The sequence below is a fragment of the Polyodon spathula genome, chromosome 2 (genome assembly GCF_017654505.1).
Source record: "Polyodon spathula isolate WHYD16114869_AA chromosome 2, ASM1765450v1, whole genome shotgun sequence".
Taxonomy (NCBI): Eukaryota; Metazoa; Chordata; class Actinopteri; order Acipenseriformes; family Polyodontidae; genus Polyodon; species Polyodon spathula.
In genome coordinates this window covers 97,041,868-97,186,046 of record NC_054535.1, presented here as the reverse complement: position 1 = coordinate 97,186,046, position 144,179 = coordinate 97,041,868, and the positions used below count along the sequence as shown (strand labels likewise).

The window sequence follows — 144,179 nt, the reverse complement described above, 5'->3', positions numbered from 1 at the left end:
TTATGTCATTCCACTACCACTTCACTATATACAGCAGAACACACATAACACAGTTATTTACTTATCGTTTCTGACTACCAAGTTTTTAATGTACAGTATTTACATATGTCAGACAGGTCAAATCGAATAATTATCTACTTTAAAACTTGGTTTGAACAAAGACCTGGATTCAAAGGCCAACACTATGACACTAACAGGGATTGGCAATGTTGGTCCTTCGAAATTAGGCACTGTAGGTATTCCAACCAGTCCTCAGGTGTTTGATTGAACAAATTAAACCTCTTATATTATCACTATACCTGGTAATCCTAGTTTTAAATAGCGGGATTGGAATTGCATGCACAACTAATTGCCATTGTTCTAGATTAAATAAATAAATATTAGATCGCTGACCTTAACATGAGTATACATTTTTCTAGAGCCACGCATTTTTTCTGGTTTGTTTCCAATTATGGGATCCTCATTTTTTTTTTTTTTTTTTTAATTTAAATAATAAAAATTATTGTTTTTAAAATGAGATGGCTGGAGCTGTTTCAGTGATGTTGGGATCCCTCTGTTTCATTTCTAAATGGCTCAAAAGATTAGCTAGCTGCAAACTTTCGTTTGGCAACACCTCGTAATACACAACACATAGCGGTCACGGCTGCTGTTCAAGTAAATCCCATTTCCAAGTATGTATCGCTGTACGGAAAGCTATCTAGGTCAAAAATGTATTATTTAGTACGCTTTTTAAATAGTTAGTACACTAATTAATTTGGACCAATCAGACTATATCCCAGGCAGTAAATATCAGTACGTCGTATTATAATTATTAATGTAATATAATAATAATAATAGAAGAATATATAACTTATTATTATTAATATTAATTATATATTATTATTCATTATTAGATTATTTAGCAGATGCTTTTATCCAAAGTGACTTACAGAAATTAAACAAAATATTACAGGCAATTTAAATGCAAAACAAACACATATATACAATATATACAAAATAAATATAAATAAAGAAAAATACAAAAATACAAAAATATATATAAGTAGGGTTTTACAAATAAAGGTTGAATACGTGGGGTTTGAAAAGACGAGGAAAAGCAGTAAGACTGAGAGTCCTGAGGATAACCGGTAGCTGGTTCTATGAAATATGCTTTAAAAAAAAAAATCAAGAATAAGGAAACTTGCAAATCATGCCGGCTAGAGATTTTCTTCTACAGTAGAAATGTAAATTTGCTGATTACTGCCAACTTCTTGAGACAGGCAGTGTTGACGGTGACACCATGACCACTGAATTAAAATTATTTCTAAGTCTCTTAAGCCACCGGTTGATGCTTCTCTGAGGTACCAGGTCTATCCGTCTTTCATTAGACTTTACCCAATGCCAAGTCCAAATTGCAAATGTAAGATGATTTAATTGGATAATTTATTACACATAATGATTTATTCAAATTCATTGGTTCTCATTTCATTTTCAGTGATCTGATTGGCCAAATTAGTATGTGTAATAATTATAATTACAACACGTACTAAAGTCAAATTAGACTTGCTTCTGTTTCACTCGCTTTCCTTTTCTACCTGTTTTTATCCAGCGATCCGTTGCTGATACTTCCCACTAGCGCAGCAAACCGCGTGGGGTTGCTTCTAACGTGCAGGGAGTTTCAGCATGTGACGTAACTTAGTCACCAGGCTAAAACACATCACACACTGCATCTCTCCGCACATTTAACCACACTTTATATATTAAAGTGTAATACAGTGGCAGGCGCTGCATTCTCCCAAAGATGATTTGCATTGTGAAACTGGGGTCTTGCGAGTGCGAGGCTATTTATATGTTGTTTTCCTGTGAACCCACTCCAATGGCCTCAGAACCTTTTACAAAGGGAACCATTGATCTAAAGCATAAGCTTACAAAGTTGTGCAAACTGGAGTGCCTACAAAAGTGCTGTAAAAAGAAGAAGCATGCAAGAACCATATTTTATAAAGATCTGTTCAAGTTTTCTGAAGACCATATTCATCAGTGAAAAGAGTGGTATACTTACAGCAACTAAGCCAGAGTTGGAGAGATGTTTTGAAGAGGGAAGTCTATGTCAATTTTAACAATGAAAAGAAATGGATGTCTGTAAGTAAGCTAGGCTGGGTTGAGTGGGGGACCTGGAGGGGAGTGTTGCTAGTACCCAACAAGGACGCCAGCATCACTGTCAAGTCTTCTTGGTGTTGTGGGCTAGTGGACAAGACGAGACCAGAGACAGGAGGTACCCACCTGATGACCCCTGCAAAGTTCTCCACCCACCCCATTCAAGACGGTTTCCATGCTGAGGCGCTAAGGAGGCTGCTCTTTGGTTGATCCATGGAGAATGTACTGATACGCTAAGGGGAGGCAAAATAGGCTGATCCCTGTAGCCAGCATTACACCTCAGCCACTAACTCTGGGCCAATAGGAAATCCACATTACCTGGCGGAGGAAAGGGGCTGAAGGCTCATATATTAGAGCAAAGTTATGTCTTGGTGGGTGCCCACCATTAGAATCCCATTTTATCTTGGCTAAAACAGAGTCCAATATTAACATGAGCTAAACAACAAATACTCTCAGGTAATAAAAATGAAAATAAAATAAATACTGTACACACTGTACACAGGCCTACTCTCTGAAACCAGGTTACTAGGATATTTATGCCTGTGAATGATGCTTGTCACATGACTTTTTTAAGTTAAATGGTTCACATAAAATGCATGAACTCATGAATTTATTTTTATTATTGTAACTGTTTTAATAGAATTTTCACTATAATAATGTTGTCTGTGCCTATATTACAACAATTTAAATCACTATTCAGTTTCTCTCTAGTGGACATGTGTGTGTGTGTGTGTGTGTGTGTGTTTTGTGTGTGTGTTTGCAAGGGGAGAATAAGTTTAAATAAGTTTAAACTTAGTGGTAAACTTTCACTGTCAAAAACCATTCAATGATTTCTATCGCAGGTTACTGTGAAAGGTTAACAAAGTAGCAAAAATAAAGAAAGATAACCTTGTAATGATGTTGACATTAAAATGAACATGTGTCAAAACATTCATGGCATGCAAACATACAATTACATGTAAACATGAAAAAATACATTCAGGCTATGCTAAGTTTATTGCAGTGGTGCAATGTTGTTGACGGACATGACACTAGAGTGAACTTTATGTAAGAAGCTTATTTGTTGATTAAAGAGCTTTTTTAATTTAAAATGAATGACCTACATGAGCATTGTACCTGATTAATGATATTGCAAATGCCTTTGGATCACAAATTACCATTGATCCTCATATAAGACACAACATGTCCAAAGGGAGATTTGCCATGCTTGTAACGAGAAGTAAAGTATCCACTGAGACCACAGGTTCACAAATCCAGACAGATCACATGAGGATTGGGATAACCAGTAAAAAAGGATCGGAAAAGAAAATCAGGGACATGTGTTCCAAAAGGAAGCTGGATTTGTATAACCCTACAGCTGTCAGCTATACTGGAAAAGGTGTGGTCTGAAACTCTGTTGCAGAGAGGAACCTTATGAAACCCAGAAACTATGGTGAGAGGTTTACAATTGTTCAGACAACCATATTATAGTACCTGGTAAAATATCAACAAAACAACCAGCCACAAAACATTATTACATTTTATAAACATAATAATAATAAAATCAACATAGTCCTTCAGATACAACATGATTTCATTTACATGAGAGTAGGTTTTAAAACTTTATGCTGATATTGGACTCAGCTTTCCCCAAGATAAGCATAAACTAAGACATTGATTATTTTACTGTAAGCTAATGTGATCCATCTGTGTTTCCTTCCATCTGATGATGTAGATATCCTTCTGCCTGGTGTTGATGGCTGAAGTGTAATGCTGGCTCCAGGGATCGGCCTATTTTGCCTCCCTGGCATTTCAGCACACACAACGGCTGCAATGCTATCTCCATGGATCAACTACAGTGTGGCCTCCCTAGCGCATCAATATTGCAACTGTGCAGACTCTGTGGTCTTCAAGTGGCACCTTCCATCCTTGGTGTTTCGTTGACTAGCCCACGACACCTCCAGCATCAAAGCTGAGACTGATCAAAGGGTCCTGGTGGATACCTTAGTTGGGAGTGTTTTTGCTTCGGGTCTACTGTGGAGACACTTTAGTGAATGTCTAGTTGTTTTCTTTCTACTGTGCTTGAGGTCCCCACCCACAATTTTTTAGTCTCAACCAGAGCCAGATTACTCTTCCTCACTACGGCTACAGCTAAGTTCTTCACTATGTGTCGCAACTCATGACCACTAAATCCGATGTCTCTGAGAAACCAGGTTGTGGAGTGTGCCACAAATCTACCTCCACTGGGTAAACCTGGATTCTCCATCCTCGCCGTTCTGCTTCATAAGCTAGTTGAGTGTATCGAAGTTTCTTCCTTTCATACGCCTCATACACAACATCCTTCTATGGCACTGTTAATTCTAGGTGAACAAGGCATGCTGATCTAGACCACAAGACAATATCAGGTTGAAGGTTAGTGGTGGCAGTCTCAGGTAGGAAAATAAGCTGTTGTCCAACATCTGCCAACATTTTCCAGTCTCTAGCAGCTTCCAGCATCATGTGACTCATTTCCAATTGAACCTTGGCACACTTAAAAACGCCTCGGTTAGAGCTGAGACTAGCAGCTACAGTATTCCTTTACCATACAGGCCCACTCTGCTGAGGCAGCATGGAACTCCTAACTATTTCCTGACGTATGAACTGATTAACGCTTGCAACAGGTGCCCTCATGGACATATGTATCGCCACCGGATTAGTAGACCAAACTGATAGCACCAGAGTTTCAGTTTGCCTGGTAAAGCGCTGCTGTCTATGCTCTTCAACCCTTACACTGTTTGTTGTCTCACTTCTCCCACATGAACTGTGTCTTTTAGATCCCCATCATACCATCTCCCAAGACTTTTCACAGGCTTCTCAGACACTTTCTCCCAAGACTTTTCACAGGATTCTCAGACACTGTTGGTATTGCCTCACTGTTAATGTAGAACCTCTTATCCATGACTTTACCTTTAATTTAGGTGGAACTGAATCACCAAGGAACTTAAACCGGAAAACACGGGTAGTTACAATAGACTATCAAACTGGTTATGGGCTCTATGTCACGTCCATATGACAACATGAGTACTAAACCAGTACAGCAGGTATATACGAGATTAACCACCTCCGCGCGTAAAGGTCTTCGGTTCACAAGAGGAGGAGAACGAGAAAACTGCGGGAGTATTGTGGGAGTCACCTCTTGACCCCACTTAGGACAATTTTCTGTACTAAGCATAAGATGCCGTAACGGGACATCCCACTTAAGACTCCCACGCCACTTTATTTTAACTGTGAGAGAGTCTTCATCCTGAAAGTGATTCAACCAATAACCAGAAACCATGTGACGTAGGACGATTTTGTTAAAGGTTTTCAACCGTTTGCAAGTGAACCGTATGCATTAGCTAAATCCAGGAATGTCACGTGGAGCTCCTTCCTTTCCTTTTTATCTGTTTGAATTTGCTTCCTGATCACACTGATGTGTTCTAAGCATCAAGAAAATAAACTAGTCGTTTGAAGGCAATATACAAAAAATTGCACTACTGTGAACATTTGAAGACTATTGGCATCATACAAAACAGATGCAAGTCTGTCAATATAGAGCAAAAGAGCAAAAGTTCTGATAAAGCACTAAATTGAGGGGCTGATGAAAGGACACCTGGAAAGCGATCTGTGGCTGCAAAATACCCATATTGCGGCCAAAACTGGTGTCTTGCACATGCAAAAAAACATGTTTAGCTGCCGTAAAGTGGAACTTTGGCGGCCACTAAAAATGCGGCGTATGTAAAGAATGGTTTTCACCTGGCGTTCTGCACCCACTATCAAATTAGCACTTTGCCATCATCAATTCATTTAAATGATATTGCAAAGTATTCAAACAAAGAAAAGAGCATGGAACATTATAACAAGATGTAAGGATTTTGCTTTGCACTTGTGCAATTGCTGACCATCCAAAAACTTTACACCTCCTCTTACAAGGTGCAAACCATCGTAGAAGCGAGGAATTAAGATCTGTATCAAGGCGACAGAGTTGTTAGTTGCGTGGAAGGTCTCTGGTGTCACTATAATAATAATAATAATAATAATTATTAATAATAATAATAATATATCTTTATATAGCACCTTTCATAGTGGACCACCATCACGAAGCGCTTTACAGAGGTAGGCTGTGAACTGTGCATTAAATGCAGAGTCACTTACAATCGAACATTGCTTTAACATCGAGGCGTCTCTCCGGAGAAGGAGCGCAAGGAGGTTCACAGCTTAGCTTAGTGCGTCCAAGCAGTCAGTCATTCGACGAGTCCCCGGTAAATGGTTTGAACTGGGTCACCTCTATTTACCAGCCCTGAACGGGACACCACTTTAACCTTTGGACATCCCATTAAATACAGATTAGGTGGGCAGGGACAGTCTGAAAGGCATTTCCGAACATTTTAAGGGTCTTGGCAGAGCAAAGCTCTGCCCTTTTTAAATTGGCAGGGATGGGGTTAATTTCCCCTACCTGCCTGGGTTTATTATGTTCAGGTGGCTGGGGTTGATTAGTTGATTAGATGATTAGTTTTATTAACGATCAATCAGCGCCCAGCCACCTGACATAAAAGGAGGCCTCTGCTTCCCATTAAGAGAGGAGGGAGCTGAGGAAGCAGCAACCTCCTTTTATTTCAGGTGGCTGGGCACTGATTGATTGTTAATTAAGTTAATCATCTAATCAACTAATCAACCCCAGCCACCTGAACATAATAAACCCAGGCAGGTAGAGGAAATTAACCCCATCCCTGCCAATTTAAAAAGGGCAGAGCTTTGCTCTGCCACAAGGTCTTTAAGCAATTTGCATAATTTTGACAAGAGTTAGATGTTTGATTTTTATATCGTGCATGCCCTGTGGCAGAGTAGAGGGAGAGGAGAGGAAAAATGTAGTCCAGGGTTGTGATAGAGGACTACATCACCCAAAATGCTTCAGGGTTTGTAAACACCTGGCTCTAATAGAATGTGGAGCACAGGCAGGTGTATAAGAGCAGGTCAAGGGCTGTGTTAGCTGACTGTGTAAAGAATAAGGCCTGTGAAGAGACCTGTGAAGTGGTAAAAGTAAGGTACTGTGTGAACTAAGTGTTTTGGTTACTGGTAAAAAGCTTAGCTGTCTGCTTCTGTAGTTTAGAACGGTTCAAAGTTTAGTTAGAGTTCCTTGATGGAGTTAGGCTTTTTGTTTGCTTTATTTTGACTTGTATTTGCAAATAAAAGTGCACAAAAGCGCTAAAATGCAGTTCTTGTGTCTGGGTCAAGTATTTCAAAGGTGTAGACCAGCCTTGGCAAAGGGGGCTTTACCACTCAATACAGGCCTACACTACTCATAGTAGCAATCAATCACCTTTACCACTACACAGTTGGTGCAAAACAAAGAACACTTTCAAAATGGATCATTCAAATTTTGCTGATTCTGGGAGTTGAACTGATTCTTATTACATGTACATTTAGAACCTTTCTTTTAACTTGAACAATACAACCTTCAAACTGTTTGGTTTTTTTTACCGTTATCCACCTTTGAAACAAATACTGGTAAACCAAGATGTATTGTTTTCTTTACTAGAACAAAACAAAATACAAGGCTGTAATAAATCAAATGGAAAGCGGAGTCACAGTGGAGCTCCCAGCCACGTTCAGTGGTTTGTTTTAAATAACTTATTTAGCATATGGTAGAACCAAAGGTTAATCCTGTGTGGAGAGAAAGGAAAACTTCTCAATAGCTGTAACAAAATCTACTCTTGTGCTTGTTTCAATGTTATGCTGAAGCACCATTGGCAAAGATAGCCCTGATCTTTAGGTAAAACATATAAGAAACTAAAGTAGACAAACATTGCAGCTTCCTGTGCGTGCTTTGTCTGTTTCAAGCTCTGTCTGCTTCATTCTCCGTCTTTCATGTCTGGAATAAGATGCACCTGGAAAGCTGCTTTTTCAAAGGCATTACAGATCCTAATGTGCTTTGGCCAGAGAACATCAGACTCTTGCCAATGCTATAAATTTACAAGATGCTGTTTCTGAAAAGTAGATTTATATTTGATGTCAGTATGATTTTCTAACTTCCTAAAAGTAAATCTTAAAAATAAAATCTGGAAGTGCTTATAAAATAAGAAATAGTATGGATTCAAAAATAAAAATGGATTGTACTTTTAAGTTAAATTATTATGATTATTGAAGTATTTGCTTTGCATTTTGACCATCAGGTGTTTGCATGCTGTTAGACCCAGGTGTATAAATACTTTAAAGGATTATTTTATTATTTTACTAGATTTATCGTTTGTGACCAAGGCCTTGTTTACAAGGTGTCCTGGAAAACAATAAAAAATACAATACAATTAAGTACAAGCAGCACAATAAAAACCTCCATCCATCCATCCATTATCACCCCGCTCCTCCTGGTGAGGGTCGCGGCACAATAAAACATGCGTATTTGACGTGATGTAACAGCACGTTTAAGTTATGATGCTTACGGTTTTATGCTGTGATTTTAAACCATTAGGATTTGTGACTGTGCAAGTCATCATAAACACCCTGGGTCATTTCTCATTTCAAACTTTTTTATATTTTTTTACCCCCATCCCCATTCCCCATATTCTCCGGGTTAAATAAGAAAAGGAAAACAGCTTTTAGTCCAAATCCTTTTAGTCCAGCTTTTTTTTTATAAGGGAGCCAATATTTTGTGAAACTTGCAGTGAGACGTATCATACACACAATACGCTAAGATGGGGTGTAACAATTAATTGTGCTTTGCTGAATCCTTGTACTTTTTTTTTACATGATATAAAGTATCGTAATAAAGGCATATTTGATACATAAACAAAGCACTACTTAGTTGCCTCTAGTCCATCGAATGGTTCTTGAATAATTATAAATGTATTGCATTTTAACCAACTAGTCTATCATTAATGACACATTTTACAAAGTGCGACATCAGAACCATCACACGTATTTGTGTGGTGACCTGCACCATGATGCATATCGTACCAAACCTTAGTGTTACATCTTTACTCCTGAGACACAAACAAAGGTGCACTGCTTTAAATCAGAAATGAGTTTGGAGTGTTCTTCTACTGTGACAATGAAATCCACACACACACAAAAAAAGCTGGCAGCTTTAAATGACTAAGGTCACCCTGAAGCACGCACACTTGGCAAAGGCAGGGAATATTTAAACTATGCTAGGCCTTTAGGCCATTTCTGTTCAGTGAACCCACAAAATAAAAGTCATGCGAGACTAAATCAGGTGTTTTACATAAATGCTGGTTTCAATCAGGTTTTATTTATTTTTTTTATCATTTACTGAAAGCAGAAAAAAAAAATCAATTGCACATTTGTAAAATTATACTCTGGTGGACTTTATTATGTTTACCTTATTTTGTTTACTTCTTTAGATATCCTTGAACAAGAGAAACCACGTGCAGAAAATACCATGCTGGAGTTGAATCAGAATAGAAAACAACAACAAACAAAACAATATTAATTTATTTTTAAATATTTGATCATATATTATTTGTGTCCATATATGTTTCACATAAAAGTACTATATATGATCAAATATATAATATTTAATACAAAATAAATGGACAGAAATGCATTTATGGATTTTAAATGATAGATATATTATTTTGATATTTCTTATTAATATGTAAAATACTGAATAATTATTTCAAAAAGTTGCAGTAGGCAAGCTTATATTTACTGTAGTTAAACATGTTGTGTTCAATTAAAAGTACTTGGATTTTTTAATTAATTTATTACTAGAATGTGTGTATAGCATATCATATTTCAATTAAATTAAGTTTTAGTGTGGATCAGTATATTTATATGTTTAACTTGCAGTGCACCTCATTTTAGTCAATGGGAAATTATGGAGAATGCAGTTTGGCTGCACCACGGTTGAGGCACCAAGTATTAACACTAGAGGGAGTATAAGCTTAAAAAATAAAAAATTGTGCTTACAGTGCTGGCGCACATGATGGCAGGATTGTCAAGATGTTAAAATAGGCTGCAAGTGGTTATGCTGCTATGCAAATAACAACAGCTTAAGGTTAATTGCTTGAAACTCAGTTGAAACTGTTTTATTTTATTTGGTCTACAATTGGAATATCAAAATGTTGTTAAGATAGTATGACCTGGGTTAAGTTGTTATTTCAATAGAAGACTGTTCAGTAATTTTTAATATATTTATTCAAATTATATTATATATATTATTATATATATATATATATATATATATATATATATATATATACACGGTACTGTGCAAAAGTGTTAGGTAGGTGTGAAAAAATGCTGTAAAGTAATAATGCTTTCAAAAATAGACATGTTAACAGTTTATGTTTATCAGTTAACTAAATGCAAAGTGAGTGAACAGAAGAAAAATCTAAATCAAATCAATATTTGGTTTGACCACCCTTTGCCTTCAAAACAGCATCAATTCTTCTAGGTACATTTGCACAAAGTCAGGGATTTTGTAGGCATATAGTCAGGTGTATGATTAAACAATTATACCAAACAGGTGCTAATGATCATCAATTCAATATGTAGGTTGAAACACAATCATTAACTGAAACAGAAACAGCTGTGTAGGAGGAATAAAACTGGGTGAGGAACAGTCAAACTCAACTAACAAGGTGAGGTTGCTAAAGACAGTTTACTGTCAAAAGTCATACACCATGGCAAGATTGAGCACAGCAACAAGACACAAGGTAGTTATACTGCATCAGCAAGGTCTCTCCCAGGCAGAAATTTCAAGGCAGACAGGGGTTTCCAGATGTGCTGTCCAAGCTCTTTTGAAGAAGCACAAAGAAAACAGGCAATGTTGAGGACCATAGACGCAGTGGTCGGCCAAGGAAACTTACTGCAGCAGATGAAAGACACATCATGCTTACTTCCCTTTGCAATCGGAAGATGTCCAGCAATGCCATCAGCTCAGAATTGGCAGAAAACAGTGGGACCCTGGTAAACCCATCGACTGTCCAGAGTTCATGGCTCAGGCTTTGTGATTGTGGTAGACAGTGCTGGCTGTGCTCAGCTTCCATCAACTAGCAATCACATTAGTCTATTATTGAGGCTAAATGAAGCAAGGGAAGGACTTTAGTTCTTCAAAAACACCAACAAATGAGAATGACTTCTTAATTGTGGCAGCAGAAAGGATGCTTATAGGTGCTGCTTCCAAAAATAAATTAAAAGGCTAAAGAGGTAAAAAAAAAAATGTTAGCCCATGGTATTGTTATTTTAATCAGCGATGTTTTTGTTTTTGTTTTTTTGTGTTTTTTATATGAGGATTTAACAGAAACTTGGTCAGGTAAACCAGATTATAGTAATTATTAAGACTGTTATAAGAACTGAGACTTATTCAGAAAATCAACTTTTTACACAAAATACCACTTGCTATTAAGAAAAAACATGTGTATCTTTCATCAATTAGCAGAACTAAAATATAAGCAACAGTTTAGAATCCCTTTGTAAATATCTGTTATACAATAAAGATCAAATAAAAACCCTGGCTGATGCTGTAAAAACGTAAGCGCTTTGGCATCTCTTTCAAAATTCAGCTAGGACAATTACAGTACAAAAACCGACTTGTGATAAAAATGAGATAATCCTTAATAAATGACGTTAAGAGTCTTAAAATCCTGGCTTCAATCACAGCAGATTATTTTGTTTATAAACCATATGGGTAAAGAAAAAAACAACAAAAAAGAAAGCTTGAAAGGACCATTTCTATGCCTGTATATTAAATACTGTAATCTCAATGTAACTATAATTTCTCATTCAGATGCTATTTACTACTCAGCCAATTCAATTCCCTATTTTTGCTGTTACTGTTTTGTCTTGGTTATGTGTAAATTTTACCTTACCTCAGAGTTAGAGGATAAAGTAAATACAAAAGCACATAATATTTTCTTAGGCTTAATTACAAATCACAAATGTAAAACAAAACTATAACATTATAAGGCATTATTCACTCAGTTTCATGTGGTGGTGTCCCTCCATGTTATTTCTTCACTGTAAATGTACACTAGTATTGTTGAAAATGTGTAAAAATAAATAAATAAATAAATAAATAAACAATCACATTTACAAATAAATTGACACAAAAAAAATACATTTTAAATATATGGCATGTCATATTAGAGATCACATTAAACTCATTTTGCAATGTTCTATGTCTGCTATGTAAATAATGTAACCATATAACCATTGGCACAAAATACAAATTACTTCACAGACACTAAAAGCCAAATTGGGAGGCTTCATATGCACTGTTAAAAATGCAGTGTTGTGCTACTTTGGAGTGGAATGTTTTGGTTCCCAGATGAATAAAGTTGGCAGACACTGTAGAGAAAACCACATTTGGAAGTAATTAATCAATGGTATACATAGGCAGAGTCTACAAAGATTTCAAATATTTGTTGAAGTGCTGCTTGTTCCTAATTATATCTCACTGCTTGTCTTCTTCATTATTTAAAACTGCCCAGGAAAAAAAAAACTGAATCAGAGATATGAATGCACCCTCCTGCCTCTGGCAGCATCAAATTAATGTTGAATGGTCATTTTATTAAAGCAGCTCATCCAAGCTTGGGTAAAATAGCAAAAGTAAATGAAGAGGGAAGCTACAGAGGAAATGAGGGTTTCACTGTGCACTAATTAATGCTTGTAAGGCATTTAGTACAAGCACCAAATTAACTGCCCCAAAAACCTTCATTGAAAGAAAATACATTGTTGCCCTCCCATGCAATTATAAGACAGTACAAATAGATCCTTAATGAGGCTAAAGCCGCCCCTTTAACTTACTTTGCCGAGCCACTGAAAACATGCCCTTGTTGGGGCCTTAGTTTAAGGAAGCATTGAGCGTACAATATGGGATTGTCTGGACCCTTCTGCTCTATGAGCTGTAAACAGGTAGGGAGGCTGAATGGGAGGCTTCTGAGACTCCTGGGAGTCTTCCCAGCAAAACAAAACTAGTCTTTAATGTGTCCAGAATGGAGACCAAGGTGAATAGGCCTGTTGCAGTTAGCTGGAGTGAATACTTAGTGCTTCTTAAGTGATTACCCTATGTTGTGCCACCCCCTCTCATTGAGTTATCTTAACACGGTCTTTGTCTACCCTAATTGGAGCTGATGAGGTACTAATTGGTTGCTTCAAAAAAAACATGCTACTTATGTGATGGCAAGCTGAGGAAGACAGCATGAGTGGAGTTAATGAGAGATTCTGCTTTACATAGCCTGCTTTCACAAAAAAAGATGAAGATATCCTTTGTTACATTCAATTTTAAGTCTTCTTTTACAAGCAGGTATCTCAAGATTTGAATCTAGCACTGTAAGAAATTCTAAGACCTTTGTGAAATAAAAGTGCTTTTTAATGCAGAATGGTACCTAAGTTTATAATGTTTAAAAGCAGTGAATAAAGACTGTCAGCAAAATGAATGCCTCACAGTGTCCTACAACAAAGGGTTTTGGGAGAGGACTGCAGTAAAAAAAAACAAAAGTCTTTTTAAAGGTACATTGGGCACAATGCTGTTTCTTTTTTTAATTTTTATTTATAACAAAATGCATTTCAGTAAATGCTTTCCTTATTTAGTTCATGGAAAAGTATTGTTTTACAAAAAAAAAAAAAAGAAGCATGTATGTATTATAGGTGTTTAATTTCCTGAAGAGTATCAATAATAATGCATTCAAATGCAGAACCACACCTGTGTTTAACTTAACTGGCTCATGGAGTTGAACTCTTGTTATTCATAACACTGTTCACACATACCGTAGGGTTAGCTTAAAAGCATATAACAACATGTTGAAAAACAAAGATAATAGAGAATGACAATAGAGCAGGTGAATATTTTGTTATTTCCATTCTAATTTAAATATTACAATGCAACACTGTTTACTATAAGAGTTTATTTGGTATTAAAATAATAAGGATACTAATTTCACTGTACTATAGTACTTTCAGAGTACTATTTCACCACATATAGGTGATGTGATATATATAATAATATTTAATAATAATAATCTTTTGTACACTGCAGTTATAGGACATTGAAATCTGTAACAGCACATTTAAAGTATGCAAATATATTTGTAAAGATAAAAGTGAAATCTGCAAATAGAAAAACTAGATATTCAGTCATAAGAGGCTCTTCATGTAAAGCTAGCAAGCTTGTTTATGGTATATTTTGCCAAAAATGTAACAAAATAAAATATGTAGGAGAGACAGCATAAAAATATCTAGCACAAGACATAAAAAAGTAAATGAAACACTACAAAAAATGAACATAACATGAATGACCTACAATTAGTAGTTTTAGAAGAAATAAAAGTAAATGGGCCTCTTCAGTGAGTTACAGGAAAATAATTCTATCTCAGCTTTCTGTGACAGTTTATAAATTCGACCTTCGGTCTCATAATTTTTGACATCACAGAAACCCTTGATGAAATTATTTTCCTGTAACTCACTGAAGAGGCCCATCTATTATTTTTTTTTTTTTATAATACATGGATACCCTTGTGATGCTAATATTAAAAAAGACCAGATTCAGCAATACAGTTCTGTTTTGTTTTGTTTTTAGACAGTGTTTTTAAGTGCTATACAGACGTTTTATGTCGTTATCCGTCTAGTTTTTCTGAGATACGAATTTACCAGCTTTACCTCTTTTTTTTAACATATTCTCATTTTGGTGATCATTAATGAGCATTTCTGTACTGTGGGTGTTGTCGAGTGATTGAAAATGAGACATTTTGTGTTTGAATTGAAAGTGATGGTCTTGAGGTGTTGAATGGATCAAAGTTCAAGTATATTTTCCTCTAGAGGAATTATCACTTTTTGACGGCACTACTGTGGTATTATCACTTTTCAAATGCCTCAGGATGCAAATATAGCCTTCATCCATGTATTATTTAAAGAATAATAGATGTACGTCATTGAGTTACAGGAAAACAATTCCATCTATGGTTTCTGTGACATCATAAGATACAGCTGATGGTTCAATCCAGAGAAGCTTGGATGGAAGCGTGTGGCACAGATGGCTGCAGGGGTGACGTCAGACCAGGGAAATTAAACCCAAACACAGGTACTGTGGGGCGAAACTGAGGTGCTATGACGCTCAATGCTTTTATTAACACACAAAAGTAAAAGATTTAAACACAAACACTTTCACAAAACACAAAGAAAAGAGCACCTTGGCCTAAGCAAAATAAACACAAACAATAATGGCGTTGGTAAAAACAAGTACTTTTCAATCTTTTAATCTGGTAGCATTCATTCTTTCTCTATAGGTATCTTTCTCCTCATCTCTTCTTACACTCTCCACTCTAATGAGCTAGGAGTGGGTCTTTTATATTCTGTGGCTGGAGCCTTAATTACCCATCAAACAATTACCTTATTAAGGCTCCAGCCACATTCCCACGAGTTTTATCAGGGTGTGGTTTTAACCCCATCCACGGCAACTACACTTCATAAGAGCGGCTTTTCGCCGGTCTCAAATAATAAATAAGAATGACGGATGGTTCCTGTCTGCCTGCAGAAAAATACATGTAACATAATTATAACAACAACAACGATAATACAAATAAAAATACATATACATAAATAAATATACACAAGCGATGGGCACCCCGTCACAAAGCATCAGTAACAAGCTGCTTCTGGGGCATTGATATGTGCACTTATAACTGTCACCCGGGTCAACCCTGCTTCATGAATCACATACCCGACCCGCATGACTCAGGATCCTGACCTGGGTAGGTTCTAACCCGGGTAGTGTATGCCAGTGTAAAAGGGGCTTTAGTTTTCTTTTTCCATAGAAATTGCCCTATTGTCTCCTCCCCACTTGAAACTAGCATATATTCTTGCTTCGCATTATACTGGCCATCTGCCAGCTGGGTGGAATTGTGCAATAAAATACAAAAGTTGTGATTCTAGACATCCACAAGAGACAATACAACAAATGATGTGTTCCATGCTGCACATATTGATATCACACATTGTATAAAAGCTTAAATGCTCTTCCAGCCTGCAGACCCAGCTGATTGCTTTGTGTGGCAATGGGAAAAAGAGTGTCTGCTACAGCCACTTGAGTTCAGACCTGGAGGAAATGCCGTTTGACTAATTTACATTCAAATAAAGATAAGCTATAACGTAGTTAGCATTCAAAGTACAACACCTTGGCCAAAGACTTACTACTGGTAATTTGATATTTCAAATAGCCTCTAAGCTCCCCAGAGATCCTATTGTCTTTCATGTAGACAGCATTTGCCTTTCTTTTTGTTGTGTAAATCACCTGTTTCCTTGTATCTGTGTGAATTAACTTTCTAATGAGTCCACCACAAGAAGGAAAGTACATTTAACAACCTTTAAGAAACTTAAAGCTTAATGCTTAAAGATAGAAGCAAGCCATTGTATTTGAACAGTGCTTGAGCTAACAGTGCAAAATTTGTTACATCTACAAATATATATTTATTTGTGGGATTGGTGCGTGTTTATAAGTTAGAGTCATGCTTGTATAAATCAGTGTTGTTCTGCATTCATCCCATTAAACAATCATTCTGAGCTGTCAAAAAAGTAACTAAATATATAAAGTCACAGTCCACCAGACTACACTGGAAAAAGCAGGATTGAAATTAGTGATTCAGTTTAACACGTGCCTAATTGTTGACAAACAGTTATTTATTAGTTATTCAATCCAAGATAATTAGCAGTTTATAGTGGGCCCTCAGATTAATGATGAGTTAATATATTTTGGCAATGGTGTATTGATATACAAAATATAAAGATAATTTGAGAATGACATGCTATACTGTGCTACAACAAGGATGAAACATATTCTACTTATAACAGAATGTTTCTTGTAAACATTTAAATTCAGATTAACTATTTTGTATCCAGACTGCAAGAGGTTGACCAAATGTTTACACCGGCTAATTTGTACAAGTATTCATATTCCAAATAATGTATTAGCTCCCTGCAGGTATTATTGTCCCCAATACATAGACACTATTTACCTTTTTATTGTCATGAAAATAGCTGCTTCCTCCAAGCTGTGTGAATTGACTTCGTAATGAACTGATCACAAAAGACTTGGACCCCAAGTAGTGTTCCCTTTTTTTGAGCCAAAATTAATGATGTTAATAAATGACAGAATCACATCATTAGGACCATGAGATTATCCTGCATGTACTTATTATGAGCCAGATATTTGGGATCTGGCAGTCAGCTGTAGAGGTTTTGTTCAGAAAACTAACTCTTAATTAACTACCTTTACAATGCCTTAATCTTGCACATATTTTTCTTAAATAAAGAATACTGCATAACAATAGGGTTTTAGTCAGCATACACTGTATATACAAACAGGATAGAAAAAACTGTGGCACTTGTTTACATTAACATTTCATGTTCTATTCACATTTTTTTCTGGGCGGAAACTGATTACCTCACCCTTGGTAAGAGGGGTATCAGTGAAGTACGAATATCACAAAATACTAAGATAAACTGACAAGCACAGGAGTCTTTCTCAATGTCATTCCTTCTGCAAAGTCACACTCAGATTAGATGCAACTTAGTTTAAAATCTACAGCAGCAATATTGGACGTTTTGTTTCATGGGTCAAGAGGGTAAATAAATATTGATTCTCCTTACCGGTCGATCAGAAAGTTCGTTGCTTGTATTAAGTTCTGCTGGCACTTTTCACTTTACATTAATGATGTTTTTAAAAAAGCATGACGCATGGTAGCAGTTGAATAAATTTTTAGTTACTGTATAACATGTGTATCCTTCTACAGTTTCTGCATCAGTCAACACGGGGCAGGATTTGCATGACATGATTTTTCAGTTAGCATAGAGATGGCAAAATGTGCAGATAATTATCTGAATGTGCAAATTTACAGTCAGTTCATTACCTACAAGTAATTTCACTGCTAGTGTCATGAATACTTCTACTATTATCCTTGATGTCTTTCCCAGATCATCCAAAATATATTTACTGAGTCTCCTACAGTAATATATTTTTGATTCCATGCTTTATGACAGATTACAAAAACCTCAGTAATCCACTATCCTCTTGTGACCATAGGCCTGTGAAAGACATTTTGTAGCGTACTGTATACTTAAAAAGAGAGAGAGTTTCACAAGTATATTATATACTAGTTGTTGTACCTGCCGTTGCCTGGAGAATTTCAATATTTCATGCATGACAAATTGGGTAACGGTCCCCTTGTGGTTTCCTATAAGTTACCGATTTTGGGTGTCGCACAGTGTGCTCAGACCCCTTTCACTTTTTTTAACTTTATTTTTTTTTTTTTTTGGTTTTTGCCATTTTTAAATTTATTTAAATGTTTTTTCTTTTTCTTTATTTTTTTGGTTTTGTGGGTTTCTTTAATTTGAGATGCATGGCTACTGTTGTGATCCAGCAATGGGGTTATTAAATAAAGTACCCAAGGGCTCAAAATTTTGGATCCAAACATAGCCCTCGACCTTCCCCAGGATGAAAGAGGAGGCCGTGCAGAGTTTGGTTGCACTGGCTCCTGCAGGGTCCAAATGCATAAAGGAACAGACAGACAGACAAACTTTCTTTTTTATATATTAAGATGGGTAGTGTACATACCACCATAGCAGCCATAGCAGTGCTATGGGGCCCGAGAGCCAAGGGGGCCTGGGAGGCTACAGTAATAAAAAAATAATCTTACCTACCTTACACACATACAAACAAATAGCCTACATGTACTTGATTTAGTGATTACGGGGAACGGGATGTTGCACATGAGCCCAGGCAGACTCGAAAGTTAAATTAAATTATTATATAATCAATAGGTTCATTCTGCTTAAAATATATGTATTTATTTAATCATTCGATCAATTTACGGACCATACTTAATTGCAATACAATCAAAACTAATGAAAATACTGTACTACATACAGTCTGTAGCCGTGTCCAATAGCCTATGAATGAGAAGTTTAAAGCTGGAAATTGTATGTGTGGCAAAATTAAATTGAAAAAATGTAAGGCTTGGTGTTGCACCAAGTGATCAAGGTTAAAATACGAAATTGCTGTAAATGGCAAAATCAGTCAGGGAGTACAAAAAAAAATAAAAAATACCCTACAAAATTCTAAAACATTGTTTCACATTTAAGTATTTAGTTGTTATGGGGCCCTTGAGATGCTATGTACGCCACCTTGTATGTGTGTGTACAGTATGCATGTCTTTTTAATTTATTTGTAAAATGTTAGTGTGTGTGCAAAGGTTTTGTATTGACTTCATTAACAGAGCAGGTACAGCAAAGACAGAATGTGGTGATATTGCCCTGCCAATGTGCCTTTACCCTGACTTGAGGGAACTTTAGTCTCCAAGATGATGCAATCATTGGATACAAATATAACAAATGTGGTGATAGTGTTTGTGGTAGGCCACTACATCGCCCAGTCCTCAATTTGCTTTCAATATTAAATCTGCCTGCAGGTTGTTCCAAAATTACATGTCATGGGTACAGGTCTGTTATTTAGTTGCTCTGCTGTTCTAGTTTACATCATATGTCTATTTAACTTATTTTCATTTCCCTTCGGTCCTCTACACTTTTTATAAAATTAAGGTTTTATTTCCCTGTATGTAATGGGAATGACTGTGCTGCCTTGGGTAATATCTCTTTGTGTAATGCCCACGTCTTGTATAATATCCTATAAAAAACACAACAGTACTATATAGAATACTACTTTCCTAGTGTACTGTGCACCTTGTATAAAACATGCCGAAATGATTCCACATTCTGAAAATTATAGTGTGTGTGTGTGTGTGTGTGTGTGTGTGTGTGTGTGTGTGTGTGTGTATATATATATATATATATATATATATATATATATATATATATATATATATATATATATATATATATATAAGGCAGGGAGGGGGTTAAAATCCTCCCTGCCAGAAACCTATTTGTTTAATTACATTTGTTAATTGTTTTATTAGTTAATTATCACTTGCACCGGGCTACCATTGTAAATTAGAGTCAGATGCAAGGTATATAATGAGGCTCGAGGCTTCTGTGTGAATAAGCCTGACTATGCGTGCGTGCGTGCGTGCGTGCGTGCGTGTGTGTATGTATGTACTGCCGTAGTTAAGAGAAAGGTAGTGTAAAACCTTTTGTTAATTTGAAAGAAACTGTGTATTTTTGTTTGTTTGTTTTTGTTTAACAGGTAAACAGCTTAGCTCTTCTGTTTTATAATTTCAGTTTGTGTGTTTTGTTAGTTAGTGCTCGGAAAAGCTATGTGTTTGTTTTTGTTTATTTCTATTTTGTATTATTAAAAAAATAGCGTGTCAGTGCTTTTGAAAACAAGTTCCTTTGTCCTGAGTCTGTGGAGAGGAAGCACCAGTTATCTCTATCTCTCTCTCTCTCTCTCTCTCTCTCTCTCTCTGTGTATATATATATATATATATATATATATATATATATATATATATATATATATAAAAATGTATCATCATCTTCAGCCTTTTTCAATCCATTGCAGGATGAACGCTTCCTCAAGATTTGTCTACAAAAGCCATTCTGCTGTGTCCATCCATGTGTTTCCTAATTCCACCTTGCCATCTTCCTGGAGGTCTTCTTCTTGGTTGCTTTATATCTCTTGGGATCCAGTCTAATATCTCCTTGGTCCAGCGATGGTCTGTTCTTCTTGCTACATGTCCGGCCCACTGCCATTTCAGTTTTTTCACTCTCATAATAACATTGAATACTTTTGTTTGCGCTCTTATCCATTCCTTCCTTTTCCTCTCTTTTCTTGTTATTCCCAGCATGCATCTTGCCATACTCCATTGAGTTGTTTATAATTTTTGAGTCATTTTGGTATTGAGGGTCCAGGTTTCGCATCCATAAGTTAGCACTGGCAGCATGCATTGGTCAAAGACTTTCCTCTGGAGGCATGAGGGTAGTTTCCCTTTCAGAACCATGCTAAAGGATATATAAGGACATTTTTATTTTATTGTGTTACATGTTTCCATGTGTTGCTGCAACTGTTTAAGTAAGTTGTGTGTATTGTTTGAACTTTGTTTTACATTTTGACCACTTTTTACAACTTTTTTAAATTGCATTCCACTGCCTCCAAGATGGCTTCACATGGACCTGCACGGACACTCAAACTACATTTCCCATCCTCCTGCTCACATATGTACGGAGATGGATTTACCAGTGAGCTGGAGAATGATGGGAAATGTAGAAATACACGAGAGGCCATCTTGGAGCTATAATAAACAGCCAGAGAGCACAGCAATTTAAAAGTGAAAAAAGGGGTCAAGATGTAAAAAAATATAATTAGTTAAACAGTTGTAAAACACATGGAAACATGTACCACAATAACATAAAAAGGTCCTTATATACCCTTTAATCTTCCAAAGGCACTCCATCCCATTTTTGCTCTTCTGTTGATTTCGCACTTTTGGTTCTCCATTGCCGAAACTAACTGTCCTAAGTATAGGTAATTATTGACTTATTCAAGCTTGATCCCATTGACTTCAATTGCCTGTGGAGTGGTATATTTATTGAACATGACTTGAGTCTTCTTCAGGTTCATTTTCAAACCTGCTTTGATGCTAGCCTCGTGTAGTTCTTGTAGTCTAGTTTATAATTTATGAGGATATCGTCAGCAAATCATAAGTGATTTAAGTAGGCTCCATTGATCTTCAGCACCTTATTTTCTCTATCCAGTGTTTTGAAAATGCCTTCTAGGGTGGCTGTGAAGATGGATGACAGCTATATTGGCATCCTGAGCCATTTGTAAAAAGGCATAATAGCACAGTAGTGATGTTAAAATGTTATAATTCCTCTAGAGGAAAATATTCTTGAACTTTGACCCATTTGACACCTCGTGACCACTTTCAATTCAAGCAAAAAATGTCTTATTTTCAATCACTCTACAACATCCACAGTAGAGAAATGTTCATTAATGAGCAACAATATGAGACTATATAAAAAAAATGATGTAAAGCTGGTAAATTCGAGTCTCAGAGGAACGGGAAATTAAAGACATTGCTGTCAATGACTTTCAATAATTCAATCACTCGACAACACCCACAATTCGTTTTATTTAGGCATGTTTAAGAAATCTGTCTCTGTGAAAATTTATGATCATCCTTCACCAACGGGAACACCAACCAAGCGAGAGACACAGATCTGTGTTAAGTTAAAAAAATAATAAAAAAAAGCATACCCCATTGAAACACATTTTCCTTAAAAATACATTCTTTTTTGCAGTTCATTATCTACCCAGTTTAATTCACTGTTCCTGAGTTATCAAAGAAAATTATATTATATATTATATATATTATATTATATATTATTATTATTCATTAAATTCACTAGCAATTTGAACCGTAACATCCATTTATTATCTTTTTTATTACAGATATTAATATCCATGTATTATAAAAAATATAAGCTGCCAAAGGTACAACCGTTCCATATGAAGGCTGGATAGAAGTTGACTTCAGTCTCCCCACAAACAGCAGAAGGAATAATGATAGACTTCTAATTCCATTCCTTGTAAGTACCAGCTCACTGGAAAGGCCAATTCTAGGATTCAGTGTAATTGAACAATTGGTGCTGACCGGTCTATCAACAGACAAGGAAGTATCACTCACGCAGTGTGTGCAAAGCTTGAGCTCAGCCTTAGAAGTGGGGACGAAGAGAGCAAGAACTCTTCTCAGTTTGCTGAAGAAAAATGAGGGCACATCTAATTTCTTACTGGTGAGACTGGGCCGACAAGACATTGTTATTCCTAAACGTAAAATTGTAGATGTGAAATGTGGGAGATTGAACAAGGCCTTCCAGTTGAACAATCAAATGGTGCTTGAACCCAGTGAAGAAACTCCCTGGCCACAAGGGTTACAATTCAAAGAACAACTTATCCAACTCTCTTCAGAAAACAACTTGTGTATGGTAGTGACCATAGAAAATACTAGAGATAATGACATCACTCATCAGTGTTAGGTCGATTACAAGCAATTACTGTTTCCTATCCCATAGAAGTCACATCACCTGTTCAAAAACAAATGTCACTCCAGTAGGAATGTCACCCCAGGAGGAAGAACTCAAAAGGGAAAACAGAGGGCAAGCGGTCATTCTAGCCAACACCATCCCAACCAGTAGAATGGACTGAGAGGCATCAGGACATACTAAAGAGGTTAGTGGAAGCCCTGACAAGTCCACCAGTGATGGCCTACCCTGATTTTGAAAAACCATTTGTGTTGCATGTTGATGTTTCAGAATAAGGTTGGGAGCAGACCTGTATCAGAGGCAGAAGGATGTACTGAGAGTTGTTGCTTAGAAATCCCAAACCTTGACAAACCATAATGTGGCCACTTTGGCAGAAACTGTATGTGAATGTGTGACTACAGCCCAACCACTGACGACTGAGGACATGAGAGATGTGCAGAAAGAGGACCCAGTTGTCAGTAGAGTGCTAGCCCTAAAGCTGCAGAACAATGTCCTGAAGAATAAAGAAAGGCAAAAAGAACCTGCAACAGAAAGACATCTACTGAGAGACTGGCCTCAATTGCAAGTGGACAAGAATGGAATAATTCATTGCAAAACAGCAGCAAAAAATGGTGATGCCAGAGAAGTATAAGATGATAGTCTTCAAGCAACTTCATGAGGAGATGGGGCACTTGGGAGCTGACAGGATGCTTATTTTAGCCAGAGATTGTTACTATTGGTTGAAAATGAGAGAAGAAATCAAGCATTACATAACTAAAGTGTGTAGATGTCATAAACAAAAGAAACCAAATCGAACAAGAAGAACTCTGCTACAAAGTATTGTAACTACTGCATCATTCGAGATAATCTCCATTGATTACCTGCACTTAGAAAGACGCAAAGGTGGATATGAATATATAATAGTCATTGTAGATCATTTTACCAAGTTTTCTCAGGCCTATGCAACATCAAACAAGTCTTGAAAGACTGAAGCCCAGAAAATATTCAATGATTTCATCCTGAGAGTTGGATTCCTCAGGATGAAAAAAGAAGCCAAGTTAGAAGCAACAATTGTGTGAATGTTGGGCCCCACCACCTTTCCAATTGTGCCTATTTGCTTGATGCTTGACAAGGTTGCCCCAATTGTTTCTCCTAACTTGGGCTTGTTAGATATCACCACTTTAAATGGCAGTTGCATTTTTCAAACTGTTGTTTTGTAAGGGCAACATTGCTAATGTAATTACTTTGTTTAGTACTTGACACAGAGGGGGCTTATACTATAATTCAATTATTTTAAAAGGCTATTACATGTACTACGAGAAAAACATGTAATGAATACAAACTAGACATGTATTAGGGTTATTAAGACAAAGAAAATTGCACCCAATATCCTTCCAATTATTTGTGTGGCGGACCAGCAAAATTAATTTTAAAATTATATAACAATTAAGAACAGAGATATCTGATACTAATGGGTTTAAAGGTAAGAGGGCTGATCTTTTTCCTTTATCTTGCTGCTATTGTTTCCTTTTCTTTTTTATAAGTCATTGCTTTCATTCACTGCTAAAGAAAACACAGCACTTAAATCATCTTTAAGAAATATACATATGTTCAAAAGTAATATGTTGTTTATAATCCTTTAAACTGTTAACACACAGAAATGTTACTGCAACACATGTAAATAGGCAAAAGCAGTAGAAACAATGTTGCCTTTTGTCATTTCTTAGTGCACTTTAATTCATTGTTAATGTGACTTCCATAGTCACAAAAATAGAAATAATGAGTTATTTAAAGAATACTTTTTAAAGTTAGTTTTGAGGTATAAAACATGGAACCTTTCCATATGGTTATTAATAAATAAATACATAAATAAATAAATAAATAAATAAATAAATAAAACATCAGGGAATAGGGTCCATAAAGTCATATCAATATATAAATGTTGTTATTGTTTTATTCATTAAACTGATTTTAGGCCTCTCGGAATATTTTGCTTGCACTTGTTTCAAAAGTGGGCCTTTAAAACAGAACAAGGAACCTGCAGCACTGTATGACTCATGTAGTTTCCATTTTTCTGCATATTTCAAATCAATGCCACTTAATAGCACAAAGCATATTTAGAAGTTGATTTTACAGTATTTATCCAAAAGTGTAAAACTTTTGAGACAATAGAGTACTGTGGTCACAGCTGCTTAATTTTTGTTCTTCAGTAGTTAGAAATATAGTTACAAAAAAGCTAAAATAACTTCTGTACAGACAATGCATATTCAGCTGGGCTGGGCTGAGCTGAGTGGGGGATGGAGGGGGGTGATGCTGGGATGCCAGAATCACTGTTGAGCCCTCTTGAGGTGTCGTGGGCTAGTCAACAAAACACCAAGGATGGAAGGTGCCCACTTGAAGACCCCAGAGATGTACCCTACTTAGTTCAATTCAGACGGTTGTCATGCTGATGGGCAGGCGAGACCGCGCTGGGTTGATCCCCGGAGCCAGCATCGTAGCCGTTGTGTGTGCTGATGCGCTGGGGAGGCCTAGAGCCAACATTACACTTCACCAATCAACACCAGACAGAAGGATATCTACATCAGCAAATGGAAAACAACGCAAATGGATGGAGGTGCAGGTGGATCACATTAGTTTACTGCAAAGCTACGTCTTAGTTGGTGCTTACTGTATCTTGGCGAAAGCTGAGTTCAAATCAGCATGAAGTTTAACATCTACTCTCATGTAATGAAAATCAAAATCATCAGGTTGAAAAACACATTTAACAGTTTAAAATTATTTTCTTCAAACAATCTACTGTGATATACTATAACATTGGTGTGTACAGTATATCTTTTTAGTAAAATAAATAACACTTAAAGATATTACTTTATAATTAAGCTTATAATTAAGCATTTAAGAACACAGACACAAGCTTTGATCTGCTGGCCATTTAATGTGCAATAATTATGTATACGGAATAGAATACAGAAAAATACATTATAAACAAGTTTTGCAAGCAGTTGAGGAATCCCTTGTTTCCCTTTTATTAGCAGTCCGCCCACTTAAAAAGCTTCATAAGTGCAAGATTTGGACTCAGTGACTATTTCCATTTCATTAACTGACTGAACTGAGCATTAATATCCACTCTGCTGGGGGTTGCCTAGGAAACAAAGATTCCTGTATATAATTCTAGATTGTCCTACTCTTTATCCTGCATGTGACCCATAATTGCTCACTAAATTAGATTTTTTTTTTAAATCACAAGAGGAGGTTAATACGTTCATGCAGAGGTGGTCAAGCTACAGTAACATAACATTAAAGGGGGGTTCAGACTACATGATCCCTGAAGGCATCTCATTTAGAGGGAAGCCCCACTCTCCCAGTAGGAGGTGGTACTGGGTAACAATACCTCTGTAACTCTGAATCTTCCATGTTTGCCTAATCTAGTCTAACTGTAATGCAGCGACTTGCAGGGAAGTGAGTAATTAATATGTACCTAGTGCTTTCCTGAAGTGAAATGCTGAATGGCAGGCAAACAGACTGTTTTTGTAATGGAAACTGAAATGTCCAGGTTAATTTAAATAACATTATGTGTTATGGTTTATTTATTTATTTATTTATTTATTTTTTTAGTTTTAGTTAATTGTTTAAAAACTACAGAGAAAAACTACTGAGAAATGTTTTTAGTGTCATACTGGTATTACATGAAGGGCATTCTTAGGATATGTATTTTAAATAGGATGACAGGAGGCATAAAACTGAATTAAAAGCTGTAGCTGTGAACTTGCACTGTCTGTAGATGAACAAGGGAAATGAACAATCCATGACAACATTCTAATCAAAGCTCATAAAGATAGAAGACTAATGGAGTGAATGCTTAATGGAATGTTTGAGGTGGGTAGTATTCTATATTAATGGAGAGATGTATTTAAGGGATGTTTATGAAATTAATGTGACCAATTGTCATTCAAATCTTGTATTAAGCTATACATTTAATCTCTTTATACCGATTAAGTCAGCCGCCAAAATATGTGTGGATTTACCTTACTGTATATAAAAGGCAATGTAATGTGTATGTCTATGCACCAGGAGGAGTCTCTTTAGGGGGTTCTATTATGCCACTTGAGACTCAAGCACAGTTTAAGATTTAGGACTTCTGTTCTATGCAGTCATTGTTATCCTTTTGGGATACTCAATACATTGCACTAGTAAAGGCTGATTTTACTGAAGATCTTTTGTATTGCACACATGCAAAAAGGTCATAGTTTTAGAATGAAACATTTCCAACTCCTGCTTTTTTTAATCAATGGTCATCAGTATAGCATGGCTTCCAGGTGAATGTAAAAGTCCACAGAAGACAAGCAGGTTTGAAAAGCAGTGCAGTAATCCTCAGCACCACCTGCTGAGAGAAAATCTCCATATACAAGGCAGTGGACAGGACAAACATGCTTGGTGGGAAAGTTGTAGCCTTTATAACAACATAACCAGATGGGATATGGGATATGCTATTCGGTTATGCGCTAGCTATTCTAGGGCAGTCATGTGAGATGCTCTCAGATAACTTTGCATAGGACAGAAATGGTACTGGAGGTACAAATGACACAATGCTGAGTTATACAAATAGATCAACGTGTCAACGTGTTTTATTGTACTGACTTTAAACGCTATAGTGAAGTCGTTTTATTACTTTTTACACATGCTAGGACACTCTTGACTAGCGTACAGTATGTTTATTATTATTATTATTATTATTATTATTAGGATGCTTAAGAATATAATTATATAATAACTGGATACTGATACACTAATAATAATAATAATAATAATAATAATAATAATAATAATAATAATATGCAATTTGGCATGATCGGCTAAACTATTCAGAATAACTAATTATCGTCTAGGCAAGAAAAAGCATGTATAATTTTTGCTCTGGTATAAAATATACACCGCTTTTTATACTACGAATACAATATGCTCATGAAAAATGAACACGTAAGATTACACTACGTAACACAATTTTTGTTCCTGGGTAGTAAGTGTTATGTCCTAATTGCTTATGCCTCAAAAGTATAGAAAATGGCTATTATTCCCCACAAACTTTGCTTTTGTGACCAGGACAGTGATATTTTGAAATATCACTCTCTCCAATGAGAAAACGGGCACTTTTGTGTCTTTTCGTTCACATAAAGTCAGAAAAAAACAACATATGAATCCAAATTAACATGTGTTTATACTAAATACAAAAATGACTACAAAATTTACAGTATAATCGTAAATCTCGAAAAACAAAATTTACAGTATAATCGTAAATCTCGAAAAACTACTCACTTCTAAATCTTTGTAGTTATTTTTGTATTTAGTATAAACACATGTTAATTTGGATTCATATGTTGTTTTTTTCTGACTTTATGTGAATTTACAGTATAATCGTAAATCTCGAAAAACTACTCACTTCTAAATCTTTGTAGTCATTTTTGTATTTAGTATAAACACATGTTAATTTGGATTCATATGTTGCTTTTTTCTGACTTTATGTGAACGAAAAGACACAAAAGCGCCCGTTTTCTCATTGGAAATAGTGATATTTTAAAATATCACTGTCCTGGTCACAAAAGCAAAGTGTGTAGGGAATAATAGCCATTTTCTATACTTTTGAGGCATAAGCAATTAGGACATAACACTTACTACCCAGGAACAAAAAAATAATAATAATTGTTACACGGTGTTATTATTCAGCTGTCCTTACAGTAAACGAGCAATCAGTCAACAAGCAAAACCGATTTGTAGTAAACACAACATCTGAGGTGCTTTTTTTTCAAGTTTGCCCTTTAAGATTATCAAAACAAACGTTATTTTGATGTAGACGACTTGTTGGAAGGAACCTCGGTATGCAACGTCACCCGTTCCTAGCCGTCCAATTACACAGCGCCCTGTTGGCTGTTAGAATTCCCGTCAGCCCTTTGATTGAGCGCTACGTCTGCAGTGGGGCAGAAAGATGGCGGTGTCCATGGATAAGTGGCTGGCTACAGCTGCCGGTTTACTAATATTTTGTATAATATTTAATTGCACTAATGCAGATGTTGCGCCGGGATCTAACGACGCTCCTCGTCGTCGTTTTGAATACAAATACAGCTTCAAAGGACCTCATTTATCACAGAGCGATGGCACTATCCCCTTTTGGTTGCACTATGGGAGTAAGTTTATTCCTACAACAGTGTATCTGAACGCGGTACTGTACTACTTAGCCAGACATCTATAATGCAGAGTTAATGTCCTACATATTTTATTTCCCATGCATACAAACTAGAATACATTCGTCTAACTGTACAGTACACAGTTTATTAACTTATTGCTTCAGGTGATGCAGGGGTTATTTTTGTCCAAGGCAAGTGAGGTGTTGCGGATAATGCCCGTAATGGTTTTAATAAAGGTTTGTACCTTTATTCCCACAACTACTGTTTATGTATATTTGTGATGTTGGTTTTCATTGCAGTTATTCGAGGTGCTTAATCTGCAACTGTTTGGAACTGTGGAATTGAAGCATAGTTTCTGAGAAGTCTAGCATCTTGGCAAAACTCAGAAGTTCATAAATAAACACGTTTTTTCACTAGTACACACAGCAATGCACCGTCATTACTGGGTTTTGTTCACTTCTGTTTAGGGGACCTGCCTGTGAATTTATAATTAAAATATGCTACTAGTTCACTTTTCCCTCCTATGCTGAGCTTTGAATAGATAGGTCAGATATGTGCCCTTTTGCTTTGTTGTACAGGAGGGTTAAAGTCCATATGCATTCAACCAACCACCCTCATTGATATTGTGTTTATAATTGGGGGGGGGGGGGGGGGGGGGGGGTGCTACAGGATTGCTAATTGAGGAACTATTATGTCCCCAGTGTTATTTGTAAGGACCGCTATGTTTCTGAAGTATTCTTATTGATTAAACTTGAAGATGCACCAGAATAGAACAGCAATGTACCTGTATTTAGATTTGTGTTGACTTCATTCACATTTACTGTAGATTTAAATATTGTACTTGTAAAGCATAGCATGGTGGGAGTAAATAAGGATGTTAGTTGGCTGGAAGTGAAAACACACCCAAAAATGATTTTAAAAATGTTTCAATGTTTGTTTCAGATGCTATTCCAAGTGCTGATCAGGTCCGAATCACACCATCATTGAGAAGTCAAAAAGGCTCAGTTTGGACAAAAAACAAAGCAACCTTTGAAAACTGGGAAGCTGAAATTACATTTCGTGTTACCGGAAGAGGAAGAGTTGGAGCAGATGGCCTTGTAAATAACATTTACACTTTTAAAATTTTAACTCGTGTGCTTTGTAGAGTTAATTATTTGGTTAATAATATCACCTTTTGAAATAGGCAATCTGGTTCACATCAGACCAAGGACTTGAGGGTCCAGTCTTTGGAGCAGTAGATTCATGGAATGGCCTTGGAATTTTCTTTGACTCATTTGACAATGATGCAAAGGTTGGTAAAATATATTTTGCAAAACAAGTATTTATAATGCTATCCCACTCCTAATAATGAAAAGCAAGAAACTGTGAAAAATAATTACATGGTCTAGAATAGGTGTTCCCAACATTGTCCAAGAAGGAGACTACCTTGATGTCTCTCCATCAAGGACCTTGAAGGACCACTAACAGCATTGGACTAAAAACCATGAGTTTTCTCATGTATCTAAGATGTTACCTGGAGGCTACGTAAAGCTACAGTAGATTCAGTTTTACACAGTCCAGTTCCTTGATGCTTGCTTAGCTTTGAGTTCTGTAGCTTAGCCTCCTGTGCACCAACCTTGTAGGTGTTACAATAATCAATGGAAAAGTCTGAAATATATTCAAAGTTTAGATGCACGTGGCATAGCATTGTTTATAATATATAGCTTGGAGATCACCAGTTCGAATCCAAGGTACGCCACTGCTGACTGTGGACGGGAGTTTCCAGGGGGCAGCGGGCTTGCAGAGTGAAAAAAAGAAGAAATGTAAAGTCAAACATAATTTTTAGAGCTTTAAGCAAGTCCTTACTTAATAGTGCATTGTTAGCCTGGGACTAATCGCATTCATTATATGGTACACTCTGGAATGATGGCACAACCCACATTACTTTATGCAAATTATCATACTTTGTCAAACCATTATTTAATTAACCACGTGCAGATTGCATCTACAGACTTTATTACAATATTTGTTGTAAATACTTTAAGTTTCTGGAATTGTTTTAGATATGGATGTCCGTTGGATGTCCACAGCCAAAATATAAATTTGTATTTATAGTACTTGTTGTGGTCAGATCTCATTTTACATTATATGATAGTAAGTTTTAGACTAGCTGACAAGAATTAAAGCTGTACTGCATTTTGGAGTTTTTGCATTAGTCTGTTTTTGCTTGATGTAAACAAGGTAGACTATCTCTTTGTGTGTCTTGCAATAAAATGGTAATTTTTTTAATTTGTTTTCATTTTAGAAAAATAACCCTGCTGTTCTTATCGTTGGTAACAATGGAAAACTTGTTTATGACCATCAAAAGTAAGTTACTTTTTTGTAACATTATACTTTTTGCAGTCTGCTGTGTTGTATGTACTGTATTCCTGCAATATCTTTTAGGCCTTGAATTATTTAAACTAGGGTCTAATGTGGATTGATTGAATCAGCCGTTTGTCTTAAGTGTTTCATCACTTAGGTCAGAAGTGGCCAAGCCTGGTCCTGGAGGGCCTGTGTATCTTGTTTTTTTTTTTCAACTGTGCCCTAAATTACGAAGTTAGAACAGCTGGAACAAAAACCAGGAGGGACACCGGCCCTCCAGGACCAGGATTGAACACCCCTGACTTGGGACCTACTGGTATATACTGCTATAGACTGTCATGTGACATGTCACATGGTGGTGCATTAACTTTTTGCAGTCCATTTATTCAGCGCTTGTCAGGCACGTCAGGTCCAGTTTATTATCACACGCAATGTTTAATTTTTTTTTTTCAGAGTAAAACATGTTTAAAGGACACTCAGTACGATATCTACAGCCAAGCCCCACCCCTTGTTTGCCGTATTTTTCACATACCTCTTTATAGACATACTGATAAATCCTCTCCTGATCACACTTTTTATCACCAAACTCTATTACTTATTATTACTGTAACATCTCAAAAAGGTCTTCGAATGTCCGTGATATTCTTTGAGCGCTGGATGCAGAAGCAGCTACCCCCTTTGTTATGTCTGCAGTGCATAAGGCTATGAGATATGCCCTTTTTTCGGTTTCATTCGGCTCCTATCTGTCTCACTCGGCCGTTGAAAGGTTTTCTCTGCTTTTTCTGGAGAAAAAGGGTCCGATATCAGACTGGAAAGTAAAAATTGTAATGTCAGACCTGGTCCGACATAGGACTGCAAAGGGTTAACTTGATTTACTAATTATTTAATAAAATATCTATCTTTGTATTTGGAGTTAATGAGTTTTATGGTAACCTTTAATTCAAACAATTTGCAAACTGAATATGGAAATATTGTGTATATTATTTGCATGAATCCTTCCACAGCTATCTAGAGCTGTGTTATTTTATTGCATGCAAAGCAATCTAGGATGCTTATTAATGAAGGATGTGAGTCCAAGTAATGGTATTGTTTTGTACTAAACATCTGATAACTCTCTGAACTCAACCATTACATTAGTACATGTAATGGAAATAAACAATACATTTCTTAGTATTAAATAAAGTCTGGTTTTGCAGATGCAGTACACTATTTCCATTGTATTTGTAAGACATTTCACTTTGTTCAATTCTGCAGTGATGGTTCAACCCAAGCACTGGGGTCCTGCCTAAGGGACTTCAGAAACAAGCCTTATCCAGTCAGAGCCAAAATCACATACTACAAAAAGTCATTGACGGTAAGGTTCCACATTAATTATGATTTATATTGCAATAATGAATACATTTGAACATCCTTACGAGAATGTGTATGTAACTTGAGTGTTTAATGTTGTTTTTTTTTTTTAAATTTTATTTAGGTTTTGATAAACAATGGATTTACTCCAGATAAGGAGGATTATGAATTTTGTGCCAAAGTGGACAATATGATTATTCCAGCTGAAGGTTTCTTTGGAATCTCTGCAGCTACAGGAGGCCTTGCAGGTTGGTGTGTCTGTGTTATTGTCATCTGAGAATCCGGACTAAAGGGAATGCTTCTAGAACTCGGCAGCATATGTTTGGAGTGAACCAAATGTCATGCGTTCTCCACGTACCCACATGGTAGTGTCAACAGTGAACTAAGCAACTCTGTTGTTAGTATTAAATCTATAGAACTATGTCATGAAGGACAGTTCACTTTGGCATGTATTTTTACAAGTCTCAATCATTCTTAGTGTATGTAGTTGGTTTGCAGAAAATAAACAGTTTGAACCTGCTACAAATATACAACTGTTTAGCTGTTTCATGAATGGTCCACTCTATTTTTCAGATGATCACGACGTCTTGTCTTTCTTGACATTCAGACTGACTGAACCTGGACAACAAGAGGTATGACCTAGAACTAGCTGGTATTTGGTTATTTAGTAAGCATGTTAACTTGTAACATAAAGGCCCATATTCATAAAACTTAGCATCTCCTTTATCGTGCCAGTAATAGTGTTTAACATGACAGTATTTCATCGGGTGATGCATAAATGCCATTTGCTTTCAAAAAACACCACTCATCACGTCATTAAACTAACGTGCCCTTAGAGACGAACTTTCTCATTAACATATTTGTCAGGTTCATGAATCTGTTATTGTGCTGTTAATTGACCCTTATAGGCATCAAAATTAACACATGCCTCAGACCAGGCTGAGAAGGAGATGTCTTAACTGCATAATTTCCTGACATCATTTCTTCATTTAGGAACATGTTTTAAGCCAATAGTAATAATAAAAAAGTCTGTTTAATAATCCAATTATTACGTAATTATTAAGTATTTTGTTATTTGTAATGCATACATTAAATTCCTTTAACTCATCTGAACAGGATAGGCTGTTTACTGGTTGGAAAACATATAAATCACGTTTGTAGCCTGTTTTTTTTCCTTTAAGCAAATGTGAGGCTTTAGTGTGCTTGTGTGGACTGTACATCAAGAGGGAGGTATCCTGCAACATGATCCAGAAGAGTGAGAATACCCTGCAGTTTGTTTACAATCTAATGTTCTTCTTGCCAGTGCTTCTGGCAGTAGATGATCTCCCCTTTTGCAGTACCAACCTCATTAACCCCATCAGCTATCCCCCGCCATATTTTTTCAGCCACAGAACCTTGTTATTTCCAAACAGCTGACCTGCATTGACACCACTTTAATGTTACAAAACCAGAAGTAGCACACAATGGAGTCCTCAAATTAAACTTGCAACAAATTTTGCAACAAAAAAGTGGTGTGAAAGCCTTAATAAATCTGGACTAATGTGAGCAGTCATCATAAACGACTGAACAATGTATTTGTACTTATTTTATATTTACAGCCTGTTCATGACGACGAGATTCCACAAGAGGAGAAGGAAAAGTACCAAGAAGAGTTTGAACATTTCCAGCAAGATCTGGACAAGAAGAAACACGAATTCCAAAAAGAGCACCCTGACATCCATGGAGAGCCAAGTGAGAATTGAGTTATTATTGTATTTGGTAAACTCACTGCTGCTTGATATTGATTTCCCCCATATATATATATATATAGGCAGGTGTGAAAAAATGCTCTAAAGTAAGAATGCTTTCAAAAATAGACATGTTAATAATTTTATATTTATCAGTTAACTAAATGCAAAGTGAGTGAACAGAAGAAAAATCTAAATCAAATCCATATTTGGTGTGACCACCCTATGCCTTCAAAACAGCATCAATTCTTCTAGGTACACTTGCACAAAGTCAGGGATTTTGTAGGCCTATAGTCAGGTGTATGATTAAACAATTATACCAAACAGGTGCTAATGATTATCAATTCAATGTGTAGGTTGAAACACAATCATTAACTGGAACAGAACAGCTGTGTAGAAGGAATAAAACTGGGTGAGGAACAGCCAAACTTGGCTAACAAGGTGAGGTTGCTGAAGACAGTTTACTGTCGTCATACACCATGGCAAGACTGAGCACAGCAACAAGACACAAGGTAGTTATACTGCATCAGCAAGGTCTCTGCCAGGCAGAAATTTCAAGGCAGACAGGGGTTTCCAGATGTGCTGTCCAAGCCCTTTTGAAGAAGCACAAAGAAACGGGCAACGATGAGGACCATAGACGCAGTGGTCGGCCAAGGAAACTTACTGCAGCAGATGAAAGACACATCATGCTTACTTCCCTTCGCAGTCGGAAGATGTCCAATAATGCCATCATCTCAGAATTGGCAGAAAACAGTGGAACCCTGCTACACCCATCTACTGCCCGGAGAAGTTTGGTCAGAAGTGGCCTTCATGGAAGACTTGCGCCCAAAAAGCCATACCTCCGACTTGGAAACAAGGCCAAGCGACTCAACTATGCACGAAAACACAGGAACTGGGGTGCAGAAAAATGGCAGCAGGTGCTCTGGACTATTGAGTCAAAATTTGAAATATTTGGCTGTAGCAGAAGGCAGTTTGTTTGAAGGGCTGGAGAGCGGTACACAAATGAGTGTCTGCAGGCAACAGTGAGGCACTCACTTTCATTTAGTTAATTGATAAATATAAACTATTAACATGTCTATTTTTGAAAGCATTCTTACTTTACAGCATTTTTTCACACCTGCCTAAAAGTTTTGCACAGTATTGTATATATAATATAATGTATGTGTGAATATATGTGTGTGTGTGTGTGTGTATATATATATATATACACACACACACACACTCAGGTAAAATAATATATGTATGTATATATGTAAAAAATAATATATGTATGTAACAGCTTCACTTGACTTTCAAATAAGTAGTATTTTGTACATATGCCCCCCCTATCTAATCTGCTGTATTTTGGGTCAGATGTATCAAGATCTTTCTTACAGAATGCATTTGCATATTTTTTGTGACAAATATGAAATTGTTAATGTTACAGGTACTATATGCATATTGGAAATTAACTGAGACGTTTGTTTCATACTGTAAATGAACAGTAGTGTATTATTTGCTTTGTAACAAACTGTTATTTTACTTTGACAAGACATGGTGCAAACTGTGATTTATTGTTTTAGAAGACTTAGAAGAATCTGTCCATTTTGTTTTGCGTCAGCACACAATATGATTTGTAATATTCCTTAATGTGTAGATTTACAGTGATGGAGGATTCTTTAGTTTTACAAGTGGAGAGTTGATATAACATGGGTTAGACTCAAGGGACTACTCATAGTTTTCAGCGTTCAAGGTTAAACTTTTCCTTATTTAACATTTGCAGTATTTAATTTCAGCTGAAGATAATTATGAATCTGTTAGTGACCGGGAAGTCAGACAGATCTTTGAAGGCCAAAATAGAATCCACCTGGAGATCAAACAGCTGAGCAGGAAGCTGGATATGATCCTGGACGAGCAAAGGCGCTATGTGACTGTAGCAACAGATGAAATCACAAAGAGAGGAGCTGTGGCAGAGCACCATCCAGGACAGGTACGTTGATTTTGAGATTTTTACCGTGGCTCTACACACACATTGTTCTGCCTACAAAGGTGACTTATTGAAAAATGTCCACATGAGAAAAGTATAATATCTGACTAAATAATTAATGGCACAAACTAGGCAACCAGTGTTTGCTAAATCAGCATAATACCAGACCATGAAACTGATCTAGGCCTATATTTATGCATACTAATGAGGTAAGCTTCAATGTGCATATACTTAAAATGTCAAAGGTGTTGAGCTCCAGTTTAAGTGTTTTTTTCTGTATCAAAGAGTGTTGAACAGTTGCAAGAAAAACAAAAAGGATAAATTAGTTATGTTTAAGTTAACTAAATAATATAAATAATAATGTTGACATCAGCCAGCTAAGTAACTCCATAAAATTTATTACAGAACGTTGCAGTTTGTTCAGCTAAGTTATGCTCATTTAAAATGTATTTTACAGGTTCCCACCGAAGAACTTGACTCTATTGTAAAAGCACAGCAAGAGGTGCTTAGAAATGTCAATGATATGAGGTAAGAGTCCTAATGAATCAGTGAAGATTATAAATATCTGATAAGCACACTATGAGTGACACTAAAGTTGCACTACCTTATCCAATGTAAAGTCCTAGATTACTGCTGATTGGGGTCTGGAATATGTTTGGTATATTTATTTTTCTACTGAGTGAGTAGCATTATTAACAAAAACGATATACACTGTAAACGTTTTATTGACAAATTTTTGTAACAAACATACTTCCTGCATGCTGATGCATAATTTGAAAATGGATAATCTGACAGAAAAATGACGGGGTGAGGGTTCACAAGACGCTTGGGTCTGCTATTTTTGTTGAAGTTGTTGTTCTTATTTTTATTATTATTAAGCTTGTTTACCGTGTGTGTTTGTTAATCCTCCAGCTTTTGTTCTTTTATAAGACTAGTTGTTTTTCTCATAACAGATGTTTTTCTTTTTCATCTCCATAATATAGTAATACTGCTGGCTTGTATGTTTCTCAGGCTTCATCTTATCATATTACAACAATAGTAATTAAAGAAGAAATTCAGTTACACGTCACCATCTGCCATATAATTCTGATAGTCACTTGTTTACATTTCAGTTTTTTCTTGCTCATTTTTCAAATCCATTTCAAATCCTGATCTTTAAGTGCTAAACAGCTACCCCCAGCCTAGAGGATTAGATCTTTAGTGAGCTTATCCAGAAACATATTTGTTGTGTTGGTGCATTCTTTAATATCCTTAGTATCTGCTATTTTACAAGGAATTTTTTAAAACAATACATAATTACCTGAAGTCTAAATGTTATATTTGCACGAGGACTTGTATTCTAGTCTGTTCAAAAGCACAACACTCGCTCGTAGTACAAAATATTTATTAGTTTAAAAGTCTTCAAATTATTCATTAGAATTTGGTATTCTGATGAAGATCGCCAATCTCTCATGCCAGTCTTTTAATCTAATAAATATTTTGTACTAAGAGCGAGTGTTGCACTTTTTTGGATGCACCTTAACTCGAGTTGCATCATCAGTCCGTACTGGCCACGTCTATGAAGCCAAATGCGCGTCCAAATGGATCTTCTCCGAGTTTTCTTCTTTTTTCTGTGCAAAACAATGCACAGAAAACAGCGATTGCCTCCTCGCTTGAGTCCACGATTCTCCCGAATGATGTCTACGATTCTGCAATGAAAATAGGCTCAGCGTGCGACAACATATCTCGTGCAGTGTGTGTAGCTTGCAATCCCCGATCTACAGTGAGAAATGGTAGCTCAATCGTTAAGTGTGTGTGGCGCTGCGTCTCCTGATTGCAAAAATCTTGCAGTGTAAGCCTGGTTTAAGAGAAACCGAAGCTAAATCTTCTCAGATAGTAAGCAAGTTTTTTTTTTTTTTTGTAATGGACTGAGTAAAATTCCAGTTGAATAAAAAAACAAAACAACTAAACCCCCTACAAGAAGATATCTTCTGCCAGCTTTTGGATAGCGTTTTGAGTGACCAGCAAAGCTCTGAGTTTAAGTTTTTGCCATCCAAGCTGAGGACGAGTCCCTGCTGTGTTGGCACTGAACTGTGCTGGGGGAAAAAAAAAAAAGGATGTGAAGGACTGTTGTCAGTAGCTCATCTTGGGTTGTCTGTCGGGACTGTACCATAAAATACAATGTGCTTATTAAGGTGTGTGTACATTAGTTTGTGTTACATGGTGGATTGAGGCTGCAGTCTCTTCTTGGGTGTTACATGTACATAGCCGGAGTTGTGCTTTTCTTTATTTATTTTCTGAGCAGGGGTAGGGAAAAAAAACCCTTTACTTTTCTTTATCGAGTACAGCGTTTATTCAAGGGCGGTGTCTATTAAAAAGATGATATGAGCGAGGCGTTAATTCGAAGTAATACGGTATATATAAGACTAAGTAGAAATTGGATCTGATGTATTCTTTTGTGCTTATCAAAGTGCAAAAATTAAGGTCTTGAGACATTACTTTTGACTGAGTTAATCCTGAATGAAGGCTTGAATTTAATGTATATTTAGTAGCATTTTGCTACCCAAAACTGTTAATTTGCTACTAATTCTATTTATGCAGTAGCATTTTTCTGATACTTTACGCTGCAGTTTATGTGACCGATCCTGAGTGAAAACGTACATAATTACCGGTATTAGTTTCTTACGCATGTACATTTCATAAAGCGGGAAACCATTGCTAATAGAGCTGCGCTGTTTGTACCGCCCCATGTAGAGACATGTGAGTACAAATACGGTCACAAATCACAGCATGGATACAATTTCAAGGTATGATTTTTATTTTTTTGACCAAAAGTAAAATTAAGTAACTGATTTATTATTTTATTTTATTTATTTATTTATTTATTTATTTAAGATACCAGGATTTTAAGCTTATTCAGTGTTTATAAAATGCTAATTTAATCTGTCTTGGATAATGTTGGCTCCGGTTTTGTTGTAATGGTAACCCTGCTTTCACCCACGCTAAAAATGAACACATAATAGCTCGATAATTATTATTTTCTCAAAGTTCTGACGGGGGGGGCGCAAATAGCTATAACGTTACCATGATCCAAGTAACGGTGAATAATAGACGAAATACTATCTTGAGGTGCATTTGTTTCTGTCTGTTTTCTTTTTAGAATAGAATACCACTACCTTGCGTTCTTTTCCTGTTTAACTAGTGAAACGTGTGCTTTAACTTGTTTTAAAATCTTGGTTGATATCCCTTATTCTGTTATTACTACTTAGTTAATTTCTTCAAAATTTTACAGCATTTAAAAATGCAATGAAAAGGCAGGGTGGGAGCATATATATTTATGAACAAACCAGGTAGTTTAACACGTTGCATTAAACTTTTCAATGTAGCGGTACCATGCTGGAATCCCCTTTAATTTTTTAAACAGCTTGGTTGTGGTTGTAATCTTATAACTTACAAGGTCATACAATGCAGGTTTCAGCAATAATGTGGCACACTTTACTTTTTTTTAAAAAATTTTAATCGCTTTATATTTACATACCATTCCTGTTTTTAAACGTGACAAAAAAAAACAATTTCTTTCATAGTTTCTACTTTTGGGTTTTTATAATTTATAAAATGAATCTTCAGTTTCAAAGTTTCTAAAAATGAAGCAGATTAAATAAATGCAAAGTTATGTTTTAAGAAGTATTCATATATGTCAGTATGAGAAGTAATCATAATAAAATATATAATGCACTGATTTTATTTATGCGAGGAGGAATAAGTGGATGTCAAAGCTTCACGTTTGACTAGCCATACTTAACTGTAAGCTGATCTCTGTACATTAAAACTAGATGTATGGATATTAGGAGCACAGGTGAACAGCGTGGTTGAATGAGGTTAAGGATTCCCAATTGAACTGTACAGCTATGACTAAACATTGCATCACCCAAGTTATCATAGATCTAGCATACAAGCCAGTGTACCATCCCAACAAGGAAGCATCCAGAAACTGTCCGAATCTGGGGATGCTTTTCTTCCAAGGCCACCTCCTCCTTACGGCTCAGAATTGTTATTCCAACAGTGATTTCTTTTTTTGTTTTTATTTTTACCCCTTTTTTCTCCCAATTTGAAATGCCCAATTGTATTTAGCGGCGAAGACGAACACACGCTATCCTCCAAAGCGTGTGCCATCAGCCGACCGCTTCTTTTCACTCTGCAGGCCGGCCACGTAGCCAGCCCAGACCTACAGCGTCGGAGGACATGGCAGCCCTGGGCAGCTTATAGGCCAGTCTACAGAGGTCACTGGTGCATGGTGAGCTGAGGACACCCTGGCCAACTTAAGCCCTTTTACATAACCACCCTTTCTCTGGTCCCACCACCGTTGGATATGCAGCAGATTACTGTTACTACTATTATGACTTCTGATAGAGACTTGCAATATGATTTTGTAGTTTCTTTGATTGCATAATGTTAAAGATCTACATTTTGTTTATTTTTTTTTGTAATTCTGTCAATTGTAAAATTCTAGGGAGATGCAAAACTTTTGGCCATAGCTGTACTGTATAATCCAAAACAGATTAATGCAGACAGTAGTTCAAAGATCAAAATCATTATTGTGCCATTGCATTAGTAGGGTAGGGATTAAAAGCCACATGAGAAACGTCTCTCCCTGTAATCCTCTTTAAAACTGGGAAGACAATCAGAAGACAAGACTCATTACAAATATTTATTGAAGGAGCATGTGTTGTGAGGAGAGATTTAATAACCATGCCTATTTTGCTACATGAAGTTAGCATATTCGTTATCATAAAACTCATACACTAAAAAATTATAGTTTGAGTAGGAAAAGAAAATGGCTCAAACAGAGAATAAGCTGGGACCAGTAATTGTAGTATAATAAACATACAGATTACTTAATGCAGTTGTCTGTGGTGGCATGGAGGCCATTGTCCTCACAGGAAATATTAAAACTAAAAAAAAATGCTGATTAACACTGGCTAAAGGTAACCAAGCATCTCATCCTTAATTCAAGCAGCCCAAAATACTATTACTAATACTATACTACTATTCAGATGTGTTTGTGTATCTCTGAACATTGCTGAATATTGTGGATTAAAAGTAAATATGTGTTCATATAAGTGTTCACAGCACTTTCAGAATATCTGCCATTTACTCAAGAATGGGGCTTACAATTATCACAAACCGATATCCAAACTTTGGGTTAGAATCAATGCCCAATAAAACCACGTAGAGGCAACACTGTTCTGTTAGATCTTCAGTTAGGTTTTATAGTTTTGGATTGAGTCATGCAGTGCTGTAGTCTGTTTAAAGGTTATAGTTTATTAAATTGAGTGTTTGAAAGGTCTAATTGTGAAATGTATTTATTTCAGGAATACATTAACAGAGTCTATCCGACAAATGGGTAATGTTCACAACCAAGGCAATGCTGCAGGGACATATGAAACTGTCCAGCACTTCAATGACATTAAGGAACACCTTCATGTGGTTAAAAAGGATATTAACCATTTGATACAGAGAAACAAGGTAAGACTTCATTCAACAAAACGAGAATATGTTTTAAAAAAAAAATGTAAAGCTGGTACATTCATGTCTCAGACACACGCATAACGACATAGAACGTCTGTACAGCACTGAAACACTACGTTTAAAAAAAAAAAAAAAACTACTGCGTCATCATTAATATTAGCATCACAAGGGTATGCATGTATTGTAAAAAATAATAGATGGGCCTCTTCAGTGAGTTACAGGAAAACAGTTCTGTCTCTGATTTCTGTTACTCGACTGGTCTTGTAATTTATGACGTCACAGAAACCCTATTTTAAAAAAATTTCCTGTAACTCACTGAAGCCTATCTATTATGATTTATATATATATATATATATATATATATATATATATATATATATATATATATATATATATATATATATATATATAGTATCAGTCAAAAGTTTGAGTACACTTGCTGGAAACTAGGTTTTTTTCATAATTGACAATGTTTTACATCGTATACGTTTCTGTAAATACTTGAAAATGAATGCACACGTTACAATATACAAAACATAAGGAGTTTCAAAGCAGTGTTCAAGAAAATTGTCTCAATCTTAGATTCCTCAAAATAGCCACCCTTTGCACTTAATAACATCCTCACAAACACGAGGCATTCGGTTAACAAGTTTCAGCTGGAAATCACCCGACATGTCTTCCCAGCTCTTCTACAGCAATTCCCAGAGATGTAGGGCACTTGTGGGTAGCTTTGCTTTGACTCTTCTGTCCAGTTCATCCCCATACAAGTTGTGTGGGATTGAGGTCAATAAGACCGACTTCCACTCCTCAAACGTCCAGTTTCTTTGTTTTTTGGCCCAGGCAAGTCTCTTCCTCTTATTCTGCACTCTTTAACGATGGTTTCATGCAATCTCCTCTGAACAGTTGATGTTGAAACATCTGTACTTCTAGTAGCATTTAGCTGAGCTTGTATTTCAGGGGCAGTTAATCGCCTGTTTCACAGACTTGTGACTCGAATGAACTTGTTCTCTGATTCTGAGTAGTAGAATCGGTTGATGGACTTGGCCACAGTAGTTACAGACACTTGCAAAGTTCTTGCGATTTGTCTTAAAGATTGACCTTCATTTCTTAAAGTAATTACAGACTCTTTTTTTTTTTTTTTGCTTTGCTTAACTGAGTGTATTTTGCCATTTTCTGCTCCCTTACCTTCAGGAATGACAGATGTGTGCCTATGCTACCTATATTTATAGTAATCATGGACCCTCGCCTGTTAACAATAATTGGTGACAAAAGGTTAATTAGGTAACATGCTAGTTAACTCAGAGAACATCTAACAAAGACACTTTTATACTTAGGCCAGTGTTCTAACACTGTGTTATACACATTTCAGACATTTAACTGCTTCAGACTGAAATCCCCTTGCTTTGGGTGACCATTTCATGGAAACTGACGAGATTTACATTTTCATTTAAAAACTAACTTTTTGAATGCAATTCACTTATGATTATCAGCTTATAAGTACACGTAACATAATTAAATATTAAGTGTTTATAGACAAGTTTGTACAGTTAAAAGCATAGATAATCATGAAAAACCTGGTTTCAAGCAGGTGTACTCAAACGTTTGACTGGTACTGTGTATATGTATATGTGTGTGTGTGTGTGTGTGTGTGTATATATATATATATATATATATATATATATATATATATATATTTACAGTACTGTGCAAAAGTTTTAGGCAGGTGTGAAAAAATGCTGTAAAGTAAGAATGCTTTCAAAAATAGACATGTTAATAGATTATATTTATCAATTAACAAAATGCAAAGTGAGTAAACAGAAGAAAAATCTAAATCAAATCCATATTTGGTGTGACCACCCTTTGCTTCTAACCACAGTTCTACTGTGGATTTAGGCAGCCTCAGTTGCTTCTCTCTCCATGTAATCCCAGACAGACTCGATGATGTTGATCAGGGCTCTGTGGGGGCCATACCATCACTTCCAGGACTCATTGTTCTTCTTTACACTGAAGATAGTTCTTAATGACTTTGGGGTCGTTGTCATGCTGCAGAATAAATTTGGGGCCAATCAGATGCCTCCCTGATGGTATTGCATGATGGATAAGTATCTGTCTGTACTTCTCAGCATTGAGGAGACCATTAATTCTGACCAAATCCGCAACTCCATTTGCAGAAATGCAGCTCCAAACTTGCAAGGAACCTCCGCCATGCTTCACTGTTGCCTGCAGACACTCATTCGTGTACCGCTCTCCAGCCCTTCGGCGAACAAACTGCCTTCTGCTACAGCCAAATATTTCAAATTTTGACTCAATAGTCCAGAGCACCTGCTGCCATTTGTCTGCACCCCAGTTGCTGTGTTTTCATGCATAGTTGAGTCGCTTGGCCTTGTTTCCACATCGGAGGTATTGCTTTTTGGCCGCAAGTCTTCCATGAAGGCCACTTCTGACCAGACTTCTCCGGACAGTAGATGGGTGTACCAGGGTCCCACTGTTTTCTGCCAATTCTGAGCTGATGGCATTGCTGGACATCTTCTGATTGCGAAGGGAAGTAAGCATGATGTGTCTTTCATCTGCTGCAGTAAGTTTCCTTGGCCGACCACTGCGTCTACGGTCCTCAACGTTGCCCATTTCTTTGTGCTTCTTCAAAAGAGTTTGGACAGCACATCTGGAAACCCCTGTCTGCAGTAAACCCCTGTTTGCAGTGCACTTTTGACAGTAAACTTTGGCTGTTCCTCACCCAGTTTTATTCCTCCTACACAGCTGTTTCTGTTTCAGTTAATGATTGTGTTTCAACCTACGTATTAAATTGATAATCATTAGCACCTGTTTGATATAATTGTTTCATCATACACCTGACTATATGCCCACAAAATCCCTGACTTTGTGCAAGTGTACCTAGAAGAATTGATGCTGTTTTGAAGGCAAAGGGTGGTCACACCAAATATGGATTTGATTTAGATTATTCTTCTGTTCACTCACTTTGCATTTAGTTAATTGATAAATATAATCTATTAACATGTCTGTTTTTGAAAGCATTCTTACTTTACAGCATTTTTTCACACCTAAAACTTTTTGCACAGTGGACGACTCCCAATTGTGTTGGGTTTGCGCCAAACATAACGCTTTGCATTTAGGCCAAGAAGTTCCAGTATAGTTTCGTCAGACCACAACACTTTTTGCCAGAATCTCTTGAGTGTTTTTTTTTTTTTTGCATACTTCAAACGGGATTCAAGGTGGGCTTTCTTGATTAATGGCTTCCTTCTTGCCACCCTACCATACAGGCCAGATTTGTGGAGTGCTTGGGATATTGTTGTCACATGCACACTTTAACCAGTCTTGGCCATAAAAGTCTGTAGCTCTTGCAAAGTTGCCATTGGCCTCTTGGTAGCCAATGAGATATGTCGTCAAACTAAGGTAAAATTGTTATTCTCCTTCTTCCTCTTTCTCTAATATTATATACAGTAAAGCCTTGATATAAGAAACCTGTTGGGGTCCAAGCCTTTTGTTTGTTATATCGAGGGGTTTGTTACAGCGAAAGGACGATCAAAATGAACGATAAACTGTTGGAGTAAGCCAATGAGATGATATTGTGAATACAAGTACAATTTCACGGGTCTGTTCATCTCATGTATGCAGTATTCTGCCTTTGCTTTATCCTGTTCTTTAAAGAATTAAAACACAGTACAGAAACCACAAACCATGAACATTTTATTCAAAATCAATCGGACACGAATCATTTCAAAGTGCACCAAATCTTAATCCAACACGCATCCAAACTGAGCCTTTATTCCAAATCATCCCGACATGAATCCTGACAAGTTAATCAGATCCTCCAAATGTGTTTTTTTTGTTTTCTTTTTTCTTTAATCAATATATATACTGTGTGTGTGTGTGTGTGTGTGTTTATTTTCTTTTCTTTATTTAAATCAGGGGCCAGATGAAAAGGTGACATGTCCAGAGCTGCCACCTTTCCCATCATGTTTATCTACAACCCATTTCTTCATGTTTGTAGCAGTTCAGACAGTGTTGTTTATCGGTTATATAATGTATAGGTGAGTATATTTAGTGTTTATGGGAATTCATGAAAATATCACATGCTTTATAATAATATAAAAAAAAACTGTTTAAATATTTAAATTTCTAAAATATTTTATAGGAAACAGAAGCACTTTTTTTCATAAACAACTTTGTACATTGACTCGTATATTTATTATAATAATATAAAATGTTTTTTTTTTTTTTTTTTTTTTTTTTTTTTTTTTCCCCCAGAAGTGTCGTTCTTCTTGAAGCTGCTGCCAAGAAGTTCTTTTGATAAAAAGCTTGTTCATTTTCTGTGGAAATTATAAAGAAAAAAATATGTAAATGAGGGGAATTTTTAATTGTTTTTTTTACCCAAAAACTAAATTATTATGCTGAACGCAATATTTTGTTTAGGCAGAATAAGAAATTTGAGTTAAAGAAATATTGTTTTCTTGGTGTGATTGGTAAAAGATATACATGGAGTTTTTAATGAGCAGTTGCATGGTTAAAAAAAGTAACATTTGTGAATGTTTGGTCAGTGATATCCCATCTTAGTTTAAATTGGTCATGTGTTAAACCCAGTTGCATTATAGAGCATCAGTAAACATTTAAACCTCATCAAATCTGAGTAAAACTAAAGAAACATCTTAGTTTTGTAAACAAATATTTCAACAAAATCAATTATTGTCAGAATGAAATATGTAGGAACATACATTCGGTATCGAAAGTCAGTTCATTGTTTGTTACAAGCTAGGTAGTTTGCAATAATTCATTGAAGGTCAGTACTGTTTACATACATGAGTGTATGCCTTGCCTATTGAAAACAAACTACAATAAAGGATTAACTTTATACTTTTAGTGTTTTAATATATAATATGCCATTTAAAGCTTTCTGTCTTGTACACAATTATAGCATAGAAACAGTTTTAAGATCATTATTGCTTTTTGTGAAAAACTGGGTTTTACAGAAGAATAATGGTTGCAGATCAACATGTTTCTGAAATTCAAATTCTAATGTAATACACAAGTATATTGACTAAACTGTAGCTTGGGTATGAGATGCAAGATCTGCTCTGGGAATTGGGTAATATTTTATTTTCATTAATTGTTACATGAACAATATATTGATTCAAGTAGACCTTGGCACTTGAACCGTTCTGTCATTGCTGTCTCAGAGAGGAAGCCTGTGCTGATGTGCTTTTTATTTTGCTTTTTTATTTGGAATCAACTCAGTCCCTCTAATTATTGATTTGTATTCTTCTCTTGGACATGCACGTTCGCCTATTATATGTAGTATGGGTCATATTTCTAAGGCTGGCTTCTAAAATTACCTGAGTAAATAACTAAAACAACAAAAAAAATTCTTTAAATCACGTCTTTGTGAAAACTGTACTATGAATTGTACATTGAGGACTGTTGGCCACAACGTTGTTAAAACAGTCATTTTTCAGTTTGATAACTTAGGGTGGAAGAGCATTTCCTCAGCCTCAGGGAGAGCAGGACGCCCCAGTACTGTGTTCCATTATATACTGGAATGTAGGTGGATTGTCCTGGCACGTTTTGAATCAATTTTATAATGCCACTGAACAGGTTGATGCTTCGATTTCTATCATTTGTGTATACATTCTAGTAAGCTATTTCCCCCAATCATAAATGCTTACTTGTCCTTTAACAATATTGTAAAGACTGTAAGGCTATAATTACATGGCACTTCTCTGACAACTTTGGTTACATATTATTTTCATGCAGAATGTTTTGGACATTTCAAAACAATAAAAGTTTTCTACTGGGAAATCAAAATGTTCTGTTTGTTTTCTTTGTTTTTTTTTTTTTCCTGTTGACACAGAAAAAAATCTGATTGCAGCCAAGGGACAAAGGAAAATTGAGCGGTCCTGTAAAAGCAAACAGAGTTTAAGGCACTGTGGCATGAAAGTGGGAGAGAGCTGTTACAGTGTTGGTTTTGGTATGCTTACCTTTTGAAGTGGATTGGTAACACTGTCATAGAGAGGAAAACTGCTTATTTTAGTGCAGGTCCCTAATAACATTTTTAAGGACCATTTTTGTTTTTAAATCCCATAAAGAAATAAATAGATTAGATATATATGTAATTGTGTGTGACACTTACTGTTTACATATATATATATATAAAATGTACGATTTAAAAAAAAAAAAAATCCCCCTATTTCTTTCCTATTTTCAGATTTATATTGGCATATAGCAAGCCTACGTGAAAAGGTAAGCTGCAAAGCCTGGATGAAGGTCATTCTATGAAAGCAAAGGTTCACAAACCTTGTACCTAAGACACTGTACGACAGAAGAGTCACAAATCCGGTTTAAAACCAACATAAAGCCTATACATAGGGACAGGCCTTTTGAGGGCATTATTTAACAGTAAACGAATAGAAAGCCTCCTCTTAGGACACCAAAGAACAACATTGCTATTATAATGTGTCAGTCTTCAATCCCAAATTGCCATTACCTTTCTCTGACTGAAACAAATTGACAAAGGAAACATCATAGTGCAAAACGCCTCTAAACACAACTAATGTGGAATTATGTGCTCAGAACAAACATTGGACGTGTCTCTTGGTTTATGAAACAAGGCCTTGGATCTAAGTATGCACATTAAAGAAAAGAAGACCAGTAATCATCTGTATTGTATATACTGCAAGTCAGTTTAGTAATGAGAAAGAGCTAGGATATTGCATATAAGTGAAGTGTCTGCTTGAGGAGCAAGCATCACGTGTCATTTGAATTACTTGGTTTACATTTCCATTACTCTGCTATGGTGTTTGCAGTTATTCTGAGTGGTTCTAGATTCTGTTGAACTCAACCTTGTGTATTGCTGAGCTCTTAGATTTGAGCAACAGATAAATGAACAGCTCAGATTATTCTGTTTGCAAGAACAAAAGCTTGACGACATGTTCAATGAAGAAAAATATTTTTATTTTTTTAAATCAATTGTCATTTTTAATTTTTATTTCCACAAAGTTTCCATAGGTTGTTCTGAGTTACCTTGTTACAGGATGTAGGTGGGAGGTTAGGATTGGTGATCTGAGCTGGCGGACCCCATGCTTCTGTCAATTGGTGGGGGGAGCAGGACTGCGTAAAGGGGAGAAGTACTGGGGTTTAGGGGAGATGTTAGCTGGTTGTAAACAAACCTGTGTGGACAGAGCTTCATTCACAATAATCTAACAACTGATTGTAAAGGCATTGGGCACTCCTGCAATTTTTAAAAAATTGCAGTTAATATTCTGCTACTTCTTGGGGTTAAAAAGAAATTTGGAGCATTTCTTTATTCAAGGGCTTCCACACTATTACACTAGTGCCTAGTACGTCTGTTTTGTTATAATATTTCTAGAAAGAACAGCACTTTCTCTCTACATAAGAAAATGAAACTGCCATAATCCAAAAGAAAATACTTTTATTTATGATGAAGACTGAAGCAGGAAAGCCTTTAACTCCAATAAGCTTGAACGGTAAGCTTTAATGTTGTATATGATAGGCATGCTACAACTTTTTATTTATGGTGTAATTTACCTGTTATCATCAGTCATTCAAATAAACAAAAGGAGAATTAATTTACTGCTTTATCATGCCATGCTATAAATACAACTTTTTTGCTTCAAAATGTCTTCACTTCTTCATAATAACAAAATGAAAGCCAGTTGAGTCTTCAGGACAGCTAGTCCTTGATTGATAGACATGTCTGATGAGGATTAAACAGCAGCGTCAAAGGTACACAAGCATCTGTCACACAATCATGATTTTCCTTTAAGGTACATATTGCTCTGCAATTTGTTACGCAAACTTTGAGTAATTTAAATGTGTTTATTTGGTTCAGATGTCTACCATAAAATGTTATATGGATAATACACTTTTTAAAAATGCTACAGCAATATTATTTGCAATTAAGACGGAGACTCTTCATGGTAATGTAACACGACTGCTGCTGATGAATAGGGAAATATCTGTAAATGCTATAATGAAATTATAATTAAGTTTTTCCAAGTTGGATAGATAGTCCTACATTTCAATTTGAACAGCAACATGCCTTTGCTCATCTGTCTTTCTGATTAGGGCAGAGGAACTTGATAATGAAGGGAATTATCCTGGGTCACATAGCCAGCCAATAAACAAGATGGATCTGGTCACATGACCCCTGTTTTCAGCTGTAGGCACAATGTGAGGATGCTTTCAAGGGAGCAGAACGTTAAAAGTGCAGGTTCTTGAGATACAGTTACAGTGAGAGTTATAAATATTGGTAATTTGTAAAGTAAACGTGTTGATATTGTGGACCGCTTGCTACACTATTTGAAATGTCCAATTAAAATGACATATCCCTGATGGAATCCATATACTGAATAAGAATTGCCAAACATTTAATTTTGTGACTGTCTTGGGTGGATTGTCTCAGAGTTTGTTTTACTGCTGCATTAAACAATGCTGTTTAGATTATTATGATGGTATAAAGATGCTACATGTTCTGTAATTTAACATTAAATATTTACTAATGATTCCGATATATCATTAAAATATAATAAGACACAAGCAAACAAGTATGTCTTTTCTTAAACAAAATATTTTAGGAGATAATCTCAAATTGCTGAACTTTGTTTTCTATCGTTTATGTATTTTTGTATTCGACACACAATTGTGATTTTAATATATACAAGAATGGACATCTATTGAAAGTGTGTTTGCGCATGTGTATTTGTTTTTCCTTTCTCTCTTCAACGTCATGTAATCCCAGACGATTGGGTGTCCAGCTCCAGTGAGATAAACAAGCATAATCCTCTATTTCTCTTTCTAGCACAGTGATTTTATATATATAATATATATAATATATAGAGATATAATATATATATATATATATATATAATATATATATATATATAAGTTTATTTCAACTTTGAATTCCTGCAGGCACATGGGTTTTCTATCAAATAACCTGATTAACTTTAATTGGTGGTGTAGAACAAAAACAAACTAAACAACTTTACCAGTGTGAAGACCATTCCTGCAACTGGTAGTGTTAGAATGGTACTGAAGGATAATAATATGGAAACTCGGCAGTAGTGAATAATGATTTTTCTTTTCAGAGTAATCTAAACCATCTGCCTCTAGAAACAGGAGAGTTCAACGTTTAATCCAGATTATAGCTGGTAAAACAGTTTTGTTTTGGTTTCCGCTCTCCACTGTCACTGTGCCCTTGATGAGACGTCCAGGAAGCAGACTTGATTCAGAGACTCCCATTGGACTGTGTTAAAGAAACCGAACCAGGGGGGTCATAAAAAGGAGTTCATTCTTTTTTTTTTTTTTTTAAAAGTGGGCAGAGTCATCGAGCAGAATGTCTTTCCTTTTGAAAAGCATGGTGAGCAGTCAGGTGAAAAACCTGGGTCTAGGAGGTGGTGAGGAGAAAAAAGATGATGGGGCTGCTGTAGACCCAGCTGCAGCTGCAGGCATGACCCGGGAGGAATATGAGGAGTACCAGAAGCAGGTGGTGGAGGAGAAGTAAGTGCAATTTGTTCATTTATCTGTGCTAAGGGACTCAGGAAGAATGGGCAGACACAGACACCCCTAGCATGGGGTCTAGGTATGGCTGATATTGGTTCCTTATAGATATGTTCAGGTAGTATGTTGATATGTCATCAAAGTAAAAGTGGTAACTGGTGTAACATTAAAGAGAAAATGATGAGCCAAGGTAATTTAGGTAATGTTGTGTGTTTTTGTTTTTTTTTTAAACCTGTGAAATGTGCATCAGAAAGTGTACTGTTCTTATACTCTGATACAATCTGAAAGGATAGATCAGATTCCCATTCCCTTTCCATATTTGACATTTTTACAAACTGCAGACAGAAAGCACACTCTGTTGCTGTGGTCTTGTGACGTGGGCTGAAAATCATTACCCATACCCTCTTCTCATTTGGCAGAAGCCTTTTTGCTGGATCATACATCAGAGTTCAACTATCTGAATTATAAAAAAAAAATTTTTAAAAATGGCTATTTTCAGTAAAATTTTAATAGAAAGCTTCCAAATCACACTAAGGAAACTCCCTACTCCATGCACACTAACAGAGGTATTATGTCTGCTACACATGACTTGTGCTCTTATCTGTTGTGCAAAGTCAATAAAAGAGATTTTACTACATAATTACATTTAACATTAAATTAGTACAGTTTTCATTGTGTTCTTCTTTTCCTTTTGATGCTTAGTTAGTGTAAAAATCCTTTTATCAGCAGCACAATCTGATCTCGTCTTATCCTATCCTTATCCCTGTCAATGGCTCAGATTGGAGCAAAGTAATGCACTTTCATGCCCTGCTTATTTAGAAGGCACATGACGCATGATAAAGCTTTTCCTGGTCTGATTAAATGGAAAATAACAGGACAAATTCTACTTCTTCCAGCTGCCATGGAATAAAATATCTACAAATCCTGTATGCTGAAAATTTGAAAATACATTCTTACATTTCTTAAGTAATCGTTCTCTTACATAATAGTTCAAAGAATGTGGAGATGAGAGTTGGGGACAAACATGTATTTAAGAGATTAGTACAATATTTATGGTTCTTGATTTTAGACCAAATCAGGGTTAGGGGGTTTTAATTTATCTGGATTTTTTTTCTTTATTTTCGCTCAGGTGAGACCAGCTTGTCTTTAAAACCAGTACCTTTAATGGTAACAATTTATAACCAGGTATCTGGTAGCATATAGTAATGCTATATCAACAGAAATGTAGAATTTAATTTTGTACAACATTTTTTTTTTAATATTTGCATAGAAACTTCCTCCTCCTCTCTCTCTTAGTAACATACTTACCTAATGATTTGAAGGTTGCATGTTCAAATCCTTTACGCGGGAACCCCCACTGGGAAACATCAACCTGCATGAGGTTTGGAAGCTCAGTGGTTTTTATAATATATTGTTATATGTACAATACAGCACACAGGAGCTCATGAACCTAATGTACAACAACATCCACGGAAACTATTTTACCACCTTACACAAACGTGCTGTCAAGAACACCATGTCAGTGTATGAAAAGTCTGATCCAGCCTTTAATTATATTTCCATGACAAAGTAGTGGGTTTGAATCCCACTCTGCCACCAGTGTAGTATTGTTTTAAAATAATAATAATAATATTCTACCAAGGCTCTGGGGTTATTTCAACTCTTTACTAGACAGCTGTCAGATGTATACAACTCCACAACAGGTACAAGTCACTCCATTGATCCTCTCTAAATCTAACCCTAAAACAATCAATCCCTGAACTGCTCATTGGGGCTTATTGAATATTCACTGAACCCACATGAAAGAAGATTTTAATTAGGTTCTGATTTACAAAATTATTATTATTATTATTATTATTATTATTATTATTATTATTATTATATTATTCTTTTATATTGCTTTATCACTGTTCTCAGTTAATATCTTCATGTATCATAACAAGAATGTAATATGTAGGGATTCCCGAGGGACGCATCCAGTAAGGGCACTCCGTGAACATTTTTACAAGTGCTTTGAAAAGGACTGAGTTATAAGTGTAAAAGTTGTCAGGATGTTAACAATGAAAAGAAAAATGTAAGGTATTTTATTTAAACACTTGTAACAACACATATTTTTCAGGAACCCAGCTACCCACTCGTTTATACAGAACTATAGAACTAAAACCATTCCTAATATATCAACGATTATTTGTCTTACCATTCTGATATCCTGATAAACAATCTCTTGTGGGCTTATAGTGCTGGGTAAGATTTAACTTGACAAAGAGATACCTGTCACAGTATGTATGGTGGTCCTAAAGTAGGTCTAAGGAAAGTTCACATGTATATGACAAATTAGTTACATTTGCTAATTTTGTGACATAGTTTCAATTTTCATTATCACTTTACGGAATCTGTATGGCAGTACCACAGATGAAACAATAAGTTATTGCCATTGTTTGGTACTTAATTGTAAAGGTTTCTTGTGAAATTAACAGGTTTGTTTTGGTTTAATTTAACACCTGTTGCCAATACATCTTAAAGGATCAGAAAACATGAGTATCTTCACACCCAGAGTTATAATCAGCTTTAAAAAATCAAAGTTTTACCTCTCTCTGAATTCTCAGCAATGAATTTTAGTTTGCCTTCATCCTTCTCACTCCATCTCACTTTTTGACCTCAACATGCACAGTGGCAAAATCCATTAAATTCGTAAGACTTTTGTAAAAGTCAACATATATTTTACAGTCTCAAGAAAATGTTTTAAATATCTCAGAAGTTTACTCCAGCATAAAACTCCCAGAATGTGAAAAGGCAAGAACTTTTTATAAAAAGATCGATATACTTAAAACAATATATGGTAATTGTTATCTTTTAGGTGAGCAATAGAAATAAACAGCCAAAATGTGGGAAAATAGCTGCTTTTCTTGAGAAGCAAAAATATAGCTGTAGCCTGTCTATGGACCAGAGTGACTAGGAAGGCAATTATTGTAGCAGTCACTTATGAAAAGATGCTGTGCCCTCTTGCTATGCTTTACCAACTGTTAAAGGTGATATTGTACCACCCTTTGTCTATTCTATAGTGAGTTAGAACATGTAGGGCTGTTATGTAATGATTTAAGAGGCTGGTAACACTTTAAGAGGTTTAAAATTTAAAAAAAAAAAAAAAGTTTAGGCTTGTCTCATATTGATTCTTTTACTTTCGAGGAATCTGTGCCTATATCTAACTAATGACCATTAATATCCAATGATAAAGTGCCCTTGCTTTGCTAATGTGTTTTAGACTACATTTATAAATGTATTTTTGTAGTAACAAAGTATTCATTGCTAGTATACACAACCCTGATAAAAAAATGTGATTTACCGTTTGTTGCACTGTGTCCCCTTTTCTTGATTGCAGGATGGAAAGAGATGCTGAGTTTGCATATAAGAAAGCAGAAAGAGCAACTCTTAGAGTGCACCTGCGAGAAAAGTACAGATTGCCAAAGGTAAGCACGCACATATCACACACATTACACTATCGCAAGTGTGCAGTCAAAATGGTATGGCTACAAAATAATGGGTAAATCACCTTCTCAAACTAAAAAGGCAACAAGTTCAAAAGCTGTACCGTTGTTCACGAGACTTCAGCAGTGAAGATTCAATTTGTGACGTACCCTAGCACAGCTTTCTACAATAACTAAATGTTGTGCCATTCAATTCCTTATTAATGACTGACATCTGCTGAAAGTAGCGCTGGCAAGCTTCTTTGACCAAATAGAGAAATATAAACATACAGTATGAGTTTACAGACTTCTTCATTGAGTTTTGTTTTATGTAACACCATGTATTCAAAGTTTCAAATTAATTCAATTTACAGGTGATTCAGAAAATTATAGTGCTTTATAGTTTTGTTTCAGAAGAACCAATATATGAAAAGAAAAAAGCTTTCGTTCCACAAATTTGTTCAAGAAGACTTAACGAGACAGGAGCAAGGGCTGTGTGAAGGAAGAACTTGGGAATTGAAACAGGAGATACTGTAAGTGCTTGTGACTTTAGAAAGAGGAGAGGGTTTTCTCCTTGGTCAGCAGAGAGCCGCCCTCGCAGAGGTTAGACTGAACCGATCGGCTTCTAAAGCTAGGAAGCAACCGTTACTTCCCCTAAAGTGAAATGAAAATAGGATAGCAGGCGAATCGAAAACATGGAGAGAAGTCCAGAGATCTCCCTGGCTTGCAAGGGTCACCTAAGCTGAGGGAGGTCAGTGTGGCCGGACATCCAAAGGTGAGTAGTAATTCCAAGGTGAGAAGAGAGCTTAAACAAATCAAGGTTTAAAGGGTTAGAATTAAAGACTGGACTCAACCCCCCCCCCCCCGTGTGGAAGGAGACTTGTGGTGGTCATGGCAGAGAGGTGGCCTCCATTCCAATACTCTGTTGGGCAAAAGAAATATGGAAAGAGGGGGGAATAGGGAATAAGCAGGGAAAACAAATAAGCTGAAGGAACCAGCATCTGAGTCGGGGAGCCTTCAATGCACTGTAGCAGTGGAGAGAGAAGGAATACCAGCAGAGGAGGAGGCAGATCTGGAACTAGTAGCAGGGTGAAGATTGGCAGCTAGGAGTAAGTCACTGAGGAGCAGGAGGAAGGGAACGCAATGCAGCAGAGGGCTTCTGAGAGGGTTGACATCTTGGTGTGCTGCAACAGTTAAAAGCTGGGTAGCGAAAAAGAATATTATTACAGCCGTGATGTGAACTACAATGTTGCAGGAAGCTAAGTACTATCTGGTTGAACGGACAGTGATCTGTATAGGAACATCAAATTGTGTGTTTTTTTTTGTTGTTTTTTACCTGCAAAAAGTAGCTGACATCAGAATCCAAATCATGCACTGTTTGAAACTTTCATTAATACGGGGACAGCCTTGTTTCTAGCAGTTTGACTCTTCAGTTCATGTTCTAGTTCTCTGCAAGAATGAATGATTGTGCTCTTATAAAATCGATACCTGCTACGAATTGCGTCATAATCTAATGTCACAATGAGTGGTGTTTTTGACAGTAAATTACATTTATGCATCACCCGATGAAATACTATCCTGTTAAACACTATTACTGGCACGATAAAGGAGGCAGTAAGGTTTATGCATATGGGGCACCATCTCATCCAGTTTGGGTGAGAGGACTGTGAAACAATTCTGAGCAATTATGTCTAATAAAACATGAAATGATGACGCTTAAAGTAAGAGGACACCCTGCACACAGCCTATTAACTTACTTTAAATCACAAAAACAAAGATTATTCTCAGGAACTACTATTAAACATAGAAGGCCCGTTTCTTGAATGAGATGACATCTGTGCACAGGATAAGATGGAATTGTGACTAATCCTTAATAGTTATTAGCCGTTTTTTTTTATTCAAGACTTTCTAATTTATTTTTTATTTTTTTTATTTTAGAGTGAGCATGATGAGAATGCGATCCTGATGGCTGGGGATGACGTGGACATTCCTGAGGAACTGAGGAAGATGGTGGATGAAGACACTGTTGAGGAGGAAGAGAAAGACTCCATTCTTGGACAGATTCAGAACATCCAAAACATGGACATGGATACGATCAAGGAGAAAGCCCAAGCTGCCTTCTCAGAAATGAAGGGGGCAGCAGAACAGAAATGCACAGTAATGTGATCAGAGGAGCCCCTGTAGTCCTAAACATTAATGTTGCTATTTTATCCTTTTTAAATAAAGTTTAGAGATACTACTAGAAGAGTTTATTTTTTTCTATGTGCTGTCTGAATACACAATAATGTTCAGTTGTTTCCCATTTTCTTTACTTTCATATAGCCTAGCTTTATGAAGTTCTTCATTGGGTCGGTTTGAATATTTCCAAGGTCATTACATGTAATATTCTTAACTGCAGAACACACAGTTAATTATTATTAACAGTATTCTGTAGCAGTACAGTGTTATAAGAACATATAACTGGGCACGTATAACAAGAGGCCTCATTTATGACATGAAGCTTTATGCTATCAATGTGTCAATAAAATACTACCTTTATTCTAGACCATTAATAACACATTTCTAGATACGTTTTATAAACTAAAGTGTGACCGCCAATATCATCACTTCGGATCAATTCATATCTGGAGAAAAAAAGAACTGCTTCATCTGCCATTCCACAAATGGTTCACGAGGCGTGAGCTGGGGGTAGAGATAGGGCAGAAGAAGCAGAAGGGAGCGGTTAGTAGGACAGAGTGCCGGCTAGAAGGACCGGACCTAAGATAGAAGAGCAGGCGAGGCCCACTCTAGTAGCAGACCAGCGAAGCTGGACATGGAAGCTAGGATAGAAAGTGGTCACTGACTGAGGGCGGCGATGCCGACATGAGCTCAGGGCCGAAGGCCTAGCAACCGGAGACAGGAAACAGAAGTGGTCACTGACTGAGGGCGGCGATGCCGACATGAGCTCAGGGCCTAAGGACCTAGCAAACGAAAACATATATGAGGGTTATGACTCGGGGAGCCGCCCCCCAGAGGAAGATGGTCCCAGAAGACTGGGACACGAAAGGAGATAGAGAGGGAGAGGTACCCAGCATCTGAGACTTCTGTAAAGGGGAGCTCGTTAGACCCCCAATTGGCCGAGACTTCACGCTGCCTGGGACCCGAGATAAGAACAAGGCATAGAGGTTAGTATGGGACTCGAGCATGAGTAGCCACGTCCCGAACTGAGACAGAGTATAGAACAGCCTTGAGTGAGACAAGATAAGCGCAGGAGCTGCGAAAGAACAGAGTGTGGCCGGGGGTCCGCACTGACTCACACGGTGAGAACCCCCCTGAAGGACCCCTTGAAGCTAATTAGGGGAAAACCTCTAGTGGCTCCGGCAGACAGGTAGCCCCCACTTCAGTCATACTAGCAATTTTTGGAATGGGCTGCAACTTTGTCAGAGGGAGATAAATGAATGTAAGAATCCACTGCAGAAGAGGACCAGTGCCCCATGGTCTTGATCAGGCTCTGATTGATGCTGGCCCTTGCAGCGGAGGTGGCTGCACCGATACGGAATGAATGGGGTGAATATAGCTGAGGAGGGAGGCCGAGGGGAAGCAAGAAGCTGAGGGAACTGTGAATTCTGAGCTTCTGAGAAAGCCAAAGAAGGCTGTGAGGCAGATGGTCTCCATGAGTAGATCCTCATAGGGGGAGAAGCAGCCTTTCCAAAGAGTAGAGATGATTCTAGCATTTTTAGAAGGAGGAATGAATGCAGGAATCCACTGCAGAGGAGTACCAGTTCCCCCACATTCGTGATCAGGCTGGGGGGGAAGGGGAGAGTCGAGGGGGGGAGGCCTGCTCTGGAGGAGAGGGTGGAGAGCAGGGAGGCCTGCGAGGAGGCGAGGGTGGAGTCGAGGAGTGAGGTCTGCTCAAAGGAGAGGGTGGAGAGGAGTGAGGGTGGGAGTGAGGGGTGGGAGCCATGCAAGGAGGCGAGGAGGAGGCCTGCTATGGTGGAGAGGGTGGAATTGAGGAGGGAGGTCTACTCACGAGGCGAGGGTGGAGAGGAAGGAGGCCTGCTTGGAGGCAAGGGTAGAAGAATGGAGGGAGGTCTGCTCGAGACAAGGCGAGTGATGATAGGAGTGAGAGGAATCAATGAACAGATGGTCTGAGGAGGGGAGTGGTGGTGGGAGGTTCCTGCTGTGGAGATACCTTGAAAAGGGAGATAGGGAACTTGATACTTGACATGTGAGTGGACCGATCGCGCTGAATTGATCCGTCTTGAGGTATGCAGCCAAGTGATGGAGTAAGCATGGAAGGTGGCAGAGAGGAAGCTGATCTCCATAGGTAAATCATTGTAGGGGGAGAAGCGGCTTTTCAGAAGAGTGGGAATTAGCAAATGGAGAATATATGTTGATATAGACAGAGGAAGGTGAGGCAGGGGGAAAGCTCTTAAGAATCCCACAGAGGGTCAGGTGGAATGCTGAATATGGAGAGACTGGAGGGAGTTGGAGAGAATCCCTAGCACGGACCATGAAGGCCAGGTTTTGATTGAGGGCTATGATTATTCAAATCTGGGCGCAGAGGATTGAAGACACTGAACAGGCTGTAGAATAGGAGCTCCTGAACAAGGTGGAGGGCTGCAGACATGTAATGTTGAGCAGATTGAAGGGGGTTACTGAGAGTAGGTTTCAGTCAAATAGCATCTGGAGAAGCTGAAGATTCTGGATGGGGGTTGGGGTAGAATATTTGGTTATCGTGATTAAAATCCTTGTCGGTGTAGAACGACAATTGCTTATCCTTTTAGATTTTATTATCTTCGTTACATGTTTTTAGGACAAATACGTTAACACAGTATTTAGATGTCACAATTCAGCGAGTTGAACGAGCCCTCGCAGTTTGTAAAAGCGCAGCAGCAAGTGAGGCAATGATGGCATGCCGTGGTTGCCACGGACTGAGAGGCGCCGATGGAGAGTTGCAAAACAGCAGTGTTGTTGGATCTTGTTGTGACCAGTCGAAAGCACAAGCCGCCACACGCCAAAATGGAGCACGAAACTGAATGGACAGGTCCCTAAAACGTTGAACGTAGCCAACAGAAATCCAGGGCAGGATCCCATGAAAGAATGGTAATTTGTGCTGGCTCTGGGAGCGGAGGAGGGTCGCTTGATTGCAAGCGAAGAGTAAAGAAATGTTTAGCTGACAGATCTTTATGGTGGATTAAATAGAGGAGCTATGGCAAGACAAACGCTGACCTTAGAGGTTTTAGTGGAGGGCCAGTTTGACTAATAAAGACGCGGACGAGTTGAGAAATGAAGCTGCGGTTTGGACGGTGCTGTTGCTGGGCTGGAACTAAAAAGCAGGAAAGACTAACGCTGGAGCTCCTGCAGCCGAATGGAGAAGCTGAATGATGAGAAGCAGCACCGGAGCAGGTAGGAAAATATTTGATAATCTTGGGAGCACTGCGCAGAGAATTGACCTCCAGTGAAAGGCAACAAAGTGTAAATTAACGGTGAAGCATGAAAAGACGGCGTCAGAGCGTTTGCTACAAAAACGAAACGCTAGACAGCGAAGGTGCAAGTGATCAGGGCTTAAATAGAAAATAGGTACTAATTGACAGGAAATTGGAAACCCCCTTGCTGCACGCCTCCTGAACTACGCAAGCTAACATTTATTCAAATTTTAATTTATTAACATGAATATTTGCAGTTTAAATAGGGAACATTTTTATTTTATGAGCCTTGGGTAAAATTAGTGATGAGTTGGTGGTTACAGCCTCTGATTAAAAAACTATGATTTACTACAATAATGAATGCACACAAACAGTGTCCTAATTTGAAGACATTGCATCTCCCTGTAGCTGTCTGGATGAAATTGTCAGGAATCTTATTTACATCTAGATCTCTGGTAAGGTCATGATGAACATTTAGGACATCAAAGGAGTGCTAGCTTACTATACTTAGCAAGCTGAGCAGCTACTGTCTGTAACATAGCTCGAGAAACTCATGAGTGAAAACATATATATTTTGTTGAGTTACATCTGCTACTACCCAACTGGAAATAATGAAGATGCTAATTATGGGACAGCAGTCACAAATGTAAACAATGCTACTTCAGTAAACTCAAATACATAAAATCAAAATACAACCCAAGTCCCAGAATTATTATTAGTGTATATATAGCTGTCATATTGCTGTGCTTGTGGTGCCTGGTGACAGTATGGAAGTGCTGGGCACAGCACTGACTTGTCTTTGTCAGTTGTTCAGTGCCGGGGTGAGTGCAAAGTACTTCTGTTAAATGACGAGGAGGGGAAGCAGGAGCTGGATGCTGTAATGCAACTATTCAACAGTTTCAACCCAAGAAAAGTTAATATTTTCATTAGATTTTAATACAATTATTTTATTATTATTATTATTATTATTATTATTATTATTACAGGAGTTCACTTAGACTAAACTCTTTAAAAATGCATTCAGCCTTGACTTTAAAGACACTTAATGCTACTTCTGGAAATGTTGTTTGTATTTTTATTTAATATTGTTACAGGGTGGACTCAATCATTCATACAATAACTGACTCTTGAAAATTTGCCCCAGGATAATCTTTTCATGAGCCCCTGGATGTTAACATGATCAGTGCTTCAGAGAAATCCTGATTTCATGTCTTTTCTTTTTTTCACGTGTTTTGGTGTTTAAGATGCCCTGGATTTAAAGTTTAAAAGATTAACAGCTAATCGGATCACTTTGGCTAAGGTTGTCATCCCATCAAGTTAAACATCTCTGGCAGGCACTCTTAAGTAATTTGGATTCAATTAGGCTAATTGGAAAACAAGAGAAGGATTGCATTAATGTAGCTTTGCTTCATGCAACTTGTCCTCGTGGGAAATCAGATAATATAATGGTTAATTCTTTAACAACTGAGTTTGAAGCAAATACTACTACTACTACCAATATTAATAATATTGTACACCCAAATGTGCCTAATAAGACTGTAACTCTATCGAGGGTTTCTAGTGACATGTAAATCACGAGAGCATTAGCTTTATATGCACAGCGTTGATGTATATTATTTGTTATAACACATGGTGACATAACAGACAGAAACTGTAGAAATAATAGTGTTTAGAAGTGTTGAGAGTAACATTGGAAAACAGAATTTTAAAAAAACTAAAACAAGTTTATTTTTTAACAGTTAATTTTAAACTCCGGTATTTTTTTAATGTATTCATATTTTTTGTTCAGGGGCGGGCATGGGAAAACAACATTTATTACAACTAAGAATCAGAGTAGAAATTGAACTTATTTGGAGGATGGCGCTGGATGGTTTTCTAGTGACTCATAAGCTTCTGCCTTCTGAGGGTCATCAGTCTACACAGCTTAACATCCCACAGAGAGGCATGTGACTGAGGTAATATGTTACTAAATTTATCACTTATTATTTTCTAGGACTACTTGTGTTATTTCGCTCTCCACAAACTCCTCTCTGTCTTCAGCAGATACAACTTTAAATAAGCAGGCCATTGTTGTTTGCTTTGCAATTGATGGTGGTTGGTTGTGTTCATATACTGGTGACAAAGTTAGTTTTTAAAAATTGAGATTAGCAGTTTTAATCATCAACCTTATTATACACAGGTCTCACGCCACCTCCTAATCTTATTATACACAGCTCTCGCACCACCACTGTATAATAAAACTGTGAAACACAGGTGTTTATAGGAAAATTATTGTTCACCATATATTATAGTTTAATAATGTACACCTAACTGTGGGTAATAAAGACTGTAATTCTATCAAGGGTTTCTGGTGACAAATAAATCACAAGAGCACTAGATCGAATGATTTATCAGTATCACTAGAAATCCAATATAGAATTACAGCTTCATTATGCACAGTTAAATATTTCAAATATCAATACAGGTATTGGTTACATGTTTCTAATCACAATAAAACCCTCGTTACCTTGGACATTACTTTAGGAGGAGGCAGCTCTTACCTTCCCAGTGCAGCAAACTGCCAGATTGTAATAACTGATATTTAGGGTTCTATAGTTATTATGTAATAGATTTTTAAACAAAACATTTAGGGGGTGATGTAAGGATACGCATAAAGTGATTTGCAGGTGCAACATCCCCATAATGCTGCCGTAAATCGTGTTAAGCAGCTGTAAAGTCTGATTTTAAAGAATGGTGTTCACCTGGCATTCTGCACCCGTTATCAAATTTGCACTTTGACACTTTGAATTGAGTGAGATCTGGATACTAAGTGGGCGCAAACATTATAATATGATGTAAGGATTTTGCCTTGCACTTGGGTAATTGCTGACCCTCCAAAAACCTTAAACCTATTCTTACAAGGTGCAAACCACTGCAGAAGCGAGTAACTAAGAGCTGTATAAAAGCACACACCTGCAAAGACCTGTCATTGGCTTCAGGATGGCTACTGTGGTACACCTCCTGATGCAGCGACACTTGGCTCTTGTTGAAGAGACAGGAACACATTTGGAGGAGAAGGGCAAGACGAAGAAGACCCTGCATATTCAATCCCAGGGTAACTTTGTTTGGGATGTGATGCTAGTGTTATCGTCTCACTCCTCAAGTCATCCTAGAACTAATTGATGGATGAGCTAGGCCCCAGCATCAATCTAGGGACTGCTATCCCTGCATATGTGAAAGTGCTATGTTCTCTGCACTACTTAGCCTCTACTTCCTTTCATACCACAGTTGGAATGTCTGCAGGGATAGCTCAATCCACCTTTTACAGAGTGCTAGGACTTCTGGATGTCATACTGAAAAGGGCAGGCCAATACATATAATTTCCTAAGGATATTAGCATAACTGATGTTGGCTGAGGCTTTTCCAAACAACTCAGTTTTATGCTGAGTGACCTCAGCCGTAAGGACTCTCAGCTCCTTCTCAGAAAACTTTTCTTTTCTTTTCCGTGCGTCAAGAGGACTTTGCTGCCCTTCCTTCAATATGTGAAAAGTCTGTGAAAACTGAACAATTTTAGTCTGTGAAAAAGAAAAATGCAAGCTTTGGCTAGTAAATAGCCTTTATTTCCTGCACTAATGGTCTTTTAACATATACCTAATGGTCACCATATTATCTATTACCCTATGAGGTGCATAAGATCCAAAACCCAAGGGAAAGAAAGTAGCCCCATGGCAATTTCATTGTATTGTCTAGGTGAACTCCAATTGCAAACAACTCTAAACAGGAAGTATTGGGAGCACTGCAAAGCCTATTCAACCGAATGAATGAACTGTATGGCAAATACATGTAGATTAAAACATGACAATGCTCACTGACTGATTGGTTGAAGAACCCCCCTACAATACAAATTTACTTTCTATAGTGAACACAAAAGACACCCTAAAACCTTTTCTTGCTTGCCTTCAGTCTGTTCCCTTAACAACCAACTATTAACTGTCAAGGCATTCTGCTCCTTTTCTGAGGACTTCTGTGGTAAATTGTAAACACAGGAAAACATCACCTCCAGTAATTAGGAAAAGCTAGTAAAGTAGTTTTAAAGGAATTAACTGTAGTATGCCCCTTAGCAGCATGTAGGCAAGAGATTAACAAACTTGCACCAATCTTTGTTTAGTGCTAATTACACGTATCTCTTTAATATTTAGGAACTTGGAAAAGTATGCCAATTAATTGCACCTGTTATATTAATTACAGTGCTTGGTAATTCTTAATAATGTTTAGGGATATCTTACAAATTCCCATTCCTGCATCACAGCCTACACATAAACAAATAAAGATAAATATAAAAATGACTATGTAAATGAGTTATAAATGTTTTACAATTATAAATACTAGGTCTCCTTCAGCCTTCAGTCAAAGATGCATCATATTTCAACACAAACGTTGACCGAGAGTTATGATGAAGCACGTACATGTGACAAAAATAGGTAGATTTCTAATAGGCTACTTAAAAAAAGTATATATATATGTTTTTTATATAAGTTCTTACTACAACTTAGTGTTTTAAGTGTCACACATTATTTATATTACACAGGTATAAACGTGATCAAGTTTAAATTTGTAAAACTAAAATTACTTTCAATAAATATTTGACTTTTAGACGTTAATTATAAATCCACATCAAAATACTTTAACTTTGCATGACTAAATAATAATTTAAAAAGCTCTCTAAACTAAGAGCTATAAGGCTCATTTGAATGTTACCATCTTTGTATCGAATTTAGGTTATAGTTTCCTGCATATAGATATTAATCACAATGCTAAATGCTAATCTGATTTGAAATCATAAGACATGTGTGCTGATTATGACTGTGTAATTATTATCTTGCTCTACCTTAAGCTCTAATCCCCAGACATCCTCTTTTGTCTCAGACCGTCACAGATCTGACATCTGGAAGAGGAAAAGATGGTTTTAAGAGTTATGTAAGACAGTTTATAAGGGACTGTTGCCCTGTAGTATCTGGAAGAAATTGGGAGGAGTTTTGTTTTTAAAGCATCAACACACAGGGACTGTAACTCCCAGAAGACGAGAGCCAAGTAAATCTGACGTCCGGGGCTGTCACTCTGAGAAAAGGCTGTGTCAGGGAGTTGCTTTAGAACGCCACCACCTCCAGACTACTCCACAAGGCCTGCCTACCAAAAGCTGAAAGATACCTACCATTGGCTGCTTCACTCAAGGAACGGTCAGAACTAAGCATCATGTAACACCAAGATTAGGATTTTCCAAGTTAAGACCATGGGATACTTTTAACATGTGCATTGACTAATCCAAGAATCCACTCGCAAGCACCTTCGGTCAAGTTTACTCTGCAACGGAAGAAAGTTTTAACTGTAGGTGAAACAGCCTCATTGCTTTGATATATTTATATATATATATATATATATATATATATATATATATATATATATATATATATATATATATATATATCTAATGTAATATATAATTATATATATATAATATATGCATGCAAGACTGAAAAGGACAGTTGGGAGCGAACATTGCTAAGTGTTTCCTCCAACATGATGGACGAAAGCTTGTCTCTATCAGGAAGCTTAGTAAGAAGCCCTGGAAATCCGTCTAGAATCCACAGTATAGATGCAATTTTGGGATTTACGAAGGAGGATGCTATCTTACACTCAGCGTTTCCTTCAAATGGAAATTCTAGGCACGTCAAAGATCTAGAACAGAGTAACTCAAGAAACTGCTGCAGCAAAACGTCACCTGTGAAGAAAGAAAATCATGATTTGGAAAGTTTTGATAGTAAGTGTTTATTATCAATAATCAGACTTAGAACAAATCTAGAAAGTAGGGTAGTGCATTAAAACATGTTATTTCTTTATCAGTGCTACACCTTATTTCATATGCAGATTACTTACATATCATTATTATAGTTTTTTTCCTGCAGTTTACAATTTTTTCGTTTTTATAAACTTTTTTTTTAAGTTAACATTCACACACATAAAAATTACTTAGAGTAACATTTTAACTACGATATGGCGTACAAATGTATGTAAAGGCCACCGCATGAAATATAGGAAATGAATTGCATTAGAAGTAGAGTGCAGATAACCTATGCATTGTAAAACTCAATGCTAAAAAACTGAACATAAGTCTTAGGGAACAGATTATAAACGTTTCTGTGTTTATTTTTGTATTTTTATTGTTTTTAGACTATATTTAAAAAAATAAATAGATCTACTTAAATGTGTTTGTAATTTGTTACACAACATGTATGTTTAATTCATAAAAACTTGAAGTACAGTGTGACCTTAGCATGTCGTCATTAAATTTGATTAAACAATATACAAGCAAAATCACTTTTGAAATAACATGTATTTAATTATAATAATGAAAAATATCATCTGTACATATTTTTACAGATGCTTATTGCACAAGCAGTTCGGGGTCTTCGATAAGTGCAGGTTTACCAGAAGGAACAGAAACTAAAAACAAAATTCTAGGTGAAGATCATCCTGAAAAGAAACACAGACGCAACAGAACAACGTTCACGACTTTCCAGCTCCACGAGTTGGAAAGAGCCTTTGAAAAATCTCATTACCCTGACGTGTACAGCAGAGAAGAACTGGCGATGAAAGTAAACCTGCCAGAAGTCAGAGTGCAGGTACATTTCTTACACAATTAAAACACCAACTTGAAGTTAAGAACTCCTGGGCAACTCAAATACTAAATGTTGTGTAAGTTCTTATTTTTAGACTTGTGTTGTGTTTAAAAATCAGTTTTACCGTAGGCCTACATGAAGCATTCTGAATTCGAACGTCAATTTGGTATAAAACGTAATAATTTTTTTCAGGCAACACAACTCACAACACACTGGTTTTAAGAATGCTTATGACATTTTTACAGTGAACAAATGGCGAAAACAAATGCCTTTATCTAAAAAGTTTAGAAAATGGGGTTGGAACATAGCCATAGCTTATAATTGGTTTTGAACAGTTATATAAAGAGCAAGTTTACTTTGTTCATATTTGCTATTTGCTATTTGATCAATAATTCTGACATTTGTTGAAAAATGTTTGAAAAAAAAATAGAACAAAAGTTTTGCAACTTTGAGACTCGTGTCCCATTGAATAACAACAAAGGGAACTGACAATTAAAGTTAACCTGTGTTCTTAAATAAGTTAAAGCAATTATGCTTTCCGAGCTTATGCCTGTATTAGCAGGTAAGTGTCCCCATGGACAGTTTTTCACATCCATGTGCTCAAATATTGAAAAAATGGTTTGAACGTATTGTAAGATTTTATTTGTACAATTGCCTGCAGTAGGTGATGTGATATTCCAGTATGGTATATTCAAAGCCAAATATTAAATTTGACTAAAAAATGTGTGTCTTAAGTTTATAATACATTAATTTAAAACAAAACAAAACAAGGTTAAAAAAAATCAACTAATTTATCATTATATATATTATATATATATATATATATATATAGATATATATATATATATATATATTATATATATATGATATATATATATAAAATCTTGTATTTCTCAACTTCTCAATATATATCTATATTCTCTCTTCTCTCTCTCTCTCTCTCTCTCTCTCTCTCTCTCTCTCTATATCTATATATATATATATATATATATATATATATATATATATATGTATTATATATATATAATATATATATATATATATATACATATATATATATATATATTATATATATATATATATAATTTTATAAAAGTTAAATTTCGTTACTGATCTGCAGGATTTTAAAATTAAAATGTTTTTTTTTTTTTTTTGGTTTCTCCAGAAGGACAGTACACTATATTTATTGTCGCCTAGGCATAGACCTATACACTTTACTAAAATTACCTAAAAAGGAGCCTGCAAAATGCATTTCCTCAATAAATCATTTTATATTTTCAGGTATGGTTTCAAAACAGACGAGCCAAATGGAGGCGACAAGAGAAACGAGAAGTGAGCTCAATGAAGCTTCAAGATTCCCCAATGCTGGCTTTTAACAGATCTCCCCAGCAATCAGTGATGGGTAACATCAGCAGCAATTTGCCACTGGAGCACTGGCTTACGCCACCGATGTCTACAGCCACCACACTGCAGAGCTTACCGGGATTCTTGCCCACTCCAAAGGGCATGCCAAGCAGCTACACATCACCGCCGTTTCTAAACTCGTCATCCATGGGGCACAGCCTTCCGCATATGGGTGAAATGGGCCCACCCCCTCCATACCAATGTGGCGGAACCACCTTCCTTGACAAGTTCTCTTTGGAAGAAGCTGACCCAAGAAACTCTAGCATTGCATCGCTGAGGATGAAAGCAAAGGAGCACATTCAATCTTTTGGGAAAACCTGGTAGAGCTCTGATGGGTTGTGTATTATTTTGTGAACTTATTTTACAGGTCTCTTGATTATCAGCAACCAGATATCATTCGAGTTAAATTGCAAGCATTTGATTCCAAAAGTCAGCATTAGCAAAGTATACAAAGGTTCATAGTTTAGTCTGCAGAATACTTCACAGTTCAATGTGAAGAGCTTGATGTTGAGATCATGCCCTTTTGAGGTGAAAAAATTGTTTGTTTAAATTGTATACATTTGTTTTATTATGGCTATCACTGATCAAAAAAAAGAAAGAAACTTGAAACACTTAAATTAAATTGTATATAGTGAAGTCCCATATTATAAGTTTCGTTCTCCACATTTTCTTTTGTACATTTTTTTCCAGGTGTAATATTGGTGTCACTATTTTTTAAGGTAGATTTCTACACGTTTATTAAACACAGTCTTCATGAATGTTTCCAGATTCTACTGTACTTTCTTTCTTTCTTTTTGTTAATGGCTAGCAGTTTTAAATTTGTTTTAAATGATCGGTTTGCGCAGTCAATAAAAAGTTGTACTATTTAGAAAATTCTAAATATAAAATATATAAATCTAAAATCCATACTATCAAATATGTTTTTTGAGTATTATTTTAAGTTAAAAGGAAAAAAAAAAGTGGTACAATGGTGATAATGAATTTGATAATATCAGTATGCCTCGCCTTTTTAAATCTGAAATAGCTAATGCTAATTAAGCATGTCCCAGCAAGCTACAATATGTGTGTTATCTTCCCGTTGTAACGTACAAGAGTTGAATTGTTGCCATCTGTCTATATTTGTAAATTCTGGGATGAAAATTTTGACTAAATAATCCCCTTTGTTCTATAGTTTACATTGTGCATGTAAGTAACAGGTGGTCAGTTGCAAATCTGTATGATTATTTTGTTATGTAGTTATCTGAGCTTTGCAAATTTTTCTATACATGTCTACAACAGATATACAAAATGTACAAACATTAGTTATAATACATGGTCTGTCATTAAAAAAAAAATAAAAAATACACGGTTTTACTCACTTAACACAACATAAATAATATGTTTATGACATAAGAGTTTATGGCATTCCTAATGTTTACACAAGCTTTCTTTTATCACGAAAAATCCACAGTGAGAAATAAATGATGCAATCATTTTACTCAAAAAACATGTAAGGTTGTGTTTTATGAAAAACATTACAAAATTCAATCTAATTTTAGCTTTTAACCATATAAAATTTGTCCCTTTTAATATTACCTTCTATTGATATAATTTTTCAGGAAAATGCAAATATTTCAAGCTTTAGCAAAGCTACACAGGGAAACTAAATGGGTGGTAAAAGTTTGAATCTGTTATCTTATATTTTACCAGTAACCGTCAAGTAGCCTAAGGTGTTAAATGTCCAGAATTATGAAGAAATATACAATAATCCCTCGCCAACCATGTATTGGCCAACTGCGGAATTCATGTATATACGGTTTTCCTTTTGCATACCAATTTACCAACCATGGCATATACACTGAACAAAAATATAAACGCAACATGTAAAGTGTTGGTCCTATGTTTCATGAGCTGAAATAAAAGATCCCAGAAATTTTCCATATGCACAAAAAGCTTATTTCTCTAAAATTTTCTGCACAAATTTGTTTACATCCCTGTTAGTGAGCATTTCTCCTTTGCCAAGATAATCCATCCACCTGACAGGTGTGGCATATCAAGAAGCTGATTAAACAGCACGATCATTATACAGGTGCACCTTGTGCTAAGGACTATAAAAGGCCACTCTAAAATGTGCAGTTTTGTCACACAACACAATGCCACAGATGTGTCAAGTTTTGAGGGAGCGTGCAATTGGCATGCTGACTGCAGGAATGTCCACTAGAGCTGTTGCCAGAGAATTGAATGTTCATTTCTCTACCATAAGCCGCCTCCAACGCTGTTTTTGGCAGTACGTCCAACCGGCCTCACAACGTGTAACCACGCCAGCCCAGGACCTCTACATCCGTCTTCTTCACCTGCGGGATCGTCTGAGACCAGCTACACGGACAGTTGATGAAACTGTGGGTTTGCACAACCGAAGAATTTCTGCACAAACTGTCAGAAACCGTCTCAGGAAAGCTAATCTGCTTGCTCGTCATCCTCACCAGGGTCTTGACCTGACTTCAGTTCAACGTCGTAACCGAATTCAGTGGGCAAATGCTCACCTTCAATGGCCACTGGCACACTGGAGAAGTGTGCTCTTCACATATGAATCCTGGTTTCAACTGTACCGGGCAGATGGCAGACAGCTTGTCTGGCGTCGTGTGGGCGAGCGGTTTGCTGATGTCAACATTGTGAACAGAGTGCCCCATGGTGACAGTGGGGTTATGGTATGGGAGGGCATAAGCTACGGAAAATGAGCACAACTGCATTTTATCGATGGTAGTTTGAAAGCACAGATACCGTGACGAGATCCTGAGGCCCATTGTCGTGCCATTCATCCGCCGCCATCACCTCATGTTTCAGCATGATAATGCACGGCCCTATGTTGCAAGGATCTGTACACAACTCCTGGAAGCTGAAAATCTCCCAGTTCTTCCATGGCCTGCATACTCACCAGACATTCAGCATGTTTGGGATGCTCTGGATCGACGTGTATGACAGCGTGTTCCAGTTCTTCGGCCAATATCCAGCAACTTCGCACAGCCATTGAAGAGGAGTGGGACAACATTCCACAGGCCACAATCAACAGCCTGATCAACTCTATGCGAAGGAGATGTGTTGCGCAGCATGAGGCAAATGGTGGTCACACCAGATACCGACTGGTTTTCTGATCCATGCCCCTACCTTTTTTTTTTAAGGTATCTGACCAACAGATGCATATCTATATTCCCAGTCATGTGAAATCCATAGATTAGGGCCTAATGAATTTATTTCAATTGACTGATTTCCTTATATAAAATGTAACTCAGTAAAATCTTTGAAATTGTCGCATGTTGCTTTATATTTTTGTTCAGTGTAGATTTGTGTATACACGGTTTTGCACGGAAACATGACACATCTGCATTTGCTTCCGCGCCATCGTGTATATTCTTCCGTGCTCCCATCTCGCCAGCATCTCCCGCTACTAGTACCAGCATCATCTCTAACTTTGTCTTGTGTGCTAGTCATAGTAGTATGCACATGCAGTCTCATTGCTCCGTGTTAACTTAGCATAATTGTCACCAGTCAACAACACCCTGGCCTTCAACTCTAAGGATTCAATAAATAAAACATTACTTTTTATTATGTTATACTTTTATTACTTTTTACATGTTACATTACCCAGTATGTTATAGTATTTGCATTGTTTTTTTGTTACTGTGTTTTTCATTTGTGTTTAGCGAAGGAAAATGCAACTTAGATAGGCTTTGACAAGTGTAACCGTGACCGTGGAGAACCTAACCCTCTATTTCCCATAAGATCTAGTATTTACCAGCTGCGATTTTGCCAACCGCATGGGTTTTCAGAACCAGTTTTAATAGAATGAAATTGTTAAAGAAAAAAAAATCAGCCTCTGCTTATGCGAACAGGATGCTCCTTACAAGATAAAATTGTGCCTATTAAAATCTCGTTATGGGAAAGACAGGGACTCAAGCGCATCCATTCTATGCAGCGGACAGTTCAATAGAGAACGAGACCTCCTTCTTTCACAATTTCCCACTCATTGTACTCAGACAAAAACCGGGGCCTAATTATATTTTCACAATCTCCATGTATCCATTAGGGGGCTGTCAGAAACAAACCTGTCCCAATTATTCATACTCACTGTAGGAGGGCTTTTTTTAACCTGGAAAAAAAGCTTTAAAAAATCTGTTACTGATGTAAGATCTATAGAGTAGGCTATTTTCCACTTAGACCAGCAGCTATTGAGAAGACAATACTTGTACAACCATACAACTTAGCAAGTGGGGTGTGTTACTTGAATTAAAAACACAAAAACATCCAGACCTTGTTGATTTTAATTTAGGCCTTTACAAATGCATTACAAAATAACAGTGTTAATCATATCTGCCTAGTGGTTCTGAGAAATATATATAAAAAAAAAAAAAAAAAAAACTGAAAGTGCCACACCTTACTATTTTAAGATAGTTTGGGTGTTTAATGCAGTTAAGACAGATATCTATATTATCAACCCTATGTATGCCTTTTTCAAATAGCCTGATATGCATATCAAATCTGTGACTGGGTGCTACTGAGCTTTGGCATTAATCATCGTTCCTCTTCCAGGCATAATGGTTGGTCTATCGCTCAACTCTGTTCAAAAGGTAACTTGCATCTTTTAAACTCTCTCTCTCTCTCTCTCTCTCTCTCTCTCTCTCTCTATATATATATATATATATATATATATATAATATGAAATTCAAAAAACAATGAGACAGCTAGGTGTCTACCTTATTCGCGAATTCCCAGAAATCGTGAAATTGAGGGGTCACCACGAAATTCATCTCTTTTAGGGGCCAATGCATACCGAGCATGTACGGAGAGGAAAAAATGAAATTTAAATCTCGTTTAAATAAACTACTGCACAACGAAAGCGACGCAAACTACGTATCTTCCTTCTGTAGATAGCCCTTTTTTATTCCTTCGCCGTCCTGTGTGCATTGCACTGAAGCAAAAAACAAACAAACAAAAAACGTCCACAAATAACATTTACGAAAAAAATTCTCCAATGCGGTTAACATTGTTGTTTACTATTCAAATGACAACGAAGTTTTAATCAGCCTATCACTGAGTCTTTACGAATTTTCTGTGACCTGTACTGTGCAGTTGGGGGTTGGATAAAGTTGGTGCTGCATTATTTAAATTTAGGTTGCTAAAATATATTTTTCAGCATTGGAGGTAAAATAGTAGAAATGGACGGCAAAAAAAGCAAAGTATATTTCGGCTGATGATCGTTTCAAGATATTTCCCAAAGAAACTCTACATGCAGATTGAGGAAAGTGTTTTGCATATGTTGATATGCCTTTGGGGAAAATACGATAGATCGCTATTTAGCTTCAGAATCACACATTAAACAAAAGGCTGCTGAACAGAACGTAAAACAAACAGCTTTCAGAAGCCAAACTGGAAAGTCAGCGCAGACAAAAAGGTATTCCTGTCTGCAAGTTAAAACAGCACTAAAACGATCTAGCACAGCCACCTCGCTTCAACCTGCTGCTTACTTTTTTAGCGGTTGCCATTTTAGACCCGAATAGTTACGTTCTCTTGTATCGGTACTAATAAAATAAATTATTGGATGGAACAAATAACATGACAGCGAACGTGTTGCATACGTTTCCTTTACTAAAGAATGCCAGATGCCCTTGGGTAAGCGAGTTTTGGGACTGTTTCTAATTGATTGCCACATAACTTGGCAAAGCTTTGCCTTAACTAAAAACCAATTAAGTGGATGCAGACGTGCAGTCTCAATGTATGGGTAAGTCAACTGCAGGGGCGGATGCTGAATCGTTGCCTTTAACAAATGACAGAACTTAGTAAGGAAGCAAGTACCACTATTTGAAGGTTTATAGTATTCTGAAATACTGTCTTCTTAGGTTTATTTAATGTTTAGACAGGTCCGCGAAATCCTAATTTTGTTCTGCAACCTAGCCGTGAAAAATAAATTTACCGCAATTTAAGAGATAGAGTACCCGAATGGCTAGAGATAGAGTACCAGAATGCAGTGGGTTTAAAAAGTCTCAACTGTACAAAACTGTCAGTGAACAAGGACACCTACCATAAACCTGCTTTTAACAACCAGTAGGAAAAACACAATTGTTAATATGGTGGATGCTAGCTTTGTTGTGTGACATTTTTTAGTTCATGATTTGGCCTGTCCTACAGTTAGCTTTCCAAAGTGTAATTAACCATTATTTGGAATATCAGCAAACAACATGATGCTTTTTTTCTGACCTGTTAATTGCGCAAATAGAGTGTGATATATATGCAAACACGTTTTGAATATAGATTGGTAACTTACCTTGATAAAGCAGCATGAGTCAACTTTCATTGGGGTTATTTCTGAACAACAATCATACCAAAAGAACTATTAATTTGTAACAAAAGATGTTGCTCACATGAGTAAGACTGCATTCATGCATGAATTAACACTTCTCACAATCCCCTGGTTGGCGAGTGAGATGGTATGGGTTTGTGAAGAATAAACAGTGAAGTCATTGGGAACAGATCAAGGATAGCATTTTGAACAAACTACTGTTCACAATTAAGCTGTGTATGTACAATTGAAAGTGAAGCAAGTGAAGAGTGATTGGCATGGGTATTTAATGATTACCAATTCTGAAACAGCATTATTTGAAATAGATTGCTATGTTAATAAAACCTGACGATGCACTGCACTCTGGTATAGACATGCAGTTAGGTATTTCCTGGCATTTCAAGCCATACTACAATGACATTAATTAAATAGCAGTACATAGAGAACTTTAATAAATATTTCATTTCCCTCCCCACTTAAACAAGAGTTCTGTTTCATGATGCCAAAACAGCTTGTTATCTGTACAATGGCAGTCAGAATTAATGACTAGTTAGTGACTAATTCAATAATCACCAATTAATTGCACTGTGTAAAAAAATCATAGCCTCTGCAGAGTTGCATAATGAAGCAATGTGCAACCAGCAGTGAATAAATCTGCAATTTGAATGGTTATTTGAAATACTGTAAATATATGATATGATCCATATATTATCTCTGGGGAAACATATCAGAAGCCTTAGACACAAACAAGTTAAACATTCATTGAAACTGTTATGTAAAACTAGCTAGCTAACTAGCTTTCTGAAGTCCATCTATTCTTCTTACAGAGCTAAAATACACAAACTGTTCAAGAGTTGGAATATGTTACATTCATGTTATATTTTAAGAAGAGTATTCTTGATCTTTTTAACATTAATTGTAAATGTAATTATTTTTCTCTTGTTACTTGCTACTTACTTATCTTTCTTATCTTTCTTATTTTTAGTTTAGAAAAAATATGCTCAAGTAAAATCATTTCTTACCCGGTTTCACATTAAACATGATCCAACGTAAAAAAATAAAATAAAAGAAATACTACTATATATATATATATATATATATATATATATATATATATATATATATATATATATATATATATATATATATATATATATATATATGAGCTTTTCTTCTTGAAAATCAGGCTTGGGTATATTTAAAGCAGGGTTTTAATTAAAGGTTATGTGTTACATGTTTTTTTCCAACAATGAATGAGACATACTTTCAGGCCCTGTCAATTGAATTAGCTCCTTCATTCTTTGGGTTATGTGGTCATTACATTCCTTCTAATCCTGAGGTTTTCAATTGGATTTGGCCGCCACTTGGAATGACATTAATTAAAAAAATCATCTGCTTTCACATCAAATGCTTCTGGTTATTGTCCGGCAGAAAGATTAAATCTTTGCCAGTTTCTCAGCAGATGGTTTTCAAATTATGCCACATTCATGGAATCAGCCTTATTTCTGTGATTTGTATAGGTCCTTTCTATTGTATCTTCTTATACCCAGCTATTAGGAATGTTTTCAATGTGTGCTATTTAATCCAGTCATATGTTTTGAAAGTTTCAGGAAGTATTTAGAAATAAACACTACGAGGATTACAGTAAGTATATTAATGTAGCGCTTTTTCACAATAGCAACACTTATAATGTTGAAATGCATTGTGAAATTATTTTTTTCTCCCTCTGCTTGCATTGACTGTGCTTTAGGATGGTAGTGACTGATACCCCCGGGACACATTGTTGTTGAACCTGTTAGATATTCAGTTCATCAATAAAACCATGTTTCATTTTCTATTTGACATTTTTTTTAAAGTTTAAATTTTCTGTGTATTTTTTAATCAGTGTTTTGAATTTAAGGAAGATATATCATTATCGTGATCATTTTTATGATAGAAAGGTGAAAGTTTGCATTCCAAACCATGCAGATCAGTCCTGCTGGTAAATATTATGAATAAGAGTTGCAAATGTTTCCCCACTAATGCCAGGGTAGTCCATGATGATCAGCCAGATATTATTCAGTCTATAAACCGGTTTGACCTTTATGAAATTAAAACAGGTGTCGCAGTGACCACACTAGTCAGGTCCTGTGGGCATCTGACGCAGTAAAGCAGTGGCAATTTGTCCCAAACAATACTATTTGTTTAGAGGTTGTAAAATTAAGTTAAAGCCAATAGGATACACACTGTTGTCAATTCAGCACATAATCACCCCGTAATCATCAATGCAATGTGAAGGGGAGTACATTTTATATTGGATAAGTTGGCTAAATTGACCTTAATAAACCTCTAGACTCAAGTGAAATGAGTTTAGTGATCTCAGCCTTACCACGTGGTTTGGCACACTTGTCAGTCAATAATTGTGAGGTTGGCTGTAAACAGTTCTGTGCTTGTAGCCCTGCAGAAATCTGCCTTTATAATTACTTGCACCCAGTGGATTCATTCAAATATTATTTGTCTGCCTTAATACAGCATTTGGTACGATCTCCTTTTGTAGTTCATTAAATACCATAGATTGTTTTCTCTTCACCATTATTTATTAACTCAATCTGGCAGTGCTCAATTGGAGTCAGAACAGACTGCCCCCTGCGTCAATACTGGAAGCTTGGTGTGAAGCTGGAGTTTATAGACAATTATAGTATGCCATCTTGTAGAGATCCACAGCTACTACAGATTGCAATGATCGTAGAACTTGCATCTCTGTAATTTAGACTGCTATTGCAGCTCATTGACTGCTGATTTTGTCACACTTTTTGGTGTGGTTTCCAGTGACATCCCACTGTACAGACTACAGTCTGACACCCTGTCCTTTTCAGCCTTGCTGGCTAGACATCTGAACCTGTTTGGTTGGAAGCAGGCAGCCCCACCTTCACATATTTGGTGGATGAGGGATCTTTCGCAATATCTCAAGTAAAAAAAATTAAATCCATTCTGTAGAGCCACTAAAATACTGGTATGATCGGCTCAAGCGCTTTATGTTTTGTTTTGTTTTTCATCTTTTGAATACAATATTATTTCAGTAAACAGATTTTCAAAACCATATCAGCGATTCACATTGGCAAAACTTTTAGCAAAATCCCTTAATTTTAAGAATGGTAACTGTTGTCTCCTTCTGGTAGCCTTAAGAAAAAAAAAATATTTACTGTTGTGTCAAAAGAATTTTTTTTTTTCAAGAGACACATTATATTTAAATAACTTTGGCCAGACATCTCAACTCCTAGTTGAGGTTTCAATATTAGTTAAAAGTCCTGATTACTAGTCAAAAACATTGTTTATCCTGGCAAGCTTTAAATTATTATAAATTATTACTGCTATCCATGAAATCTTAAAGAACATTAATAACTAAATGAAATGTTTTTCAGACTGCTAGCTTGTCCAACTGCCCCACCTAGTGACATTCTGTCACAATAGTAGAAGATAAAATAAAGCTAAACTTCATTATATAGCCTTATTTCGCGACTTCAAGGTTGGTGAACTTGGCCTTTCCAGTGCTATTGCTGTAGTTCATGTCTTTGTCAGAGCTTCAGAATAATTATATATTTTTTCACTTGAAGACAAAAATAAAGTGAATTATGCAATGAGACAATGAGATCAATTGTATTGAATAAGGTAGAACAGGAAGTGCTCACTTGGATTCAAAACTGCCCTCTGTGTCTCTGAGTGTAAAGGCTAGTTTATGGACAACTATCACTGTTAATGGACAAATATCACTCTCAGCAGTGTAATCAGAAGGAGACTGATTAGTGTATCATCTTGTGTATGTCTACAGCTACTACAGACTGCTAATGAACTTGCATAGCGTCATTTTCAATTTTAAAAATACATCCGACTATAATTCAGGGTCAATATGTCTTTTGGTGTGGTTTTCCCAGTGACAGCCAGGTCACAGTGTCATGGTCCCACAGAACCGCTGGGGTTGCTATGATTTTAAAAGATATATATATATATATATATATATATATATATATATATATATATATATATATATATATATATATATATATATATATATACAGTACCAGTCAAAAGTTTGAGTACACCTGCTTGAAACCAGGTTTTTCATGATCATCTATGCTTTTAACTGTATAAACTTGTCTAGAAACACTTAATATTTCATTATATGACACGTGTACTTATATAAGATGATAATCATAAGTGAATTGCATTAAAAAATTTTATTTTTAAATGCAAAAGTCTTGTCAATTTCAGTGAAATGGTCACCCAAAGCAAGGGGATTTCAGTCTGAAGTCAGTTAAAAGTCTGAAATGTGTATAACACAGTGTTAGAACATTGGCCTAACTATAAAACTATTTGGGTCCAACCGCCGAGTATTTGTAAGACGCAGAGAGGGTGAGCGCATGAGTTCTGCATGTGTGGTTCCCACTGTCAAGCACGGAGGAGGCAGTGTCATGGTCAGGGGTTGCTTTGCTGGTGACAGAGTTGGTGATCTTTACCAAGTCCATGGCAAACTCAACCAGCATGGCTATCATAGCATACTTCAGAGGCATGCCATTCCATCAGGATTACGGCTAGTTGGGCAGTCCTTCATTCTTCAGCAAGATAATGACCCGAAACACACCTCAAATTTGTGCAAGAACTATCTGGCGAAGAAGGAAAGTGAAGGACAACTCAATCTAATGACCTGGCCTGCCCAGTCTCCAGAGCTCAATCCCATAGAACTTGTATAGGACGAACTGGACAAAAGAGTCAAAGCAAAGCTACCCACAAGTGCCCTATATCTCTGGGAATTGCTGCAGAAGAGCTGGGAAGACATGCTGGGTGATTTCCTGCTGAAACTTGTTAACCAAGAGACAATTTTCAATTTTCTTGAACATTGCTTTGATACTCCTTATGTTTTGTTTTGTATATTGTAACATGTGTTTTCATTTTCAAGTACTTACAGAAACGTATACAATGGAAAACATTGTCAATTATGAAAACCTAGTTTCCAGCAAGTGTACTCAGACTTTTGACTGGTACAGTATACATGGAGTAGGTGGTGCTGGCAAAGATTGTCATATTGTCATATAACTTAAATGTTCAGTGTATGTAGTTAGGCTCTCCAGCCCAGCTGAAAACAAGTGCCAAGCCACATAAAGGCTGATATTGAGAAGAAGAAAAAATCAGCATTGGAACCACAGAACACAGAACCCTGAACCAGTATGATTGCAAACAGTTTAATTTGAATACAATTCAAATCTCACAAGCTACATGATCTTTAAATTTGGAAAGAACATTCTAGATCAGGGCTATTCATCCTGGTCCTGGAGGGCTGCTGTCCCTCCTGGTTTTTATTCTAACTGTACACTAAATTGATTAATTGGACTAATTAAACTTCTAATAAGCAATTCATTAGTCCAATTAAGTAATTTAAACAAAAACCAGAATGGAAAGCAGCCCTCCAGGACCAGAGTTGAGTAGCCCTGATCTAGAATCTTAAACATGCAAAGCCACGCACACTCTGCCAGTTTAAATGAGCCCTTAATGATAATGGTTCTGCATTTGTAATGTAAATAAGGGATGAACACAGATACATTTTTCAAATATATGCCTTCAAATAAAAAATGAGCTTTAATATATTTGTATATGTGACAATATAATATGATGCAACAAAGGGTGATAAACATTGGGGTTAGCATTAAAAATACTATAATTTTACTCAAGAAAGCTATAATAATATTGAAATATTAAGAACCCATTCAAAAAGTTTATATACAAGTAAATAAATAAATAAATCAAAGAATAAAATGTTGTTAGATTGAGTCAAGTTAAAGGCAGAAATACAGGAATGCATTGTTCAACACAAAAGCAGTTTTGTTTGGTACTAGTTACAGTAGAATGCCTGTAGAACAGCAGTCTCTCAAAGGTAGTGTATATAAGTAGATATATCTCCAATTCAACTTGGGTTATTGTCTTTCACATTCAGAATCTTCAGCATGTAGTCTGTCACCTTAAAAAAAAAGAATAAAAAGACCATTACAAGGAGGTAGAAAAGACAGTTTACAGCTAGTCAGTAGATTCTGCCATACATTCTTCTTGGCTGTTTCATTGTTTTGTTTTTGACCAATGAATAAACTAATTTCAAGACCATCAGAAAATAGGGCTTATTAAATATTAACACATGTAAAATTATATATATATATATATTATATTTTTTTTTTGTTACACAGCAGCATGTTAGAAGTCTTATTGAATAATGCTACAGAAAAGGAAAATAGTGTGTTGTTTTTTTAACCCTAATAATTTAGCAAAAAGACCCCAAAAACGTATACAGGGATTTGCTTGTTAAAATTTAGTTAATTCAATTCAATTCAATGCCGTGAGTAGTACTGGACATAGCCCACTTGAAGGGTTAGCCAACCTTTGACAAGGAGAGGAAAACAAAACCCAAATTTGCAGAATAAACATCTGGGAATATATGGCTGATATCGAATATCCAATTGCCCTTCGTCTGGGCAGGCTACTAAAGCTAACAGCATATCTGAAGAATGCATTTTTAAGATCTACATATTTGTTTTAATAAAACCTTATTAACCCCAAAAATAACCAGTCACTTGAGGAGCGTGATTTAGGTGCATTGGCAGTATTAGATCTGGCTTTCTGAAATTTGGTTGATTTTTTGGGGCTTGCATGGGCAAAAACTGTAATCACCACTAGTACTTAATTTCACTCACTGTCTTGTGTTTGTGTTTCATATTTAGTGTGGGTGTGTATAAAACCTGGACTTTTGGTTGAGGGTCAAACCCGGGGATTACAGTTACAAGTGAAACACACTGCTGTATCACTCCAGCATTTATTATTTACAGGTGTTTGCCTTAGGGCTCTGGACGTTGTTATCAATAAACACCTCTGCACCTGAAAGTATTTGTCTGTGTTTTGTACCTGCACTGCACTCACCTGTATCCACATATCACTTTTCCACAGTTCTCCATCATGCGTACAGGTACGATGAAATCGAAATGGTGAATAGGGTATTTATAGTGTTGACAATCTTAATTAGCTAATGTGTAAATTGAATGATTCGATTTGGTGATGCAGAGATTGGTGTCTGACCCTCCCCCTGAACTTTAGTTATAAAATTAATTTAAAGCATGGAAGTTTACAGTCTATATAAATTGAAAATCAGATTTCTCAGTGAGTGAGGCATGAGAATTCAGTTTTTACAGGATTATTGCTTAAATAATAAAACTATGAATTAGACTAGGGCAAACTTGAGATTCATTGTTAAGCTGTCCCACACTGACAGATTGTTGTGAAGGAAAGGATATAACAAATATTTGCTAACAACAATTATAAATCTACTATTTGCTAACTGGGGAAATGAGACCCCATTTGCAATGGGCCTGTCACCTCTACCAGGCTACACATCTTAACATTCGTACTACTGAGCTAAGGAGATAATATGGTGACATATTTTAGAGTGACCAACCATTTTCCTCATGTCTTTCTCCTAAATGTAGAATGTCTAGTTATGTTTTCTTACCAAAGCAACTCCCCACAGCAGCTAACAAGAAATTAAGATTAGTGGGCATCCTGTTTAAACCAAGGACCTTGACAGCAGATGGAGGAGAAAGGATTGCCCTGCAGGTGACTGTTTACACAGTGAGGTAACAGTCTCTACAGAGTTTGCCACTAAACCGAGGGAGTGCCTGAGCCAAGGCCACAATCTCTGTGGAATCCCCAGCACAGATGTGCACCTTCACAAAGCCAGAGCACGATCCTGTGCTCACCTCTCTATGACTCACCCTATACACCACACGGTCATACATTTAAAAGGTGAACCATTTCGGGTAATATATTTGATTTAAGCAATGTGTTTTTATTGTAGTGTTTTCACTATTTGTTTTCCTTTTTCCTATCTGGCTTACCAGTCAGTGGATTAAAACATGTATAAATATACCTCAAAGGGAGTCTTCTTAAAATGTAGCATATGTATCAGCTATACTGAAAACTATTTGATGCAGTATATAAACAGAATATCAGTGCAGTCAGACTTTAAATTCCGTACCCACCTCCTTTAAGTTGTTATTTTGGTGGTGGGGTCTGCTGCCTCCCACTGTTTCTTTCTATTGAACAGAATCTCTTGTCTTAAAAGCTCAGCATGCCGGCTGTCGTTCACATCCAACAACCTTATTAAGTTTTTGACAAGTTCAGACCACTGCAAGTATCCTTCAAGCTGTTTGACTTCTTCTGGTGCAGATAAGTAGATCATCTTGTCATCATCATCATAACCAAAAGGCAAGCCAATGCTCTTCTTCCCCATCAAATGACCTAGAAGAATAGAGTTGGATTGAAACACATGGTAAATAAATCATGATATACAAGATAAAAAGTATTTCAAATCAAGGCCGTAGTTGGATATAGAAGTGTTGAATGTTTCAGGATTAGGCCATCAACCCCTTATTTTTCTGAGGTATCCCATGATAATTACAGAAAGGGTATTGATGCAATCCTGGGCGATTCCCCAGTGCTGTAACATGATAAAAAAAAAAAAAAAAAACGTATTGTTTACTATGTCTTGCAAATTTTCATTCAATTGTTGTTGATTGTCCCATAAAGGCTTTATAGAGACTTTGAAAGTGTAAATTGAAATCATAAATAAACCCAGCAATCAGGGAACCGTTTCAGATGCTTCAGGTCTAGGACAAAGATTAGTTCTGACTCCAGTAATTAGTTTGCAAAAACAGGGCTGCATTTATTGATGAAGCACTTCTGGCAAGATCATTTTGCACCATATTTCCCCTGTCAGATATCGTCAACAATCGACTGTATTTTATTATTTTTTGCATAATGCAGTTTAAGCATTGACAGCCTCATCTTTAGTTATGTAGCCAAATTTGCATACATTTCCTGATTTCTGTATCGTAATTGTAAACAAGCCATAAACCTGATGCCTATATCCTAATCAGTCTATTAATTTTCCTTTTCAGTCACAGCAATGTCATTCAAAATGATTGATACTATTATATATTCATCTCCCTTTCCAATTATGTGTTTTAACATTTCCTACCCTTTCTAGTCTGGCAGTTGAAACAACCCTGAGATACTAGATGGAGTGTCTACCTCATTTTCCGACTTGGAAAGTTCTGTTTTGTGTATTTTAGCTGATTACTTAAGCTAAAGTGTGTTTACATGTCAAACAGCCTTAACTGCCAACAATTAGTCAGGAATCATATTGCAGGCTTCCAAGGCAATTCTGTTGTAAAGCATTTGGGGGAATTATTATAATTATACATTTTAGATACATGTTCCAAATACAGAAGAGAAAGCACATATTATATATACAAAATACAAAACAGCAGCTAATGTGCCAGGTATCAACCAGATTTAAATCCAGCCCTATCTTATTGACCATGCACTCCCAAAGCTAACACCTTAACCACTGCATAAAAGACAGCATTTACAGTAAACAATCAAAGCCATGCATCCAACAGTGGGGGACAACATTTGTGATGTATGGAAATAGAATCATTCACTGTAAGGCAAGTATTAGTTGTAATTATATTAAAAAAAGATTTAAAAAGGAGATAAGCTTTACAAATTCAATGAGTTATTAATGGGTTTATAGGGGCATGGTTTAAGAATGCTTCCTTTATTACAATTAAAAATCAAAACTTAGACGTGATAAATGACTGTTGTATTCCAAATCTAACAACAAAAAAATACACAATTTTCTATGAAATAAAAATCATGTAGTACTTCTCAGATAGACTCGTCTCTAATAATATATTATTGGGTTCTTCATATCCAATAATCTTAAAGGATCTGGATTGTGCATTTGCTGTCAATACTTATTAATACTATAATAAACACCGTCAGCAAGAAATAACACACACAGCAATGTTAAACCGGATAAATGCCAAAGGATAATGTTAAATAAATACACAATAATAACTATAGAGGTGTTTTAATAAATGAAAGGAAATAAACAGAACTAAAAAGAAGATATTAACTTGAATCTTCCTTTAGGCTCTGATTTAGCTGTGTCTAGTGGGTAACAATGATGGATGTAGGCTATAAGAAAATCTCATTTTGAAAAGTGTTTTGTCAGGTATGGTTAGAGTTTAACTGCAATACATTTTAATGTTGTTTTAATATCACAACAGTACAATGAAATCCAGGAGAACTAAAATAAATCATTGTTTCTTAAAATTAATCTGATTGGGGAAGTTTGCCATGCAAAAAAGTATTTCACCAATAAAAATCATTTTTAAAAATCCATTCTTAATCGTTCTTAACCTGGTTTGGTGTTTGATTTTTCACAATGACCATAATGGGGACCTCGACGTTAATGATACGATCCAAAAACCCATTCATTTGTTTGTTTATTTAATTGTTTGTTTATGTGTTAATTAATTTTTGTTTAATTTTATTCTATTCACATAAATAGTAATAAACACTGCATACATATAGAGTCCATGCGTGAATATATTTCCGTGTATGAAATAGACACTCTGGTATATCGTTATTGCTGCGCCACGCCTACAGTGAATGCAGTTTGTGTTCTGTGCTTTTTGTCTGCAATGTCATCCCGTTTACACAGTTCCTCGAATGGGTGGCAGTGAAGCGGTACACCTTGATCCCCGTGGTGAACATCTGTAATATTCAGGTAAGTGTAATTCACAAGACCATATGAACAGAATATAAATAGCTTACTTGCACGCTAATACCATACAACTGGCGATTCAACCGCTTTAAATACGAATAGCACTTTGTTAAACGCATGTATTATGCTGTAAAAAGGCATATGTTATGATCATGAGCAGTTAGGTTATAGCCCATATTTTAGAACAATTCGTAAAGATCGTTGCAGTTTTACAGCATTGAGGCAGTACTGAAACGTTTATCAGTTTTGTACCACAAGACACAACAGAACTAGTTTTAACTTCAGTTTTAACCAAGTTCAACTCTTATGGACAACTTCAGATTTAAGTTTTGTTTTAAGACAATCTTGCAAATAGATGTAAGCAGTCTAACGTTATTATTATTATTATTATTATTATTATTATTATTATTATTATAATAATAATAATATAATAATAATAATAATAATAATAATAATGAATATAGCTTTTATAATTATTAATAATATTCGTATTGTTTTTGTAAGCATCATGGCATGTTCAACATTATTGTCACTTTTTATTGGCAAACCCATTTTACATACTGAATAAATCCCCGTTTTAAAATAATACACACCCATCCTTGTCCCCCGCCAAAAATGAAGACAATTCGTAACTTCAGACTTACCTACAGCCCAGTGGCTGCCTCTGGGGTACATTTTAGTAAGAGGTGCTTCATTTTGCACTGGGACGGCAGATCCGATTTGGGTCCTACAGGTAACTACCCCTAAAACTATCAAAGAAAACACAGAACGATATTTCCAAACTGTAAATTCGGCACCCATTGTGAGGTAATATGAGCCTTCTGTTTAATGTTGCTCGTGGAAGCATGTGCTGTTACCTCCCTTATAATGATCTGAATTTATAAGAAATCGTGACGGAATCTGAGCATTGTCAAGACAACTCTGACGTTTGTTTAGACCAGAGCACACTTTTCTACTAGAACTAAGTTAGAACAGAACTGTGTTTTTTTTTTTTTTTTTGTTTTTGTTTTTGTTTTTTTTTTTTTTTGCGGGGGGGGGGGGGGGGGGGGTTGGGTGGTGTGCTTACAGCTTTGCCAATACAGTACATATGGTGCTTGTCTCATGGGAACATCGCTTTGCTGCCTTACAATAAAATAAAAAAAACAAACAAATAAACAAAAAAACAAAAAAACAATGATTTGTTATATGTAGCATTTTTCATTGGTGTAGCTTATTGTGCTTTAGTAAAATGTTATTGAAAGCTGTCAACATTTTTACATCATCATGGCAATGTTTAGTGAAGCACTGGAATTTTATTAAAGGTGTTAACAGCTCTTTGTATTCTACGTTTATTAACAGCAGCTGGGTATTTGATTTAATAATCTTACCACAATATTTGAAACACGTCAGCAATCACTTTTGGGAACATTTGCACGGACCATATATGTACTAATGCTCTTAATATCGAATATATCTTAAAAAAAATGTTATATTGCGTTTCAGATCATGTGATTAATAATCTTACTGACTGACAACACTATGAGAAGGTTATTCATTGTACACTTCTCTGCTGTTTTTTGTTTTGTTTTGTTTTATTTTTGCTCCTACACGTTTAACATATCACGCAATAAAATAGCCAATACAAGACACAGCGCACAATGCTCAGAATGTACAATATCAATCTATCGTAATAAAATACTTTATCTAAAATAACGTTGCTGGTAATTGCAACATTTATAACGTGTGTGATAAAAGACAGCTTTAATGTTTGGAATATGTCAGACACAACAATTCAAAAATAATTAATTTTATTAAGAACTACAACACATTGACGTTTGCTGACAAGGGAGAGTATTTCAGTGATCACAGAGGTGCCATATGGTTTTTAAAGAAATATCCGTTTTGTGTCTGGGGGCATATCTCGTGGGGTTGTCGCTGTTATGTTCTCATTCCATAATGTATAGGGTGCAGGGCAGTTAAGTAACATTTTGCCTACAATTATTTAAGAACAAGAAAGTCTAAAATAATAATTGAATCGTGTTCACCAATCACAATCTAATTAACAAAGTCAGCCATTAGGCCAATACTGTATTTCAAAATGTATAATCAGTATTTCAGTATTATGTCTGATTACAAAATTCTCATAGATATGATCTTCATGCCTTTCCAACTATAAATTACAGCTATATTACATTTTGAAAATCCAAACAGTCACATGACCAATGGCAAAGGGTGCTTATTGGACTATGATTAGCTCAAAGCCACATTCCACATAACAGCAATATAACAGGTGCATACAACTGGAAAGTGTTTATACAGCCTATATCCCAAATAGTCTTGGTGAAATAAGGTGTTAAAACAGCAAATTTAATAAAACATAAAACAGGCTTAATGTAAGCACACCAGATATGACAACTAAGCTTCTGTAAGCAAGGTCTGGACAATGAATAAACTTTTTGGGTGCTTTTTTAAAGGAATAATATTTGCCTCTCATTTGAATAACTATTTTCTTGAAAGTCCCTTGTCCTCAGTTTCTCATTGAGCCGAGTGAGCTGACAGTGGACAATTCACTACCTCATCAGATACTTAAAATGCTGCATACATATATTGCAACATATTTTCCTGTAACATAAATTGTCCTTATAAACATTAAGGACAGAACCATGTATGTATATAACATGTTTTCAGCATACTGTGTGATTTAAAAGCATATTTGCATTGGGGATCTTAGTATGACTGCCATTAAGAGAAGGCAATTAAAGAAACAATTCTACAGGGAAATGCAATACTTTGTAATGTATGACATGGTTTTAATAAAATGTGCAAAGCAGCTGTATCTCAGAAAAAATAAATGACCAAAAGTTTTTCATAGGTGGTAATACCAGCCCCTTTTTTGTTTTCTGAAAGCGTTTCTATTTATATGTACTGTCTGTCAGAACTTCTTCCTGTCAAACTGTAAGTAACCATCTGTTGTTCTTATTTAAAGGATTTTAGTGAGTGGAGGCATGCTGTCCCCAGGGAACACATTATTATTGGTCTCATAGACAAAACGTTAGTAATATAAGAGCAGTAGTAAAAGACTAGAGAGTTACATCATCTGAAACCACCAATGTTATTTCTCACAATCGTACACGCCATCATTCTTAAACCCAGCTTGTGATTCAACAGTGGGTAGACAGGGCTCATTGTTAAAGTGGAAAAGACACCATAAGCATTATATGTGGATTTTGCAGATATAAATTAAGTATTATTTATCATTTCATTATCATTTCATTAGTGACTATGCATTAATGTAATTTTGCCTCCTGGCTATACGAAGTTGTCAGTCTCCGAGTCCAGTGAGTGTTGAATAGGCTCTGGCGCTACCGCAGGTTTGGGAGGCAAAACCATTTCTCCTCATCATGATGCAGCGGACTGTACTAGTTAGGCGCTTGGTGAGTTTAAGAGGACATTTGCAGGGCTGCCTTTGTCCTCCAAAGGCCAGTATTGCAGGCTGTAAAGAGGCAATTAGCTTTGAGGTAATATCTTCAGTTCTCCTGAGCTGTGGTGAGGAGTTGCTGATGGTATGTAACATTGTAAATTGGGCCAGAATATCAGGGGTAAAATAATTGGGTACTCAACATTAATAATAAAAAAAGGTCACAAAGATTAACCTCTTGCATGAGGAACTTGGATGGGGAAAATGGGAACCTTTTTGTCTGCCATAACCTGACACTGATAAACTCTGCTTTGTTGATTAATCAGATGAATATGTAAGTTTAATCCTTACACTTACATGTATTAAACGTCATTCAGGCATTTCTTAATTACTTTTAGTAGGAATTGATGCCTTAATGTTAGTTTTTGAATGAATTAAATTGACAGTGCATTTGAATAAAGTTAACATTTATATAGGAACAAAATACATTAACAAAATACACTGTGACACACTGTATAATCTGCATGTATAAAACACTTACCAGACAGCTATGTACTGCACTGCAGTCTTAAACAAAATAACATATTTGCAAAGCATTACTCTTTTATTTTAATTTCCTTATTGTAAACAAACAACTAAGTGATGTAATTCAATGTCAATTCAATTGATCTAAACAGCAGCAGAACTGGTGCTCTTTGTATATTGTATGGAAGTCATTCATCTAACAGTATTGTATAAAAACTGGTAAAAAGTCAGGAGGGTCTTTCACTCTGTAGTTGTTTGTTTCCCATCGTGTGACATTAATGTGGACATTTATCCTTCAAACATCTATGTATTTTTTAATTTACATAATTTAAAAAATGTCAATGTCAGAAGAGAAAATAAAAGCCGTGCCGTGAAAAATGAGTCACGAGAAGAGTAAAGTTTATCATAATTGTGTGACTGAAATTGTTTAGATGATGAGCACACACATATTTGTTGCTTTTTTCCCCCCCAAGACACTCAAGAACACGGCAAGAATTGCTTTTACTATTATTCTTGCTAGAACCTTTTGGTGTTTTGTTTCCAGGCCCTGTTCACAAAACTTGAAGGAATGTTATCTTCATCTTAGGTTAAACAGTGCTTTGAATCAGCTAATTATCCCTCTCTAAAACTGTTGAAAATTGATTTTTGAACTGCAAGCTTGATTTAATTGAACAAACAGTCCTTCGCAAAACATCCCTTAAAACATTCTTTATTGTCTTGTGAATAGATCCCAAAATATTACAAATTCCAGGAATGACACACAGCTTTTCAAAGAAAATTGACCTCCAGAAATAAACATTTTTGGTTCAAGCGCATTCTTTTTATGATTTATTATAATTTGGGATAAAATTGCTTCCGTGCAACTCAATTGGAAAAATAAAGAATACTAGCAACTGTTCTATAGTTTGTTAAATTTGAGGAATTGCCAATATTAGGAAGTAATACTAACAATCACTATATAATCACACACAAGAGAAATGAAGGAGAAAGGGTAATTACTAGCAATTTAGTACACAGCAGCCAGAAGCCATATTGCATGTTAACCTTTGGCATGATAAGGTTGAATGCTGAATGTTGAATGTTGAACTGTCAATGTATTTCTCTAAAAAGCCCCCTGGGAATTAAGCCGTTTTTCAAAAGCAAAGCATAACAGAAGAAGCCTACTTGTAAGAGGTTTAGGAAACACTTCTTCACAATGTCAAAGTAACCTGGGGTAACATGGGTGAACAGCAGTATACCATGACTACACCATGTGGCTCTAAGGGCTCTGTTTCTAACATGGCTGAAGAGCAGATGTGAAGGTTGTGTTATGGTTGGTGTTGAGGGGGTTGCCTTAGCTCAGAAACAAAGTTTGAATTGATTAAGTTAAGTTGGCCAAATACTTTAGTACAGTAGTGTTATATACAAATTATAAAACAAAACCACAAATGTTGAATTATTTCTAACAGTGACAGTTTCACATCATAGAACACCAAAATATATTAAAATAAATACATTTTAAATAATTTTTTTGGTGGATTTACAAGTACTTGTGGTGATAAAATGAAAGCGAAGAACAAGAACAAACATTCAAACCCCTTGAACAACAATTCCCTCAGAGTGGATGCAAGCTGTGGCGCACTTTATTCAGGAATAAAGATAAATTTTCTTTTAAAAAAGGTGTCTGCAGTCAATAACACACCTCATCTTTTAAAAATCTATATTCATCAAGGCTGAAATCCACAGTTGCCCTTTGAGTTATAATCAAATCATGTACAGTACACTTGCATTCTTTTAAACATTTATAATAGTTAACATATCAGAATACACTGTGGCAACCTGAGGGCACTGAAGTGCTTTTCAAGAAACTAACCCCACACAATCAGGCAGTACTTTATTACCCCCTGTAGGGGATGAAATCTCTGGCAATTCACGTTGGTTTGCATGTTGTTAGTACCATATTATGGGTATGTATGGAGGTGTCTCTGTCTGCACATCCGTCCGAATATCTCACACTTGGAAATGACTACAGGACTGTGCTGGACCGTGAGCATCAAAACGCAAGAACTCACTAGATGTTTCCATCTTGGGATATCCCTCTAGCCACCTGCTGGGCACAAGACACATTACATCTATATTTTGTTTACTGTGGATTGAGAAGAATGCAAAACAAAGGGGCTGCTATGTTCCTTGTGTGAACCTGGTATGCTACTTATATACAACTTTAGTGGGGTTGACCTTGGAAATCGCTCTGGGTGTGAAAGTTCTTCTTCTTACCCTATTCTCTGGTCAGTATCATGATGACGGTCATGATTCCCAATAAAGAAAGCTGTTGAAGAAAGTACTTTTTTAAAAAACAGTTGCGATAACTAATGATGCAGACAGTAGTGACTCAATTATAAGTCGTCTTCTGACAGTGAGCTCTCTGTTGCTTATAGAAACTAGATGACTGGTTGCAGTGAAGAGGTTCACATATTTCATGATGGGATTTTAAGATTCAGACAGATAATGAGAAGCACATTTTGATGTCTCATAAAGAGAAATATCAATCAAATAAAATGATTTACTTTTATTTGGCTTTTGTTTTATCAGATGTATGTTATGTAACTAAACTTAGCAAGCAAAGCAGCAATCATGGTTGTGCCATTTATGCAGTTAACAATCCGGTCAAACGATGTCTCGTCTACTGTATATACACAAGAGCATCTGTAACTATTTAACACTGTGGTAGCTGGGTATGCAGCAATATTAAAAATAAAAAAGTGAGTGAGTGACAGTGAGAAATAATTGTACTGTTTCCATATGTCAAAGATACTTCATTCACAAAGCAGTAGCATATATTAAAAATAAATATAGCCATTGTGCCCCACCCCTGTGCATATTTATGTGTTATGTGTGGAGTGTTAATGTTGGTATATAGGTACTGGTACACAGGATATAAAGGGGTCTGTGTAGCACAAGTGAGTTAAAATACATTTGTATTTAGGCATGATTAAAAAGTATATAGTGTGTGGGTACAGGAGTGCACTAATTTAATTCACATGCAGTTTTATCGAGATTCCAATTGAATGATTAGCAATCAAATCTCCTTTGTATGTTTGCACCGAAGATTTAGCTCAATACAGTATTTTGTAATAAAGGCTGACAATGTGATTGTAATGTTTTTGTCTGGTAATATAATGGCAAAATAATGGTATTGTTTGCCAAAGTGACTCATGTTTATGTTAAAACTAAAATAAACATTAAATATTATGTTTTGTTTTAAACACCAATACTGCCTTTGTTTTCTTTGTATATTTGGCCTGTTGTGTTTTAATGTGTCTCTTGTACCTCTGAGATCCATTGAGGATTCTGTACCCTTACCTTAATCAGGGGGTAGCTCTCTACCACAATGGTCACCATTCCTACATAAGACACATACTATACTATTTATCTCTTTTGAAGTGTCCTGTTTTAGGGGTTTTAACAAGTTCAGGGTAATGTGCAGTCTTCAAAGTACCATATTGTGCAGCCAAACTGATGCTATGTTTTAAATGTGCAGCTGAAGCCATGTGTGAGTGGGGTTGATGCTGTTTAGTCAGCTTTTTAATAAACTACATTTCTTGTGATATTATTTTTTGGTGAGGTTGGACAACTGTCACAGCTCTGCTATATAACATTGTACCTAAAGTAAAAAAAACCTAAAAGATCAATAACAAAATACAACACGCTCTACAGTAATGCTACTGAAATATATAAGACTTTATGAGGAAGTGGGATGACTGATGTTCAGGACTTGACTGAAAACCTAGATGTCCACTATTTTTTTTTAAAGTTGAGACAGAAAGCTCAGAAACAGCAATCAATAGAGAAATAGCAATCAAATAAAACAGAATGAAAATAAGACAATTCACACCCTTTCACCTTTCCCAGTACATTTTTCCTGGTAACCCAGAGCTGGTCCTTATTGTACAATCCACGGTCATCCACTTCGTTATTGTCTCCTTTTGTGAGGAACTTGACTTCTCCATTTTTGCTACAACAAAAAGCGAAGAAGCTTTAGCCTTATTTGCCAATGGATTGCCATTAAATACGCATTTCTCAATGCATTATATTTAACAATTTGAAATTACATTAAACACTGCCCAAAAAGTGCTGCAAACAGATTTTTTTTTTTTTTTTAATGGATGTAAAAACTATTGTATTAATGCCACTGATTGCTTTATTGATTCTTGGAGGGTGCAGTATGAGTTGTGATATTCACTATGCCCTGATCATGATGCCATACATTCTGTAAATCAGTCTTCTGAGGTATTGGTATGTTTGTACCGTAATTGTATCAAAATGCTACTGATGTTTGGTTAAAACACAAATGTATAAAGAAATACTATACTGCAATTACCATGTAATTGTGTAATTATACCTAGATTGAGACTGTCAGTAGCATCCAGCAATGTTGAATCTGTTGCATATCAAAACATTCACCAGGACATAGTTCTGCACTTAAGGAGAATAACGTAGTACTACAACAAAACTACTTGCATAAGGATTTTGAAAGATCAAGTAATTTACTCTTCATGGACTTTTATGACTCTGTGGATAAGTGGATAGCGTTTGCAATCTCTAATACAGGCATGTCTCCAGCTCTGATTGGTTCGTCTGGATAGTTTGTGATTAACAGCAGGTCTCCTCTGTGAAAAGCTGGCTCCATAGTTCCACTACAAAAAAAAAAAAAAAAAAAAAAAGAAGTAATAAGTAATAAGAACTCTTGGAATTAATTTTGTAATACAAATGTGGGCATTAAAGTAAATAAGCCAGAATTACATTAAAGATGGTTTTGTAAGTTTGTTGGTTAAAATATAAATATATATGATCACTTAGCCTAAAAGTTAGGTAAATTAAAATTCATAGGTAAAGATATTCATGGGGCCTGATGTAGTGCTTTAATCCTATTGTTTCTCCTGAAATGGATAAAAAGACCCCAAGGGTTATAGAGGGTGGAAGATAGCTGAGGGTAAATGGCAGCTGTGATATTTATCATGTTATATAAAAGCAGCCTGTCCCTCTTCCACTGTCAGTTTCAGACATGATGGGTAAGACAGCTGATCTGGCAGCTAGCAGGCACTCACTTGGCAGGTGCTTTTCTGTTCCAGGCTTCACAAATTACTCATGTTTTTAAGCATCAATTTGAAGAGCAGATTTTGCTACAGATTTCCATCAACCAGCTTCCCAAAACGAATTAGAGGCAGCAATCACAGTACAAGTAAAATAAATAAATAAATAAACAAATCAAAAACAGCACTTTTCATTTCAGATCAGCACTGTCCTGGCTGCCCATGGTGCCGCCATACCATACTGACAGTGGGAAGGTAGCTGTGTCTAATTTCACTGCCGGTAAATACCTTCTCCACTGAGAAGTACAGGCTGGATGCATAAGAGTAAAAGAAAGTCATTATTTTGAATCCAGCACAATGGAGACAACTTTACATTTTGCATATTTTTACATTTTACCTTCCAGGTACATTGTAAGTCAGTTAAGTATGTGTGTAACTCTGAAGTAGACAAAAATGTGGCATACCTTAGAACACTAATGACTGGACAAGAAGATCCCGTGACAATAGTAAGGGCCTTCCAAATCATCAAGGCAGTGAAAATGACAGACACGCTGTTTATAAACTGGAAGTACAGCTGTGTAAAAAGACATGGTGATAACTTTTAACCTTAAGACACACAAATACCCACTTCAGTATTCTGGTGTCGCTGATTTAATTGCATACAAGACTGTTGTTGCCAACTGACACAACGAGTTTGAGGCCTGTGACCAGTAAAGAGTAGGACTTAGGACCATGTATGTAGTAGTTTCTCACCATGGTTACCAGGTGTATTTACTAGAACTACAGATTTATATAGCGATAAATATTAAAGATATATTTAGAAGTACTAAAGAGACTTAAATGCAATAAGAATTTTAAAATAATTTAGTTTATTTAAGAAATTCTAAGTTTTCAAGTGTTTAATGTTTTGTAGTTATTATTATAAGAGTATTATAGGTGTTTCCTGTAAAATATTTACAGTATAAGAAAAGCAGTGCAGACAGCTTGTCAGATTAATACATTCATACAGGGACTGGCAGCCTGGGTATGCCTCTGTAGGGTGACAAGCAGTTCAAGGAGGGAAGCAGCTGGTTTGACTGCAGCTGGTTTTATTAATTTTGTATTTTTTTTGTCATAATACACTATATTTTTCCCCTGTGAGTATTAATCTTATGGCCTCGACTTTCCAAAATATTTGCCTGCTATAGGCTACAGTGGTTTCCAAGCAGGTATATCAATGTATATAACATATGCAAAAGGAAACGTTTAAGGAATTGTTTGGAATGTTGTATTGGGTCATCTTTTGGAATCAGACAGACTGCAGATGTGTATATTATATTTAGTGTTAATTGTCTTTAAAATCGTAATGTAACCACTAGAGGGCAGTGGTGGAAATGGTTATTTCTCTCCTGGCTGCAATGTTGAATGTGGAAAAATGCATGCAATTAGAAATATTTATACTGTATTACTGCACACGGACATTAGCTGTAAACTATTGTACTGACAGACTGTTATTCAAAATTGTGTTTGTTGAGATTTTTTGTAGTAAATTGCTTTTTAATAATTGTGTCATAAACCAAACATTGTATACTTTATACTTAACGTTTCAGGAAAGTGCTTTAAAAGCTGCACAATTTGAGAATCAGATGCATGTTTCAGAATCATGATTTCTATTAGTCTGAGAGATTTATTTAGGTTAACCCGTTAACATACTGATATGTTTAATTTTATTATTATTATTATTATAATAATTATTATTATTATTATTATTATTATTATTATTATTATTATTATTATTATTATTATCACGTACACACGTACATGTGATGTCGCGGTATTCTCCACTATGTTTTCGTGAGAGAGGTCCCAGGTTCGCACCACCCCTCCGCCTGCGTGTGGATTGCCTTGCCCTGTGTGATGGGCCTGCCTGCCTGCCTGCGTTAACATATATCACTACAGTATATTAATTAGTTGATATGAATTCAAATAGCAATACGATTACTGCTACTAAATATAAGGAATACTGTACAATTTACTGTACAAGAATTTACAGAGACATTAGGTGTGACTCTCCTGACCACTGCTTGACTGATATGAAATACATGTTTTTCTAATTCATATTATATATATATTATATATAATATATATATATATCTATTGATAATATAAACACAAACACAAGCACTTACCATTTTTTACTAATGTTATGTTCGTGTTTGGTCAAGGTGTTCTAAAAATGATTACAATTAGAGTACAACAAACAGTTCCACAAGAATTTGCATGTCCGGTAATCTTTCACGTAATCGACTAAACGTACACATTTCCTGCATTTCCTGTTTTGTGGAAGGACGAAAAGTACAAAAGATGTTTTCTCATTGTCGTTTATGTCAGTGGTCTACAAGAAATAATAATATTATATAATATTTTATTAATTATTTAGTATCAGCGTAAGTAGTAGTAGTAGTAGTAGTAGTCCTATTTAAAAGCCCATTAAATGGGACCATCCAATGTACAGGACACAAAAGAATTCTCATTAGCATCCTCATCTTGAGGATGCTAAAAGAAATGGGCTTTTAACTAATAAAAAGAAAACCAGACAAAAAAGGACTGCAAATTAAATATTTAGAACAAAAGGGGAGGTGGTACAGAGCACGCCCCCTAGAGTCCACTGGTCGACAAACGATGCCATGTCGCCAGCAGACTCCGCGTGGGCGTGCTCTAAATGAATCCTTGACCGGACGAGGGCCCTGAACATGGCTCCGCAGTCAAAGAGACCTTCCCCGCTCATCTTACACTTTCTGGTCTTGTAAATGGTCAGTTTAGCAAGAGCCAGGAGCAGATTGACGAGGAAGTCTCTCTTTTTGTTGGAGCCATGAACAGGGTGCCCGAAAATGAGGAGGGTGGGGGAGAAATGCAGCCAGAACTGCAGCAGAAGGTTCTTCAAAAGCAGGAAGAACGGCTGCAGCCTGGCGCAAAGAAAATAAATGTGAGCCACCAACTCGGACTGACCGCAGAAAGGGCATGCGGCGTCCGAGTCGGTAAAGTGACGCAGGATCTCTCCCGACGCGAGCGCTCTGTGCAGGACCCTAGTATTAGTAGTTGTAGTAGTAGTAGTATCATCATACTCCATTCAGATAATAATGGTACTGAAACACACTACTGATGCAAATGCTTAATGCATTGGGCCTAATAAGCCTGGCTGGACTGACTGACAACAAAAAAAAATATATATATAAAAAAGGCCAGATGTTTTAGCTAATACTTTTAGATACTGTAATTAAGCCTGTTCATTACTATTAATCATTTAAATTGGACTTGCATGTGTTATAAACAAGGCATTAACATATGTTCTTATTTCTCATTAGCAAAACAGTGTAAACAGACATTATTAAAAGCAGATACTACCCTACTCTGGACTCAAATGAAGCCCATTTATCCTACTTAGTGCTGTGGAAGGATAAATGTTAACTGCAAAACTATAGGAGAATATTTTTAAACGAATCAGATAGATAAAGTAAATCCATACCTACCTGAACACCTATTTTTAGTCAGTGGTGGGTTAAGTATGCACTTCTGGGTGTGACTACACTACATATACAGGTATGAAGCTGAGTAGGTGGAATGTAAAGTTGAAAGCCCATTTTGTCACATGACTTGAATGGAAGGAGGAAGCCTGTTACGGCAGAGAAAAAAGAAAACTCAATATTGGATCCACAGAACCACTCTGAATGAGTTCAAACACAATAAACAAGTGGTATTGTGAAGGGAATTGTAAAATAATAATAATAATAATAATAATAATAATAATAATAATAATAATAATAATAATAATTTTTATTTGAAGCTACTTACTGTTTAACCAACAGTAATCTTTGCTGTATTGTGATCATACCCCAGAAATCTCAACATACTAAAACATATATTCCAAATATCAACCAGGCCAACTCATAGCTTCATGAAGTGATGGAAAGATCTGTTCATTCACAGCTAGAATGATACTCCTAAAAATAGCATGCAGTTCAAATCAGATGGAGAATATACAGTATAGTTAGATTTTTAATTGGAACATAAGAAAGTTTACAAACAAGAGGAGGCCATTCAGCCTGTTTGGTATTTAGTATCTTATTAATCCCAGAATCTCGTTAATGTAGATTAGGAATAGCAGAGGACCTGATCCCTGTGCTACTCCACTGGTTACCTTTCTCCATTTTGAGTTTTTTCCTCTAATCAGTACTTTCTGTTTTCTACATGTTAACCATTCCCTAATACATCCATTTCCTTGAATCCCTACTGCGTTCAGTTTGAGAATTAAGCTTTTATGCAGGACTTTGTCAAAAGCTTTCTGGAAATCTAAATAAACCATGTCACATGCTTTGCAGTTATCCATTGTCAATGTTGTATCCTCAAAAAAGTCAAGCAGGTTAGTTAGACAAGATCCCTCTTTCCTAAATCAATGCTGACTGTCTCCCAGGATACTGTTACCATATAGGTAATTTTCCATTTTGGATTTTATTATAGTTTCCATAAATCTACATATAATATAAGTCAGGCTTGTTGGTCTGTAAGCATATCAGTTTAAAGCAACAGTTACTTTACATACTTGCTAGTTTTAAAAACAGAGAAATTATTCAGAGGTGTGAGTAAAAATAGAAGAACTTGAAGTTCTTTGTAAAATAATGATTTTATTGCCTGCAGTCTCTGCCACTGCTTTACTGCAGTGATGGGAATATATATATATATATATATATATATATATATATATATATATATATATATATATATATATATATATATATATATGCTGATAATGAAAAGGTCAGCTCTGTGCAAGAAGGTTATGTAGCTAAATGGGCTTGACATATTGATTTGCCATGACAAAGATCCACAGGGTAACATGTCAGTGAGCATTTTGCCCACAGACTGGCGATGTTTTCCTGGATGCCACTGTTGTCCTGTAAAGCTGAAGATGAAGTAAGCTGTCAGCAGAGCAAGCTTAAATGCAATGCTGATACTTTGAATTGCAAACAAAGAAACTGAAAAGAGCTACACTGGAGAAAAAATAACAATGTGTGAGTGTATATAAACTTACAACACATTCCACCATATAATACATTAGCAGTGGAAAGGACAATTTACCTCAGTTATGCCTAAGTTAAAAATATAGAACCTTATTTAATTTATAGTTTTTTTGTTGTTTAAGAGGATTATAAGGATATGTATATAAATCTTTTGCATCCATGTAAAGAAAGTGAAGAAATCGTTGTGTTTTTTAAAGCCAGTGTAATTTATATACATATTCAGCTGACCATGAGTGAACCTTTTGTTTTGTGACTCATCAGTGGATCACCCCCACATATCTTTATTTTATTTCTCTCTTTGATCTCCTCATGCAAATAATCTGCTAAAAAAAATCAATATGAACTAGGATGCAACAAGTAAAGATTACAACAAGTTATATCTACTGTGACATAGTAGTAGTGCAAGGATAGTGCATTAGCTGAGGATCCAGTAATGTGGTGTTTAGGTCATGCAAGTCCAGTGCCTAGGCTGGGTAGATCAAGAGAACTACAAGTGCAGTCTGAACAGGTGGGTCTTGAGGAGGCTGCAGAAGGCAGTGAGAGACGGAGCAGTCCTGGTTCTCCGGTAGCTGGCTCCAACACAGGCTAAGGAAGAGAAGAAGCAGGTACTGCAGGATGGAGAGTGGAGGTAAGGCATGACCAGTCGGCCTGTAGAGGAGGAGCTGAGAGGGCGAGACAAGGTTCAGGAAGACACAAGGTGTTGGAGGTAGGAGGGGGCAGTATGGTGAAGAGAGCGATAGGCAAAAACAAGGGTCTTGAATTGAATGAGAGCAGAGATAGGTAGCCAGTGGACGGTGTGAAGCAGAGGGGTAACATGAGAGTAGCAAGTTTGGGAGAATACTAGACGAGCAGCAGATAGAGTCCATGTGGTGTCCAGTGAACATTAACCGTTTCCGTGCCACATTCTTTTAACATGTGACATGTTAACATAACATGTTTTCACATTTCCATATTCATGTTTACAAACCATTTTATCTGATAAGACATACACCTTAGATCATACTACCACAGATTTTTGTTTTTGTTCACAAAGACGTCCATTATAGTTGCAACATCACTTTTTTTTGTTTAAATGGAGAGCATCTTGCAATATTAAGAATTATCAGATGTAGTCTTTAAAATGATCTGCAGTTTTTACACCAAGAACAACTTTCCATTAAAGAGCACAGCTTAAAACTTGGGATAATTATGATGGGTGTTTGTCAAGAATGCCACAGCAGAATCTGTAATTGCACAAAAAACGCCTGCCTCCTGTATGGCACTGACTGTCATTCACCTAACTAATTAAACATTGCTATTCGCTGCCTTACACTCTTAAAATAATTACTTCTCAAAAATAGAAATTCATGTTAATATGGCGTTGATTGTTGAGAATACACTTTTTTTAATTTTGTATTTTTGTATCCACTCAGGCATAAGGTGATCTTCTGGTTTCACAGATAACCTTGCTAAAGGTCTTATGTATTACGAATAATGTATTATGAAATATACAAAAAAATAAATAAATAAATAAATAAATAAAGAGACTGAAAATGGCAGTCACATTGAAACCTATTGTGTTACACTAGTGATGCTGGTTCTACATTTCGTTTTTTGTTTCCTGCTGTTTTCCAGTTCTGTGTCACAGCATGTTTCCCTGCTCTCTGGAAAGCCCTTGTCGATATCTTCTCTAGCAGGAGAGTACAGGGCTGGCTTCTCTCACCCTCCTAAAGGGGCTGACCCAGACTGCTCAATTTACACTTACACCCAGGTTGATTCCAGCCAGGCTGGGGACTAGACTCACAACTTCTCAATCCTAAAGTATCAATGTTAACCTCTGTGCCACTCAGTTAGTCTACACATTTATGTGAATCTTCCTGACACAGATTTCAGTTGGGCATAACGGACTGGATTTTGCACTGCTGCAGCCTGTTTTAAATTGTTCAAGATGAAACACAGAAAACAAACTGTTTGCTACTATTTGTCACTGACTTTAAATATGACAAATATTGTAATCTAACTATATCGGGGTGTTGGGATTGTATTATACAGTAGCTAATTGACATGATTTCTTAAGGCTTTATGTAGATTATGAGAGCAGTAGGTCCAGCTCAAAGAAATGTGAGAGGGGAACTAATGAAAATTATGGTATTGCCACTATGATCTGAAATGTTTCTATACATATCTAACCAAGCTAACATCACAAAGAAGCTCAGGGGAAATATTAATCAAAAAAAAAAAAAAAAAAAAAATGTTGTTGCTCTTTTTCACATTCTGAAAAAGCTAAATGTATACCGGTAATATTTTGCATGCTTGTAGAGATGTTTTTTACTTGGGCAAAGACTGCCTGCAGTGGATGTAATGATTCCAGTTAAATTAGTAATTATTATACAGAAACTTCTGGAAGTTTTCAGAAACTTCTGGAAGTTTTCTGATACTCAATGTTTAGTTTGCAGTCTTCACTGAAGACATGAAGTTGAATCCTGCTCCTGGCATGCATTGCGATCATGATTATATTTCATTCAGCTGATTTTTATTTTCAGTGGTGCCGTATTCACTTTGAATGTAAATCTGTTTTTAAAATATGTTTTATTTTATTAAACACTTTGCATGAAAACAAAATAAGAAGTTTAGATGGGTATATATCCAAAGCACCACTACTATATTGAATTAACTTTTTGTTAGAGGAGAGTTTCAACTGTTAAATAGAAAATAGCACGTACGTAGTGAACAGAGGCTGACTCATAACAGCCAAATAACCAAGACAAGTATAACTGATATTAAATAAATATGTTTAAAATAAGGCATATTTAGATTTTGTGCTTCTGCCATTCTGAGAATATTTGAACCATTTAAAAATATATATTTTTTTTTCTTTCCAAATTTGTGTCATTGTGTCGTTTTGTTTTTTTGGACTCTTTGATAAAGGTATAACCAGACATATGGAGCCTTGGGCTTGGCACACCAGGGCACACGTGGGTGTTTTTTGACAGGACACTGTCAAAATCTGCATCTTCACACAAATGCTTCATTTCCAAATGAACCCAGTTCAGGTTGTCACAGTTACCTGCAAAACAACTCACTGGAAGTGAAGTCTTTTTATTTATTTATTTATTTTGGTTAACTTCCACATTTTTCTAAACTGATTTTGATTTCATTTTGTGCTAGTACTTTGTGTTTGTATGCTCAAAAGAATTGAGACAGGTCCATAAATATTAATTAAGTTTTCATAAAAGAGAACTTGCATGCATAGCCCTGCAATGTACTACGTTTTGGTGGCTACCAGATTTCTGTAACTGCCGAAGAGAATTGGACAAACTGGGTTTGTAAATGTAAATGTAACAGCAATGCTGTCAGTCTGTGTGAACTGTGAAACCCGGTTACCTAGTTTACTTAAAAAAAAAAAAAAAAAAAGTAACTAACATAATAAAGTTTAGTTACTAATTTGGTTTTTTTGTTAGATTTACTTTTTAATAGCCAAGTTAGTTAGAACATTTTCATTTCATTCAAAGAATAAAAAGCTGTTTTTTTATGGAACTAGGCAGATGAAGAGATGCAGACAGAGGGAGAAGGGAGGGAGGTCACATCTGCAGACTGACCACCGAGCGGGGGTGGCCACACAACACGAGGAGAGGACATGTAAGGGAGCAGGAGGGGGCACAAGAAACAAGCAAACAGAACACACTTGTGCAACCACACATACACAAAACAACAACACAATAAACAACAAACAATTCCAAAAGTAAATTGTACAAGTCCCGCAAGGGCTCATAGGAATCTAGTCCACTGGTTCTACTTAAACCATTTACATTTGAACAACTAAAGTAAATTTGAATGTTCAATTAACTTAAAATGAATGAGTGTTATGAATAAAATTTGAGTTTTTAAGTTAATGTATCTTGATTTAATTTATTTATAATAACTCTGGGGTTTTCAGAGTGTGAGGTACTGCTGTTACAATTCTGACCCGTGCAGGTGAGGTGAGGTGAGGTTCAGACTATTTCTACAGTACTTGTTCAGTACAAACAAGGAAGCATTGGGAGAAAGCATTTGTACAACTGTAAGCCTAAAGAACCACCTACTCAATATGATTGGTCTGGACATACTATAGCACAAACTATTGAGATTTTTAGAACCGAGGGGTATGTCAGGGCACCTGTTACTAATATATCACATTTAGAATTTTCAGCTGTGTGGGGGATGAATGTCAATGATTATTTTTTCTTCACAAAACCAGCGTATAACTTAATAGCCTTCGTCTATACGTTTTGGTTTTTTTTTGTTTTTTTTTTCAAGCTACGTTATAACAAATAGCCTACATTACAGTACTGCCCTAGGGTACCAATGTTATGCTAGAACTATTGTACCTATATATCTGTTCAACAACTCAGAATAATTTGCTGACTAGTACATATAGGCATTTTTATTCTTGTATAAATCAGTTCTCAACTGGGGTTCAGGGATCCTTGGTGGTCCCCAAACAATTTTGCAAACTTAAAAAAAAATAAAAATAAAAAAAAATACAAATAATAGCCTAATATTTGTAAGACAATATACATAAAAAAATTCTAAGGTATAAATAACAACCCGTAGCCAACAGTTCACACTGATAGTAAAATATACCAGTAAAAAATATATAGCAAAAGTGTATCCTTTCTTGTTTCGTTTGTTTGCTTGCTTGCTTGCTTGCTTAATAGCAACAACCAGATGCCCCTCCCATTCGTTTCTAATTGATTAGAACCTGATTAGAGGCGTTTTGGTTTTTAAGTACGTCTCTCTCCTAGGGGAAAGAAAGGGTGGGGTTGAAGCGTTATCACAATGTTAAAAACGTGTTTCCACCGGTGGAATAACTATGCTCATGTTGTAGCAATATGATTAACCGTTACACACGTTTTTGACATATACAAATGTTCCCACAAACATAACTGCAGTGATTATTTCGTCATTACCTTTGTTTTGGTTAGGTGCCACTGAGGTCCAGAGCAGAGGCTGATGGGTAACACTGCTCTGGTCTCAGTCAGCAACGGCAATCTGAGATTGAAATGATGGAGATGACATTAAACTAGTGGGAATATTGCTGCAAGCGCCGTAATAATACAGTCAGTCCACTTCCACTTTAAAATATAGCGAACCTCTCCAATTATATTTATGAGCCTTGTTTCAAGAAACAAAGTACCAGAAAAGGGGGAAACTGCAATCTTAGAATTAAAAAAAAAAAAAATCTGCGTAACATTGGGCTGCAGCTAGGACCGCGGAGACTGATGGGTAAGCATGTCAAAGAAGCAGAATTTACACCACGGAATACAGTAGACTAGCAGTAGTACAATTTTGAATTTAACAATAACGATTAAACTATTAGCTGCTGCTGCTGCTGCTGCTGCTGTGTGTTTAATTCAGCTGAAAAACCTCAAGCTCGTATCCAGTCTCCACATCAGATGTAAAATGAAGAGCTTATTCAACTTTGAGTGAAATCACAAAGAAAAGGCTGTACCAGAGCAGCTGTCTACATGCCGCGATGGCTGATGGGTATGAAAATAAGTACTATGTGTGGAATACGTTTAATGACTTAAAACGATGGGGAATCTGTTTTGTTTAATATAAAACATGGAAAAGTATTAGGGAAATGGAAAACAATACGTTAGATATGACAGTAAAAAACGATGTAACGGTGGTTATATTGACTTTTCAGTCAGCACAACGAAGTGGCTGATGGGTAGCAGAGAACACTAAGGAAAAAGGGAAACTATGTAGCGTTTTAAATACCAATGACATGTGTCTCTCAAGGAATTTTCCATACTGTAAGTGTGAAATGTAAATAAAGTGATGTTTATTTAGAGAAAGGGTTAGCTTGATGACAGCATTAATTGCAACTGCATAGCAACGATGTCACGTGACTGCCACATTCATCTTTGCGGGTGGGCAGAGTAAGCTGTATTTGATATCTAGGTAGCTAACGCAGTATTTTATTATTCACTATGTTGAAAAAGCTACTGTTTGTATGTTACCTTTTCATATTAGGTTATAGTTACATATTATATAACTGTAATTTATTTTCAATGTATTTTTTTTATTTTTTAATTCAGATACTGAATGAAATATGCAAATACATACATGGCTAAAGCTGGTGCTGAGGTCTCGGCTGCCTTTGTGTTACTCCTCTAAATTCACCATCCAGGGAGAGGACTCCATCAGCACTGTCAACACCTGCAATTCAGTGGTAGCATTTCCATCAGTCAGGTTTGGAACTGTGTAACTTATTTTTTTTCTAATGACCTGCAGTAAGGCCTTGCTAATCCATAGTGCACTGTAGACCAATGGTCGGCAAATGGCGACCCACGGACAGGTGTTGTGTGGCCCACAGATGCTTCCTTGCAGGGCTGCATCAAGGGCTGAGTGAGTGCGGAACTTAATTAATTAATGTATTTATTTATGTTACTGGAAGGGGTCTGTCATGGGGGATTCTAAGTGTGACCTTCATATTTTTCTTGCGAGTAAGCAGAAAATTAAGTCTTATCAATATCAGTATCAATATCAATTTCAAAGTCCAGTGCTTACGGATTGTCATGATACATTTATGCTTTGCTTTGGTACTGGAATCCATTTTTTTTTTTTCTCAAATGCTTCATTGCATTATGACAGATTCAATGGGAAAGGGCACTTTCCAACAGACAGGAACGCAGAATAACATAAAACTCAATTCAAAAGTAGCATACATTTTTTTTAATACTTCATTGCGTTATGACAAATTCAATAGAAAATGCCACTTTCCTACATGGACAGGAACGCAGAATAACGTCAAACAGAATTCAAAAGTAGCATACATTTTTATTTTAAATGCTTCATTGCATTACGACAAATTTAATGAGAAAAATGGCACTTTCGTTGTGTGATCAGCTTTAGAACATCAGGTGTGATAGACGTGACTGTGATACGTGGGCAGTCCTCCAAAGATTCTTGTGTCAACCTGTTTCGTGCATCTGTTTTTAATATCCATTGTGGAATAAGCTGCTTTGCATGTGTAAGTAAATCAAACATGGAAAGCACAGACAGAGCCAGCAGTAGTTGTCTGGACATATATAGGCGGACCAGAATGATTCCAGATTTGCTTTGTTAATGAATTCGGTTTTCAGCAACGATGATGCCTGCAGATATACTATTAGCTCTAGTTGCTGCTTTATCGATTGCAGGAAGCACTTGCTTTGCATGGGGTGAAAATCACCATAGAGGTTGATTGAAGACGGATCACAGACAAAAACGATACATACCTGGGGATGTTGAAGTTGTCAAAGCGAGCTCTGAATTTGTCTTTCATCTGTACAATAAAGTCTGTCATCGTTAGGAGTCATTTTGAGTTTCGTTTCACTTACAACATGTTGGAATGTTAAACTAAACTAATTTGTCTCTTAATAGCTACAACACAGATGCTGTATTATTTTACTAATTTATTTGAAGGTTACAAATGCATACTATCACAATTGTTACTCATGTTTTCCTTTTTGGTTTGTTTTCAACCAGCTTGAGCAGTTTTTTTTTTTTTTTTTTATTTTATTTTTTTATTTATTGACAGTATGCCTTGTGCCATGCTGTAACACATTTTTTGGGCGGGCAGGGGAAGCAGAGGTATTGCAAGTGGCCCACTCTGTGGCTGCCCGTGGGTTATTTGGCCGTGAATACATATTTAAAACAACTATACTTTTTATTTTTTATTTTATTTTAAACTAGCAAAATTGAAATTACAATTGATGACATTAAAAAGAGTCCATGTAAATATAATGTACTCAGTTATGTTTATGTGACTTTTATTTTTAGGTTTTTTATTTACCTGTAAGTGTCTAGATTGGACTGCAAGGAAACTATCAGTGTTGTTACCAAGTCTGTGTGTGGATAGAAAGAGCCTGGTGAGTACAGTGCTGATTTAATATTACCCCAGGGTGTGCCATTTTATCAATTTAAACCATGTTTTACTTTCCTTGAAGAACAATGTACTTTATTTATAAAATTGACATCCACACATAAGTGCTTACCAAGTGTTGTTGCAGACGTCATTGAGTTAGACCTTATGAGATAAGCATGGCCCAACTAAAGATGTTTTTTGTTATTCTTGATTCTTGTAGGTGACGCTAATAAAAAAAAAAAAGAACCAATGAAATGAGACCACTTGTTTGTTGTTTTCATAATAGTGTACTTCTGTATGTTTTCTTTATTAGGCAATTCAAGTGTACTGAAGCCTTTTGATGGGATGTAGTGGTTTGTATGGGGTGGATTACGAGGTGATACGGATATTCTTTTATTCATATTGTGAGTATCTTAATCATTTGCAGCCAATAAAAAGTTTAAAACTGAATCATAAAAATAAGTACTCTGCAAATAATGCCAATAAAATGATATCCATAGGGACAGGGACTGGCACGCACTTTAAAAATACAAGTCTGGATAGATGTCTGACAGCTAGAGCATTTCATTTTTAAGTCAAAATATAATTTATGCAGCTGAAAACGCTTCACATTCACTTGTTGACGTAGTGATAGTTCTGATCACTTTAGTAGTGGTTCTAAGGCACTAGGGATACAGGTAGCTTTGTATTCCTTGTATTCACGAAATCCTTTTCTAGTCAGGGTGAGAATCAGCTCTTCTGAGCCCTCTTCCAGAATCTTTCTTTCTGTACCACCACCCTTTATCCATGTTAACAGACTCATGTCTAATGCGCTACTCAACACAATCGTTCTACATTTTAACTGAAGCAAGTCTACAAGCTGTGCTATTGAGAAAGTTCCCTTCGCTGGTTGCAATGCACTCTGGGAGCTGTAGTCTGTCTGAAGTCAACCGCTTGCTAGTTTGGATAGAAAAGGGGGTGGTACTCAAGCCTTTGCTTGTGATGATTTCCAGCGGTGATAGCTAAAACCGGCTCTCATATTATAGCACTACATTTTGGATTAAAAACAAGGTGATAGTAAACAAGTCTTTTGAATTGAGAAGTGCCGGCACTCAAATGTTTGAAATTGAGAAGTGCCAATACTGTGTACTGGTGAGTGCCGCCCTATTTCAAGCACTATATCCACTATAATGACTGAAATGTAAGTAAATTCTGTGGCTAGAAAGGTTGTTGCCCTAGAGTCCAGCTACATTCTCTACACTTTATCACTGGCACTGGTTCGTCAGGTGGAAATTATGGCAAAGTCGTATTTAAATATATATTTATTTTCACTGAGATTTATTTCTTTTTTTTATAATGGATTTCTCCATCTGCGATGCAGCCATTCTTTTGGGAAAAGTTAACATAAGATACACACAAGCACACGACTTTTTGGAAAATGTAATAAGCAATTAAATCTGTCCGCACAACTGGAATGATGCAACCTTCCAAGCCAAATGTTGGATTTACTGTGTTAAACTGCATACTGGTATGCTTCCAAAATGTTACAGTGCTGCATTACTTCTTTCACTTTCATTGTTTTATCCATTACTTGATTCTTGAAATACATTTCTTTACCATATACCAGCCTTTATGACTTTTTTGTATTACAGTGATGCAGTTCCATATCACCAGTAGGTTTTAGGTTTGCAGGAGCACATGCTTTTTGTAAAATGTGTTATATTTATTATACCTTTCACATTGACGGCATTTACATGCACAAGTCATGACAGTTTTTTTCACAACGTGTTTGACATACTTTTCAGGAAATGCATTGCTATGCTGTTCTGATTTAGGTAAAAAAAAAGTTGTCCGTACCAGTGCAGATTACTGAGTTCATAGTAATTTAGGGGCGAGGATATTTAAATGTCAGTTTCTGCCTAGTAATTAGGAAAAGAACGACTCTGACTATCATGAAGATTTTAAAAAAATTAAGAGAAAAGAATTAACTTGTTGCGCACATTCTGAATTGTCACACATTACTTGTTTGTGTCTCGTTACCTTTCCAACACACACACAGACACAGACACACACACGTAAAAAAGTATATAAAATAAAACTTCTGCTAAGTACAAGTTTCACTACTTAAAAAATAGATATGCATAACATCTAAAAGTTTAATTAAAGTAGTTATAAATGGATGTGGAAAATGTGGGAACATGGGGGGGGTTACACTACAATACAATAAAAACATTAAAAAAAAAACTATATGAGCCTATATGAATATAAGATTGAGAAGAGGGGGATATGTAAAAACACATATCCTGAGCAGCTTCATGCACTGGCAGTTTTATAGGCGGAGTACCAGGCTGAGCATCCCAATGTTCCTGTGCACATCTGCCGGTCCCTAAACCCTGCCTCTGCTCTGAGAAGCCAGTGACTGCTGGTCTGCAGCTGCAGTAGAAGTGCCAGGTGCAAAATCCGCTAAACACACACACACACACACACACATTATAATGAAACATGGATGTCCTGTTATATTATAAACATTCAACCAAAAGTCTTTATTTAAAGTGATATGGTACATTGATGATGTTTGTTAACTATATCCATAACTTATTGCACAATGTGCCAATTGATGCTAACAATTCATTCCAGTTCTATGCGTTGGAAGAAGAGGTTGAGCTCTTGTTCCTGGGACATCTTAAAAGAATTGTAGAAAGAAAATATTACTACTACTACTACTAATAATAATAATAATAAAAGGCTGAAAGTTTGGTTAGTTGTGCTTAACAACATGCATTTATACAAACATTAATAATAGGCTATACGAGAGGTTTAATTTGCAGTGTCGTTTGCGTTCTTTCTTGTGCGTGTGGTTTGTAGGGCTTTGCAGAGGAATAACGTGAGATTCCACTAGTTAAACGGGATCTTGACTGCTCAAATCTCGTGAGACACAAGCACGATTCCTGCTCCGGTTTACTTGGGTTTATACAACTATTTTTAACAAGAGAAAGTGATTGACCCTGCCCTTAAAGTCACGCTGACCAAAGGACGTTCACAGTTATGACTCTAGAGTTGATTTTCACATGCATGTAAACCCAGCCATTGTCTCATTGTGTTCAATTTTATATCAACCTGTATAAACCTGCATTAATGGTCGTATGGCTTTTAATGGAATATTGCTGACAAAATGAAGTTATTTCTTGGCCTTTTCCTACATGTGAATATGTTTTTCTAAAAGAAAACAAATGGTGGGCATTATAAAAACAGTGATGCTTTTTTTTTGCAATATTTTGCATCCTTGAGATCTAGAAATCTTGTTTGTGGTGTTCTGCCTAATACCATGTCACATAAAGCTGTATGAAAGATCCTTAGAAAGCTTTCGTCCACCAATCTGGAAGTTTCACTTGTACCTTCCGGACACGGTCAACTCCCAGGCACTTATGTCCCCTACTGAGGGTTCTGTTGCTTACAGATATAAAGCCAGAGACAATATCTAAAAATAACTTAACTCTCTGCAAGTAGACCATGGAACAGTCACTCTTGATGCTCCTAAGGTGTTGGAAACAGAATTGGCATCCTAGTCAGTAAATCTTGTGGTCAAGTTTAACTGACCAAAAGTCATAAAAGGTAGTATAGCTTTAACCCTTGTTGATCAGTGATGAGCCAACAGCTTTTTTGTTAAAGATTGATTTCTAGGTCTACATAATGTGTTTTTCTGAAACAAATTGTCTGAATAACATTTAGTATGTGAAGAATATTCATGTTGTACCCGACCAAATGTCTTGTCTTACTGTAGTGATTTTTTGGGGATTTAGAGATTTGATACAGTGAATACCTAGGTGGCGGTGGCAGTGACAGGCTTGATGTGAGTCTACAGTGCTCAATTGGAGTCTGGCTTTGTTTGTTGGGTGACAACCTCAGGACTATAGCTGGAGGGGAGATAGGTGCTGTATTCCTCTTTTTTTTTTTTTTTTACTGGGGAAATGCAGGAGATGGACAAACACGTCTCAATAAGCTGAATGTTAGATAAAGTTAGTTATCACCAGAGGCTGCTGAAATAATACCTCTCATATCTGTAGAAGGTCCTGTCTCCTATTATTTTTTAGACCAATGTGAATGACTTTTTCTTTGTTGTTTTTTGTACAGTATAAGTGCACCTGTGGCTGAGTCATACAACCTTTAAAACTCCTAAAGGGTTTCCAAAAAAAGACAGGGGAAAATATTTCAACTCAAATGCTTCTCGTCCATTTGATGGCCTTGCTAGCTATATTTAAACAGACTGCATTTTCTGACTACAAAGCGACAAGGCTAAAGTGTATTCCAGTACATTTATCTAGTATAATCTTACAGATAAATATGTTGCTTCTGATCTGTGTGTGTCTGTAGTATTGTAGAAGCAGCCTAAGCACAACTGAAAGAGATGTTTCCCTCCCTCAATAATTTAAACAAAAAAGCTGCATTACCTTATCACTGTTGCCAACTTGTACTTAAATAATTATAATGTTACCCCACCTTTTCAAATTGCAGTATATATTTTTTTACCAACTTTATACCAAGCTTGTGTAGTACCATGAAGGAGATTTGGTTCAGTAAACAGACAGCCATTAAACCCGACATAAGCAAATAGTCTTAAGGTTTCCTTTCCTCAACCCAGTTTATTGTTACTTCCCTTCTCAAGTTTCCCATGTTCCTTTTTTTTATTTTTGTCTTTTGGTTAAGCCTAGCAGCAGAAATGCTGTGACTCCATTGCCAGGAAAGACATCTCACCCTTCAGCTCACACGTAGACAATGGCCTAATTCTGCAGTGTAACACTGCCCCCTTTTCTATTAACCATTCAGGCTCTGCAAAGAAATCACATCGGCAAACAAGATCAGTGTTTAAAAAATGCAGGCAAGTAGAAGATGCACAGAAGGGAATGTGCGGCACTGTTGAAACTGGCATAGCTTTCATGGAAGATCTTTTTAGTGCATTGCACAAGTGATTATGTGGGTATGGTAGAACTTCCTTCAGCCCCTACCTTTTTTGTGATTCATTTTTTTTTTTTTTTTTTTTTTTTTCTCATTCGCCACAGACAAGAGGCCCAATTGCCTGAGGGCCAGGGGGATTGTTGTGTGGCAGCTGATGTTAACTGACACATCTTTCCCTGGGAAAAAGGGGCTCTAGAACCAAGAGGTGTGTAGAAGAGTCAACCCTGAAAAATAAAACAGACCAGCATGTTTCAAACCACAGGGGCACAGTCAGAAAACTGGAAGGTAGAGCATGATTTTATATATACTGTAAGGATTCCATTTCAAATCAGCTTTTTTCATTTCTTTGGTCAGACAACAAAGTCTTGATTTGACTTGCTAAATGAATGTACTGCATTTTGTTCATGCTTGCAGTGAATTCTAGTGTTTTTTATTCATATTCTGTAAACCGTACACAATGCCTGTATGTATTTCACTGTATTTTTTAATTGCTAAAAACAAAATGCTTTGCTTATGTGTTTGGGCGTATCGTGCTGCTAAACAGGCCTTGTCTTGCAGACTGGCAAACTAAGCTTGGTACTGAAACAAATAACAGTATTCAATTGTGGTTGTTTAGGCCTTCATTTTCACTGTGACTGGAACTACAGTAAGCAGTGATGTTGAAGCAGACGATTGCTAAACAGAAAAGTAGAAATTCTGTATTTTCAAAGGCGTGTCAATGTGCTATTTGGATATAATTTTAGGGGAGAATGTTATAAAATATTTAGCAAGATGGGTGATCTTTCTCAGTCTTTTTATAAGGTGGGCAGTGTATGTACATGGCTGTGTTTCAGCACAGGTTTCCATTGGCTTTTTGTGGGGTGACCAGAACTGGCTGAAACTGGTTTGAGGCAGAATGAAGCTCATGAACAATGCAGTCTGAGCTACAGAAAGATAGCAGCCAAAATAGCAGAGGAGCCTGCAGAAAAGTACCATCTCAACAGTATGGTTGCACACTAGGCACACAATTCTGGGTATGTGGCAATGCAATCAAACATCATATTTTAATATGGATATATGAGATGAAATGGAATAATTTGACAGTGGATGTGAAGTGGATAATAAGAACATCAACGTGGATATGACCCTTTTTGGCCTGACCTGGTTGAGATGTGGAATTATTCTTGGGGTGGGGTGGGGTGGGGGGGGGGCGTTAACTGATATGGTGTTTGCTTGGGGGACTGGAGCATTTTGGTGAGGAGTAGCAAATTTCTGGATTTGCGTTGTTAAATAAATAATTGTGTTGTGTTTGCACTAGTGTCAGTTAAGGGAGCAGAAGCATGCTAAAAAGTCCTACAAATCTATCTATCTATCTATATATCTATGAAATATGAAAAAAGGATGTATAGCATTTTTTCTTGCACTTATCCTTTTCTTGACAAAGGCCTGCATACGCTGAGATCTTTTAACCCACCTAGTGCATCAATGAGCATACTGCCTGTAGCTTTGAATAGAAACAATGCTGATTGATAAATTTAAAAAAACAATTTTAAGATATGATGGCCTGGAATCCAGTTTTTGTATGCATAGTTAAAATGCTTACTTACCAAATACTGCAAGCCTTTAACGATGAAGACTAAGAATCCATATACACTCAAGAACTGGGCAGGCATGCACCCTACATACATTGTCTGTAAGCTTTTTTATTGTTGTGTCATTCATCATTTACGACTGTGTTTTAGTGGATGTTTTCAGTGATTAGGAAGTACTTTGCTTACATTTCACATTACTGGAATTCCTGAGCAAAACCAGGGCCCCATGTCGCTGGCTTATGTAGGTACAGAGTACGGCACACAAAATGGCTGGGGTAAATTTACACTTGCCAAAGCAGTAATATGTAGAGTTTAGATGAAACCAACCTGATCCCTGAAAGCAAAGCTGTACAGTAAAATTATAAACATATAACACAATATTCCATTGACATTTAGTGTTTTGTGGTGTTCCGACTGACAGCACAGGAAACAGTGAATTTTTAGAAGAAACAAGCAGGTGGTCATATTCACAGATAGTTGTTGAGTGTTGTTATTATTATTATTATTATTATTTATTATTATTATTATTATTATTATTATTATTATTGTTATTATTACAGCAAATTCTCTGTGATTTCCAAAAAGGAGCCCTACATTTAATTCTACATCTTATAGACCAACGTTAGGCTAACTCTTTTGTATATTAAACTTGTGTCACATTGTGTTTCTGGTAAATATATTTATGAATGTGTTTGATTATAGTACAGTAGCTATATATATGGAAAAAATTAAGAGACCACTGCAAAATTATCAGTTTCTCTGGTTTTACTATTTATAGGTATGTGTTTGGTAAAATGAACATTTTTCTTTTATTCTATAAACTACTGACAACATTTCTCCCAAATTCCAAATAAAAATGTTGTCATTTAGAGCATTTATTTGCAGAAAATGACAACTGGTCAGAATAACAAAAAAGATGCAGTGTTGTCAGACTTCGAATAATGCAAAGAAAATAAGTTCATATTCATTTTTAAACAACACAATACTAATGTTTTAACTTAGGAAGAGTTCAGCAATCAATATTTGGTGGAATAACCCTGATTTTCAATCACAGCTTTCATGCGTCTTGGCATGCTCTCCACCAGTCTTTCACATTGATGTTGGGTGACTTTATGCCACTCCTGGCGCAAAAATTCAAGCAGCTCAGCTTTGTTTGATGGCTTTTGACCATCCATCTTCCTCTTGATCACATTCCAGAGGTTTTCAATGGGGTTCAGGTTTGGAGATTGGGCTGGCCATGACAGGATCTTGATCTGGTGGTCCTCCATCCACACCTTGATTGACCTGGCTCTGTGGCATGGAGCATTGTCCTGCTGGAAAAACCAGTCCTCAGAGTTGGGGAACATTGGCAGAGCAGAAGGAAGCAAGTTTTCTTCCAGGACAACCTTGTACTTGGCTTGATTCATGCGTCCTTCACAAAGACAAATCTGCCCGATTCCAGCCTTGCTGAAGCACCCCCAGATAAGTCAAATTTTCAGCTTTGCCCAACACCTGGTCGTCTAATGGTTAGACGGAGACCTGGAGAGGCCTACAAGCCACAGTGTCTCGCACCCACTGTGAAATGTGGTGGAGGATCAGTGATGATCTGGGGGTGCTTCAGTAAGGCTGGAATCGGGCAGCTTTGGCATGAATCAAGCCAATGCTCCATGCCACACAGCCAGGTCAATCAAGGTGTGGATGGAGGACCACCAGATGAAGACCCTGTCATGGCCAGCCCAATCTCCAGACCTGAACCCCATTGAAAACCTCTGGAATGTGATCAAGAGGAAGATGGATGGTGACAAGCCATCAAACAAAGCTGAGCTGCTTGAATTTTTGCACCAGGAGTAGCATAAAGTCACCCAACATCAATGTGAAAGACTGGTGGAGAGCATGCCAAGACGCATGAAAGCTGTGATTGAAAATCAGGGTTATTCCACCAAATATTGATTTCTGAACTCTTCCTAAGTTAAAACGTTAGTATTGTGTTGTTTAAAAATGAATATGAACTTATTTTCTTTGCATTATTCGAGGTCTGACAACACTGCATCTTTTTTGTTATTTTGACCAGTTGTCATTTTCTGCAAATACATGCTCTAAATGACAATATTTTTATTTGGAATTTGGGAGAAATGTTGTCAGTAGTTTATAGAATAAAACAAAAATGTTCATTTTACCCAAACACATACCTATAAATAGTTAAAACTGATAATTTTGCAGTGGTCTCTTTAATTTTTTCCAGAGCTCTGTGTGTGTGTGTGTGTGTGTGTGTGTGTGTGTGTGTGTGTGTGTGTGTGTGTATATATAGATATATATATATATATATATACACACACACACACACACACACACACACACACGTAACAGACAAAGAGTAAGGTTCCCTTCCCGTGGGATTAATATAAGATAAGTTCTATTTGTAATTCTGTTAAGTTACTTGTACTGGTGACCACGTGAAAGACATAATTTCTAGTTTAATAAACAATCTTTATAAAAAAAAAAAAAAAAAAAAAAAAACACTTGTTCTTTACATTAAAAGTCTTTAAAAATTTAGTAGTACTAATTAAAATACATATTCATTGATAGTGAACCAGTACACAGTAACTAAGCTGCATTATAAAGTCAATAGCCAGAAAAAGAGGTAATTATTTCCAACATAAGTTTAAAAAGAAAATGTTGGAAACACAGTAGATGAAGGTCAGGAGAAAGCTGTTGGATTCCCGTTTGAGAAAAGCACTCATAGCAAATTACAACAAAGGAAGGGCTGTAGAACAGTATCCAAGAAAATGGAATACCAAAATCTACTGAAACACTTGAAAGAATTGGACACCCAAAGAAAATTACAGGTGCAGTAGGCAGGATAATTGTCAATGAAAAATCAAAGATTAACAGCCATGGACTTAAAGATTTAGAACCATCATGCATAACAGTGCATGAAAGAGCTATACAAAGGCACCTGAGCACAGAAGAGTTGTGTGCACGTAGACCTCGCCGCAAAATACTTTTAATGAAAATTCATAAAACAAAATAAATATGAACAGGAATCTGAAGCATTCTTCAAAAAAATTGTCTGATCCAATGAGGTTAAATATAAATTTTCACCAAAAATGGATTGCAGTATGTTTAGAAAAAAAAGGGAAAGCCTTCAATGAAGAAAGCCTTGTACCTACAGTAAACGTGGAGGTGGTTTGATCATGATGTGGGGGTGTTTTAGCAGTTCAGGGACTGGAGACATTCATGTGATTGAAATTGAATAAATGCAGCCATGTATCAAAACATCTACAAAGTACAATGATACTATCTGCTGGTAGGCTTATTAGCACTGTTTATCTTCATATAGCTCTCAACTCTGAAATTATTCAAGAAAACAAAAATAAAAGTTCTGGATTGACCTTTGCAATCACCAGATCTCAATCCAATAGAAATGCTTTGGGCTGATCTGAAAAATGCTGTAGCCAAGCATTGTGTATCCAGTCAGTCTAAGCTGAAGGAAATATGCAAGATAGAATGGGCCCAGATTTCACCAACAAGGTGTAACATGCTGGCTATGAATTATCATAAACATCTGAAAGCTGTAATAAAAGCAAAGGGAGGACACATGAATAACTAAAGCAGGGGTGACAATACTTTCCTCATGAAGAATACTTTAAATAAAGTTATTAAAAAGCTGGTTGTTACATGACGGACGGTACTATTTTGCTTTTTGACTTTGAATGAATTTATTTGTGTAATTATTAACTGTTATTGTAGATTACTAGAAATTGTATTGCTGCTGTCCTTTATGTGTAATATTTAAATTATAATATATATTGTGTGTGTGTGTGTGTGTGTGTGTGTGTGTGTGTATATATATATATATATATATATATATATATATATATAATATATATATATATAATATATAATTTACCCTAAATTGAAATCAACACTTCAAAATCTTTCCTGGAACCCTGCTATCCAAGGTTCTACCATTATGCTTGCCTCCTCTTGGCCTACTGAAATACCACATTTATAGCTGGTTGATAAGTTTATATTTATGGGGAAAAGAATGCTTGCAATTAACATTGAAACGGGTGAAGTTTGCATTTAAAACATATTTAAGGAATGAGAAAAAATGTTTCCCTATATTTGAGGATGCACATTTTAAGAAAACAACATATGTATGGTTTCTTTTTAGTGAAAATGTGTTGTGAATGTACCGTACAATTGAAATGAGCATTTACATATGCAAATCCAGATAAACAAAGCAGACATGTTTGCAATCCCCTCTTAAGCTCTTAACTGAACTCAGCCCGTGAAAATTAAATAGCCTTTATCGGATTTTATGAATTTCATAAATCAGTTTACTGTATTCACATGTGTGTATATTTTCAGGGTGCGAAGAAATCTAGCCTAGTCCTTCTAAATTTGATCTGGTTTAATTGGGTTGATAATTTTTGGGGTAGGCTTTTTTCATTGTTTCAGTTTAACTCTTTATTAATCTCACTTACACAAGGGTTTAATAAGCAATACATCAGCATGCAGTGCTTCAGAAATAGATTGTAACACCTTGCATCAGTTCCTCAAAACAAGAAAAGCAAATTGCTTGCAATAAGCATACTCCCTTACTGCATCTGTGTCGTATTACAGGAAGAAATTGAGCCAAATGGCAGTTACATCTATAATTTTAGTTGTCATTAAAAACAAGCTTATAACTTTGGAGGAACGACACCAGTTGTGTGTTAGAATATGAGTATTGGTATAACAAAGGGCGAACATAGTTATATTTATGTAAAGAATACCTGTTGTGTACTGGTGTTTTTTTTTTTTTTTTTTATCCTCAGCCTTACTGTGCTGAAACTCCTTTAACAAGAAAATAAAACCTTGTTTGCACAGAAAATAATATACTGTTTGGCTTGAATAGAAAAAAACTAATTGTGGCCTGCTTGAAAACATTTGTAAACACATTAAAGACCTAATGCTGTGAAAGCTGAAAAAATAGAGAATATCTTTATACTGCATGTTTGGTTGTGCATCATATAAGATATCAGTGGAGATCAGAAGGGATACGAATTCTGCATTATTAAAAAGAATTTGCTAGTACTAGATCTCTTTGGAGATACACATTTTTCCTTTGTTATCGACATCAAAGAAGAATCTGTGATGTATGGAGGCAGCGGGGTAGTGGGGGAAGGGAGGTTTGTCTCTACTTGACCTGCAGGGCACGTAACAATCTTTCCTGTTTTCATGAGGCCTGGCTTCTCTGTACAAGGCAGATTTGCTTAACCATTTCTGCATTGCCATTCTAATCATTCCCATTTCAAACTGAATGATTGTAAACAAGTATTTGGATCCCTGGATTATGTGAATACATCTCTTTGTTTCTCAAAACAGTTATGAGGTAGACCAGATTTCTTTATGGTAACAGAAACATAGAATGCCGATTTAAAACTGCACTTTATACTGAAGATGGTCATGGGGATAGAAATATTATTTATTAAAAATATTTAAAGCTTGAACAGTCCTGCAGGCCCTAGCAACTGTTGGCTTTAAATTCAAATGTGTTATTTTATTTAAGTGCTCTTTTAGGGACTACAGATCCTCTGATGTATTTCAATTTGCCATAGTCCTCATGCAAAAACATGCACTATCCTTGCAGACAAAAGGGGAGGTGTACAAGATTAAGAAAGATGTTGCTTCAGATTTTAGCATTCCCACAAACATATTGTCAACCAATCAAAAAAAAAAAGGGATACCATAATACAGGCAAACTGGGTGCAAGTCATCAATGTTTGTGATTTACTCAATACCCCGACGTTAAGGAAGCCTTGCTTTTGTGGTGTAAAAATGCCCTTGATCAGAATGTGACATGCAGGTTCCAAGCGCAATTCATTTGCAATGTATACTTTTTAAAGGTTCACTTACAGCCATATTTTCAATAACTACTTATAACACACATCTTTTTGCTAACCCCTTAGAATTCGTATTAACAATAACTGACTGACATTATAATGCAATTAAGCACTACAGTATTATATGAAAAAATAATTAAAGTTGTTTTTATTCTTCCATCAAGTGAAAATAACACAGCACGTTAACAGTAGTATTTATAAGAAATAAGTGCCATTTCATGTGATTAGTAACTTTAATGCAGTCTGCCACACAAGATAATTTTCAAAATAAAGAAAAACGAACTAGGTACCATCTAGTGGTGTAACGATTCACCGGTATGGACGATATATCGCTACAGACTCTAGATTCGGTTCAGTCGAAGGAATCGTTCATACCGATACAACTGCACTTCAACTCATTAAATAAATACAGTGATAATGCAACATCTTTTACTGAAAACTAAAGTGGCGTGGGACTGTGCATGATAATTTAATTTAATTTACTTCATGGGTCAAATGTTGTATGTCATGGCGGACGCAAAAGAACAACAGTCTGAGAATAAGAGAATAAACCCTAAACCCAAACCCAACCCAACCCCAAACCTAAGCCTGTACGAAACGCTCCAATTAAGCTTAAATCCAAAATGTGGATGCATTTTGTTTTGTTTTTTTCTAAATAAGGGAAACAAGCTTGATAAGTCAAACAAGATTTGCAAGATATGCCATGCAATTTGAAACGCAAGATGTGGACTACAGTAGTTAAAAGTCTTTTGAAGTCTTTAATTGTTTACTCATGGCGACAGCAACAAACGTAGCAGGGTAGCAATGGGTTTTACTTGCAGCCATGTGAATGCATACATACATTTAAAAAATATTTATTTCAGTAAAGTATGTGCAGTATATGTAACGTACTATATACTTTTGTAATGTGTCATTGATTTTATACCTTATTGCATACAGCACCAGCCTATTGTACAGATTTGTATTTTTACTTAATATATCTGTGCAGAGAACACATTAACTTTAGTTCAGCACAATGATTTAGACATTTAAAATAAAATGAGCACTATTAGTGCTATGTGTACTATTTATTTATTTATTTGTTATCATCGTTTATTTATTTAAATTTTTTCTAAAAAAGATACCTCGTTATTTCATATAACCGGTCTGTCTCCCGAGATGTCCGGTTTAGGGAGTGACTACTGTAATAGTAAGAAAACAGCAAGAGCATGAGTTGCATATCTTCAGCAATGTGCTGGGGTTAAAATAATCATTTGAATATCTGAAAGAAGCATGTTTAAGAAGTCCTTAAAGGTAAAGATAATGGCCCAGTAACCAAATATTCTTCGTTCAACCAGTTCATCAGAAGATGATGATGGTAAGCAGGCCTTATTACCAGGTTAACGTGCTCACAGGGCTTGCAACTAAGCAAGAGCAAGACAAACCAAAATGGTTAGGAGTGGACAGCTTGGCCAAGCCAATGCAGAACAATGAACATGACAAGGTCAAAACAACCAAAAGGGAAAACAGCAGCTTGGTCAATTTAAGCATGTACATACAATGGAAGGCAAGGAAGACAGAAGAGTAGCTCAAAGCGAGAGTGCTCAAGAGCCACAGGTTGTGAAGGAAAGTATAGAAAAACTGGGGTAAATGTGGCTTGCGCTACACAGCCTGAAACCAAGTCATCAGCAAAGCTCTCCTGCATTGCTGCTCTTACAGCAAAGAAAAATAATTACGCTAGATCTGCATCTGTAATACTGTACAGGAGTTTATGATTTTTCATTTTTATTGCCATTTATTTATTGATGAAGTGGTTATTTTAGATGTTCAAATGATTATTTTGACCCCAGGAATATTTGAGAATAATAACACACCGTCATCATTTTATTTATTGGGTTCACTGTATACAAAAACATGGCAAAACACTGGACAAACTTAACACCCATCTCCAAACTTTGAGCACTGTTATAGGTAGACTATTCACACACTGAACTGCTTTTAAATCTAGGTAATATAGATTTATCTGGAATTCTGAAGGCTTTGAGATTAAAAAAATAAATAGAACAAAATATTATTTTCTGTTTTAAATTTTAAAAGGTTTGTGTAAAAAGACAAGATGAAAAGACGTTGAGCATCTCTTTTTTTTAAGGGCAGTGTGCCAGTTGTAATTTATTTATTTCACAGATGCTTTTATCCAAGGTGACTTACAGCTCTTCAGGGCAGTATAGAGTTACAATGCAAAATTAATATTTAAATACAGTATAGTTTACAGTAAGTGCAATAATACTAATAAAATACTAAGATTACAACAAGTTATGTCTACAATGACATATTAGTGTGCAATAGTGGAAGGATAGTGCATTAGCTGAAGATCCAGTAACGTGGTGCTTAGGTCAGGCAAGTCCAGTGCGTGGTAGTAGGGGTAGATAAAGAGATCAAGGGGTAGATACACAGGCGAAGGAAGGCAGTGAGAGAAGGAGCAGTCCTGAAGTTTTCCGGTAGCTGGTTTCACCACAGAGGGGCTAGAGAATAGAAGGAATGGGCATGGTATGATTAAGAGCAGAGGTGTGGCAGGGTACTCTCCTTGCGTATTTTATGTTTTGTGTTATTTTGTATGGTTTGGGTTATGTAGCACAGGTGATTTAAAATGTATATATGTATTTGGACACTGGTTTTAGGTCGGCAGTGAAGAATTAATTGTCTTCCCTGCCAAAAGTAGTTCACATGCAGACTGTGCCTGGTCCAGATTGAATGATTAGTAATCGAGTCCCGACACAGCTGCATAAAAGCGTCACGGATCTCGCTTTTGGCCATCATGCGGTTTGTTTTTGTAGTGTTTCATTTGTGTTCAAGCTTTTTGTTTAAGTATTTGCAATAAATGAGCGCTTCACTCTCAGTACTTGTTGCCTGTGTATTTCCTGGTCTGATGTCACCACCAAGCCTATCAGTGACAGAAGGCATGATCAGTTGGTCAGTAGAGGATTGGAGAGGGGGGGGGGGGGGGGGGGGGGGGGGGGGAGAAGGAGAAGATCTGGCATTCTTCAGTGTAAATATGGTAGGAGATGGGAGCGGGTGTAGAATGAGGAGAGAGTCAGTTACAAAGAGGAAGGCAGTTCTGTGAAGTGTGCAGGACGGAACCCAGAATGAACAGGGCCAAGCAGAGACGGCTCAGTGAGGAAGGATGCCAGCTGATGGTGGACAGCTCGCTCAAGAGTTATAGGGTAGAACAGGAGGAGAGAGACAGGGCTATAGTTCTGGGCGGAGAAGGTTTGTTAAGAATGGGGGTGATGTGAGCAGTTTTGAAGACTGAGAGAAAGGAGCCAGAGAGCAGGGGGGGTGTTAATGAGGGAGGAGATAAAAGGAAGAAGAGCAAGGGCAATGTATTGGATAGGAAGGGGATCCAGGGTGCAAGTAGTTGGCCAGGAATCCAAGAGTAAGGAGCAAATGTCTATGTCAAGTAGAGATGTGAAAGTTGAGAATGAGAGGATAGGGGGCTAGGTGGAATGTGTTCAGATGAGGAGGGGGAAGGAGAAGATCATCTTGAGAAGAGCTTCTGAATGTCTTCTACTTTGGAGCAGAAGAAGGAGGCAAAGCCATCAGGTGTAAAGGAGGATTGGGGAGCGGGTAGGGATTTGAGGAGGGAGGAAAAATCTCTGGGTGTTGTTGGTGAGGGACAGGATGATCGATTACCCATCTTATATCAGGGTCACTAGATGTTTTGGGGTTTGCCATGTCCTAGAGACATCTTTTCAATTTTCAACCTGCCTGTTCTTCAAAATACCTGACTATGAACACCTGGTGGAAACTGAAAATCCTTCTAGTTTTGAAATCCTGGCCATCAGCTTGATACAACATGTGGCATTAAGATGACAATTGAGATGGCTTCCAGGCAGAATTAGGCATAGTGAATGTCGTTGTCCCAAAAGATTAAATATGTTACAATTACAAGATTACCCCTGTAATAAAAGTAACAGAAGCACTTCCAGCAAAAATTTTATTACAACGTGTAGAATAAAGATTATGGTAAATTTAACTGAAAATGCATGATGTTTGAAAATATGGATAAGAAGTCGGATAAGCTGCATGTTTGCCAAAAGGAATACATTTACAATATCCAGCATTACAGTGGATACTGTGGATATTTCTATTTTACAGGACTTCTTCCCAGGGCAAATCTGTGAAGGAGAGAGAATTTTCCATTAATGTCAAATGATGGTTAATTCCAGCTCAATAGTCAAAATGCTACATACCAAATCAGTTGTACTCTGTTGCAAATTGAACTTTTTCATTGACATGGAAATACAAAGTATGTTTCTAAGCTTATAAAAAGCACATCCTTTAGAGATTGTACATTTGTAGAAACTGCCCCAGCAAGCATATTTTCCTCTATACTGCATAGACAATCTTAAGAGGATTTTTGTAACATATACTGATCAAGTGGAATTTCAAATTAATGCTGCACAGTATTTTTCAGTTTTGAGTCTTCAGTTTTATACAAGGAGTAATAAAAAAAAAAAAAAGTTTGATGGTTTATTCTCCATCAGTAAGAATTCTTAGTAGATTTAGTGTAAACACTGCTTTAGGAATGACACTGAATAAAACCATTTAAATTATATTGGTGAATAAGACCATTGTATAATTGTATTAACAACCTTTTATTTTATATATAGAGTAGCCTCTAAGAAGTGTCAACATTATTTTGAAATGTGTCTGTGTTTAGAATTGAGGTTTTATCAAGCATGTGACACCTGCAGTTTTATGTTATTTTAAGATGTATATACAATTACGTAAATACAATTTGTAATCAAAGTGTGCACAAAAAAGAGGGATTTTTAAGCTAATTGCACTTTTGATTTATTTCCTCCCCTCCCCCCCTCTGTCATACAGATTTGTGCTATACTACGGTTAGGATCATGGGGGATATGAAGACCCCAGACTTCGATGACCTGCTTGCCGCCTTTGATATCCCAGACATGGTTGATCCTAAAGCGGCTATTGAGTCTGGGCATGATGACCATGAAGGGCAAATCAAACACAGTGTTCATGTAGAGGAGGATTCCCATGTCCCACCTGTGCCTGACGTTGGGGTCAGTGTCATTGTTAAAAACATCAGAAATATTGATGCAACTGAGCCAGTGAGCGCAGAAAAGGAAAATCACTCCACAGGGAATGGACTTCATAATGGTTTCCTGGCCATGTCTTCCATTGATCGCTACACTAAAGAACAAGGGAAGTCCCTAAAAGGGGAGGGTCATGGCGTAGTAACCAAAGAGTCTTCTTTCAGCCAGTTCAGCCCCATCTCAAGCGCAGAGGAATTTGATGATGATGATGATAAGATCGAAGTCGATGATCCACCAGACAAGCAGGTAAGCAGGCCTTGTTACCGGGCCAACCCGCTCACAGGATTTGCGAGTAAGCAAGAGCAAGACAGACCAAAAGGGTTAGGAGGGGATAGCTTGGCCAAACCAATGCAGAACAATGAGTACGACAAGGTAAAAATGATGAAAAGGGAAAACAACAAAAACTTGGACAATTTAAGCATGTACGACCAACCGAAGGCAAGCAAGACTGAAGAGAAGCTCAAAGACAGTGCTCAAAAGCCACAGGATGTGAAGGAAAGTGTAGAAAAAACTGGAGTAAATGTGGCTTGCACATCACAGGCTAAAGACAAATCATCAGCAAAGCTTTCCTCCTGCATCGCTGCTATTGCTGCTCTTAGTGCAAAGAAAGCCACCCTGGATACTGTCCCTCAGCCTCAGTCTAGCCCTAGTGACTCACCCAAGGAAATGAGAGAGAGCCGGAGGGTCATCAACAAGCCCATGAACCCTCATAGCCCCATTGAGACATCAAAAAAAATATTTACCAAGCAGCCTGACAGCCCCAGCAGTGTTTCAAGTGAAGGCAGTAGTAAAGGTTCTCCATCCTCCCTGGCTGGCTCCACACCCGCTATCCCTAAAGTCCGCATTAAAACAATAAAAACATCCTCAGGACAGATCAAGAGGACAGTCACAAGTGTATTGCCAGACTTGAACCGTGAAGGCTGTAAAAAGGGCCTTAATCAGGCATCCTCCATGGTAGTCTCTTCCATTTTGTCATCTGCAACATCTACAGCTGTCTTTTCATCTCCACCTAGAACTGTGCAGACCACAATGGTGGCCACCACTGCCAGTTCAACAACCGAAATGACTTCCAAGCAGGTGACCATTAAACCAGTAGCCACCGCTTTTCTTCCTGTCTCGGCAGTTAAGACTGCAGGCTCCCAGGTGATTAATCTGAAACTGGCCAACAATACTATGGTGAAAGCCACAGTGATTCCAGCCACTTCTGTTCAGAGTGCCAGCAGTGCCATCTTGAAAGCTGCCAATGCGATCCAGCATCAAACGGTGGTTGTACCTGCCTCCAGCCTCGCCAATGCCAAACTTGTGCCAAAGACTGTCCATCTTGCAAATCTCAACCTCCTGCCTCAGACGTCTACAACCACCTCAGAACTCCGTCAAGTGCTCTCCAAACCACAGCAGCCAATAAAGCAAGCCATGATTTCTACACCGACAGCTAAGAAAGTGTCCAGGGTCCAGGTGCTGGCAAGCTCCCAGAGCTCAGTGGTAGAGGCATTCAACAAGGTTCTAAGCAGCATTAACCCAGTCCCCGTTTACGTTCCAAACCTCAGTCCTCCCTCTGCTGCTGGTATTGCCATACCCTTCCGTGGTTATAAATGTTTAGAATGTGGTGACTCTTTTGCCTTGGAGAAAAGCCTGACGCAGCACTATGACAGGAGGAGCGTTCGCATAGAAGTGACATGCAACCACTGTGCTAAGAACCTTGTTTTCTACAACAAGTGCAGCCTTCTTTCTCATGCCCGTGGACACAAAGACAAAGGTGTGGTTATGCAGTGCTCCCACTTAATCTTGAAGCCCATACCAGCTGACCAGATGATCGCCTCCCCCTTCCCCACTTCAGTCGTTGCCACAACAGCTATACATAATCCCACAACAACTGTAAACGCAGTGGCAAAAACTGTAGCCGCTGCCCTTAGCACTGTTATATCAGCTCCCTCCAGTGCCCCAGTTGTCCCAGCCATGCCACTCGACGAGGATCCATCCAAACTGTGCAGACATAGCCTTAAGTGTTTAGAATGCAGCGAGGTGTTCCAAGACGAAGCCTCGCTCGCAATGCATTACCAGCAAGCTGTAGAATCAAGTGGACAGGTATGTGCAGCTTGCAGAGATTCTCCAGTGTTTATTCTGATGGTAACTGTTTGCAAGTCTTGACAGAGTTAAAGAGCAATTCATTTCATTTTTTTTTGTTTCCTTCTTGTAGTCCATTCCAAGTGTTTTTTTTCTTTTTTTATTATAATTACTCAGATACTGTGTGTTTATTTTTTGTCCTTGTCATTGTCAAGGTGCTTTTGCTTGTCTTCTCTTGTTGCATGCAATGTAACTTAGGTTAGATCACCCAAAGTGTCTTTATTGAAGCAAGAGCCAGCACCATATACTGTAGCCATCTGCTACTTTGGCTCAAGTCTGCCATTTTTTTTGCTACAGTGCTGGTGCTGATAAGACTTTTGTCTGATCTCACATTACATATGTCTATTGCAGGCAATGTAACTGAAGAGCAGCTTCTGATCTCATAGTGAAAGCACCTTAGCATTATATTTGAGTAAGGCAATAAGAACTACTCAGAATGATGCAGCATCAAAAAAATGTAATAAGATAGAGAAACAAAAGAAATTTGAAGCACGGCTACTTACTCTTTATAGTTTGGTTAAACACTAAACAATCAGAATTTCCTGTTCACTTTTTTTTTTTTTTTTTTTTTATTTAAAGCTAGCGCTTTTGTTTTTTATTCTTAAGCTCTTCTACACACTGTTGTTTATTAGCAATGCAATTCTCTCATTGTTTCACAGTTCAGTTATTTCTGAATGGAGCTAAATCACAGTTTTATAACAGTAATTGTACATGCTATATACTTTACTGTATAAGTGCTGTTCATAACCACACTGTTTTCAGTATCTGACTTTTTTTTTAATGTGTCAGTCCAGGAGTAGAGACTGAGCACAGTAGTAATTGACTCTTATTGTTTTAAGAACATGTGTCCACTGTGCATCCCACCTTATTAAATTTGTAAAATCCAATAGAAACTTGATTTTAAATTTTTTATATAATATAATACATTACAGAGGTCCTTAATTTACTTACAGTTGGCTGTTATAGTAATATGTTTATGAGGTGCATTTTCTTTTAAACCAGTAACTTTATTGTGTTGGAATACTTGTTTATTGTTGTTTTATTTTTTTATTAAGCCAGATATATGCTAACATGACTCAGATGAATCTGGGGGGAAAAGACTACTTGATTTAAATAAGAGATACCCACAGGTGGCCAATTATAGATAACACTTGTAAGGATTCTCAATCTGTAAAAGGTGGTAGATAGACTGATACATCTGATTGATACACAAGCACTGTAAGCGCTGTAAGAGATTTCACTCTGTGGCTGAAGAGCAGATTGCATTTCCATTTTATAGCAGGCATTACATACAGTACAGTTTACAAATGTGTTCCTTAACAGTAGCATGATACAAACAGCATGTCAAGTAGGCTTAAATATCTTTGGAGAATCACCTGTGAGAGACATGCACACCTCCAAATCTTGCCTTGTCAGGGTTTTTTTTAATTTTTATTATTTATTATAGGAAGCTTCAATACTTGTCTCTAAATATGTTGCTTGTGTAAGGTTTAATCGACTATGTTAATTAATTACATCTTACCCCTGCAATATGTATTCTCCTAAACAGAACAATTATTAATAAAGTATAATCATAATTAAAATGACTTATGATTGGCATACGCTTTATTAAAGAGAATTTAGACAAAGTTCATTGGTTCCAAATAGTACAGATTAGCATACAATTTGAAGACTAATTGTAGGTGAATGAAAGTAGTTAACTAGCTTTTAAACAATGGTTAGATAAGTATATTCACCTCTCCATTGGAGGTTAGGTTAGCAGCACTGGATGTTATGATGACTCTCACTGCAGTTTGGGATGGCCCATATGTATGCACAAGATTTCACCTACACCCTTTTCACTGCAATCCCCTTGGCTCTCAGTTGCTTCAGATTATACAAACATGTTTTTACAGCCCCCTGTGTATTCTCAGGGTGTAGTTCAAAGATTTGTATTGCTCTTTGAGTCTATATTTACCGTTTTGATGCTTCCTTAATCAAGATAGTCACACCTTTGATCTAAGATAAGGTTATTATTAATTTTCTCTACAAGTGCATGGATTACAAAAAATGTCATGTGAGGTGTATTATGACTCCAAGTAAAATGAACCCACAAAAACATTTTGATAATGGAAACAAAGGTGTTCCTGTTTAGAGCTGTAGTGGCTAGGTTAAATCAGTACTGCAACTCTAAATTGAGCCATCAAGCAGAACATGCAATTACTAAGCCTGCACCACATGGTAGCTTAGTGTGTTTTAAAATACCCAATAATAACACAGAATAAAATAGACAAGAAAGACTCACACGGTACATGTTGAAAATTTAATTTTCTGTTTCGTGTGTATAGTTTGTTCCTGTATTTTATTTTCTATTACATAAAACTGCCACATTTTAAAAAACGAACTTGGAGTAAGTAGTGTGGTTCCGTAAAATATAGCGTTATACATCCCCATGTGTTGCTACGACTGTTTAAATGACATACCTGTAATTTTGCTTTTCATTGTTAGTATCCTTACAGCTTTTTACACTTAGAACTTTAAATTTCAAAACGCTTTTCAAAATGGCTGCTCTAGAGCACTGATGTTTGAGAGCTGTCCTCTAAATCAGTGCAGGAAGAGTGATTTTAGAAAAAAAGAATTTAGCAAAAGCGTAACAATAAGTGCTCTGATTTTTCTGTTCCGTATCACACCATGGATCGTTATTGCTGTGTTACTTGTTTGACAATGTGGGCAATAATCCTTACACTATTAGTGCACTGGAGCGGCCATTTTGAAAACAGCTTTGCACAGAGTTTAAAGTTCTAAGTGTAAAAGCTCAGGATGTTAACAATGAAAAGAAAAATTACAGGTATGTTATTTAAACAGTTGTAGCAACACACAGGATGTATAACGCTATATTTTTCAGAACTTCGCTACTTACTCTTTAAGCATAGTGTGGCGCAATAGAACAATGGCGTGTCATTCATTTTGAGAATAGTGTATGTTTATGGGTACAACCACCTTACTGTGTTAGTAGTGTTAGTAATTGCAAATTGTCACCTCTGTAGATACTTTACAAACAAAATTACTGGTGTTAACTTTATGCCAACCTTTAACGCAACTGCTTTTCAAAGCAGCTTTCCTGTTTGGAAAACAGCAGCAGTTTTCCATTCCTGACTTACACATGTGTAAGTAACTGATAGCTCTGCCTTCTTAATCTCAGGGAAATGAGTAGAAATTGCATAATATCTAGTTGCTAGTTTCTGTTCCATGACATGCCTTCTGCGTTGTATTCCCCCAGCCCTGTACTTCTTGACATGGAGTTCAGATGTTTTCTGTTTCTTTTATGCAATAATAATGACATTCTGGGGGTCTACATTTGTTCTTGTCCTCTGCACAAAAGCATCTAATGTGACATGTTGCTCAAAAGAGCGCACTTGAGAAATTGAAGTTGGGGAATGGAAACAGTAGTTTTGTTCAGTAACTGGGTTCATTTTGGCACTGTGTAAACACTTTTTCCAAAGCCAAAAGTGTGCACAGGTCAAAGATGTAAAACCCCACCTTATTGTAAGTCCAAATTTGCAGATGACCTTCATAGCATCATGTTGCTTTAGGTGTTAACAGGAGCTTTCCTGTATAGTCCATAGAATGGCGAGGTGGAAAGCAGGCTTCAAAGATTGGGTGATTGTATGTCTCCCTGGTTGTTTTGTTTAACTGATTTTATAATGTATTTTCTCCACAGAAAACTTGTAATATCTGTCAGATGCTGCTTCCAAATCAATGCAGCTTTGCTTCACACCAGAGAATTCATCAGCATAAATCTCCCTATACTTGTCCTGAATGTGGAGCAATCTGCAGGTCTGTCCACTTCCAGACTCATGTTACCAAGAGCTGTCTGCACTACACCCGCAGAGTGGGGTACCGGTGAGTGTGGTAGTCCTTTTAGAACCATAACCATGTGTAACACTTGAGGAAGGTCACAAGTAGAGGTCACTGCCTGGAATCCTGTGTTCTACCATCTTCATGCCATGCATGATGAGGAGTGAACAAATTACTTGTGTGCAGTGTTTTACTGACAGTGTTTGAAATGAGGATTATTGTTCTGAAACTACCACAGTAAACACTGCTATCTGACTACACTGATAGGAAGGGATGACAATGGTGGAGTTGGAGTGGGAGGTTGGAGTTGGTCCATACAATGTGCAATGGTGGTAAGTAGAGGTTGTTCCTTTGGTGTGATCTAAGATTTGCAAAAGGGAGAGTAGCAATGTATTAATGAAACAGTACATTACTTGTGGGTTCTGATGAAGGGAGCTTTTCTTACATCACAAACATGGTTGACTATATTATTGTTTTCTACGGATGGATGCCAGTGGTCGGTTGCATAAGATAAGGCATAAACTGGAAGCATCAGGGCTGAACTCAAGTTTTTATAGCCCAAGCCCTCTAAATTTTTAAAAAGTTATTTATGGGCATTTGTTCCATGTCTCTTTTTTTCCCAGTTGTTGCAAATTATATATATATATATATATATATATATATATATATATATATATATATATATATATATATATATATATATATATATATATATTAGTGTTAAGAGTGTATTCCTGTTGTTTACATTCACTTTAAATTATTTTTGTTTCTGTTTCGTTCGTCACATGCTCATTCTGTTACCCACACAGAGCTTATGTACCATCAGCTCTGTCAGCTCGTGCAGCAGCTATAGAGGGTGTGGTCATTACAGCCTAACTGTACTGCCACTGTCACGACTCTGAACATAAAGTGCCAGTAAACCCTCCGCATGATTAAGGATGTTATTAGACTGCTTTTTGGGTCTTCCTGTCCTGGGTTTGTCAATTTCAGATGATGTTTCTATATACTTGGTGATTATGCTTTGGATACCACACCTTGTGAATCGAGTGATGCAAGCTATTTCACTCAATGTTTTTCAGTCTATATGCAAGTTAAGGTTATTATAATAGTAGAAACACAAGTGGAGGCTTTTATGCTTCAATTGTTGATGCTCATAATGCATCAGAGTAGAACAATGCAACATGTCTAAGACTTTTGCACAGCAGTGTATATTGGAAAATGATCCTCCCAGAAGAATGAGAAGACAACTCAGATTTGAGCTGCGACTTCCCTCTGGATTACTCCGATGATGTGATTTGTAGCAGGTATCAATTTAACAGGAGAACAATTATTCATCTTTGTGGAGAACTAACATGTACTGAAGAGTGAAACTGCTATTAATGAAAGTTACAAACTCAGTGCATGCTTAGTATTCTGATGTTGATGAGTTTTGCAGGAAAAAAAGAAAAACTAATTGTTTTTCGTTCCTACAGTATTGTAGCAATCTGTACTAAGTGTGACGAACCGTGGTTCCTGCAGGCAGGAGCTTCTCACAGGTGGAGGTGGGACGCAAACCCGGGACCTCCTGCTCTGAAGCATAGTGCCTACACTGTTGTACAAAAGAGCCAGCTCCTTGCAGAAGCTGGTATTGGGCTTATGTCTTCATATTTGATTGCATCACCTACCACCCCTGATCCCATACCCCTGTCCATGTTACACTTTCCCTTGCCAACCTCAAGTCCGTCCTCGGACTTGCTCACCAGGCTACAGCGCCACCACCATTGCCCAGGGATGCTTGTTCGCCATAGTATCGTGTGACAGGCAGGGTTTTCCAATCCAGCTGTATTTATTTATTTTAGCTTAAAAGAAGCTTTTTATATGTTGTACTGGTGTACTGTATGTGAAGCAGATTATTGTATGTATTGTATTCAAAATAATTGTGCAAGTATTTGCAAACTGAAGGAATACAGTAGCAAATAAAAACATAAGCTATTTTTCTGCCATTTTTAACAATTAATTGTATTTTAATGTAATTGAAATTTGTAATTAAAGTTCGGGAGGAGGGTCAGACACCAATCTCTGCATCACCCAAATTGAATCATTCAATTTACACATCGGCTAATTAAGATTGTTAGCACTGTAAATACCCTCTTCACTTACCTCCTTGGTTGCATTTTGATTTCATCGTAACCCACCACTTCCCCTTCTCCACCTTTCTTAAAAACAATTTCTATGTTTTATCAATCTCCGCCTTGTCCATTTGGCCAGACAGCAAGCCCTCAAACCAAGTTAGGTTTGATGCCAAATGAAAGTGTATATACAACATAATTCTCTGTAAAATCGCTTACTCCACATTCACCACAATAAATAGTTTGTCCCAAACTACTGAACTGTGTGGTGCTGTCTTTCTGTGCCATTTGTCATTCAAACGAAAGTTTGAAACTAATATTAAAGTGCCTTCTATACTTTCTTGTGGGCCGGAAAGGAAACGTATGCTAACATTAAAGGATTGTTTGTTTCTGATCCAAATGTAAAATATAATGTCTGTAAGGATCATGCAAGTTTATAACCATGATGACACATTTCTGGTGGTTACAGTTCTTTTTCAGGAAGGCATGCATATAAGCTGTATCATTTATTTATTTATTTTTTAAATCAAAAAGCATACACTGCCCCCAACCTTACCTCGCACTCGCATCCAGCACCTGTGTGTGCAATTTATTATTATTTTTAAACCTGACTTCGACATATTTCGGACAACCCGCCTGTCTCCAGACATGTTCCGCAGCCATAACACAATGGTGTAAACAGACGGTGTATGCCATTGGCCTGTTAAGTTGGGGACATGGCTCATTTGTATACCCCTGACAACTGGTTACATAAACCTCTCGCTGACAATCCGTGACAGTAAATCACATCTAAACCCATTACTGGCCCGTAAAATAACCAGGCAGTAGTTTTATAAATTTGTGTTAAATACTGCTCAGTATTTTTATTTTTATTTTTTAAATGGCCTGAAACTACTGCCATCTTTTATGCATATGGCTCCAATCTTCCCTTTTTTTCTTTAAGGAATAGCAAACATTCATTAACTCCACCAAAACGCTGGCAAAGTTGGTGTTATTAAGCTAATATTAAAGTAAATCTTTTTAGAAGGAAAAAAAAGGAATATATAAAAAATGTCTGCTCTTTCATATTTAATATTTCTCCCTACATTGACAAGCATCCTCCCCATCAGTAACTGAAAACTAGCAATATCGCACGACCTGAAGCATTTTTTATGTGCTTTAATACACTATATCTATATGTATAACAAGGTTGTTTTAACTTTGCAGTCTCTTTCTGTCACCCAGGTTTTGACAAATAAGCAAACTTGTTTTTTTTTTTTTATAAATTGCTCAATAAATAAACACTGCATATGACTAAAATAATTTATTTCTGAAAGCTACTGATTTGTATTTATTTATGTATTTCTTTTTTTAAAAAAACATTAAGTGTGACTCATCTGCCTGTATATTATCTGTTTAACCGTTTAATAAATCATATAGTTTCACTTTTACAGTGTTTTTGTATTGCTTTACCTAAGGGATGGTGCTGTAGATTGTGTTCTTTGACTGATGATGGAAAAAGTGCTTAAATGTTTTCTATTTTTTTTTTTTTTTTTCTCCTGTAGCTGTGTACATTGCAGTGTCATCTATTCTGACGTGTCTGTCCTCAAGTCTCACATCCAGGGGTCTCACTGTGAAATATTCTATAAATGTCCTATCTGTCCAATGGCGTTTAAATCCGCACCAGGCACCCACTCACATGCCTACACACAACACCCTGGAATCAAAATAGGAGAACCCAAGTAAGTATTACAACTGCAAACTCTGAGTTTAATGTGGGGAAACGGAATGTAAACTACTTCCCAGGTCATCCTGAGGTTGCCCAGACGGCAATTGGGGTTATTCTGATTTTACTTCCGTGGTGGGGCTCCACAATAATTTACACAAACAGGAAATTCATGTTAAGTGGATCATAAGAAGTAATTTACAATAAGCGACTGCTAAATTTGGCCGGGACCATGTAGAAAATTCGTAGTATCAGAACATGTGTTTAATCCGGGTTCATTTTAATGAGAATTGACTGTATGTTAATTTGGTAAACTGAAATTAAACTACTGTAAAATGAGAAACAATGTGAGTGTCTTGTATTTTTTCAAATACAGTGCAAATTTTACTTTTTGGTCTGCTTTAAATGAAAGTAACTGGATAACCATTGAAAACTAATTCTACAATGCAGTTTCCAGTTTCAGTTAAACTGAATACAATTTCCTTTCTGTAAATGAACCTTTTATCCTCTTTGTTTTGTGATCTATTCTCTTGTGACTACAAAACATTTTACATCATTAACATTTTAGCATCTGTTATAAAACTAGCAAGAAACCACTATGTTGCACACAGGAGCTCCACAAATCATAGTAAAGACTTCTATAATTAATTGATGCAGAACATGCCATACCATTTGTTTTTGGTTTAGTTCTTCAGGCTCTTGTTTTCTACATAGCTGTCTTTTGGTAGAGCTGTCTTTTATTCATTTGTAACCCCTGTGTGTTTGTCTTTTCTGCCTACAGGTTAATATACAAGTGCTCAATGTGTGACACCGTGTTTACTCAGCAGACTTTGTTGTACTCCCACTTTGACCAACACATAACTAATCAGAAGGTGTCTGTCTTCAAGTGCCCTGACTGCTCAATGCGATATGCACAGAAGCAGCTTATGCTGGATCATATAAAGGTATTATACTTTATTTTGTAATGTTAGTTAAACATCTTAAAAGAATCAACAACCCCCTTCCGGGCCTAATTACGGAGGAATCTGCACACTTTAATACAGAATAAAATTAACAAAGGCGGGTTGAGGGCATATAGTCATGAAAATGCTGGGATAGTATTCACTAAATTGTTGTAATTTACATGTATTAGAGAAGTGCTTGTTCAATTCTGAAGAAACCTGGTTTGGACATTCCTTAGGGCAGATGTCCACCTGCCTATCTGCCTATATGTTAAACTTACTTTTTTTTTTTTTTTTTTTACCTACAGTGGATGAATGTCATGGTGATGACTATAGTTAAGAATATTATATAAGTTTGTCAATCCACTGCCACAGACACACCTACTACTGCTAAAATCACAGAACCCATTTAAGCTGGCAACTTTAAACTTTCAGTGTTTAGGAAACTGAAAAATCTAGATATAGTGGCCTCACTTTTACCTGTGATCTAAGAGGGCTGCCTTGTGACTTTTTTGTTTCTATACAATAGACGTAATGCTCTGAGACGTTAGCTTTATACTCAACAGACAGGTGTATTCTGTGATTCTCCAGATCAGGTTCAGTCGTGGTTGTTGTACAACAAACATGAATAACCATTTTTTCTGACAGGGTTTTTAAAAAATGTTTTCTGCAAAGCTGCTGCCACCAAAGTGTCACAGCCTTGTATCGCAGAACCATTTGAGATAGTGACTTCATATTTGCAGGGTTATATAAATGCTTCATGCCAAATAAGTTACTGACATTGAAATTGAAAAATTGTATGCGACTTAGTAGCAGTGAAGTGATTTAATGACCTTTAGTTACCAAGTGCATAACTACTGAACATTAACCAGAAGCACATTTCTAAGTGTACATATCTACAATACAATACAATATTTTCAGTTCATGTCTTTATCTTTTAAACACAGTCTATGCACGGCACGCTAAAATCAGTTGAGGGTCCTCCAAACTTGGGTATAAACTTGCCCCTAACCATCAAGCCAACAAACCCAATTTCCACCAGCCAGATCAACAAGGATGTGAGTCCTGTCAACGGGACTGAAAAGGCTGATAAGAAGCCTCTGGCACCTCTAAAGAAAACTGCAACTATACCTACTTCTCCCAAGAAAGCAAATAACCCTGGGTGGATGTGCTGGGAGTGCGACAGATTATTCACGCAGCGAGAAGTCTACATATCTCACATGAGGAGAGAGCATGGAAAGGTGGGGACAATTTTACAGCACAACACTCAAGATACCGATATTGTGTTTTGTATTTTATTATATGCATTAAGCTTTTATAGCCAGCAGCTTCATGAATTTGAATCCACTTGACATGGAATATATACTATTATATTAATTTACTAACAATGCAGAATGACTGGATGAAAAATTCATTGGCATACCAGTAAGCAAGGGAACAGAGAATTGTATTTATTATGGATCCCTGTATATTCCCTGTACAGTCATGCATTGATGGATCAAATAGTTTAAACATTTCAAAGTACTTTCAACTGTTTTAGAAGCAGTTGTTCATGAATGGTCTTGCAGTAATGCATTTCAGTGCTGACTTTATATGTTTCAGTACTCAGTATAGTGCTTTCTCTTAAAACTCAGCAAATGAAGAAGCACCCCTGCCGTCAGTGTGACAAGTCCTTCAGTTCCTCACACAGCCTCTGTCGACATAATCGCATTAAACACAAAGGCATCCGCAAGGTCTACACATGTCCGTAAGTACACATTGTTGTTTTGCTTTTATACACAAGCTTTAGCTTTATATACAACCTTATTTTATATTAGTTTTATCCATTTAAGTTATATTCGTTTTCAAATGTTAAACAGAATTAATTAATATAAAGCAAACACATTTTATACAAGTTATCATCAATTCAGACTTCAGCTCCCCAGCAAAATGTGCACCAAAAATCACTAACCAAGTATGACAAATATGGCATTTGAAGTTCATCTAAGTAAAGCCTTGAGTTTTGAATCCTGTAGGTTTGCTATTTATGCAGTGCTTAGATGTCTAAACCATCTCATAGGGTAGGGTAGCTGATGTTAAGAGCTGCAGCTTTAGTGGTGTACTCATCAGCCAACCTGGTGGAATATAAAGAAGTATTGAAACACATGCAATTAAGTAGGAAGTCCACATTTAGGACATTTACGGCTGATTTTATAGACCCCGATTTCACACTAATCATAGACTGCCTAATCTTACCTTAGGGAAGGTGGTCTGTGAAACTAGCCATTTGACATTATCACCTCCTGCCTTATAGATGATATTATTTTATATTTCAGATACTCTGCACATCCAATTTGTGTATCATAAACAATTTGACCGTTCAGGATGAATGTGATCCAGCTTAAGATGTGACCAGTGCTTAAAATAATGCAAGTACAGAACACCCTGGCTACAAAGCCCTTCATTGTAATGAACCTTCGGCTATAACGAACCTGGCCCCTGGAAAATAAAAAAAACAAAAAAAGTCCATCTAAACACACACTGTCAACATCCCAGTCTGTACACACGGGATGCCACCTCCGCAGGGAAGTCAACTCTTTTGTATTAATAAAAAGCGTGCTCTGTGAAACGAAAACCTTTTTTATGTTGCAACAAAACTGGAAACTATAAAAAACGTTTGAAAAAAGAGTAACGTAGGCATATCTCTGTCATGAATATAGGTTGTCAAAAGGGACTCTTTTTTTAGCGTGTTCAGCAAACATGCCGCATGTCAAACTTTTCATGTCAAACTTTTAATGTTGGTTGATTTGGAATAAAAGGTCAGTTTGGGATTCTTGCATGTTGGAGTGAGATTAGGAGCACTTTGAAACGATTCATGTCAGATTGATTTTGAGTAAAAGGTAAGCTTCAATTCGATTTTTGCTTTTTGTACTTAATTGTTTAATGAATAGGATAAAGCCAATGCAGAGTGCTGCATACATGAGATGAACAGTTACATGTAATTCTACTTGTATTCACAACCATCTCATTAACTTATTCCAGCAGTTTACCATTCATTTTGATTGTCCTTTTGCCATAACAAACTCCTCGATATAACAAACAAAAGGCTTGGATCCCAGCAGGTTCCTTATACAGAGGGTGTGCTGTATTTTCACTCAAGTACTTATATCCAATTCCAACTTCCGACTTATACTATTATAATTGTGTGGGTTATTCTACAGCTTGCCTGATGTAACCAAATAATATTCTGTTTATATAAATGAAACTTTGTTACATATTACATTTAATAATTATTTATGTTCTGCTTTACAAAATAAATTGGTAAAAAGAAAATGTGTTTTGAGGAACTATGAAATCTAAACACTGAGTGCATTCAATTTCATTGAGATATCTGCTTAATGCAAATATCAAGAGCCTGTAAATGCAGGTTTTGATTGTACTTTGTTCTCTCTGTTCTAATACCTAGACAGAATAACACTACAAATTCTCTGAACTTTAATGTGTCATTGTCAGAATTATATTGTGGGACTTAAGAGAGTGCTTAATTTAACTCACTGGTTCAGGCTGGCTTAAGATATCAAATCCATCCATCATTGTGTAATATTTCCGCAACACTAGTGTTTAAAAACTGAACTGAACTAAACTGAGATTAAATCCCCAGTATAGTCATATTTCTGGTAAACAACATTCTTTCTTTCCATATATCAAAGAACATGGTACTTGATTTTGAAAAAGAAATAGCAACTTAGTCTTTTTTGCTAGTTTGTTAACATGTAACTGTTATATTCATTTTAGATACATATCATTTCACAATTTGGTCCAAAGAAAGGAACAAAGCAACGTTGTTGTTATTGCCATTTTCTTTCCCAAAACCCAAGCGCTCAGCTTCCCCAAAATTCCACCTCTCTGTTGTTTATTTCCTGGTTCCTGGTTTCTGGTCTGACGTCACCCACTACAGCTGTCTTTGTGACAGTTATATACTGTATAAGCACACTGTATATGCAAAACAGAAATAAGAGCAACGTTTCAAACTTGTCAAACACAATGAAAAAGAACAGTCTAATCAGAGTATTTCAAGGGAGCTCTCTATACACACTGAAATTAACAAATACATTTTGTTATGTGCATGACAACAGTGGCACATATCTGAGCATGAGACCCATGGAAATCAAAATGCCCATAGACTTGATTTCTGGAGATCAATTTTTCTAGTGGTGCCGTGCAGCTCATGTGTCCCAGGCTTTACTCTACGCCCCAATTCGAATGCTGTCATTCCCACACGCCAGACTCGCCTCAGGATCCTCCCAACCATTTCACAGTACAGACCCCTTGCTCTCAGCCTATCTCTCTGTCTCTCATGGTCTCTCAGCATCCCTTCAAGTTCATGTCTTGGTGCAGTCTCCCACTGCAGAGGCTTGTTCTCCCTGTGTATGTGTGTGTGTGGATCGACCTTTCAGATCCATTCCCCACAACCCTCCTGCTCCTGCCAATTCTGGAGAGCGGCGAAGAATGACTGGCTGATGCATCCCTCAGCAGCAGATGAGAGCTCTCCCCCCTCCCCAACCCCCCCACCCCACGTACGCACGCACACCCACACACACCCACACACTTCCCCTTCCCTACTCTAACGCCCTAACTCTAGTGACCCGTTCCCTGACAATGCTTGTAATAGATAGGACAAGACAAACAAACCACAGACAGAGAGTCCTGGGATGTTACAGTATAATAATGGCTGTCTTAATTAATTTTTTTAGACACTGCCCAGGTCCAAATCACACTTTCAGCAAACGGTTAATGTTGGAGAAGCATATTCAGCTAATGCATGGCATTAAGGATGCAGATGTGAAGAAAATAACAGGATCCACCAGCACGGAAGAGGTACCAGAAAAAGAAGGTCACAAGGTAAAATAGAATTTATAATGAATCGTCCTACTAGGTTTTTTCTTATTTTGACAGGCATAAATAAACTAAAGTGACTGAAATGCACTGTTGTCTCTTTGATTTTCACTGTTCAGATCAATTGAATAGACCCTGTGAACTTTTAAATAGACTGATTCACTTTATAAGTTGTTGATTCATAATTACCAAAAATTAATTAATTAAATTAATAAATAATAATAACAATAATTACCTCCTGGTTATTTATCCTTAAAGGCTGTGTAACTTGAATAGATATAACAAAGACTACACGCACAGATCTCAGTATCATTTTACCTACCCATGAGGCAATGGTTACATTTTGTAACGGTTATTATCATAACCCAGGTTCCCTGAAGTAGAAATGTAACCATTAACCTTCAAGGTTGCTGTGCCTATGATTACAGCAGTCTTTAAGGAAAAATGATATTGAGATCTGTGCATGCAGTCTATTTATGCCCTTGTGGGCGGGCATGACTGAGTCACAGGTTCTGACGAGTAGTCTGTGTTATATCTATTCAGGTTACAGGGTCTTTGAAGATAAATACCCATGAGGTAATGGTTACATTTATATTTCAGGGAATGTTATCTCACTCTCAGAATTAGTGTTTTTAAGTGTGAATCTTACTTTACTTGTTCTTTTGTATCTTACAAGATTTTTATTGCATGCCTACAGTGTATATTCTGGATCTTCTGAATCAATGTGTTTCGTATTACATATTTAACTATTAAAATGTTCTAAACTTTGGGGGATTTTAACCATGCCTGACCCCCCCCTCATCCGCACACACCGGATGGGCGGATCAGTTGTGTGTTTGTGTTATGTGTTTTATCACTGAGTATTGTATTGATATGATGGACAACGGTAGTGTATTTACATATTAAGTTATATGTGTGAAGATGTTTAGGGCAACTGGTATGAAGATGTGCTGCCACTTTTTTGAAAATTACAAATGATCTAAACTGGTTCTTTTTTTTTTTTTATACTTTTGCATACAAATGATTCTCAATTTTTTTGCAGGCCCCTAGCTCCAAGCGCAAACTGGAAGATACCGTTTTGGAATTCCGTCCACGAGGAGCAATAACGCAGCCCCTTAAAAAGCTTAAAATAAACGTTTTTAAGGTCCACAAGTGTGCTGTGTGCAGTTTTACGACAGAGGATATTGTCAAGTTCCACGAGCACATTCCCCAACACAAATCTGATGGCTCCTCCTTCCAGTGCAGAGAGTGTGGCCTTTGCTATACCTCTCACAACTCCCTCTCCAGGCACCTCTTCATAGTTCATAAATTAAAAGAACCGCAGCCAGTATCCAAACTAAATGGGTCTGGGGAGGACAGCCAGCAGGAGAACAAACTAAACCAAGGGAGCATGGTCTCTGACAGTACCTCAGATAAAAAATGCAAGGTTTGTGCCAAGACATTTGAAACAGAAGCTGCCTTGAGCACTCACATGAGAACACATGGCATGGCATTCATTAAGTCAAAAAGACTGAACTCAGCAGAGAATAAAGAAATGTTTCATGAAAAACAATAGTACTATCTAAATACTGTGCAAGCACTCACAGCAAGGAATGAAATGTTCACACTTACAGTGTTACATCGTTATAAGGGTGCCCTTTATACCTTTGAAACCAGTTATAAGGCGATATGGTCATGGCTCCCATTTGCCCTAAAATGTCATTTCACAATGCGGAACACAACTTACTCTTTACTAGGGCTTTTGAAGACAGCTTTATGAAGCACTGTAGTACGTTTTCAGCTGCTACACACTACACTTTAGACCTCTTTTCTCCGACACACCCCTACAGAATTACCCTTAAAACTTTTTCTGTATTTAAAATACAATTTGTGAATATTTAAAGAAAATCTCAAAAACATTTTGTACATTTTTGTGTGTATATAGGTGTTGAATGTTTTTATAGGATATTTTCTTTAAGGTGTTTTCTGTGTCAGAAATCTTCAATTTCTTCTAACTATTTGGAATTGTTTGATACTGTGAATAAGTTATAGCTTGATATTTACTATATAACCTCACAAACTACAGTATTCCATATTTCATAGTCCAAAGACAAATAACAAAAAACTAGTCTAGATATTATGTATTCCATTTAGTTCAACTTTAGGTAATATGAGTTCCACATTTTTTCAAGCTAAATATAAAAAGAAACGGATGGACAATAGGTGTTATACATCGGAGGTCAAAATGTTTGTGACATCGAATAGAAATATGCCAGACCCTATTCTAATCATCTAAACCACTGTTGAACCTCCATTTACACAATGCAGTTTTGGTAGTTGCGTTTCAAAGTTTTGAAAACCTCTGCTGGAACAACTTCCTTACCCGATATTGTTGACTTTGAAAAATTTCCTGCAAGGAAAGAGCTACAGAAACCTATCTGTCTCAGGGTAAGCTACACATTAGCAAATCAAATATCTAGGTAATGAGGGCCTTACCAATTCCTTTGGGACCAGGAGAGCTGGCAAAATTGAACTGATAAAAGCATACTTTATGAAAATGTATCCAGTGGCACGAATATTTTGACAATCCCTTGTACTTCGAATTACTGTTAATGAATAACAAAACATTGGTTTCAATACATTTGCATATGCTTTTCTGACGTGCAGTTTACAGGTCTTCTAAACGATCTGACTATATTGTGCGGGGAAAATGTATCTATTTGGTTAAATTTGCTATAAAAAATAATTCTCTGTGAGAGTTTTTATTATTTCATTTTTTGTATTTTTGTTTAGTTTTTGCTTTTATACAGTAATGTATTTCTTTATATGACGTTTTGTATATTTTTTTTTAAAGAAGTAATTTTAGTGTAGATAACAAACTGCATGAGAAGCTGTAACAGTTGTTACCTTGGTCTTAGAATGTGTCTTGCTGCTGTTAGATAGGTGTCAGATGTCAATGTATGAAATGTTTATGTCAATAAAATGTGGAGGTTGCGCACTACAATAGAATCTATTATATCTCTAAAAGGTATACTTTTTAATGATCGAGTGTTTAGGTTATGCATGATGTGTTTCAACAGTTTTCAAGAAATTTTAGTGTTTTGTGGGTGAATGTGGGTGGGTCATGTGAGTAGTCAAGACCCAGTGAGAAACTCGTCATAGATGGTTGCTAAGGAACCATTTTTAAACATATATACTGGTGCTATATGAGGTACCCTGGCACTAGAATCTAGTGTTAAATGTGCATCCATGTTAAAGAACGCGCATGCTACAATAGTAAATCTCAAATATGAGTATTAGCGTAATTTCATTAAATAGCCCCGGGTTGAACCAGTTGGTAAATCAGCCCCATAGGTTGTTGTTTTTTTGGGTTTTTTTGTGATGTGCTGTTGTGTACATGTGACATTACAATGTTCTTGTCGGGTGTGTATGTGTCATTGTATTGTGTTTTTTTTTTTTTTTTTTGACAAGCCCTGTGCCTGTGTTTCGTTTGTGCGACAGTGGTGAGACACTTCTTGGTGTTTGCTGAAGTATGTCAATCCCACAATTTGCTTCTCTGTGACAGTTTTGAGCGGTTTGGTTTCACATTGAAAAAAGTTGAAAATGAGCAAAGTGACCAACTCACCGAGTCCGTTTCCAAACGACCCAAGAAGGCCATT

General features: G+C 36.5%; 5 protein-coding genes and 1 pseudogene across 10 annotated transcripts; 4 read left to right on the top strand and 2 right to left on the bottom strand.

The window, feature by feature from the left end:
* The first annotated feature begins 29,010 nt into the window (after window positions 1-29,010).
* Window positions 29,011-50,310, top strand: LOC121327255 (protein ERGIC-53-like). The gene is made up of 13 exons (XM_041271180.1): window positions 29,011-29,240; window positions 30,183-30,337; window positions 30,424-30,531; window positions 31,525-31,586; window positions 32,838-32,937; window positions 33,058-33,181; window positions 33,507-33,565; window positions 34,532-34,664; window positions 36,436-36,629; window positions 37,084-37,154; window positions 41,978-42,131; window positions 46,062-46,183; window positions 50,232-50,310. The coding sequence occupies exons 1-13, from the start codon at window positions 29,042-29,044 to the stop codon at window positions 50,308-50,310; spliced, it is 1,560 nt and encodes a 519-aa protein (XP_041127114.1). The 5' UTR covers window positions 29,011-29,041.
* A 1,091-nt stretch (window positions 50,311-51,401) lies between these two features.
* Window positions 51,402-57,296, top strand: LOC121328629 (complexin-4-like). Its single transcript, XM_041273490.1, has 3 exons — window positions 51,402-51,665; window positions 55,045-55,132; window positions 57,068-57,296. The coding sequence occupies exons 1-3, from the start codon at window positions 51,502-51,504 to the stop codon at window positions 57,293-57,295; spliced, it is 480 nt and encodes a 159-aa protein (XP_041129424.1). The 5' UTR covers window positions 51,402-51,501; the 3' UTR covers window position 57,296.
* Window positions 57,297-66,093: 8,797 nt separating this feature from the next.
* LOC121327246 (retinal homeobox protein Rx-B-like) lies at window positions 66,094-68,921 on the top strand. Its single transcript, XM_041271169.1, has 3 exons — window positions 66,094-66,344; window positions 66,968-67,196; window positions 68,475-68,921. The coding sequence occupies exons 1-3, from the start codon at window positions 66,094-66,096 to the stop codon at window positions 68,919-68,921; spliced, it is 927 nt and encodes a 308-aa protein (XP_041127103.1).
* An 11,924-nt stretch (window positions 68,922-80,845) lies between these two features.
* On the bottom strand, window positions 80,846-86,387 carry LOC121327240 (gastrin-releasing peptide-like). The gene is given in 4 exon segments (XM_041271156.1): window positions 80,846-80,899; window positions 82,962-82,988; window positions 82,991-83,220; window positions 86,200-86,387. Coding segments are annotated over 4 exon segments (468 nt in total). The 5' UTR covers window positions 86,357-86,387.
* Window positions 86,388-91,555: 5,168 nt separating this feature from the next.
* Window positions 91,556-95,305, bottom strand: LOC121327232 (annotated as a pseudogene).
* A 9,070-nt stretch (window positions 95,306-104,375) lies between these two features.
* On the top strand, window positions 104,376-143,521 carry LOC121304632 (zinc finger protein 532-like). Of its 6 annotated transcripts, XM_041235875.1 has the most exons (12): window positions 104,379-105,111; window positions 105,669-105,822; window positions 107,395-107,483; window positions 107,793-107,883; window positions 124,719-127,036; window positions 130,776-130,957; window positions 134,565-134,741; window positions 135,507-135,669; window positions 136,614-136,907; window positions 137,301-137,413; window positions 140,400-140,547; window positions 141,584-143,521. In XM_041235875.1, the coding sequence occupies exons 4-12, from the start codon at window positions 107,820-107,822 to the stop codon at window positions 142,094-142,096; spliced, it is 3,972 nt and encodes a 1,323-aa protein (XP_041091809.1). In that variant the 5' UTR covers window positions 104,379-105,111; window positions 105,669-105,822; window positions 107,395-107,483; window positions 107,793-107,819; the 3' UTR covers window positions 142,097-143,521. The 6 variants fall into 6 exon arrangements, with proteins under 6 accessions (XP_041091854.1, XP_041091809.1, XP_041091819.1 ...); XM_041235920.1 differs by lacking the exons at window positions 140,400-140,547; window positions 141,584-143,521 and adding an exon at window positions 137,982-138,175 and having other exon boundaries at window positions 104,376-105,111; XM_041235885.1 differs by lacking the exons at window positions 107,395-107,483; window positions 107,793-107,883 and adding an exon at window positions 112,516-112,696 and having other exon boundaries at window positions 104,380-105,111.
* Window positions 143,522-144,179: the final 658 nt, after the last annotated feature.

Excerpts from the sequence above, each read along its gene's own strand:
- LOC121327255 (XM_041271180.1), top strand. The coding sequence starts at position 29,042 with ATGGCGGTGTCCATGGATAAGTGGCTGGCTACAGCTGCCGGTTTACTA. Across the intron at positions 33,566-34,531 it reads CTGAACCTGGACAACAAGAG|CCTGTTCATGACGACGAGAT; the intron begins GTATGACCTAGA and ends TTATATTTACAG. Across the intron at positions 42,132-46,061 it reads ATTTGATACAGAGAAACAAG|GGGCCAGATGAAAAGGTGAC; the intron begins GTAAGACTTCAT and ends TATTTAAATCAG.
- LOC121328629 (XM_041273490.1), top strand. The coding sequence starts at position 51,502 with ATGTCTTTCCTTTTGAAAAGCATGGTGAGCAGTCAGGTGAAAAACCTG. Across the intron at positions 51,666-55,044 it reads AAGCAGGTGGTGGAGGAGAA|GATGGAAAGAGATGCTGAGT; the intron begins GTAAGTGCAATT and ends TCTTGATTGCAG. Across the intron at positions 55,133-57,067 it reads AAAAGTACAGATTGCCAAAG|AGTGAGCATGATGAGAATGC; the intron begins GTAAGCACGCAC and ends TTTTTATTTTAG.
- LOC121327246 (XM_041271169.1), top strand. The coding sequence starts at position 66,094 with ATGATGGACGAAAGCTTGTCTCTATCAGGAAGCTTAGTAAGAAGCCCT. Across the intron at positions 66,345-66,967 it reads AGTTTTGATAGTAAGTGTTT|AAGCAGTTCGGGGTCTTCGA; the intron begins ATTATCAATAAT and ends TGCTTATTGCAC. Across the intron at positions 67,197-68,474 it reads TGCCAGAAGTCAGAGTGCAG|GTATGGTTTCAAAACAGACG; the intron begins GTACATTTCTTA and ends TTATATTTTCAG.
- LOC121304632 (XM_041235875.1), top strand. The coding sequence starts at position 107,820 with ATGGGATGTAGTGGTTTGTATGGGGTGGATTACGAGGTGATACGGATA. Across the intron at positions 134,742-135,506 it reads ATCAAAATAGGAGAACCCAA|GTTAATATACAAGTGCTCAA; the intron begins GTAAGTATTACA and ends TTCTGCCTACAG. Across the intron at positions 137,414-140,399 it reads CGCAAGGTCTACACATGTCC|ACACTGCCCAGGTCCAAATC; the intron begins GTAAGTACACAT and ends TAATTTTTTTAG.